The sequence below is a fragment of the Mauremys mutica genome, chromosome 20 (genome assembly GCF_020497125.1).
Source record: "Mauremys mutica isolate MM-2020 ecotype Southern chromosome 20, ASM2049712v1, whole genome shotgun sequence".
Taxonomy (NCBI): Eukaryota; Metazoa; Chordata; order Testudines; family Geoemydidae; genus Mauremys; species Mauremys mutica.
The window spans coordinates 25,023,677-25,133,800 of NC_059091.1; the positions used below are offsets into that span (position 1 = coordinate 25,023,677).

The 110,124-nt window shown below is 63.7% G+C and overlaps 7 protein-coding genes across 16 annotated transcripts in view; 4 read left to right on the top strand and 3 right to left on the bottom strand.

Moving 5' to 3' along the window:
• S1PR2 (sphingosine-1-phosphate receptor 2) overlaps positions 1 to 4,062 on the top strand; it is a 21,108-nt gene extending 17,046 nt beyond the window's left edge. For all 3 annotated transcript variants that reach the window (XM_044995647.1, XM_044995646.1, XM_044995648.1), the window contains exon 2: positions 2,185 to 4,062. In XM_044995647.1, the coding sequence (XP_044851582.1) occupies positions 2,206 to 3,300 (1,095 nt within the window). In that variant the 5' untranslated portion in view covers positions 2,185 to 2,205 and the 3' untranslated portion in view covers positions 3,301 to 4,062. The remainder of the gene's footprint in view (positions 1 to 2,184) is intronic.
• Positions 4,063 to 20,536: 16,474 nt separating this feature from the next.
• On the top strand, positions 20,537 to 52,732 carry DNMT1 (DNA methyltransferase 1). Of its 2 annotated transcripts, none has more exons than XM_044995322.1 (34): positions 20,537 to 20,610; positions 25,947 to 25,989; positions 28,217 to 28,324; positions 28,770 to 29,043; positions 30,254 to 30,326; positions 31,275 to 31,362; positions 31,956 to 31,996; positions 33,553 to 33,604; positions 34,014 to 34,097; positions 34,178 to 34,287; positions 34,659 to 34,777; positions 35,330 to 35,422; positions 35,956 to 36,107; positions 36,807 to 36,994; positions 37,729 to 37,918; positions 38,409 to 38,506; positions 39,405 to 39,552; positions 40,567 to 40,682; positions 41,218 to 41,419; positions 42,024 to 42,157; positions 42,927 to 43,100; positions 44,322 to 44,543; positions 45,278 to 45,470; positions 45,979 to 46,069; positions 46,775 to 46,903; positions 47,615 to 47,897; positions 48,577 to 48,718; positions 49,131 to 49,297; positions 49,493 to 49,670; positions 49,994 to 50,189; positions 50,601 to 50,764; positions 51,070 to 51,186; positions 51,539 to 51,629; positions 52,338 to 52,732. In XM_044995322.1, the coding sequence occupies exons 1-34, from the start codon at positions 20,552 to 20,554 to the stop codon at positions 52,373 to 52,375; spliced, it is 4,557 nt and encodes a 1,518-aa protein (XP_044851257.1). In that variant the 5' UTR covers positions 20,537 to 20,551; the 3' UTR covers positions 52,376 to 52,732. The 2 variants fall into 2 exon arrangements, with proteins under 2 accessions (XP_044851257.1, XP_044851256.1); XM_044995321.1 differs by lacking the exon at positions 20,537 to 20,610 and adding an exon at positions 25,208 to 25,392.
• Positions 52,733 to 55,448: 2,716 nt separating this feature from the next.
• Positions 55,449 to 62,507, top strand: EIF3G (eukaryotic translation initiation factor 3 subunit G). Its single transcript, XM_044995249.1, has 11 exons — positions 55,449 to 55,862; positions 56,054 to 56,144; positions 57,394 to 57,543; positions 57,626 to 57,714; positions 58,207 to 58,266; positions 58,658 to 58,762; positions 59,030 to 59,219; positions 61,560 to 61,667; positions 61,914 to 62,050; positions 62,175 to 62,281; positions 62,411 to 62,507. Exons 1-11 carry the CDS (start codon positions 55,449 to 55,451, stop codon positions 62,424 to 62,426), a joined length of 1,467 nt encoding a protein of 488 aa, XP_044851184.1. The 3' UTR covers positions 62,427 to 62,507.
• Positions 62,508 to 62,858: 351 nt separating this feature from the next.
• Positions 62,859 to 66,108, bottom strand: P2RY11 (purinergic receptor P2Y11). The gene is made up of 2 exons (XM_044995342.1): positions 65,798 to 66,108; positions 62,859 to 64,082 (listed from the first exon to the last, which is right to left on the bottom strand). Exon 2 carries the CDS (start codon positions 64,079 to 64,081, stop codon positions 63,101 to 63,103), a length of 981 nt encoding a protein of 326 aa, XP_044851277.1. The 5' UTR covers position 64,082; positions 65,798 to 66,108; the 3' UTR covers positions 62,859 to 63,100.
• Positions 66,109 to 66,124: 16 nt separating this feature from the next.
• Positions 66,125 to 73,070, bottom strand: PPAN (peter pan homolog). The gene is made up of 12 exons (XM_044995332.1): positions 72,970 to 73,070; positions 72,137 to 72,307; positions 71,715 to 71,816; positions 71,132 to 71,182; positions 70,619 to 70,789; positions 70,393 to 70,469; positions 69,554 to 69,661; positions 68,012 to 68,135; positions 67,699 to 67,777; positions 67,454 to 67,583; positions 67,154 to 67,314; positions 66,125 to 66,641 (listed from the first exon to the last, which is right to left on the bottom strand). Exons 1-12 carry the CDS (start codon positions 72,985 to 72,987, stop codon positions 66,223 to 66,225), a joined length of 1,611 nt encoding a protein of 536 aa, XP_044851267.1. The 5' UTR covers positions 72,988 to 73,070; the 3' UTR covers positions 66,125 to 66,222.
• Positions 73,071 to 85,821: 12,751 nt separating this feature from the next.
• Positions 85,822 to 94,258, top strand: ANGPTL6 (angiopoietin like 6). 3 transcript variants are annotated; one of them, XM_044995336.1, is made up of 7 exons: positions 85,822 to 86,118; positions 86,651 to 86,707; positions 89,807 to 90,423; positions 90,517 to 90,652; positions 91,405 to 91,598; positions 92,090 to 92,366; positions 93,427 to 94,258. In XM_044995336.1, the coding sequence occupies exons 3-7, from the start codon at positions 89,818 to 89,820 to the stop codon at positions 93,630 to 93,632; spliced, it is 1,419 nt and encodes a 472-aa protein (XP_044851271.1). In that variant the 5' UTR covers positions 85,822 to 86,118; positions 86,651 to 86,707; positions 89,807 to 89,817; the 3' UTR covers positions 93,633 to 94,258. The 3 variants fall into 3 exon arrangements, with proteins under 3 accessions (XP_044851271.1, XP_044851269.1, XP_044851268.1); XM_044995334.1 differs by lacking the exon at positions 85,822 to 86,118 and having other exon boundaries at positions 86,272 to 86,707; positions 93,427 to 93,653; positions 93,706 to 94,258; XM_044995333.1 differs by lacking the exon at positions 85,822 to 86,118 and having other exon boundaries at positions 86,272 to 86,707.
• Positions 94,259 to 94,623: 365 nt separating this feature from the next.
• SHFL (shiftless antiviral inhibitor of ribosomal frameshifting) lies at positions 94,624 to 107,452 on the bottom strand. Of its 5 annotated transcripts, none has more exons than XM_044995341.1 (9): positions 107,366 to 107,452; positions 105,045 to 105,186; positions 103,833 to 103,882; positions 97,673 to 97,717; positions 97,383 to 97,421; positions 96,182 to 96,337; positions 95,996 to 96,099; positions 95,723 to 95,871; positions 94,624 to 95,488 (listed from the first exon to the last, which is right to left on the bottom strand). In XM_044995341.1, the coding sequence occupies exons 2-9, from the start codon at positions 105,112 to 105,114 to the stop codon at positions 95,283 to 95,285; spliced, it is 819 nt and encodes a 272-aa protein (XP_044851276.1). In that variant the 5' UTR covers positions 105,115 to 105,186; positions 107,366 to 107,452; the 3' UTR covers positions 94,624 to 95,282. The 5 variants fall into 5 exon arrangements, with proteins under 5 accessions (XP_044851276.1, XP_044851275.1, XP_044851274.1 ...); XM_044995340.1 differs by lacking the exon at positions 107,366 to 107,452 and adding an exon at positions 106,929 to 107,015; XM_044995339.1 differs by lacking the exon at positions 107,366 to 107,452 and adding an exon at positions 106,866 to 106,986.
• Positions 107,453 to 110,124: the final 2,672 nt, after the last annotated feature.

Below are 110,124 nucleotides of genomic sequence, written 5' to 3' on the forward strand. Positions count from 1 at the left end.
GCTACACAGCACACGAACAGATGGGAGTTGCCTTGCCAAGTGGGGGGTCCGTGCTAACGAGGTGGATGTGACCCATTTCCAACAGTTGACAAAAAGGGGTGAATATCAACAGAGGGAAATGACTTTTTGCCGTGCTAGTGAGGCCAGTTCTAGCATGGAATTGAATTGCACCATAAAGGAATTTTCCCTCTGGTGACTGGGACTGTTCCGCTTGGAACAGGGAGAACGAAGGGGGGATCTGACTGAGGTCTATGAAATCATGTCTGGGGTGGAGAAAGTGAAGAAGGACGTCTTGTTTGCCCCGGCTCATAACCCCAAATGAAATGAACGGGCAGCAGGTTTCACACAGACAAAGGGAAGTGTTTCTTCACCCAGCGCACCGGCAGCCTGTGGAACTCGCTGCCAGGGGATGTTGTGAAGGCCAAAAGTATCACTGGGTTCAAACCAACGTGTTAACGACGTTCCTGGAGGACAGGTCCGTCAGCGGCTTTTAGCCAGGCTGGGCAGGAACGCGACCCCACGCTCGGGGGTCCCCAGCCTGTTTGCCAGGAGCCGGGACCAGACAGCAGGGGCTGGATCGCTCGATAACGCCCTGTTCTGGTCATTCCCTCTGGGGCACCTGGCACCAGCTCTGCTCAGAGACAGGACGCTGGGCTAGATGGACCCTGGCTCTGACCCAGTCTGGCCGGGGGCGGGGCGGACTGACCCGGGAATGGGGCTGGTGACTGGGGCTGGCTGCATGGGGGAGGGGAGAGCAGGTGAGAGTTACCTGAGCCTGTAACCTGAGCCAGGAGGGGGGTGGGGCCAGGTGGCACCTTTGCCCGGGCAGCTGGGCAAAGGGAGGGCAGGAGCTGGGGGAGGGGGAGAGAGCCGTCTGGAGGGGTTTTGCTTTCAGTTCTGGGCTGGCTGGGAAGAGGCAGGAACCCCAGGCTGGGGTCTAAGCTCCCCCCCCCCCGAGGGACCTGGCTGGGGGTCCTGGTTGTACCCACAAGCCCTGCTGGGGGCTGTTCCTGTCGGCTAATAACCCGTCGGTGTCACTGCCTGGCTGAGAGTCCCGGGGAACCGCAGGAAGTGGGGGGTGCGGGGCCCCGACTCCCCCCCACTCCGTGAGTCTGACCATGGGCTCTGCCCAGACCCCCGCCGAGATCTGGGCCCCATTGTGCCGGGTGCTGCCCACACCCTCTGCCCTCAAGAGCTCACAGTCGAAGTAGATGGGGGGAGGGGAAGAGGGGCAGGGACCTGCCCAAGGTCAGTGGCGGAGCTGGGACTAGAACCCAGGTGTCCTGACTCCCAGCCCATCCCCCGTCCCCTGCCTGCTGCGCACTGGACGAGGGCGGAAAGGCTCCTCCCGTCACTGGGTCACCAGCCCAGCTCTGGTGCTGGTTGACCCCAGCTGAGAACCTGGCCCCTTACGGGAAGGGAGCAGCGGGGCGTGCGACCAGCCGAGCGTCACTGTGACACGGGGGGGTGCACAGCTCCCCCATCGCCCCCCCTGCCCACTCGTGCATGGCTGCTGCAGCTGCCTGGGGCTGGCGGGAGGCAGGGCCCAGTGTACGGAGCGCAGAGCTGGCTGCCAGATGTGCACTGGACGGGGAGTCCCTGCTGGGGGGAAGGGACCCGCGCTGGGACAGGAAGCTCCGGTAGCAAAGGCAAACAGGCGTCCCGCGGGGGCGATGGGACTGTCGTTCCGGTCCCAGCTGAGGGCCGCCTGCGAGAAGACGCACCGTGGCCGGGGGTGGAGAACGGTGCCTGGTCCCTTGTGAGCCGGCCACAGGAGAACCAGGAGCCGTGGGGGTGAGACGAAGGGGGAATGCACTGGATGTGGGGGAAGGAAACTCATGCTACCCAGTGGGCTGTTAACCTGCGGGACTCGCCTCCGCAGGGTGAGGTTCCTTGGGCGAGGGACTCGTGAGTTTAGACAGGTGAAGTGTCCCTGTGCCTCCTTTCCCCGGCTGGCGCCCAGCTGGCAGTGCAGGACGGACGGACGAGGGAGGTGGAAGAGATGGACGGATACAATGGATGGGGAGGAGGAGGCATACAGGGGGGCCGGCGGGATGGAGGAGGACAGCCAGGGGGGGTGAGTCTCTCCCCCGTTCTTGCTCTCGCTGCTCCGTCCATTGTCTCAGAGCCGCTTTCCCCCCCCACCCGAGTCAGCTCTGACCCTTTCTCTGCCTGTGCCCTCAGGTGCACCCGCCCCCAGTGACGATGCCATGGCCTGCGCCCCGTGACGCCGAGCTCCGGGCGGCCATGGGGAGCATCTACAAGGATTACTTCAACCCGCAGAAGATCCGGGAGCACTACAACTACACCAAGGAGCTGACGGAGAAGCGGCAGAGCCCGGGGCGTGACGCCGTCTCCATCGCCATCGTCATCCTGTGCTGTCTCATCGTGCTGGAGAACCTGCTGGTGCTGGTCTCCGTCTACCGCAACAAGAAGTTCCACTCGGCCATGTTCATCTTCATCGGCAACTTGGCCTTCTCCGACCTGCTGGCCGGCTTGGCCTTCATGGCCAACGTCCTGCTCTCGGGCCAGCACACCTTCAGCCTGACGCCGGTGCAGTGGTTCGTGCGGGAGGGCACGGCCTTTGCCACGCTGGCAGCCTCGGTCCTCAGCCTGCTGGCCATCGCCATCGAGCGGCACGTGGCCATCACCAAGGTGAAGGTGTACAGCAGCGACAAGAACTGCCGCATGGTGCTGCTGATCGGGGCCTGCTGGGTGATCTCGGTGGCCATCGGGGGGCTGCCCATCATGGGCTGGAACTGCATGGGCCGCCTGGAGGACTGCTCCACCGTCCTGCCCCTCTACTCCAAGCGCTACATCCTCTTCGTCGTCACCGTCTTCACCGCCATCCTGCTCTCCATCGTGCTGCTGTACGGCCACATCTACTGCATCGTCCGCTCCAGCCACGCCGAGATCGCCAGCGTGCAGACCCTGGCCCTGCTCAAGACGGTCACCATCGTCCTGGGGGCCTTCATCATCTGCTGGCTGCCGGCCTTCATCATCCTCCTGCTGGACACCTCGTGCGCCATCAAGGCCTGCCCCGTCCTCTACAAGGCGGACTATTTCTTCGGCTTCGCCGCCCTCAACTCGGCCATCAACCCCGTGATCTACACGCTGCGCAGCAAGGACATGCGGAAGGAGTTCCTGCGGGTGCTGTGCTGCTGGGGCGTGGCGGGACGCGGCAAGCCGGCCGAGCGCTGCATGGTGCCCCTCCGCAGCTCCAGCTCCCTGGAGCGCTGCACCCAGAAGCAAGACCTGCCCACCTCGCCCATCCTGCGGGAGTGCACCACCTCGGTGTGAGTGCCGCAGGGACAGCGGGCGCTGATTGGTACGAAGGGACCCGGCCCGGAGCCGGCTCTCCCGCCGGCAGCAGGAGGCTGCCGAGGGCGTCTCTGCCGGGGCAAGGAGGGCGGGGACTCTCCAGTTACTGACAGTCTGGTTTGCGTGATCCCGTCTTCCCGAGCGCCACCCACTCCTGCCGGGATCCTGCCTGCTCCCAGCACGGCCTCACCCAACCCCCACGCCCACGCCCACCCGGCGCGCGCCCAGGGGCTGGGTGGCGGCTGCCTGGCTCCATGCACGCTGGCCCAGGGGCCGTTCCGGCGGACGCCCTGCCCTGCTGGGAGCTCAGCCCCGCCCTGCTCTGCCTGCGGGGGAACTGCCAGCTGCCCTGCTGGGATGGAGGGGGCTGGCAGCGAGGGGCTTGCTGCACCAGGCCCGGCCCAGGGGGCGCGGAGGGGATCTGGGCAGTCAGCACCAAGCCCCCACTGCATCTATTTTCCCTCACCAGCTGGTAGCGTCCGGGCACCAGAGCCCCCGCATGGCACCCGGCCCCGGCTCAGTGCAGCGAGCAGGCGCTGTCGGGGGCAGGATGAACTGGGGGCTGCGCAGGGAATGGGGCAAGAACCCTCCAGGGGCCCACGCCTGCTTAGAGCGAGTGTGTCTGTGCGGTGCAGTGGGGGGGGGGGGCTGGCTGGCTGTACGGTGCACTGTGTGTGTGTGTGTGTCTGGCTGTGCGGTGCGGTGCACTGTGTGTGTGTCTGTGCAGTGTGTGTGTCTGGCTGTGCGGTGCGGTGCACTGTGTGTGTGTCTGGCTGTGCGGTGCAGTTGGGGTGTGTGGCTGTGCGGTGCACTGTGGGTGTGTAGGCAGAGTGTGTGTGTCTGTGCAGTGTGTGTGTCTGGCTGTGCGGTGCGGTTGGGGTGTGTGGCTGTGCGGTGCACTGTGGGTGTGTAGGCAGAGTGTGTGTGTCTGTGCAGTGTGTGTGTCTGGCTGTGCGGTGCGGTGCACTGTGTGTGTGTCTGTGCAGTGTGTGTGTCTGGCTGTGCGGTGCAGTTGGGGTGTGTGGCTGTGCGGTGCACTGTGGGTGTGTAGGCAGAGTGTGTGTGTCTGTGCAGTGTGTGTGTCTGGCGGTGCGGTGCGGTGCACTGTGTGTGTGTCTGGCTGTGCGGTGCAGTTGGGGTGTGTGCCTGTGCGGTGCACTGTGGGTGTGTAGGCAGAGTGTGTGTGTCTGTGCAGTGTGTGTGTCTGGCTGTGCAGTGCGGTTGGGGTGTGTGGCTGTGCGGTGCACTGTGGGTGTGTAGGCAGAGTGTGTGTGTCTGTGCAGTGTGTGTGTCTGGCTGTGCGGTGCGGTGCACTGTGTGTGTGTCTGGCTGTGCGGTGCAGTTGGGGTGTGTGCCTGTGCGGTGCACTGTGGGTGTGTAGGCAGAGTGTGTGTGTCTGTGCAGTGTGTGTGTCTGGCTGTGCGGTGCGGTTGGGGTGTGTGGCTGTGCGGTGTGTGTGTCTGGCTGTGCGGTGCACTGTGTGTGTGTCTGGCTGTGCGGTGCAGTTGGGGGGGGGTGTGTGTCTGTGCAGTGTGTGTGTCTGGCTGTGCGGTGCGGTTGGGGTGTGTTGCTCTCACCCGCCCCCCGCTAGGCCTGGCCCAGGACAGGTCTCTGCTCCGCCTGGCCCAGGGGCACAGGCCTTTGCCGGCTCAGGGGCTTCGCTGGTGCCCTTGGCGGGGCGGAGGGGGGGCGGAGGGGGGGCGCTGGGAGAATGAGTCACAGCCCGATGTGCAGCAGCGTGTCTGTGCGGCCTGGGGGGGTGGTTTTGTGAATGGGAGTGGAAGGTGGGCGTGGGAACGGCAGCCCTACCCAGCACGGGGGGGGGGGGCAGGGGGGGTGTTAAGGTTTTGTTTTAAAATAACCCGTTGCCCCTGCCCCATCCCAGCACAGCCTGTGCCCCAGCCCCCTCCAGGCGTGGTGCCGGGAGGGACCTGGTCAGCGTGGGGGGGGGCAGCCCCATGTCCCGGCGTGTGCCCACCGGGTCCCCAGGCCCTGGGCTGCTGGGCCCATCTAGGGCGACCAGATGGCCCAATTTTATAGGTACAGTCCCAATATTTGGGGCTTTCTCTTATCACAGAATCTCAGGGGTGGGAGGGACCTCGGGAGGTGTCTAGTCCCACCCCCTGCCCAGAGCAGGACGAAGCCCCTGACAGAATTTTACCCCAGGTCCCTAAATGGCCCCCTCAGGGATTGAGCTCCCGACCCTGGGTTTAGCCAGTCAGTGCTCAGAGCACCGAGCTCCCCCACCCCCCCATAGAGCCTTATATAGGCTCCTGTTACCCCCCCACCCGCTGCCCTGGTTTTTCACACTCGCTGTCTGCTCAGCCTAGGCCCGGCCCCCAGGGCCGCTGGAACCGTTTGTGCAGTGGGGGGGCTGAGAGCCGGGGAGGTATCGAAACCACTGCAAGCCCCCCCCCCATTCCAGCACCTCTGTCTGTTCGCTTCTCCGGCCTCGGGGTGCTGCAGCCGCGGGGGCCCAGTGTCACGTGAGCACATTGGCAGGAGCTGGGGCCGCCCGCCCGGCACGGGGTCGAGACCTGGTTCTTTAGTGCACACGCAGCACAGTCGCTGTGGGGGGTGGGGAGGAGACACCCCATCCCTGGGAAACACTACAGGAGCCTCCAGGTCTGGGCTGCGAGAGCCACCTCTGTACATGTGGCCCATGGCGCCGATTGGATTAAAAGGTTGTTTCTGTAGCGGCCGCTTGTCGTGTGATTCCTCCTCCCGCCCCGGCCGTGTCACAGCCCCCGCTGCCCCCTTCCCCCCCGCGCCCGCTGCCCCCTCTGCCCCTGCTGCCCTCCTGCCGCCAGCCCAGCCCACACGCGCTGTGGGGCCCGGTGCACCTCGGGGCGCGGGGCACGTTCACGGGGATCAAGGAGAGATGTCGCATCGTAGAACCAGGACCCAAGGGGAGGGACAGTCCCGGGGGGTGGGGGGCCTGGGGCAGACGGTCGGAGGAGGGATTGGTTCTGGGGGCAGCAGGGTGTTGGGGGGAGTCCATGGTATTGGGGGGGCATGTCCCTGGGGGGGATAGGGCAGGTCCCGCGGGTGAGTGGGAGGTTGGTTGGGGGGCTGCGCAGGGGGATTGGGGAACCTGTGGTCAGGCCGTTTCCCCTCCCAATTTGATTCAGTGCTGACAGATGCTGTTCTGGTTGCCACTGAAACCAAGCTCCCAACCCCCCAGGCTGTTGCCGCCGTAAGAACCAGGTAACAGGCGCTGCTGCAGCGAGCTGGGGGGGACAGGCTGGGCCCCAAATCCCCTCATATCAGGAGCCAGGGCTGGGCTGGCAGGGGCTGCGGGTCGGGAGTGAGGGGCACTGGGAGAGGTGGGGGGGGCAGGGCTGGGCTAGCAGGGGTTGTGGGTCGGGAGTGAGGGGCACTGGCAGCGCTGGGTGGGGGCAGGGCTGGGCTAGCAGGGGTTGTGGGTCGGGAGTGAGGGGCACCGGCAGCGCTGCTGGGGGCAGATCAGGGCTGGGCTGGCAGGGTCTGCGGGTCGGGAGTGAGGGGCACCGGCAGCGCTGGGGGGGGCAGGGCTGGGCTGGCAGGGGCTGCGGGTCGGGAGTGAGGGGCACCGGCAGCGCGGGGGGGGGCAGGGCTGGGCTGGCAGGGGCTGCGGGTCGGGAGTGAGGGGCACCGGCAGAGCTGGGGGGGGGGCAGGGCTGGGCTGGCAGGGGTTGTGGGTAGGGAGTGAGGGGCACTGGCAGAGCTGGGGGGGGCAGGGCTGGGCTGGCAGGGGCTGCGGGTCGGGAGTGAGGGGCACTGGGAGAGTTGGGGGGGGCAGGGCTGGGCTGGCAGGGGCTGCGGGTCGGGAGTGAGGGGCACCGGCAGAGCTGGGGGGGCAGGGCTGGGCTAGCAGGGGCTGCGGGTCGGGAGTGAGGGGCACCGGCAGAGCTAGGGGGCAGGGCTGGGCTGGAAGGGGCTGCGGGTCGGGAGTGAGGGGCACTGGCAGAGCTGGGGGGGGGGGGCAGGGCTGGGCTAGCAGGGGCTGCGGGTCGGGAGTGAGGGGCACCGAGGTGGGGGGCCTGTGTTAAGTTGCCCCTTTGGCCGCAGCGAGTTTCGCAGTAGGTGGCCAAGCCCCTGTCGCTCTGGGTTTCCCGTGGCTCCAGGCAGGGCAGGTTTTCCAGGCCCGGGGCCGGCAGAGCAGTTGGCCTGGTCTGGCCTGTCCCGTCTGGCCGAGCAGCTGGGAGCTCTCATGGCCGACGCGGGGGAGGGGAGGGGAGGCTGCGCTGCTGGGGCCGCGACCGGGCCGGCTGGGGCTGCTGGCTCCGAGTCCATCCTCTGCTTTCTCAGAACAGGACGTTTCAGACCGAGCGTCGCTTCCTGTTGATGCCTCGGGGACCCGCTGGGCCAGGAGCGAGGCAGGGGGAGGCGCAGCTGGGCCGAGGCACCCAGCGCCGGGGGCTCTGCCTGGCTCCCGGCCCCCTCTGCTCCAGGAACGCTGCCGCACGGGCTGCCCTCCTCCCCCCCGTCGCCCCCTCTGCCCGGGAAACCCCCCCCCCCGTGCTGTAGCGCCCGCAGGAGGCTGGGGGCGCCAGGCCAGAGAGGAGGGGGCGTGGGCAGGGCCGGGGGCCTAGCTGGAGGGGGGGCTCGGGTGGCCTTTCAGGACTGGGGTGTTAACGAGGCCAGCGGGGCTCAGCAATTCTCTCTATGAACAGCCCCCTCCCGTCCCTGGGCCCCGTCGGCTCCAGCCAGGAGCTCCGTGTTTTCCAGGCCCCAGGAAGGCTCCGTGGAGCAGCTGGGGCAGGATCCGCGGCGCTGGCTCCACCCTGCTCCCGCTGGGGTGAAGCAGGAGTCGAGCCCCTGGGGTCTCATGCCCCCCACCCTCCCCAGTCCATCGACACCTGATTTACCCAGGGCAGGGCTCAGGGAGGCGGTGCCTGTGGGGCTGGGGGGGGACCCCGGAAGCTGCTGGCCAGGAGCGGGGGGGCAGGGGGGGCGGGGAGGAGGGCGCCGGCCTGGCCCGTGGGGACGGGCGCCGGCCTGGGCTGTGGGGACAGGGGGCGGGGACACGGGTGCCGGCCTGGCCCGTGGGGACGGGGAGGCGGGCGCCGGCCTGGCCCGTGGGGGCGGGGAGGCGGGCGCCGGCCTGGCCCGGGGGGACGGGGAGGAGGGCGCCGGCCTGGGCGGGGGGGACGGGGAGGCGGGCGCCGGCCTGGACCGGGGGGGCCGGGGGGGCGGGGAGGAGGGCGCCGGCCTGGCCTGTGGGGGCGGGCGCTGGCCTGGGGCGGGGGGACGGGAGGCGGGGAGGCGGGCGCCGGCCTGGCCCGTGGGGGCGGGGAGGCGGGCGCTGGCCTGGGCTGTGGGGACGGGGGGACGGGCGCCGGCCTGGGCTGTGGGGACAGGGGGCGGGGACGCGGGTGCTGGCCTGGCCCGTGAGGACGGGGAGGTGGGCGCCGGCCTGGCCTGTGGCGACGGGGGGCCGGGACGCGGGCGCCGGCCTGGCTGGGCGCTGGCCCGTGGGGGTGGTGCAGAGCCAGGAGCAGCGCCAGGCAGTGCAGAGGGTCAGAGACGCAGCGATGTGTGTCCTTGCTCCGCACTCCTGGCTTCCGTGGCCAGCTGGGACCAGGGGCCGGTGGCCCATGGCAGGCTGTCCTGAGGGCCAGCCGCTGCCTGGGAGCCCTGCGAGGAGCTGCCGGTCCCGCCCGTGGCCCTGGGAATGTTTTTCTTTGGGGTTTGGGTCTCGGCTGCTCTCAGCCTCCTGACGCTGAACGTTAAACAAACACCCGCCGGGCCCTGCCTGCGCCAGCAGGGTCCCCAGGGCGGCTGCCGGCCTTCTGCGGGGGAGGCCCGGGCGGGTCTGGCTCCAGACCTGTCTGGGCCCTGCCTGTTCCAGCCTGGGGCCTGCAGCCGCCCGGCCGGGTCGGCGTTCCCCACGTGCCCAGCGCCCGGCGCTTTCTCTGCTGGGCGATTCAGCCCTGGCCCCGTCCACCCTCCTCTGTCTAGGCGGCAGCTGAATTCTGCTGGCAAAAGGCTGGTTCCTCCCCCTAGTTTAGAGCCAGCCGTCAGCGCCCGAGGTCAGCGGAAGGGCGGAGGGTTATTGTCATTGTGTGAAGGCAGCCGGAGGGGGAGATCGGGGCCACGCCGGGCCCTGGGCAGACCCGGATCGTGGCCAGGGCCCCGGGCGCTGCCCAGACACACAGTGGGAGACGCACCCTGTCCCAGTGTCAATGGAAAGCAGCCCAGAGAGGGGCAGGGCCGCGGCAGAACCCAGGTGTCCTGACTCTGACCCAGGGCCCTCCCCACTCGCCCATGCCCGTTCTGTGCCAGCGGGTGGGGTCAGCCCCCGCCAGCGCCGCCCGGTGCTGACTGTCGGCAGCGCAGGCCCTGGCGCCACGAGCGTTTCTCTCCGGGGGTGGCAGGATGCTGACACCCCTCGGGGAGGGGGGTGTCCCCTGCAGCGAGAGGGAAGCTGAGTGCCTTGGTCACACAGCCGCTGCTGCTGAGCCAGCATCCTTCCGATCTGTGCAGGGGGTGCTGCGGTGACACTGAGCAGCGGGGGCGGGAAGCGATTCCTGCCAGGGGCATTAATAACCCTCTGTGAGGAACTGGGACTGTTCTTACTGGGGACTGTGAGTGCTGAGTGTGGGGCGGGGGGGCCTGGGAGGTCGAGCTGCATTGGGGGATGGAGACTGGCCAGAGGGAAGAGACCTGAGCAGGTAACGTGAGAACCCAGGAAGGGGGGAGAGGCCAGGTGACACCTCTGCCGGGGAGCTGAACAAAGGCTGGGGGAGGAGACGCTGGGGGTGAGAGAGTTTCAGGAGCTGGGTGGGGAATGGAGGGAGCCCAGACGGGGCTCTGACCCCCCAAGGGGGCTGTGGTGCCCCTGAGACCCCAAGATGGACCTAATTGGGGAGGATCCTGTTGTCTGTGCCTGCAAGACCTGGCCTGGCCTGTGTCCTGTCGTCTGAATAAACCTTCTGCTTTACTGGCTGGCTGAGAGTCCTGGGGAATTGCAGGGAGCCGGGGGTGCAGGGCCCTGACTCCCCCACAATCCATGACAACTGGTGGCAGAGGTGGGATCTACTGCACCCTGTGGACGGCGCTTCCTGCAGTAAGTGACCGGGGAGCAGTAAAACGAAGGGGGATTGACAGGGACCAGGTGGGCTGAAGAGACAGAGAGAGACGGGGTCGGGGGCGATTAACCCCTGGGAGTGGGTGACCAGTGAGAAGGACTTTGCAGTAACAGGGTCCCCCGGGGGGATTGCAGGAGCAGTCCCAGGGGCGGAGGAGTCTGCAGCTCGACCCTGGCAGAGAGGGGGTGACCTGAGGAAGGGCTGGTGCACGAGGGGTCTCCCTGGAACCGGTGGGAAGCTGAGAGCACAGGCCGGCGAGTGGCCAGCAGGAAGATGTTTGCTAAGCACCTTAAAAGCGACCTGGTGGAGCTGTGCAGGCAGAGGGGGCTGCGCATTGGGACGTCCATCAAAGACCAGCTAATTGCCCAGCTGAAGGAGACGGATCGCTTGGAGGAACCGAGCCCTGTCCCTGAGGGAAGCCGCCTGGTGGATCCAAAGGGGGCCTCGGGGCCTGACATGGCTGGGGGGGGCCAGACTGCTGCCGAGGACACCCCAAGACCCTGCCCCCCTATACCTAGGGGAGGGGTTGGGGGAAGCCCAGCGAATACAAGGGCACCCTGGCCCCAGCGGCCAGCAGGGGATCGTCCCGGTGGAGCTCCCTGTCCCGGCGGAGCTCCCTGTCCCGGTGGAGCTCTCCGTCCCTGGAACGGCTGCGGCTGGAATATGACAGGGAGCTGAGACGGGAAGAGCTCGAGTTAAGGAGGCAAGAACAGAAGCAGGAGTGGGAGAAACGGGAAAAACAGCGTCAGCATGAGCTGGAACTGGCCCGGCTGAGGAGCAGCGGTGAGTGAGGGGGGACCCAAGCCTACAAAGAGCTTCGATAAGAGCTTCCTGGCCCGGCGTAAGGAGGGGGAGGACATAGACACCTTCCTGACGGCCTGTGAGAACGCCTGCGAGCTGCTCCAGGTTGACCCTGCAGACAGGATCCGGTGCCTCACCCCCTTACTGGACTCCACCGCCGTGGAGGTGTACAGCCGAATGAGAGGGGCGGAGGCGCGGGACTACAACCTGTTCAAAGAGGCCCTGCTCCGCGAGTTTGGGCTGACCCCGGAGATGTACCGGAAGAGGTTCCGGGGTCAACATAAGACCCGGGAGGGCACCTACCTACAACTGGTCAACCGGGCGCAGGGATATGCCCGCAAGTGGACAGCTGGGGCCCAAACTAGAGAGGACCTGCTTGACCTATTCGTACTGGAGCACCTGTATGCGCAGTGCCCGTCGGACCTGAGGCTGTGGTTGATGGACCAGAAACCGGAGAACCCGCAGCACGCAGGCCAGCTGGCCGACGAGTTTGTGGACAGTCAGGCAGGGGATGACAGGGAGGAGTCCCAAAGGAGCAGGGCCGCCACGACGCGGAAAGAGAGTGACCTGGGGACCTCCCAGAGGGGGAGCATGGAGAACCCTGCACGAGGGGACCCATGGAACATGGGCTGCTATCACTGTGGCCAACGAGGCCACATACGGGCCCAGTGCCCAAGCTCCGGGACAGACCGAGCAGACCCAACCCGCAGAGGGTTGACTGGGTAGAGACCCAGCCGGATGAGGGGCAGCGTTCCCAGGAAAGGGGGGCTGGCCGCGTACCACCTGCGAAGGAGGGAAGAGGGCCCCAGGCCAGCTCCTTTGAGGGGCTGGATGCTCCAGACTCAGGGGTTTTGGTTTACAGGGTGGGCGCGGGGCTGTCCCTGCGGAGCGAGTGTCTTGTTCCCCTGGAGGTGGCTGGGAGGAAGGTCAATGGATACTGGGATACGGGCGTAGAGGTGACGCTGGCCTGGCCCGAGGTGCTGGCCTCAGATCTTTACAGAGGGGGGCCAAGGTCAGAAGGGGGGCTCTGAACCAAGAGAGCCCGAATCCCAGCCCCCCAGACTGGAACGCGGGGAGAAGCCCCCAGCCCAGCTTGAACCTCAGGGGTATTGGGCTGGGGAAAGGGCACGGGCCGCATCGGCCATCCCACCTGCAGACTACGGGTGCCATGGAGCGCCCCCCCCCGACCTAAAGGGGGGCAGGAAACCGGACGGGCCTGGGGTCATTCTCCCCAAGGAACGGGAGGGATGTTGGGGCGTCCCTGGGAACGTGGGTGGGTTCGAACTTCCCCAGGTCACTGGCTGAAGTTCGGTCTCCAAGGGGGGAGAGGTGTGACGAACTGGGACTGTTCTTACGGGGAGGGGGGGCTGTGAGTGCTGAGTGGGGGGGGGGTTGGCCTGGGAGGTTGAGCTGCATTGGGGGATGGGGGACTGGCCGGAGGGAGGAGACCTGAGCAGGTAACGGGAGAACCCAGGGAGGGGGGAGAGGCCAGGTGACACCTCTGCCCGGGGAGCTGAACAAAGGCTGGGGAGGAGACGCTGGGGGGGGGAGAGTTTCAGGAGCTGGGTGGGGAATGGAGGGGAGCCCAGACGGGGCTCTGAGCCCCCAATGGGGCTGTGGTGCTCCTGGGACCCCAAGATGGACCTAATTGGGGAGGATCCTGTTGTCTGTGCCTGCAAGACCCGTCCTGACCTGTGTCCTGTCGGCTGATAACCCGTCTGTGTCACTGGCTGGCTGAGAGTCCCGGGGAATCGCAGGGAGCCGGGGGTGCGGGGCCCTGTGTCCCCCCCACTCCGTGACACCCTCAAAACATGCTTCCCTCGGCTCCTCACCCTGGGGGGGCTGAAATCCCGGCTCTGCCCCGCGTGTCCCTGAGCTCACAAGGCTTCAGCAAAGCACCTCGGCCCAGGGGCTGCGAAAACCTGGGGGCCATGTCACGGCAGGAGCTGCTCTAAAATCGCCCCTCCCTGGGGGCTTTGCCCTGGTCCAGGGCCCACCTGGTGTCCCCGGGCACTCGCCCTGGGGCAGCAACGGGCTCAGCCCGAAGAGGAGGTGACAGCGCGGGCCTGCCGCTGTGGCAGGAACTCTGCAGCACGGGACGTTTCCTGTTTGCTGCAGCGCTGATTGCTCTGGGTCCCTCGTTTCGGGGCTGTGCAGTCTCACGTCTCACAGCTGGGCCAGCCGGGGAGCCAGGGCCTGGCGAGCCAGACAGCGAAACTCGCCGGAGCACCTGCGCTCGCGCTATGAGTCGCCGCGGGGCCCGGGGCCGTCTGGTGCGTGGGGGTTACGGCTGACTCCAGCAGCTAACGAAGTCTCTGTTTTACGCCTGCTGTGAACGGGTCCTAACGCTTTGAAGCTGGAGGCCAGAGGCTCAGCTGGTCTGAACTGTCCTCGACCCATTTACAGCAGCCCTGGAGCCCCGCCGCGGAGCCGGCTCAGCCCTTCGCTGCCCAGGCCTGGTGTCTGCCCAGGACGTGGAGCGTCTCCTTCGCTGGCCTGCCTGTGCAGCCCAGCAGAGCAGGGGCTCCCGTCACGGCTGTGAGGGCTGCCTTCCAGCTCGGACTGGGGGCAGGGCATACGTCTAACTCCCATCACCCCCTCGCTGCTGCTCGGCTCTGACCCGGGGAAGAGACGAGGCACTTTCAGGCCGGGGTTAGCAGAGGAACCGAGGGGTTCCTTGAATTTCGGTCTCTAGTTCTCTTGGGGTCACATTTACACAGGATTTTTGGCACCTGACACTGCAGAGACGCCCCCCCCCATAGTCCCAGAGCCTCAGTGCAGGTGCCTAACTCACCTAGGTACGTTGTAACCCCCCCCCCCCCCCCGCGCAGGTGCCTAGCTGCATCTTCAGGCGCCTGGTCCCCTTTGCACACCTGGCCCTCCGGCTCCTTCCAGAGCCCCTCCCTGGTATATGCAGCAAGAGCCAGGCAGGCAGCATTATTCTCCCCAGTCCGATCCCCCAGCCCGTGGGGCAGGCCTCTCTCCCGGCCCTTGAAATCAGTGCTGCAGGATGCATGGGCCCAGCAGAACAGCCTCCAGCCCCACACCCCTCGACCACATCCGAGCGAGTCAGCAGAAGGAGCACAGAGCAATTCCTCCGCCCCCAGCTCCTGCTGGGCCGGAGAGGGAAGTGGTGGGGGCCTCTTGCTCAGACTGTCAGAGTGCAGCTGGATGGAGTCTGGACGTGCTTACTAGTGTGAGGCCTTTGCAATGCACCCCTCCCCCCAGTGTCTTAATTTAAACAGCCCCCCCCCCCCGCCCTGCTGCAGTCAGCACACAGCTCCAGGAAATTAAAAACCACTCCACATTCCAGTGCTTGCCACTCATCTCCCGAGCCTCCCTGCTCCCAGGATCCCCGGCTAGCCCAGCCCCCCCCCCCCCCGAACCCTGAACCCAGGGCGGGTTTGGGGTGCGCAGCTGGTCTCAGAAGGGGGTGGCAAAGGTCATTGGGAGCCTGGAAGAGGAGTCACCCAAAGCCCCATGGACTCGGAAACACAGACCTCGAATCTGCAGGACAGACTCCCTGGGAGGCCACCGGCCAGATGGGCCTGGCTGCTTCCAGTGCCTGAGCCTGGCTTTCTGCTGTCTGGACACCCCGAGCGAGCGAGCGAGCGGCAGCTAATGAGCGAGAAGCAGCTGAATGGAAGCCAAGCTGTGACGGGGGTGGGGTGGGGGGAGGACTGGAGCCCGGAGCAGCTGTTGAAAGTGCAGAGGGGACCATGGGCGGGGAAAGAGAACCATGGAGCAGGAGGTTTGCAGACCCTGGGTTCTGGCTTCTCACTCTCTTCCTCTGGGTTCTCGGATCCGGCCAGGACAAGGCTCAGAGCTCCCAGAATAGACCGAGAAAGGCTATTCTTGGGGCTCGGCGCCCCAGGGAAGCAGGAAGTTCTGGGACTCCTGTGGGAAAGGCTGCTCTAGCGAGATTTCCCGCCCCAAATCTGAACCACGGGGTCAAATTCATCCCAGATGCAGCTCCAGAGTGTGACAGGCCTGGGGCTGAGTCACCCTGGGAGGAGGTGGCTCTGAACCACCTTTGTGCTCCCTGTGTCCTGACACCACGCAGGGGCCTGGTGTCAGAGCAGCCTTGGGGCTGCTCTAATGTACGCTCTGCCCCGGGGCACAGACAACAGCCAGCCCGCCCCCCCCCCCCGCCCACACACACACTGTATAGCCCCTTTGTGCAGTGTAGACACACTGCAATGTAGACACACCCCGGGGAGGGAGCGACGCCGGCTGCGCCCTGGCCAGTGCGGGAGACGCACGTTGTTCCTTGTGTTGACAGTGGCCTGTGGGATCTTTCTGAAATCCTGCTGATCTGACACACTCCTTGACTTACTGCCTTCCAGCTGACCCCACCGCGGCCTTTTCAGATCCTCCCCCGCCCTCCCAGTCATTCCATCCCTCACGCCCACCCGCAGGGTCTGACTGGAAATTACTCATGGTCCTTGGAGCAAGCTGCAGACACGGGTGGTGTGTGCGATGCCAGGGTCACGAGGCCGGCTGTGGAAAGTCGGGCGGGCAGGGCCCTCGGGAAGGCAGTTAGCCCAGGCCCCAGCACTCGGGCAGGGCGAGTTACACCTAGACGAGCCCTGCCAGGCGTTTGGCTAAACTGCTCTTAAAACCCTCCAGTGCCGGGGATCCCACAACCGCCCTGGGGAGCCCGGTCCAGAGCGTCACCACCCTGGGAGTTAGACTGTTTCCCTGATCGCTAACAACCCCCCCGGCTGCGGCTAGAGCCCCTGGCTCCTTGTCCTGCCCCAGTGGCCGCGGAGAACAACCCACCCCCAGCCCTGCGCGTGGGAGGCCGGGTCTCAGGCGTCTCTCCGGAGCAAACAGGCCCCGGGTTTGTACCGTTCCTCGCAGCGCAGGTCGGCTGCACCTTCGCTCGGTCCGGCCGCTCCCCTCCGGGCTCTCTCCAGCGTGTCCCCAGCCTGCCTGAAGTGCAGCGCCCAGAACTGGGCCCCGGGCCCCTGCTGGGGCCTCCCCGAGCGGGACAGTCACCTCCCGCGTCTCACATCCGACGCGCCTGTTACTGCGCCCGCACGGCTACTAGCCCTTGGCAACGGCAGCACACGGGGGGCTTGTGACCCCCGGTGACCCTCTGCCCCTTTGCAGCACGGCCACCGCCCGGCCTGCTCGGCCCCACTCGGCGCTTGTGCATTTGATTTTCCCTTCCCAAGGGCAGCACTTCGCACTGGGCTTTGCTGAATTTCAGCTTGTTGATCTCAGACCAACTCTCCAGTTTGTCACCGTTGTTCTGACTCCTAAACCTGCCTCCCGAGTGCTCCCAGCCCCTCCCGCCCGGGTGTCACCTGCACAGTTTATAAGCCGACTCTCCACTCCGTTACCCACCTCGTTAATGACCATGTGGGATAGTACCAGACCCAGGACTGAGCCCTGCAGGCCCCCGCTGGATACGGCCCCGTTTGAGAACGACTCCTTGAGACCGTCACGTGGGTCAGTGCCAAAGCCTGACTCAAATCCCGACTACTGCTCCCCGCTGTCTGCTAGGCCAGGAACCCTCCACGGTTCAGCCGTGTCCCGCGGGGCCAGCGCACCCTGGTGGAGTCCCCAGCCCATGTGGGAAGACAGCTGAGCCTCTTTGATTAACCCTTCAGAGAGCGGAGCTCACTGGGCTGGGACTCGGGGGCAGCGGGAGCGTTAGAATGAGGGAGAAGGGCTGCTCCAGGCCATGTCTGCGGCCAGCCTGTGCGCCCGCCGGTCAGTAATACCCTCCTGAAGTCAATGGGGCTGTTTGCGGGGCAGAAGAGCTGCCCTGCAGAGGCACAGCACCACCGAGACCTGGCCACTTCTGGGGTGGAGCGGAGCCACGGAAGAGTGCCAGTGCCGCAGGGTGGGGCGTGGTGACACTTTGCCTAGAGATGTTTGGGCAAAACCTTGACTCCTGAGCAAAAAACGCCTCTACAGAGTAGGGTGACCAGATGTCCCGATTTTATAGGGACAGTCCCGAGTTTTGGGTCTTTTTCTGATATAGGTTCCTATTACCCCCCACCCCGTCCCGATTTTTCACACTTGCTCTCTGGTCACCCTACTACAGAGGCCAGCAGGAGCTTGGTTCGAAGGCACCTCCCAGAGGCCCAGACCTGCTCCAGGGCGTGACTCAGCCTGTAGCTCTCCGGGGTCAGGAGGGAACCTGTCCCAGGGGGACTTTATCCCATGGCTGCCTCCTGCAGGCAGGGGCGGCTCCAGGTCCCAGCATGCCAAGCGCGTGCTTGGGGCGGATGCCGCGGGGGGCGCTCTGCCGGTCGCCGGGAGGGCGGCAGGCAGGGCTCCGGTGGACCTCCCGCAGGCGGACTACCTCCCCGAGCCGGGCACGCCTGCGGAAGGCCCACCGGAGCCGCGGGACCAGCGACCGGCAGAGCGCCCCCCGCAGCGTGCCACCCTGCTTGGGGCGGCGAAATGTCTAGAGCCGCTCCTGCCTGCAGGGCTTCATGCACGTCAGCGTCAGCGATGGGACACTGGCTAGACGGGCCCAGACGGGCCGGGTTTGGAGCGCCCGGTGGAGGAACGCGCCTGGCTCTCCACTCAAGGATAAAAACGTGAGACCAAGAGACCCCGGTAGCAGCCACTGCTGGCAATGTGGAGCCGCGGCCCTGGCACAGTCCCTGCAGGGTGTTAGACGCTGGAGCTCGAAGGACGGGGATGGGGTGCGAGGAGCCCGTAGCCGCAGAAACTCAATGGCTAGTGAATGCAGAGGTGGCAGAGCGCCACCTGCTGCCTGCCAGAGAGCAAACCTCACATTGGCACACTCTTGTGCCCACACCCTCATGGACCCGCAGGCCCATGCCCGCCACAGGGCAGGTTTGTCTGGGGGGAGACGTTACATCGCCCCCCCATCTGTTCGCCACGATGCCCCCACCCTTCGGGAATTCCAGAGGATCGTGAACAATGAATGTCTCCCCCTCCACTGGGACCATCACAACGGCCCTCACCGCTGCTGGGAGCCGTGGGAGCCTTTTCGGACCCAGGTGTTTCACCTTCAGCAGCAACTTCAACCCCGCTGACGCTGGGAAAGCCGAGTGTCGTTCACAAGAAGTCGCAAGCCAACCCCTCGTGAAAGGCCCCACGCAGAGGATCCGGTCTGACCCTCAGCTACCCCGTTCCTGGGCTTCGGGCAGGGCTGCGGCGGCTCTAAGGCCCTGCCTTAGTGTCAGTTAGAGCAGCCTTGGGGCTGCTCTAACACACGCTCTGTCCCCACAGCCCTTGGGAAGCAGAGAACGGCCCCGGAACAGTGGGCTTGGGCCATGCCCCTCAGTCAGCGCCTACACCAGGGGCTGGGAGCAGGCCCTTTCTGCCAGCTCCCGGCCGTGCAGGGGGACCCTGAAGTGGTGGTTGGGCCATGCCGAGGCCCCTGTTATGCTGCTGGAGCGGCCTGAAGGGGCCTGAGTGTCGCTGCGAGCGGGACCCGTGCTGCGTAACCCTGGGAGGGTTGTGCCCCTGTAACGTGGCTCTTGTCCCAAGGTGGAGCTAGTCCCCTGAGGGCCCCCATACCCCTCATGAGGGCACGAGACCAAGGCATCGCGTCCGGCCTGGATTAGGCCTCAGAACGAAGCGGACTGAGCCGGCCCAGGTCGTGACACTCGCCTCCCGGCTGCGCAGATGCTCTCTAGTCTAAACACAGCCGGCATCCCAGGAATGCCTCTGCCCGGCAGCCAGAGCCAGCCCCTGCGCTAGCTCCGAGGGCGGGCGGGCCTGGGTTGGGGCCTCGTGTCTGCAGCTGGCTCCTGCCCTTGGCTGGCAGCTGCCGGGGAGTGGGGGTATATGCAGGATAAAATTAGCCCCTGCTGGGCTGGCTGCTGGCTTCACCCTCCTAGGGATGCGCCTGGGATTGGGCACCCGTGGTTTGTACGTCCTGTGATGGAGCTAGTGTTCGGGGACACCGAAGCCGCAGCTCCAGCTCCAGCCATGGGGTTCGGGGAACTCCACCTCGGCCCCAGGAACCTGCCACCGGTTCGCAGGCTTGTGGGAGTGAGGGTGTGTGACCATGAGTCTCTCTAAAGGACTTGTATGTGGGCGCGTGTTTGACAGTGCGTGTGTGCGTCCGTGTGTGTGAGTTTCACTCTGTGTCACTGTACGTGTGTGTTTGATGGTGTGTGTGTGCGTCCATGTGGTTCACACTGTCACTGTGTGTGCACGTGTGTGTGCATTTGACGGTGCGTGTGTGCGTCCATGTGTTTCACTCTGTGTCACTGTGTGTGTGCGTGTTTGATGGTGTGTGTGTGCATCCGTGTGTGTTTCACTCTGTGTCACTGTGTGCACATGTGTGTGCATGTTTGACTGTGTGTGTGCGCGTCCATGTGCATTTCACTCTGTGTCATGGTGTGTGCGCGTTTGATTGTGCATGTGTGCACGTTTGACTATGTGTGTGTCCGTAAGTTTAACTCTGTGTCACGGTGTGTGCACGTGTGTGTGCGTTTGATGGTGCGTGTGTGCACGTGTTTGACAGAGTGTGTGTGTCCGAGTGTGAGTTTCACTCTGTGTCACGGTGTGCGTGTGTGTGTGCGCGTTTGATGGTGCGTGTGTGTCCATGTGTGAGTTTCACTCTGTGTCACGGCGTGCGTGCGCGTGTGCGCGTTTGATGGGGTGAGTGTGTCCGTGTGTGAGGCCCCTCGAGGTGACGCAAGCCAGGATCCCGCGGGTGCCGCGTCCACCTGCCCCGCCAGGCCGTTTGTCTGGGTGTCATTAACCACCTCCTCCCGTTGCCGAGCAACGACATCGGACCCTGGGACACCAGTACCACCACCCCCGTCAGCGTGGTACGTCCCAAAGGGCTTCCTCTACTTCTCACTTGGTACATCCCACCCCAGCCTTCCTTAGGATGGTACATCCCAGCTCCCCCTTTGCCTAAATTCACATGGCACATTCCAATCCCCCCCGTAAAGGATGGTACATCCCAACTGTCACCCCTCTGCCCTAAGTGCACTTGGTACCTCCCACTATCTCAAATTTGAGAGCGATCCATCCCAACTGGCCTAGGGCCACATGGTACGTTCCATGTCCCCCCCACTATGGTACATCCCGGGTCACCCCCCCCCTTCCGCGCCCAGTACGTCCCATCCCCCGCCCAGGAGGGAAATGAGGCCCCCCCTGCCCTGGGTGAACATGGTACGCTCCCTCTGGTACCCGCCTTCCAGACCCCGGATCCCCTCCCTCATGGTTTGTCCCACCCCCCACACATGGTACCTCCCAGTCCCTATGGTATGTCCCCACCCCCCGTAAATGGTACCGCCCGCCCCCCTCCTGGATGGTTTGTCCCGCCCTCTCCCCCCTCCCCCCCGAGCCTGGTTTCCGCGCGAAATCGTCTCCCGGCCCCTGGCTCCCGCCCGCCGCCCCCGATGCCGGCCCGGGCCGCCCCGCTGCCCCCCGCCCCGCTCCCCGCCGAGCTGCGCAGGCGGTGAGTACCGGCCCCCCCGTGTCCGGTCCTGTCCGGTCCGAGCCCCCCGTCCGGTCCGGTCCGAGCCCCCCCATGTCCGGTCCGAACCCCCCGCTCCGGTCCCGTCCGGTCCGAGCCCCCCCATGTCCGGTCCCCCCCCCGCTCCGGTCCGGTCCGAGCCCCCCCATGTCCGGTCCCGTCCGGTCCGGTCCGAGCCCCCCCATGTCCGGTCCGAGCCCCCCGTCCGGTCCCGTCCGGTCCGCGCCCCCCCGATGTCCGGTCCCGTCCGGTCCGGTCCGAGCCCCCCGGCCGGTCCCGTCCGGTCCGAGCCCCCCGCTCCGGTCTCGTCCGGTCCGAGCCCCCCGCTCCGGTCTCCCCCCGTCCCGTCCGGTCCGGTCCGAGCCCCCCCAGGTCCGGTCCCGTCCGGTCTCCCCCCGCTCCGGTCCCGTCCGGTCCGAGCCCCCCCATGTCCGGTCCCCCCCCGCTCCGGTCCGGTCCGAGCCCCCCCATGTCCGGTCCCGTCCGGTCCGAGCCCCCCGCTCCGGTCCCGTCCGGTCCGAGCCCCCCCATGTCCGGTCCCCCCCCCGCTCCGGTCCGGTCCGAGCCCCCCCATGTCCGGTCCCGTCCGGTCCGAGACCCCCGCTCCGGTCCCGTCCGGTCCGAGCCCCCCGTCCGGTCCCGTCCGGTCCGAGCCCCCCATGTCCGGTCCCGTCCGGTCTCCCCCCGCTCCGGTCCCGTCCGGTCCGAGCCCCCCCATGTCCGGTCCCCCCCCCCGGTCCGGTCTGGTCCGAGCCCCCCCATGTCCGGTCCGGTCCGGTCCGCGCCCCCCGTCCGGTCCCCCCCCCCGCTCCGGTCCGGTCCGAGCCCCCCAGGTCCGGTCCCCCCCTCCGGTCCGCTCCGGTCCCGTCCGGTCCGAGCCCCCCGTCCGGTCCCCCCCCAGGGCCCCCCGTCCGGTCCCCCCCCCGCTCCGGTCCGGTCCGAGCCCCCCCATGTCCGGTCCCGTCCGGTCCGAGTCCCCCGCTCCGGTCCCCCCCGGTCCCCCCCTCTCCGGTCCCGTCCGGTCCGAGCCCCCCGCTCCGGTTTCCCCCCAGTCCGAGCCCCCCCTGTCCGGTCCCGTCGTCCCCCGCACGGCCACCCCGGTCAGGTTCCCCCCACTGGGGTCTGGGTCTGGGCCCGCTCGCAGGGACCCACATTAACGTCCGGTCCCCCTGGACGGGGCAGTGCCCCCACAGACCGTTGCGGGGGGCTGGGTTCCCCACGGGGGGCTGGTCCCCACACACTCAGGCCCCTCGCGGCTAGTGCGTGGGGGAGCCCCGCTGAGCTGCCCCCTGTGGCCGCCAGAGCCCGGTTTGGGGGGCAGGTGTCTTTGCCCCCAAGGGCTGAGCCCTGGCCTGGGGGGTGTTTCAGGGGGTCTCAGGGGTTATTTTATCTGGCTGGCCCTCCCCCCCCCCTTGTCCTGTGCTTTGGGCCCCCGTCCTGCTGGGAACCCCAGAGCCTATAAGGGTGGATCCAGGAAAGGGGGGGTTAGACCCCATCCCGTTTCCCTCATCCCTGTATGGCACCAGGCTGCTTTGTCTTTCTCCCTCCCAGCACCGCTTCCCCCGCGCACCGCAGCTGTTTAGGACAGGAAGTGAAGGAGAGCCCCGCATCCGGTCAGAACGCGGGGGACACGTGGTTGGGGGGCCGCAGGCAGCTGCCCGTGCTGTGCAGGAGACAGACTAGGTGGTCCTCCAGCTGCCCATGAACACCCGTCCTTCCGCAAACGAAGTGCCACGGACCGGGCTGTTACGGCGCCTCTGAGCTGACGGGGGCTTCCTGCTGCCCTGGCCAGGCCAATCTGCAGGCTGTGCTCCCTAAGGAAATGTACCCTCCTCGGTATTACCACCCTCACCCCCTAGGCAACTGCCTTTGTCTTGGCACGACCCTGATTCAGCAGGGGGCGGATCTGCTATATGGGGCAGCCCCTTGGCGCCAGGAAATAGTTTCCTGTTAGCTGTTCAGCCTGCCGGGGTAGACGGCTGCTGGCTCTAGTATATTCAAGGCCCTATAAAGCTCTTTTGATTTTTTCCCAGGCCATTAGGGGAGAGGAAAGGGAACAGGAACCAGAGAAAGTCCAGAAAACGTTCCTGCTCCCTCTCCGCACCCCCACAAAACAAGCAGGCATGGGGCTGAGTGGGTTGGAATTGCAGGTTGTTACTTCCTGAGATCAGAGAGTCTGTTTTCCCCTTTGGGAGTGTCCGCCTGTGTGCAGGATATTAACTACCCAGGCGGGTGTGTTCTGCTCTGGATCTGGGGTCAGACTGGAGGCTCGTTTTTTAAATAAATAACTTCTCTTGACACTGGTCAGGTCGCATTCTCCTAGGCTGCTTCCTCTTGTCAGTCTCTGGGGCCCCAATCCTGCTCGTGTGCGGACCTGGTTGCAGAGTGGAGGGTGTGCGTGTGTCGGGGGGACAATGTTCTAGTTAGCAAACCAGGCCAGGGATGTGCAGTTCACATCAACGGCGGCTGCGAAAGAGGGAATCTGTTTCCGTCTTACTCTTGCGTCGAGCTGCTTGCGGCCCGACCTCCTGTCTGGAAGAACGTCAGTCTCCTGTTTTCCTCTGCAGTGAGCGGGAGCAGGGCCCGTGGCGGTGACTGTGTATGGCACATGGCGTGCGCGCACTTCCTGTGAGAATGTAACCCAGCTCCCGCTCTGCTATTGTCCGTTCCGCTCGGCTTCTGCCTCCCCCTTAGCGTGTTGTTCTTGTGGTGCCTCCTGCTTAGGAGAGGAGGAGACGGTTAAGAGGACTGCGCGTTGGCTGCTCTTGTTGCTTCGCCGGCAGACCACAGAGCGATCCAGGTGCACTCGGTGCATCGTTTGGGGGCTGCTCCAGCCCAGTTGTGAGTGGCTCTTCTGGCTAAACGTTCGCTGCCCAGAACTTCATGTAGCCGCTGAGCATCATTCTGCGACTCCGAAAACAGCCTTGCCTATTGCTAGTGGGAGCAATTTCCCGAAGGACCCGCGGGAAGGGAGTGGAAATGTTGGTGTCAAACCCTTAACTAAAAAGATGGCGGGTAGACAGCCTGAAGCTACTGTCCTCTGTTTACCTGCAGCGCAAATGGTCCGTGCTCCCCCCCCTCCTTAAAATAGTGAGTAACGAAGCCCAGGGGATCAGGACTAGTTGCTCAGTTCCCTACAGTTAAGAGAAGCTGCAGGAAGAATAGGATTGTTGCCTGTTGAGGCTTCGGGGGAGGAAATGAATGGCTTTGATTCCGGGTACGGCCGCTTAGCGTGGGGATTTCAAAGGCCCTGTGCTGATGAAGCCTTTTATTTGCATTCTGCTATGCGGGGCAGAGGGTGCGTTTGGCTTCGCGGCTCAAACCGTAGAGCGGGCACTGGGAGGAACTGCAGGCACTCAGTTACTCCTGGTCTGGTAACAGTCCCTGGAGTTGAAAGAAAACCGGGCCATAGGATACGCTGTGGGTGGGGTGCTCACGCTGAAACAGTATCCTGAGGGCCCTGGATTGTGAGTCAGCCAAGCTTCGCTGGAGGTGCACATGAGGCAAAGTTAGGGAGACAGGCTGGCTGCAGTGTCAGTAAATGCAGGACTGGCTTGTGGCGGTGGGAGCCAGCCACACGACGTGCCCAGAACTGGGAATAAACGCTGTGCGTCTGCGTCTCCGTAGCTGAACACTGGCGTTCTGTAGGACGCGTGCCAGCCCCAGGTAACCAGGGAGCGGCTCTTGGCAGCGGTGCTCTGGGAAGCTTCCAAGGGGCGAGATTGTTCCCAAACGGGGTTGGGGAATTATGCCCTTCCCTGGTATAGCTGCCCCTCTCCAGTCGTGTTCTTGCCTGTGTATGTGACCGAAGCCATCCAGAGTTCGGAGAGGTTTGTCCTTCTGTGAGGCCTGTTGGTGCATGCGGAGGGAATACCGGGGCACTGCTCCTCTCCTGGAAATGGGCTTTCCTTTGGTTTTGCTAAAGGCTCCTGATAAGCCTCTCCCATGTCTGGGCAGGGACCTGGTGTCTCCATTTCATTTGAACTCTGTGTGTGCCTGTAATGAGTCATTAACTTAAGTAATTAACTCTTAATTGGTGAAAGGACAGCCAATGGCATTGTCTGGCAGCAGCTAGAGATGAAACAGGAGCGTAGGGGCTGAAATACACATTGTGCTGAGCCCTCCATGTAAAGATTGGGAAGAAGTGGCTGGGCCAGGGGCGTCTCTGGTGCAAAGGAATGTCCTGGAGGGTCAGTATGGCCAAAGTCACTGCTGCGCTCCCTCCTCTAGAAAGTCACCGTTGCTCCGGGAATCCGTGCTTGTCACTGGGCTCCGTGCGCGTAGTGAGAGGGGCCACCCTCTGCTCTGCGCTGAAGCACTACAAGGATTTCTTCTGTCCCCCAGCTTGGCTCTGGCTCAGCCTGAGAGCTTTCCCCAAGGGCCGGACGCTGCCCTGTGTCTGTTCTGAGTGATCCAGGCCCTTAGCCGAGCCTCATCGCCACAGCCCCTGCGACGGGGGCTCCGGAGTCTGCTCTCTTCTAGAGCACGGGCCAGGGACCCTTTGCCCCTCGCTGTTGGGTTTTGCGGAGTCCTTGGCGAGAGCTGCGATACGGCGAGGCCTTGGCAGTGAGTCCGTGTGGTCAGGGGCGCAGCGATGTTGTCAGAGCATTGGGACAGCTATGTAAATAGTGAGAGATCCAGGCAGACTCCGGTGCAGCGTTCCCAGAGTGTTGGGGACGTGACTGAGATGCATACGCCTTGTCCGTCGTGGGGCCTCACTCGCTGGATGGAAGGCTTGTGGCAGCCCTTGCTGCTTAGAACCAGGTCTGCCACATCTGCGAAAGGAGACGGTGATGAGACGGCCCTTGCACTGGAGATTAGCGAGCGTCCCGGGAGGTGTCACTTGCTTTTCCGTGGGCCGCTGAAGGGACCTTTCCATTTGTTGCTTGGGCTGGGATTTTCACAGAAGCCGCGGGAAGTTGGGCATCTCAGTCCCAGCCCTAGAATTTACTGATGCTCTTTGTTTTGCAGGGGAAAAGTCTCAAAAGCGGCTTAGACTCCTTGAGCTGCTCCGAGCCTTGACAGCTTTCCAAGAGACGCTGGCTCCCAAGTCTCTTTTTCAAAAGGGACTTGGGCTCTGAAGTCACTTGGTGGCTTTTGAAAACGGGCCCCAAGCTGGTATCCATTGAGCTTGCACTTTCAGGGCCACCATCCACTCCGCCAGAGACCCTGCCCATCCCTTTCCTGCACCGGGAGGCCGTAGACACTCCACCCCTTCCCCCGTATCTAGTTGGGGTCGCAAAGGAGCCGTCCCCAGGGTTACTTCGTTGCATCGCAAGTGGGGAAAGAAACTATAACCAGTCACAACTCTCTTGCAGGCTCCAAGACTTGGAGAAGGAGGAAGATGGGCTGAGTGAGAAGGTAAGGTTCTCTTCCCGTTGTTGGTGCCGTACCCAGTTCCGCTCAGCGACCCGTTCCCAAAGAGACGCCCACGCCTTTATGGACTGTCCTGAGTTGTAACTTTCATTAAAGGGGTTTTTGGTACCGTGCACACATGGCGTTTACTCTGGTGCTGCTCCCGGGTACAGCAGCGCTCCTGCTCTGCAGCCACGCAGCGGGTATTTCATGAGGTGTTTCTGTCCTCCTGGATTTGACTAGGTCTCTATGTCAGACCTGCCAAGCAGCGTTAATTTGCAGAAGTGGCTTCAGTGGAATTTAGCTGATTTCTCAGCTGTATCCTGCATACTTGGCCCAAGAGTCACGTCCGTTCTGAAGTCTGGCTTCAAAGTGTGATTCATTGGCCTGGCATGGCAGCTCCCGGAACCTCACAAACAGACAATGCAACTGTTCCAGAAGGTCCCAGAGGCCCATCTGAGGTTGGGCCCTTTGTGCTTGGTGCTGCACAGACATAGCGAGAGAGGGTCCCTGCCCTGGCTCGGAACTAGGGCTTGGCTGGTCAGGCCTAGTGGTCGGGGCCAGTCCCCGAGACCAGGGGCCTAGGTCAGGGGTCAGAACTGGGGCTGGAGCCTGAGAGTGGTAGCTGGAGTTCGGGACCGGGGACAGCTCCTGGTGCCGATGCCAGGGGGTGGGAAGGAAGCCAGCGTTGAAGGAAAAGCCAGGGTCAGAGCTCAAGCACCGAAACCTGGGGGCAAAGCCGACGTTCGAGTCCAAGCACCAAAGCCAGGGGTCGGGGTCGGGACCAGAGTCCCAGTTCGCTGGCAGAAGCCGAGGGTCCAAGAATGAGCCAAGATGCAGCTCTGTCGCTACAGCTGCTGGGGGAGGGTCCCTCTCGTTGCACAGATGCTTCCTGGAACTCCCCCTGGACCAATCGGTGCTGCAAGGGAAGCTGTCAGTCTGGCCTTCCGCGGCAGTACTTCCTGTAGTCTTCATCTCCACGAGCTCTGTGCGGCAGCGTCCGCGAGCGGACGGTGGCTGCCAGGTGCTGACCTGGAGGCGCTGGCCTTCCTGCATCCCGCAGACCTGGGTTCCAGTCCCGTCCCTGCAGAGCCTCGCACCCTGAAGAGCTCAGTCTAAATAGACATGGGCTGGGAGGGGGAGACTTGGCCAAGGCCACCCAGCAGGTCGGTGTCAGGGCCAGGAAAAGAATCCAGGTGTCCTGGGTCCCAGACCAGTGCTCTCCCCGCTGGGATGTGCTGCTCTCCCTGCCCTTGTTCTGAAAATGCCCCGTTGGGGAGAGAGGGGGGCTGGCTCTGGAATCCGACTGAATAAGGAGCTAGGAAAACTTGGTGAGAAGGGAAAGGGCAGATTGCAGCGCCGGACCAGAGCGCTGAACGCTGCAGGCTTGTTTCAGTAAGAGCCTCTCGCTCATCTGCTCCCCGGCTCCTCAGACACATGCTCCTGCAGTGAGGTCATAATCCTGTATTTATTCTATCAGTCCGTTTCCATAGAAACCGCTGCCATGTCACACACTGGGCTTCGTGACTTCACTACAGAGCTGGGGACGAGGAGGCTGGAAACTCAACCTGCACCATTAATCCTGGGGCTGCACCACAGTGGCGAGAAGCTTGTAGGGGGCGGGAGGGTTCCCAGGAGGCTCGGCTGGGTGGATTTAGCAAAGGCATGACCCAGCAGAGAACGTGCTGCCTCCAGGTCGCGGTCGTTGGTAACAGTCCCTGCATTCGTGGGATTGCCGCCCGAAACCCCTGAGCAAGAGTAAGTGTTGGGATAACCCCGGGTTCTGGAAGGGCCATAAATGCTGCTGCTTCAGGGCGTAGGCTTGGACCTCCTAACTATTGGGGTCAGGAGGGAACCCCCCCCACGCCCCCTTTACTGTCTCTCCCAGGGCTTCATGCACCGTCTTCTGACACAGCTGGTGCTGGCCTCTGTTGGAGGTGGGGGAGCTGGGCCCCTGCTTCGACCCAGCCTAGCAACTCTGGCAGTCTTGCTGTGAAATAGCAAAGCCGCTCTCCGCTACTGCAACGAAGGAGCATCTCCCTGCGAATGGCAGTAAGGCAGCCCAGGGCCCAGTAACAAGCAGGCTCTTTCTCCTCCACCATGAACGTCGGGGCGCAGAAGCTGCCTGTGCCCAGAAGGAAAGGCCATGGGAGCACCCGGTGCCCATGCGGCTGGGGGAACTGGTCGCAAGCTTGTTGTCTGTAACAACTGCTCCTCCTCCCTGTGCCCTCAGGAGTGCGTGAAGGAGAAGCTGAGTCTGGTCCACGGCTTCCTACAAGCAGATGCACAGAATCAGCTGAGCGACCTCGAGACCAAGCTGCACAGAGAGGAGCTGTCGGAGGTAGGGGTGTGTGTGTGTGTGTGTGTGTGTGTGTGTGTGTGTGTGTGTGTGTGTGTGAACACACGCCTGCTGCCTGCATACATGGGAACGGAGGGACCAAGATGTTGGTGCTCAGGGTTCCTGCCTGGGGCCCTGGCTTCTGCAGTCAAGTGATGGCTCAGAATCTCTGATTTCGTGTTTTAAGATAAGGTAGCTAAGCCTGGAAACATGACCCGAGTGTAACTCATGTCTGTCTGCGTCTGCAGCCAGCCTGAAGCAGCCAATAGCTACAAGGAGCATGAACTGCCCTGTTCATCTGAACTCTGAAGCCTGCTGCCGGCCGAGCAGGGGCAGGGCTGCCTGTGGCCAGGGTAGCCATGGGGACCCAGGGCGAGGTGTGTGTTGGGTTCAGCCCTTGGAGGGCTTTGTGATGGTCCTGTGCTGTAACTGCACCTTGCTCCCGTAGGAGGGGTACCTGGCCCGGGTGAAGGCCTTGCTCAGCAAAGAGCTGTCGGTGGAGAACGGGGACGCCGCAGCGCTCAGCCAGAAATCTAACGGGTGCTCCGAGAATGGCGCCTACGGCAGCGACGAGGACTCGGAGAGAGCCGGCCCCGAGGGGGAGGAGGACAGCGCTATGGAGATGGAGGAAGCCGTGGCATCCTCCTCCTCCTCCTCCTCCTCAGCAACCATGTCAAAAACCCGCAAAGCCAGGAGGAGCAAATCCAACGGCGAGAACAAAAGTAATGAGCTGGCCTTGGGCTTCCCTGGTGTGGGGGTTCTGCCCCCGCGAGCCTCGCTTCGCTGTGGCGTTCCCTTGCTGATTCAGGGCAGCCTTATTGAACCCTTTCTAGACCCTCAGCTGAGACGAGGCTGCCCCCCACCCAGCGCTGCTCAGTGCTTCACCTGAGCACAGCTGGCTCACCGCTTCCCGTGGGGAGGCTTGGCTAGCGAACTCCCCTTTGTGACTGCCGGGATGGGGTGGCCAGCTGGTCTGCATGCTGGCCGTGCCTCTTGGGAGCTCTTCCTCGGGCTCGTGTAAATGCCTGCTTGGCTCTAGGCACCTCGCCGTGCAGAAGTGGGTACAAATTTCTCCTTGGCATCCGATAGCAACCTCACCCACTTGCTGTACCCTGCTACGAGGCAGAGGGTCAGACTCCTGGGGCAAGAGGCACGTTGCCTTGTGATGTTTAGGTTCATAACTTCCTGGTCTTGCTCTGTTCACTCCTAAAGCAAATGAAAAATGAGCAGAAATCTCTGTTGCGCAGGAGCTTTGGAAGCAAACGGCTCCGATTTAAATGCTGGTGGTGTATTGCCGGAGCTCTTTGGCACAACGGGGGCCGATGATCCCTGCCAGTTAAAGAATGGGAGGAGGGCAGGAGCTGGGCTCAGGTTTGATGTGTCGGAAGGAATGTGGCGCAGCCTCGTTTCTCCACCTGGGTACAGGGGAATGCTCGGCACATGGCGCAGGAATGGCTGGTGGCAGACGATGGCCAGATTCTCAGCTGTGCTGAGGCTCTTCTGTGCTGCTCTGGCTTCAGAGCGGGTGGAAGCAGACCTCTGGTATCCCCCCTGCACACAGGGTCCTCCCTGGTTGGTGTGGAGCTGGCATCTGCCCAGTTCCCGGCGTGGGGGGCTGGTTGGGGGCGTGGCTGGAGTGCCCAGCCCTGTGGCTAGTCTGTCCATCCGGGGGGCCATGGAAAGCAAAGCGTGAGCTAGAACAGCCTCGAGGCTGCTCTAATCTACTGGGAGTGGAGCAGGCGGAGAGTGCAAAGGTGGGTCAAGATCAACTCTGCGGCTTCCTCACAGGCTGCAATGGAGTAAAGGAAAATCAGGCCCTCGGGGTGGCGTGTGAATGCGCTCGAGTGATGCGAGCTGTGCGCTTTTCTCTAGCTATGACTGACAACGGTTCTTCTCCCTGCAAAGTACTGATTGCTCTTTTCCTCCTGACAGAGTCCCCAGCCAGTTCCAGGGTGACCCGGAGCTCTGGCAGGCAGCCGACCATCCTAGCTCTGTTTTCCAAAGGGTCAGTACGTCCTGCAGCTCCTGGTTGTGGTTCTGGTCGGGGTTGAGATGGAGATGGGGTTTTTAATCTCCTAACAGTTTATTTTTGTTAGTGGTTCATCGGCGTCCTCCCTCCTGGTCGTCGTTCTCTTTGCACGGCTGCTCGTTGAAGAGTTGGGACGGGTTCTTGTGACAGATTCCCAATGGAGCCTAATATTTGCAGGCCCATGACTGTCTAACAGCCTCTGACTTGCACGTCCTGTAACCAGCAGGGGAATGGCCTGAAGCTCAGAAAGGGACACCTCCGCTGGAGAATCTGTTGGGTATCTTAGCCCAGCGGGGTCCCAGGCCTCGATAGGCACGTCTGTAATACACCCAGTGCGCAGTGCCTGACACCCTGGGGTCCTGCTTCATGGCTGGGTGACGGGAATATCAGCTGGGAAATGTCTTATTTTGATTGGCTAAGGTCCGTTTGTTAGGGTGAGAAGGAAGCTGATGTTGAAGGTCTCTGTGAAGGTCAGAGGTGTGGTGTGGGCTAGTGGGTAGGTCTCTGGGCTGGGACTTGGCAGCGCTGGCTTCTGTCCTGGCTGTTCCACTGGCCTGCCCCTCTCTGCCTCTTCCCCTCCTCTCCCTTGTCTGCATAGATTGTGAGTGTGTCTGGGCCGGGACTGTCTCGTGTGTGTGTGTAGAGCTTGGGCCAATGGGCACCCAGTTTTGGATGCTATTGAAATGCAGAGAGTTCATAGAACCAAGGGGTAGTGGATCAGAACGGCTTCGCCGGTTCTGCGATCAGTTCTGTAACCGCAGCTGCTGCTATTGGCAGTGCTCAGACAGCCCCTTAAAGCTGCTTTCACAAACTTCAGGCAGACTGCGCTGTTTGGGTCTCTCTTCCCATCGCCTTCTCTCAAAAGCAATTTGCTCCTTTCAGAGAACTGATCTTTCTGTTGGTTTTCACCTTCATACCCAACAGATCCAACAAACGCAAATCGGACGAGGTGAACGGAGAAGTGAAGCAAGAACCGAATCCAGAGAAGGAGGAAGAAGAGCTAGAAGAGAAGGTACGTCTGGCGCATGTTTGAAAACAAATTCTTCGACGGTCCCTCGTTAGGCTATTAAGGAAGAATCGTCCGGCAGATGTTAAAATGTTGTTAAAGTTAATGTTTCAAATCAAATGTACACAAGTGAAGAAGGAAGGTGCTGTGTGTCTGGGGTCGGGTTTGGGTTATGGGGGATTGCAAGTATCGGTTACAAGGTTCACGAGATACCTACATATCACATAACCAGCATAGATCCACATTGGGGCGTGGGAGTTTTTAAAGCGTCCGTGGCTAGATGGGCTCCGGTATGCCGCCCATGGATGTATTAAGAGTCCAAGTCAGTATTGGTGGAGACAATAAGTACATGGGAGGGGTGCGCCCCTCGGTCCGTCAGGGAAGGGAGGAAGTGGGTTATTTCCCTGGTCGGTGGTCTCGGTTACTCGACTTGGTACTGGCAGTGTCCTGTGATGTGTTCTGTGTAGCTGTCTCTGGACCACCTGATGGTGTCGGACACCATGAGCTGTCTCATGTATTTCTGCTGCGACCCCAGTTTGCTTAGTTTGTAAAGCTGTTGGGCTCTGACATGCGTTTCTTTCTTTCACCTCCACTTCAAGGAGCAGGATGAAAAAAGAATTAAAATTGAAACCAAAGAAGGGTAAGAGCAGCTGCAGTTTCTTTAATCGGGTGTTTGAATGTTCTGGCTTGTGCGTGCATGGACTAGGTGACCTCTCGAGGTCCCTTCCAGCCCTACGATCCGTGTCTGCGGGTGTGTTTCTCTTCGCAGAAATTTGTCACGGGCTCTGTTGTGGCAAAGGACAAAACAAAAAATCAAAAAGATTTTCTAGCTGAGTTTTCCTGTCCGTGTCCGACTTCATCACCCTAAACCCTGGGGAGGCAGAGCCAACGTTAAAGAAATAGAAGCAATTTAGGGTCTGAAAGAAAAATGTTCCTCTGGTAGTTGACTAATTTATTAAGTGTCTGAAAATATAGATGAGTGATTGGGTCTGGCTCAGTGAATTCCTTGTCTGTGCTTCCAGCTGTGCTGTTGCTGTGAAGGCTGGGCTTTCCAAAAGGGCCTCATGGGGCCCATTGTCAGCGATGCCCAGGTGTCCTGTTAAGTCAGTGGAACCTCGGGCTTGTCTGTACGCAAAAGTTGTGTTTCTCCGTGCCTCAGTTTCCCTATCTACATCTTGAGGATAACGAGATTGAGCTGTTTGGTAAAGCGCTCTGAGCTCTGCAGAGGGAAAGCACTCAAGAAGAGCGAGGGATTGTGATGATGATATAACTCTGCAGGTGTAGTTAAAGCAGTACAGTGCGCCCCCAGCGTGAATGCACTATTCTGGTGCAGCGTTTCTCGTACGGGGATCGCTTACACCGGTGTAAGGGCTTGCCTGCACTTGGAAACTAACCAGAACATCTCTCCATGTGGACGGTTTTATTCCAGAATCAGAGTGCCTTTTTCTGATTGAATCTGCTTTCAAAGTGGACTAAGCTGAACCAGAAAAAGGTGATCTTATTCTGGAATAGGAGCATCCACATGGAGATTGAATTCACACCCTACCTAGTCCTGGATTAACTTCCTGGTGTAACTGCAGCCACACTAAGGTCTGTTTTTATTTAAAAAAACCCAATAAACCCACATGTAGCCCCAGCCAAGGTAGTTGTTGTAGCAGCATGACACAAGCATGTCGAGAAGGTCCCTGGCTCCTGAGACACTTAGGTCCTTTTGGAAGTTTGACGCTCCCAGAGCTGGGCATGTGCCTCCCTTCGCCTGCTCGGAAAAGCCCAGCAGGAAAGTTCGGTGAAATGCAGAGTTAATCAAAAAGAGTGAAAGCAATTCACCCCCATCCGAACCCCCCAACAGAGTCCGGTAGTGTGTCTGACGCCCCCTTCGAACTGGTGAGAATGAGTGCGGGCTTGCGGGAGGGCGCTCTTAGTATTCTCAGCTGATCTCTTCTGCTGCTTGGGCCAAGGGCCGGATGCTGGAATCGGTGAGCAGATCGTGTGTGAGGAGTTCAGAGCCTTCCTGTAGCACAAAACCACTTCAGCTAGAACGGCGCATTTGTTTTGTGGGGCATCGGCAAGGAAACGTTTGCGTGTATTCGGGTCTCTCGAACAGCTGAGAGCACTGGGTATGCAGGTGGTGGAATAGCCTTGCTGGCTTTTTTGTCCTGTGCCTTCATTCCTTGTCTTGATGTGTTTTGTGCCCAGGTCTGAGATAAAAGAGGAAGCTACGCAGGTTAAAACCGCTCCGCCTGCTAAAGTAAGTGGTCTTTCCTGTTCTCGTCAGCACTTGGGCCCTGTCCGAGCACTGCTGACAGCTTTTAAACCACTCGCAGTGGCAGTGAGTCAAGAAAAAGTTCTCTCCTGTGCACGTGTCACTCACGCCTCCACGTGATCTTTAAATGCAGCATTTACAGCACAAACCAAACGTAACGAGGGCGTGTGAGCGTTGTGTCGCTGCAGTGAGTCCTTCCTCCTGCCATGCCTGTCCAGGTAAACACCTGGTCCTAGACAATGCGTGAGGGAGGCACTGGTGATTGTTTTCCTGCTCCAGATTCCTGGTAGATTCAGGACTGGCCCTCAGCGTGGGAACATGGAGTGATGCTTACGGAGGGCTGAGGCTGGTACATGGGGAAAGCGCCTGATGGCTCGTGTTGGTTCCCTTGCAGACCACGCCTCCCAAGTGTGTCGACTGCAGACAGTACCTGGACGATCCCGACCTCAAGTTCTTCCAGGGGGATCCCGACAATGCGGTAAGCGGCTCATTGCTGGGGTTTAGAAACGTGGCCATGCCGCTGGGAGTGAAGGTCCAACGTGCCCCTCTCTCTCTCAGCTGGAGGAGCCGGAGATGCTGACAGACGAGCGCTTGTCCATTTTCGATGCCAACGAAGATGGGTTTGAAAGTTACGAGGATTTGCCCCAGCACAAAGTGACCTCCTTCAGGTAAGGCTTCTTGCACTGGTGCACCAACAATAGTTTGGCAATGCTGCATTTGTAACCCCTGGGGCAAATCAGACTCCAGGGGGTCGCTTTCTTCTGCACAACATAGAGAGGCTTGGTTCTGCCCTGAGCACTATTCTAGGTGGTGAGGCTGCTTCCCAAGCACGTAGCCTGGAGCTTGGGTCACGGGCGTGCAATCCTTCCTGCCCTGGCCAAGGGAAGTGTGCATCTCCCCGTGTCCGACGCAGGCTGTGTAAATGCAGAGCTGTTTGCAGCGAGCCCTGGTGCTGGCTTAAGCTGAGTATTAAGTGTAACATCCTTGAGGTGCTGAACAACGTGCGATCGGGAAACGTCCTTTCTCCTCTCTCACACAGCGTCTACGACAAAAAGGGTCACTTGTGTCCGTTTGACACCGGGCTCATAGAGAGGAACATAGAACTGTACTTCAGTGGTGCTGTGAAACCAATATATGATGACAACCCTTGTCTAGATGGTAAGTGTCTTTTGGCGCAGAGCTGGGGGCAGACACCGGCCTGCCTGGTATCCTGGGACTCCCTCAGTTTGTGTCCTGAGGATCAGTCCAAAGGCCTGGGAAACCCAGTCTTTGTGCCGTCAGTGGAATCTTGGCAGTGCGAGGAACGACCTCTCCTCTCAGGTGACGTCGCTAGCACTAGGTTACTGCCGCGGAGTAAACTGTTCGGTAATTGTGCAGGAGCTCGGTTATGGTGGGGCTGTGGGCCACATGGCAGTGCTGATTCTGAACTGAAGCTCAACAGCCTGTTAATGGCAAGTGTTTTAAAAGCAGCTGTGCTCTGATCTGGGGCAGTAAATCAGCGCGCAGGCCTGGTTCTTTGGGGGTGTGCAGGGTGTGCAGTACGCTCCTGTCGTGAGCCGGTAGCGTTTCTCACCCGCTCTGATCTGGTGCCAAGGGCTGCACAGTGTGCGGCAACAGAGAATCTGAGCCCTGGGCAACAGAATCTGAACCCTTGCGGGGGTGTGTGTGGGTGTGTGTGTGAGTGAAACATCCTTGCTCTTCCTCGTTCAGGTGGTGTCCGAGCCAAGAAACTGGGTCCCATAAATGCTTGGTGGATCACTGGGTTTGACGGAGGAGAAAGAGCCTTGATCGGCTTCACTACGGGTAGGTCTGCAAACTGGGGCGTTTCAGGGGGCTTCTCCCTCGGGGGTCTGGCGGGATCCCTGTGTTCTGAGGGTTGAAGATTCGGGTACCCCTACGGCTACGAAGCAGCAAGCTGCTGGGGGTGGGGAGTGGGAGCCGAGGCACTCGATAACCGCCAGAGCGGGTTGCTGCAAATCGATTGCTGATGCTGGGGCGTCGCTCCTGTTACACAAAATGCTGATTTTTCTCTGGACTCGTCCGTACGCAGCTGTAACTCGGGGAGGGGTTCTTAAACTCCCGCCAAAGGGCATGTGCATGTGGGTGTTATTTTGGATGATACCAGTTAGGAACAGGGTGGTGCTAAACAGAGCTAAGCCACTCTTGAATTGAAGTGTGTGTAGACACTTGGGGCACTGACAGGACTCTGCTTCTGAGAGTCCTTTACACTTTTCCCGTCGCACGTTCCTTAGCTTATTTCGGCCTTTCGGCTGTTGGGTGACGTGTTCCCTAAAGCCCCTGCAGTCACCGTCTCTGGCGATCTCTCTCTGCTTCAGCCTTTGCGGATTACATTCTCATGGATCCCAGCGAGGAATATGCTCCCACCTTCGCCTTAATGCAGGAGAAGATCTACATGAGTAAAATCGTTGTGGAATTCCTCCAGAACAATCCCGATGTCAGCTACGAGGACTTGCTGAACAAGATCGAGGTGAGACATGGCGTGGCCGTCCTGACCCACAGGGTCTCCCCGTTGGGTTCCCAGCCCCCAGGGGCATTGCAGACAGGAGCCAAGGGGTCACGGCCATGCTGCTAAATGGCGCTTGGCGAGGTGAGCGAAGGATTCCAGGACATGTCCCGCTATGGGAACCGCTGGTCTAGCTGACTCTGAACTCTTGGGCCTTTGACACTGTACGAGGATGTGTCCGTCTGGTCCTCCCCATTGAATGGGGTGTGGGTGAGAGCGAGGAGATGGATTTTATTCTACTTGTGGTTTGTCTCAAGCCACATTGTAGGTTGTTCCTCTTTACTAACCCCTCTGGAGGGTTTAGCTCTGCCTCCGGTTCTTCCATACGGCGAGGGTGAATGTCACTCGTCCGCGGAGCTCCCCACAAGGCCGTGGCCACGCTGACGCCTGGTCTGAGGGCTGATGTGGCTGCAGTGTTGCTGCACGAGGGTGAATCTCAGCCTCGCTGAGGGAGTGAGAGGCCTCCCTTTTCAGTCGCTCTTAGTGAGTTTGGGGGGCCGCCCTGAGTGGCCTGCGCCCCTGCGTCGGAGAACCAGGGACCCCAAGACTCTGGCTGCCTGTGAAAAGGTTTGTGCCGTTGGGTATAGAGCTGCCGTGCTCTCGGGTGGTGTGAGGCGTGCTGTATGCGGGGATATCCCATGAGCCTCTGCTGTGTCTCTCCAGACAACAGTGCCTCCCGCTGGGCTGAACTTCAACCGCTTCACGGAGGACTCTCTGCTGCGGCATGCCCAGTTCGTGGTGGAGCAGGTGGAGAGCTACGACGAGGCCGGAGACAGCGACGAGCCGCCCGTCCTCATCACGCCGTGCATGAGAGACCTGATCAAACTGGCGGGCGTCACCCTGGGGAAGAGGTAGGCTGGTGGGAGCTGCCTCCGGCCCGTTCTGCAAACAGCTGTGCTCTGCTGGGGTTATACGGGCCCTGCGTCTCGGGCACGGGCCCTGCGTCTCGGGCCTTGCCTCTGCCCGCCGCTGTGCCACGTTGAATTCACGCCCTACCTTATTCCGGGGTAACTTCCCTGCCTCTAGACAGACCCTCAGGGATCTATATGCCAGTGTGGGGTGAATTGCCATAAGAGGCTCCTGAACTCGGCTTCCTAATCAGTCCAGTCGGGCGCAAAGAAAATCCCCTCCGCGTTGCTGTTTAGGGAGCCAGGGCGGTCTGGTGGTTAAAACACTGGGCCGGGATCCAGGAGACCTGGTGTCCATTCCCAGCCCGGCCGCAGGCTCCCCGTGGAACCTTGCGTGAGTCCCTGCATCTCTGGGCCTCGGTTCCCTGTGTGATCCTTCCTTCATCAGTCTGGATTGTGGGGACTCTCTCTTACGAGTGCATTTTCAGTGCCTGTTAAGGGGCTTTTCCTGCCAAGCCAGCAGCTAGACACGGTTTCTCACGAGATTCTGTAGTAGGGACTGTGCCAGCTTCCTGCGGCTGGCAGAGGCATGCGGGGCAGGGGGTGTGTGAGGAGAGCGGTCAGTGGCATTGCACGTAGCCGGAATTTTTCCGTCCCGGTCTCTGGTGGGAGAGGGTAATGCCGCCAGTGCAGGACCGTGCTGCAGCGGGCAGTGCCTGAGCTGCTCTCTGTTCCAGGCGAGCGGCGAGGAGACAGGCCATTCGGCATCCCACCAAGATAGACAAGGACAAAGGGCCCACCAAGGCCACCACCACCAAGCTGGTGTACCTCATCTTCGACACCTTCTTCTCGGAGCAGATCGAGAAGAACGAGCGAGAGGAAGACAAGGAGAACGCCATGAAGCGCCGGCGCTGCGGCGTGTGTGAGGTAACCCCCGGCTTGGGGGCTCTGGGGAGCGGCTTCCCGCTGCCCCTGGGGCTGTGTGGCTGGCTGGACGTGGTGCCCCAGAGGGGAAAGGCTCCGTGGGGCGACGTTCTCCTTTCTGGGGACCCTGCAGCCTGAAGAAGGGTGAGAACAGTGCGGGGAGAGGAAGGAGGCTGTGCTGTGTCAGGGCAGCTCTGCAATTTCGCTCTAGGCCTGGTTCTCCTGGAGGCCCCTTTGGCACCTCCAGAGCCAGCCAGGGCTGCTCTGCGGCGGGAGGGTGCTAAGGAGCAGCATGGGGGGGGCGCTCGCTCTTCTGGTCAGTGCGAGTCTGTCCGCAGGCTTTGCTCCTGCTGGCCGTGGTGGGGAGCAAGCCCGGACGGAGCCAAGCTCCTGCTTCCTCCTGCGAGCGCCACGTCCTCGGGGACGAGTTGCTCCTACGGCTCCTCCACCGTTCGCAGCCACTCAGCCGTCTCCTTCCCCCCCTTCCCGGCAGGTCTGTCAGCAGCCCGAGTGCGGAAAGTGCAAAGCCTGCCAGAACATGGTCAAGTTTGGCGGCAGTGGCCGCAGCAAGCAAGCCTGCCTGCAGAGGAGGTAAGTGAGCGCCCGGGAGCAGTGCAGAGCCCGGGGGGTGGATGCTGGGGGCTGAGCAGGGGGTTCCTCTACTCCTGGGGGCAGTGGACATTCCTGTACAGGGAGTCAGCAGTCTCCTGGCAGGACAGAGTGAAGAGCTGGTACTACCTGGGATTGGAATGATCAGAGGAGGGGCCCCTCTAGTCTGGTCTCTGTCTCCAGCAGGGCCAGCACTGGCCGTGTCAGCCGATAGCCGAGACCCACAGCAGCAGACAGAGATGGGATAACCTGCCCCTGGGGGAGATTCCCTCCTGACCCCCAGTCACCAGAGCTCAGCTCACACCCTGAAGCACAAGGGTTTATGGCCCTTCCAAAGTGCTCGGTAGCTTGAGAGCTTTCCCGGCGTAAGTCGGGATAGGCGTGTTGGCCACTCCACTGTGCTCTCGTTACGTTGAACCCGCTGCTGTCTGTCGACGGGGCGGAGGGACGTGCTGCCCACGCTAATCTCAGTGACACGTCCTTTCTGTACCAAGCCAGACCGGACCCAGGTAGTGACGTGATTATAAAACCTGAACAGAAGTGAGTGAAATTCCCTCCTCTTCCACTGCAGAGTGGGGCAGGGACGGGACCCTCTGCCCGTCTCCAAAGGGGCTGAGCACGGAGGACGCAGCAGAATGGCTTAGGCAGCAGCATGGCAGAGTTCGGGATGGGAATAATGGTCGGAGGCTCGGGGAGCGGGGGTGGAATCGGGGGCTGCGGCAGCGTCTCCCATGGGAGATGGTGGAAGCCCGGTGTTGGGATGGGCTGGATAAAGCACTCGGGAGCCTGTTGAAGGAGCCGACCTGCCCTGGAGGGTGGTGGGGACGGAGCACGTAGCCCCGTCAGTCACCGGATGCCCTGACTGTCGCTCCCACCCTAGGTGCCCCAATCTGGCCGTCAGAGAAGCAGATGAAGACGAGGAGGTGGACGATAACATCCCCGAAATGCCGTCACCCAAAAAAATGCTCCAGGGAAGGAAGAAGAAGCAGAATAAAAGCAGGATTTCCTGGGTGGGGGAACCAATCAAGGTAGGGCCGGAGGAGACGTCTCGCTGGCAAGGCGCGTTCCCGCCCGGGTAAACGGGCATCGATGTTGTGAGCGAATCTCCCCAGCGGGTGGACGCTACCTGCCAGCCCAGCTGGGGAGCTGCAGGGTTCTCGCTGCCGCCCCATTGCCGGGCCTTCAACGCAGCCCCCCTCGTGAACGGCCCCTGCTTTCCTTGGTGGGCGTGGATCTGCCGCGCTGGGTGCAGGTGCCACCCGCGTGCTGCGTAGGGAACGTGCAGCGAGATCCGCTGCGCGGGTCTGATGGCGTCTCTGTGACACGCGCGGGAGCGTTGGCGATGTACCTGGGGGAATTGGGGCTTTTCAGCCGCGCCTCCTCTGGCCACTTTAGCCTGTTTGTTTTGCCAGCAGGCTGCATGGGGAGCAGATTTGGGTGGGAGTTTGTGGGCCTGTCCGAGGTTAACCCTCAATCGGAACCTTCCCTCGTCTCTGCGGGGCTCGAGGCCTCGCTAGAACTGAGCGTCTCGCGGGAAGTGTCGAGCTCCTGTTGTCTGCAGGCTGGGGGGTGGCTTGCCTGACGGCTGGGCTGTAGCCGAGGAGTGGCTACAATGCAGGGGCCAGAACCCCTGTCTCTGGGAATAGACACGGGTCAGCGTTCACGGCTGCTCCAGCCCCACCAGTGAGGAGCTCTGCTGCGGTCACAGCGGGGACGCTCAGTGAGGCTGCTGAGAGCGGAAGGCTAATGAAAGCCCTCACCTCCCTCACACGGGCTGCCCTCGTGGCCAGCACGCCGGGGACTGAGCCAGGGACCCCATCGCTAAAAGCAGGAGCCGCTGCAGCTGGAGCCAGAGTGCAAAGGCTCCCTAGCCGGGGCGGTCAGCGCGTGGGCTCTGCGGAGGGGCACGGAGAGCTCCCCGTGGGTTCCAGGCGCTGTCTGGCAGGGCAGGGGAGCGTCTCTAGCACCGAGCCACGAGAGAGATGAGAAAACTCTGGGTAATGGGGTTTCTGCCGGTTCTAATAAGCACCCTTTGTCCGCAGCGCGATGGGAAGAAGGACTATTACCAGAAGGTTTGCATTGATTCCGAGACCCTGGAGGTGGGGGACTGCGTTTCCGTCAGCCCCGACGAGCCCTCCAAGCCTCTCTACCTAGCCAGGTTTGTGGCGATCTGGGGGCGAACGCGCATTTGTTTGCGTGCCAGAGGGGTTCTGGGCCCCATGGGGCCGGTGCAGGGATTACAGGCGTGTCCTGCAGTGATCACCCAGGGCCGTGTCCTGCAGAGATGTTGGGAGATCCCTGTCTGAGTGAGGCTGTCGCTCGGCTGTCACGGGTTTGTGCGATGGTGGGTCCTGGAGGCCCCAGCCTAGAACCTGCCTGTACGCACGGTAAGAGACCTGCCCCGAGGAGCTCGGTCTAAATACACATGACAGATGGGTGGGAGGGGAGACCCAGGCTCTGGGAAGGGAGGTGACTTGCCCACGGTCATCCAGCAGGGCAGTGGCAGAGTTGGGAGGAGAACCTGGGTCTCCGGAGTCCCAGTGCAGAGCTCTCCCCGGACCCTCTCTGCCTGGGGTCTCGTTCGCCCCGGCACCGCTCAGGGTGAAGCTTTGGTAGCCTGGCCAGCGATGAGGAAAGCATCTTTCCCTTGGCAGCCTCGGGGTGGTGGTAAAACACACGCCCTTCCCTTGCAGAGTCACTGCGCTGTGGGAAGACAGCAGCGGGCAAATGTTCCATGCCCACTGGTTCTGCCAGGGCATCGACACTGTCCTGGGAAAGACCTCGGACTCGTTGGAGCTCTTCCTGGTGGACGAGTGCGAAGACATGCAGCTGTCCTACATCCACGGCAAAGTGAACGTCGTCTACAAGGCTCCCTCGGAGAACTGGGCCTTGGAGGTGGGTGGCTGCCGTCGTCTTGGCAGGCCTCCGGTGGGAAAGCGAGCCCAGCGGGAGAGCGCTGCGTGGTTCGGGACCCAGCCTCGTCTGCTTATCCTGGGACATCAGCAAGTGGCAAATGCTTGAAGGGCACAGCTGGTCATTGAGCTAGTGGAGGCTTGGCGGAAACGGCCGTCCGACGAAATGCTTAGCGGCCCCAGACGAGGTCGGGGCCCCGTTGCACGAGGGGCGGTATGCACAGCTAGTGAGAGGTGGTCCCTCTTCTGAGGAGCTTGCAGTGTGAACAGATGGAGGGTGGGAGGGGAGACGGAGGCACAGAGAGAGGCAGCGCCTTGCCGACTGTCACGCAGCAGGTCAGTGGCAGAGCTGGGAATAGAACCCAGGCGTCCTGGCGCCTCTCGTTCTCGGAATGATACACAGGCTCCGTTTGTGTAACTTCCTTGAGAGAAGTTTGCGAGGGGAACAGAGGTTCCCCCCTTCCCCCATGTGTGATGCTCTTTTGATAAGTATCCTGGGTACGTAACAACCGTCTGTCCGGCGGCGGGACCCGGCCGGCCGCTCGCCCCCTGGCTGCGGGACCCCTACGATTTGTCTTTCTCCACAGGGGGGGCTGGACATGGAGATAAAGATGGTGGAAGACGACGGCAGAACCTATTTCTACCAAATGTGGTATGATCAAGAGTACGCCAGGTTCGAGTCTCCTCCGAAGCTCCAGCCCTCGGAAGACAACAAGTACAAGTGAGTGCACGAGGCTGCCTGGCTGGCGGGAGCAAACGGCTCCATCGTCTCGCCGAAGATGGCTTTAGACTCAACTCGCCTGAGCTCTGGTTTATTTGTACTCGGGTTATTGGCCAGCTCAAGGCAGGCAGAGCCTGCGCAGGGAGAGGAGCTTCAAACCAATCAGGCTGGTTCTCGTTTTCTCAGCTCAGCCGTCTGGGGCACTGTGCTAACAGTAACCTGGGGCTTGCTGGAGGGTATTGTCGGCTCATACACACCGAACGATGACTTTATCTAGTAGCATTTTCAGCTTCTGTCCTGTATCAGAGGGGAGCCGTGTTAGTCTGGATCTGTAAAAGCAGCAAAGAGTCCTGTGGCACCTTCTAGACTAACAGACGTATTGGAGCACGAGCCTTCAGGGGTGAATCCCCACATGCCATGCATCCGACGAGGTGGGGATTCACCCCCGAAAGCTCACGCTCCAATACGTCTGTTAGTCTATAAGGTGCCACAGGACTCTTTGCAACTTCTATCCTGGCTCAAATAGGAGTGTTGATTAAATCCCCCCCAGGGTCCCCCGACACCCCCCCCCCAGCAGTTTAAGCCAGTGTGGGGTACGTGTGAAAAGCAGCAGGTGTGATGTTTGTCGTGCAGGGATCAGGCCCCCATTGTGTTAGGTGCTGTGCGTACAAGAGGCGCAGTCCCTGCCCCCAGGAGCGCAGGTTGCAGCACCCATAAATATCTCGGCCGCCGTTTGCATCCAGCTCCGAGCCCTCTGCTTCCCCCACAGGTTCTGTATGAGCTGCGCTCGCTTGGACGAGGTGAGGCAGAAGGAAATACTCAGAGTCATGGAGCCCCAAGAGGAGGTGGACGGGAAGATGTTTTACGGACTGGCGACCAAAAACGGGGTGCAGTACAGGATAGGGGATGGCGTCTTCCTGCTGCCGGAGGCTTTCTCCTTCAGGTTGGTTCTTGCCAGGCGGGCGGGGGAGGTCTCTTCTCGGCAGGGTTTATTCACAGCCCCCGTGGCGGAGTCGTCTTCAGTACCTCCCAGAACGGAGAACCCAGCAGTTGTAAATGGATTCCTAGGTTTTTAAGTCTAGGAGATCCCTGTGTGACCTCCCGCAGAGCTCCTCCCCCCAGTTGGGCTGCAGCAGGCTCTACAGAAAGACCCACGGTCTTGAGTTAAAGAGCGTATGTGATGGAGTATCTGCCCTCTCCTTAGGCAAGTTGTTCCCCTGGTTAATGGCCCTCCCTGGTTTAAAAAAAATAAATAAATCTGCACCTTATTTCTAGTGTGACTTCTGTATGGATTCAACTGCTGGCTGCAGGGCTTCGTTCTGCTTTTTCCTACTTGGCTAAGGAGCCCTCGGCTGCCTTAATCTCTTCCCATGTAGCCAGGGAGCAGGTCAGCGCTTAATCTTTTCTTGGGTAAACTCCGTAGATTGAGCTTCCTTGGCTGGTTTTTGGACATGTAAGCCCCCTACAGCTGCTGGGTGAGTTGGAATAAAGTTTCTCGGGGGGGGCGGGGGAAACGTAGCAGGACACGAAGCTGGTCTGGCTGAAACTCGGGTAACCTGGTTCTATAAAGTGGCTGGTGCGCAGCTCGTCAGTAGCAGAGGAGAAGATTCTCACGGGTGTGTAGCAGCCTCCCTCTGGGAGTGGCGGCACCGAATCGCTAGGCCACGACCCAAACGTCACACAGCTGCCTACAGGAGGGTGTTGTCTTTGGGTCGTGCCTAGGAGCCCAGCATGGAGCAGGACCCACTGCGCGAAGTCCTGCACAAACACCCAACAGTTCCTGCCCCGAAGAGCTTCCTGCCCAAGTGACTCTGTCTTGCACCCTCCTCTGAAGCAGCTGGTCAGAGCCGGGACAGGGGGCTAGAGAGCTCGCTGTGTCCGAGCCGTTGTGGCGGCTCAGGAGACGCGTATCCCGGCAGCATCGGGGCTCTGAAAACGCCTGGGCTGCACACGCGGGAGAGGGGACCCCACAAGATCTCGTACCTCCTGCTGCGGGCAGGCTTTCTGCTTCATCAGAGGGGCTCCTTCCTCGGGGCAGGGCCCTGGTTCCGAAAGCAGAGTCGCTGCCAGGCCGGGGCGCTTCGGGGGGCTGCGCTGGATTGTCCCCTGAAGGGTGGGTCAGTGGGCAGCCTCTTACCCCCTGCTCCGCTCTCCCCAACCCCAGCATGAAGCTGGCCAGCCCAGCCAAGCGCCCCAAGAAGGAGGCCGTGGATGAGGAGCTGTACCCAGAGCACTACCGCAAGTCCTCCGAGTACATCAAGGGCAGCAACCAGGACGCCCCGGAGCCGTACCGCGTGGGCCGCATCAAGGAGATCTTCTGCAGCATCCGCAGCAACGGCAAGCCCAACGAAGCCGACATCAAGCTGCGGCTCTACAAGCTGTACAGGTGAGCGGGGCCGGGCTCGGGCGGGGCCTCCGGAAGGTCCGTTTGGGGAGGAGCCGCACGAGCAGGGGCCTTCTCCCCAAAGCAGAGCCAGCGTGCTGCGTAGACAGACCAGAACTCTCCCTGGGGCCACACAGGGCCCGTCTACGCTCAGCCAGGAGGGTGCTTCCCAGCCCGGCCAGACAGACGCGCTAGCTGGGCGGGCGGCTGCCTGAGTCCGAACCTCCCCAGGGCACGTATTCCAGTGGCCAGCCCGAGCCGCTGCCTGTGCTGCACCCGGCTACGCTGCTGTTTTTAGGGTGCTAGTTTGAGCAAAGCTAGTGCGTGTCTCTGTCTGAGGTGGCAGCACACTCCCAGCTGCGGCGCAGACGTTCCCTGGCCCAGTGCTCCATTCAGCCCTAGCCAGGTTCTGCACTGTTCCTAGGTTTCCTCGCAGCCCTGCTCAGCCCACACTCTAGGGCATCCTTCAGGAGCCACTCCCACCTCCTTGTGTGTCCCGCCGGGATAACAAACCAGCTGCTTTGTTGATCAGGACGAATCTAACGTTCTCCAGCAGGATGAGCACCAGCTAACGGGGGAGGAGAGATTTGGGTGAACGTTCCTGTCTGTCTTCTCCAAGGGGACGGACTTAACGCGGTGGATGTTGGAACTCAGGCAGTGTGCGGGGTGGAAGCGCGGTCCCTTTCCCAGCCCCGCCCAAAGCACACTCCCTAGTGAAAGTGACCTGTCTGCTGCAGGCCTGAGAACACCCACAAGTCCATGAAAGCAAGTTACCACTCGGACATCAACCTGCTATACTGGAGCGATGAGGAGGTGACGCTGGACTTCAAGGCGGTGCAGGGCCGCTGTAGGGTGGAGTACGGAGAGGACCTGACGGAATGTATTCAGGACTATTCTGCCAGCGGGTCCGACCGTTTCTACTTCCTAGAGGTAACCTCTGCTTGGAGATGCACCGGGGGGCGGGAGCGAACGGAGCGGGTGACGTGACACGTGAGGGGTTGCTAGAACTGACTTGCACGTCGTAAACGTCAGTAGCCGAGTTCTGGGGCACGTCACAAGTCTCAGGGACTCTGTACCCGCTAGGGGAGCGTAGCGCTGCTTGACTCTGCCAAGCGTCGTTGAAAGGGACGCGGCCCCGTCTGTCCTGAACCGGCCACCAAGGGCGTGAGCGATTCTCAGGGGAGTCCAGGGAGAAGCCCCCTCTCCGAGAGCCACGAGGAGCATGTCGCAGTGCCTCGCTGTGGAGCTGAGGGCCCGGTCTGCGTACGGGGCAGGTTGCAGGATCACACGGGGGCTTAGACGAAGGGGTGGGTGGATTCTGATGCTCCCCTACGTTAACTGAAGCAGCGTCGTGCTCACGAAGACAGCGTCCCCCAAACACCAGCTGGACTGGTGGCATGAAGGGCACACGTGAGCCTTACGTCTGTTCTCTTTGCAGGCTTACAATGCAAAAACCAAGAGCTTTGAAGACCCCCCGAACCATGCCCGCCGAGCTGGCAGTAAAGGCAAGGGCAAAGGCAAAGGCAAAGGTAAGTCTAAATCCTGGTGCTTTGCTTCTGCTCCATGTTACTGCCCAGCGTGCCCAGAACCGTGCAGGGAAAACAGGGAAAGCTGCATTGTGCATTAGCCAGACACGGAAATGCTGGTTTGAACTAACGTTCATGCAGGATACAGGGGTGTCTCCTGCTGCGTTGTACAGGGACAGCAATGTGAAACCTTAACCCACTCCCAAAAGCTTAGTTTCCTGTATCAGAGTCGTGGCCCAGGCCGCCGTCGTGCTGGGAGCTGTACGTTGTTTGTTAGGCGTATGGCCCAGACCCCCCAGGAGCTCAGCCTGGCATCTGCCCAGCTGTTGTGCTGGTTTCGTGTTTCTTCTCTCCCCGTTGCTGCGTGAAAGAGCCACACGAAGGGGGGGGGAAGGGCCAACGTACCTTCCTGGCTGGGGGCGGGGACGGAAGGCGGCGGGGTGGTGGGAAGGGGGAGACGTTCTGTTGCAGTGGACTTAGGGGGAGGCTCTAGTGCGAGTGGGTTAAACCCGTCCAGCCGGCGGGGGCTTCGTGTTGGGTTAAGCGATGCAGAGATGGGGGAAGGATCTGCCTTCCAAACGCTAGCAAGGTGGGGGGGTAATGGTGCTCGGGGGCCAGCCTGCCCTTTGGACAGCAGCCCCGTAACCCACCCGGAGTTCTCGCCTGCTCCTGGCCGCGGCACAAACGGTCTCTCCTTTCCCCGCCCAGGCAAAGGCAAGTCGGCGTCTGCCTCGGAGCAAAGCAGGCAGGAGGCTGCCGAGGTGAAGCTGCCCAAACTGCGCACCCTGGACGTGTTCTCGGGCTGCGGGGGCCTGTCTGAGGGATTCCACCAAGCAGGCAAGGAGGGGGGTGCAGAGCCAGGCCCTGGGGGAGGGGAGGCCTGGGGGTCCCGGCACGAGCGAGTCCCAGAGGGGCCCCCGGTCCTTGGCTTTCGCAGGTTGGCAGCCCCTTATTTGAAAGCCAAATGTGTGTCACCCCCTTAGGTTTACCATAGCAGCAGCAATGAACCGCTGGCATGTACCTGCGTTGCCAGAGGCTGGCGGAGAATATTGGAGCTTGAACCGGGGCGGGTGGAGGGGGAACAAGAGTCGCTTTGCTATAGTAGATCGCAGCATCCCCCCACTCGCCGGTCGCAAGCCACCGGTCTCGGCTGCCCGCCTGCGAGCAGGCCCTGGAGCTCCACGGCTGATTTCCTGCCTCCGGACAGAACCGCCGCGCGCTCTGCTGGGCCCTGCACAGATGCTCGTCTGAATCAGTCCCTGGCCAAAGAGCTCGCGGCCTAGCTAGACCCAGGGGCTGGAGGGGAAACTGAGGCACAAGGGATGGAAAGGGACTTGCCCAAGGTCAGTGGCAGAGGTGGGAATAGAATTCAGGTGTCCAATGCTCCGCTCACTAGACCGCACCACCTCTCGCAGCTGCCACCCCCCTGCTCCCCCCCCACGTGCTCCCTGAAAATGGCAGAGCCGAGTTAGGTGGAACCGGTGCGAGGTGCCTGCTGTGAGCTTCTGCTGCTGGGTCTAACATCCTCGGCTCCTGCTCCGTCCCCAGGGATCTCGGAGACGCTGTGGGCCATCGAGATGTGGGAGCCGGCTGCCCAGGCCTTCCGCCTCAATAACCCCGGCACCACGGTGTTCACCGAGGACTGCAACGTGCTGCTGAAGCTGGTCATGTCTGGCGAGAAGACCAACTCGCTGGGCCAGAAGCTCCCGCAGAAGGGGGACGTGGAGATGCTGTGCGGCGGCCCGCCCTGCCAGGGCTTCAGCGGCATGAACCGCTTCAACTCCCGCACCTACTCCAAGTTCAAGAACTCCCTGGTGGTCTCCTTTCTCAGGTGAGGGGCCAGGCCTTGCCGCCGGCTGCCCGTCCCGACTGGTGTCTGGCTGCCGCTGGCGTACCTGAGAAGCCCCCTGCGTCCATGTATCGGAGCAGGTGGGCTCTGCCCGGGCATGCCCTGCTAGGGAAATGCAAACTGGGTCTGCAGGTGCTGCTGGGGCCCTGGGCCCCTCTCCTCCTGTGGAGGCTTCTCGGGGTCTCGTGTGAGCTGTGCTTGGCGAGCTCTGACCGTAGGGTAATGGCCAGACATACATGGGAAACTGAGGCACAACAGAGCGGGGGATGTGTCTTGCCCCAGGGTCAGAGCCCAGGCACCCGAGCCCTCTGCTCTAACGACTGAGCTGTCCCCCAGGATGCGGTGAGGGTGGAAGGGGCTGCTGAGGACTCTCCATGGGTGGGGTAGGAAGGGAGGGGCACCGGACTGGGATTCGGCAGACCCAGGCAGGTCGCTCCGTCTCCCCTGGGACTCGACTCCCCTCCACCCCAAACCGCAGGAGACTTGCGCTGCCTCCCAGAGCTTCCAAGCCCCTCTCGGCGTTCTGGGGAGAGAGTCACCAGAATTGTGCAGAACCTCCGGTGCGGAGGGTTAGTCTGTGGCACTGGCTCCAGGGTCTGTCTGCTGGCCCAGCAGGAGCCTGTCTCTAATCTCGCTTGTCCCGTGTCCGCCCCCCGTGCAGCTACTGTGACTACTACAGACCCAGGTTCTTCCTGCTGGAGAACGTGAGGAACTTTGTGTCCTTCAAGCGCTCCATGGTGCTGAAGCTCACCCTGCGGTGCCTCGTGCGAATGGGCTACCAGTGCACCTTCGGGGTGCTGCAGGTAGGGATCTGGGGGCCCCGCTCCGACGGGGGCTCGGCTGGGCTAAACCCGCCCCTGCCAAACTCATTCCCCTCTGGCCAGAATTGCAGCAGGGACGCCGCCCCGCTGAGCCCTCTGGCCCTGCTCCCCTGCCGCCATTCCCGTTCTGCTGCCGTTCCCATTCTGCCGCCGTTCCCGTTCTGCCGCCGTTCCCGTTCTGCTGCCGTTCCCATTCTGCCACCGTTCCCGTTCTGCCACTCTGGCTCAGGACGCCACGGCAGGAACGCCGCCCCGCTGAGCCCTTTGGCCCTGCCGCCGTTCCCGTTCTGCCGCCGTTCCCGTTCTGCCGCTCTGCGGCTCAGGACGCCACGGTCCTGTGCTGGGGGGACGAGCCCACGTTCGCGTTTGCTCAGGACACTCTCCCTCGGTCCAGGCGGGTCAGTACGGCGTGGCCCAGACACGCCGAAGGGCCATCGTCCTCGCTGCGGCCCCTGGAGAGGAGCTGCCCATGTTCCCTGAGCCCCTGCACGTGTTCGCGCCCCGGGCCTGCCAGCTGAGCGTCGTGGTGGACGACAAGAAGTTTGTCAGCAATATCACCAGGTGAGCGCGTCCTCGGCAGGGCTGTGCCCAGGCCTGGGGTGTGGACGGGGTCCCTGGAGCGACGGCTCTGGACGCCTGGGAGAGGAACAAGCTGCTCTGAGCCGTGCCGGCTCGTCCCGTCTGAAGTGGGCCGGTCAGTGACGGGCGGGGGCGAGCTGTGACCAGCTGGGTGACCACTTCCTTTATTCCTCCTAGAACGTACTCGGGGCCCTTCCGAACCATCACGGTCCGGGACACCATGTCCGACCTGCCGGAGATCAGGAACGGCGCCTCGGCACTCGAGATCTCTTACAACGGGGAGCCGCAGTCGTGGTTCCAGCGGCAGATCAGGGGCTCGCAGTATCAGCCCATCCTCAGGGATCACATCTGCAAGGTGAGGGCGTTCGCTGCGGAAAGCAGCACCTGAGCCTGGGGAGGCCGCTGCTGCAGGGGCACCCGGACGCCCCGACTGGGATCAGCCCCTGTTGGGCCTGGCCCTGCCCCATAGCCAAGGGTGGGATTATTTCCCCTTCTTACAGCTGGGGGCCCTGAGCCCAGAGAGATGCAGTGACAGAGGCGAGCGTGGAACCCAGGCCAGCCTGCCTCCCCCTGCCCCTGAGTCCCCGGCAGCGCCCTGCGTGCTGAGACCCGGCTGGGGGCCGCAAGGGGCGGGCTGCGGCGGAAGGGTAATGCTGGATCCCGGGCTTGGCCTTGCAGGACATGAGCGCGCTGGTAGCTGCTCGGATGAGGCACGTTCCCCTGGCCCCGGGCTCAGACTGGCGCGACCTGCCCAACATCGAGGTGCGGCTGTCGGACGGCACCACCACCCGGAAGCTGCGCTACACTCACCACGAGAAGAAGAATGGACGCAGCAGCACCGGAGCGTTGCGGGGGGTGTGCTCCTGCGCGGAAGGTACAGGGCGGGTGCCCGCACGGAGCTGGGGGGCAGGGAGCGGCTGCAGGGTCCCACCTGTGGGTGGTGCTGAGGGGAGGCAGGAGAGGGGGACTGCTAATGAGTTCCTCCCTTGACATCTGAGAGCCCTTCTCATTCTAATGAGCACAGACTGCACCCGCTCGTCTCTGACCCGTGGCTTGTCCTTGTTCTCAGTGGCCATCTTGTGGCAATGAGTTCCACAGGTTAAACACTGGGGTAGAAAACGTGTCAATTCCGTGGTGCTTAATTCCTAGGGCCCATTGTGCTGGGTCCTGGGATGGGACGTACGGGAACCAGGCTGTCCGCCCAGCTTCCTTGCCACCCTCCCCTGTAGTCCGCTCCTTGGCCTGTGGCTCAGAGGAAATGCCTGTGCTCTGTTCCCTCCCGCAGGTAAACCGTGCGACCCAGCAGACCGACAGTTCAACACCCTCATCCCCTGGTGCCTGCCCCACACCGGCAATCGGCACAACCACTGGGCCGGCCTGTATGGCAGGCTAGAGTGGGACGGCTTCTTCAGCACCACCGTCACCAACCCGGAGCCCATGGGCAAACAGGTGCGGGGGTGGGCTGGGGCTCAGCCGGGGCTGCCGCTGCGTTTTGGGAGGGGGCGTGAATGTGGGGGTTGCGTTGTTGGGGTGCAGAGGGGGGCAGGGAGATGTCTGCACAGCCAGTCGCTGTGGGTTAAATCCTGGGGGGGGGTGGGGAGATCCACTCTTGTGCTGGGGCTAACCTCAGCGGCTGTTTCTCGGGGGCGTGTGCGGCAGGGTCTGGCACAGCACCTACCCCAGCACCCCGTCTCGCTGCCGTCCGACCGCCTGGGAATTCACAGCTGCCTCCGTGTCCCGGTTCCCTTTCCCAGGGCCGAGTGCTTCATCCGGAGCAGCACCGGGTGGTGAGCGTGCGGGAGTGTGCGCGATCCCAGGGCTTCCCGGACACCTACAGGCTCTTCGGCAACGTCCTGGACAAACACAGACAGGTGGGTGGCTGCTCCCTGGGGAGCGGGGCGAGGTGCTGGGCGGGCCGGTTCCCCTGCACCTGGTGGGGGTGGTGCAGCAGGGCCAGTCCTCCATCCCCGCTCCTCCGTTCACATCGGCGTGGGGCCAGTGCGAATGACTGCGCACGGTGCAGTGCGGTGGAGGGTCGGAGCCCCGGCCTTTAACGCAACGGAGGCTACTCTGGGTTCCTGTCTGGAAGGAGAGGGGCTGGCTCAGAATGGGGTCGTTGGGCAGGTGATTGCAGCGGAGGCCGTGAAAGCTCTGCTGCCCTTACCCGACGTAACGTGGCCTGGATCTGCACAGAGCTCACGGCTCCCCCGCCTCTCGTCACAGGTCGGCAACGCAGTGCCTCCGCCTCTGGCGAAATCCATCGGGCTGGAGATCAAGTCGTGTGTGTTGGCGAAAATGAAAGAGGAGGCCACAGGTATCTCGGGGCACATGGACTCCTAGCTGGTCTGTGCTCGCGCTGAGGGAAGCGGGAAATGGCTCCTGTTCGCTCCCCTCCTGTAGGCCCAAAGCAGCCAGCGCACGAGCCGCTCTGCCGGGCGCATCTCGGTTACGGGTGGCAGCATCAGCTCGGTAACGTGCAGCTACTGATCTCAGCAGGGCACTTGGGAACTCCTGCCCCCTTTCGGGGCAGTGCACGCTGGGCTTTGACACCGTCCCAAGCTGGAATTGCGCTTGAATAATCTGCCCTCCCGGGGACCATTTCAGTCCCGGGATCAAGTCTTGCTCTCCAGCTGGTGCTGGCGTGTTCCCCCCTCGCGTCCGTCAGAGCAGCTCTAGGTGGGGAGGGTCAGGGGACGAGCAACTGGCTGCATGTAACGAGGAGGGGCTGCTAGTCAGCCAGGGTTCGCCTGCCTTGCCGTGCTGCTAAACCCCGTAGAACGAACCGTGTTCTCCAAACTCAGGTGATTTTGGGCTGTTTGCGTTAAAACGCCTTCTTTCCAGGGGGCAGGCCCTTCTTGCTGCTCCGACCCCTTTCAGAGGTCCCAGGTGTGGTCCCCAGAATCGCTAGTCGCTCTTGAAAATCTCAGCCTTGCTTCACACGTGGAGCTGAGCTGGGGGAGGGGGGGCCAGACTCTGCTGTCGTGCAGTGCCAGCGAGCAGCCTACCTCTTGTTCCTTCACAGATAACAGCAAACCAGAAAAGATGGACACTCTGGACTAGCGTGTAAATCTCCCACCTCCTCGTTCTGGCCCCTGGACTCCCAAACATGCACTGATTTTTGTTTGTTTTGTTCGATGACATGATGAGGTCTGTCTCCGTTCAGCTGTTCTCATGACCAGTGTTCGTCTCCTTGGCTGACCTTGGAAGCTGTATGTGATGGTCAAATTATCAGCTACTAATCATTTTAGTGCTCGGCTGTGCAGTGCCCCCACCGTGCATTCTGGATTTTAAGGAGGATGTTTTTATTATGCATTGTATTGAAAATAATCAACCACTTGTATAAAGTGGAAATTAATACTTTATGTAGTTTTTATATGTTGTAATATTTCTTCAAATAAATCTCTCCTATAAATTATACCCTGGGCGTCTCCCCCGCTTCCCCTTCTGGCACTGGAGGCTGTGCAGAGAGAGGCGACCTTGGCTCTGTGCGTGTTGAGGCACAGAAGAGCCTAGGGGGTGACTGGAAGCTGCTGCTTGGCTGGAGTGTGCGTGGCCGAGGAGCCTGCATGCGACCCTGCCTCTGCCCCAGGCAGCGCTGAGGTTCCCGATGGGCGGGCGGCGTTCCTGGGGATGAGGTCACCGCTGCACCTGAGCTGCTCCTGGGAGAAGGGGACTGACGATGTAGGATGCCCCGTAGAGTGCTAGGGAGGGAAGCCTCTCAGCAGCGAGATGTCTCTGTAGGGAGACCAGGCGCTGTAGGTGTCTAAGGCCCCACTGGACTCCAGCGGGACCGGTTGCTCGTGTGGCTGTCTACGCGGGCGACAGTCAGCCCTTAGCTGCGCGCTCGCTAGACCTCCCACGCGGACAGAGAAGGGCCCCGGGGTCAAGGGGATATGTGGTTTAACAGGTGCAACGTCCAGCACTGTTTGTGATGGGTCTGGCGGATTCTCAGGATTGATGTCTGACTAGCTGCTCTTGGGGGTCGGTCCCATGCGCTCGTAGCATTCACCTGGCATTTGCTGCCCGGAGGCTCTGCCGTGTCCGCCAAGGGAGGAACGAAAACCTGACGGGTTTGGCTAACTGAAGCCGGCTGCTGCAGTGGCGTTGTGCATCCTTAAACCACGTCTCACATGCACGATGCGCTGAGACACCGGGGAGCGTGTGCAGCACGACCCCCTCATGCTGGCCTGAGTCTGTTCCGGCCGGACTCTTGCGCGGTGCCTGCTGTTTGCTCGAGCACTCCTGCAGTGTTGGCCATGAAGGCAGTTGTCAGAGCGGCACAGTCTGAAAAGCTTCCCTTTACACCCAATCCACTTTACACCTGCTGAGAATCTGGCCCCGACCCCACCGTGTCCTGGGATGATTGAATCCTTGTATCCTAGCTACATCCCACGATCCGTAGGGTTGTGTTGCATTTCTTAATAGCTGCCGGAAGGAAACAGGACACTAAACTGCTTCAGAACGGGAGCTGGGCTCCCTGGATCGTCCTCATTTAGAAACATCCCTCGAGCGTTCAAACAAGACTCTTGTCTGTCTCAGTCTCTTCAGTAAACCTGCCCAGTGGGACGCTAGGGTCACAGAGCCTGGTTAGCTACAGAGGGAAACGTAGCTTCCTTTTATTTCCAAGGGACGTGGCAAATCAGCACTCAGCTGTCCCAGAGTGCTTCAGAGTTCGACAGCTAGACAAATCCAGACTGGATTTTTCACAGTGAGTAATTAACCCCGGGACCAATTTCCCAAGGGTGGGGGTTGGACTCTCTATCACTGACCACTTTTAGATCACGACTGGCTGGTTTTCTAAAAGCTATACTGGGGGAAATGCCCTGCTCGGGCGGCTCCAGCTCACTCGATCACCGTGCTCCGGTCTGGCCTTGCAAGCGGTTAATCCAGAACTCATATGGTGCCGTCCGTGCACATCCTGATCCAAAAGGGGTCAGGCGAGAGGGCAGACTCTGCTGGGTAGCTTGTGGGTGTGGTGTGGGCAATTCTACAAGCCACGCAGGCTGGGATTCTCAGAGGGGCTCTATGGGGTGTGAAGGATTCAAATCCAGTGAAAATCAGGGGGAAGTGGGTGCCTCCCTCTTCAGTTGCCTTTCAAACTCCCCGTCTGTGCAGAATGCAAGGTTCTGCCCTTCCTTTTCCAGGCCGCGTTAGCTAGTGCCCGAAAGCCGCGGACGCAGTCCAGTGACTGCAGCATGACGACTTCCGCCAGGCCCTGGCTGCAGTTCTGCTGCCATCTACCCTTCAAAGGAAAGAGACAAAAACAGTTGTATGTTGTAAAGAGGAAAGTTATCCTGGCCCAGGAGAGGCTGCTCGCACCTCCATTTGCTTCCTGATCCCCCCGCCCCCTGGGAGTCTCAATGCTTAGTGACAGTTGGAGAAACTCCTCCAGCTTCCTGCAGTGAATCTAGCGCTCCCGCTAGCGCCGCCTGGGTACTATTGTGTGGGGTCGGCTGGGTTATCCACTGCCTCTGCGATCGAACTCCCCTAAGCCTGGGCCGGGCTGTACCCGGGAGGGGTGGACGTGCAGCACCAGGCTGCAGCTAGGCAGCTCCCCAGGGCTCGAAGCCAAGTTGTTTCTCAGCTGCTCACTCTGACTCATTTCCCTGCCCCGGGTTCCCCGCGGGTCTCGTGTTACGTTTCTGCCCACGCCGGGGCAACTCGTGGACTATGGGGCCTGGCGCAGTGACGCCCGTCGCGCAGGCTCTGCCTCGGGCCTGGGCTTGGCTCCGGCACCCCCAGCCCGTGTCCCTGCGGCCCTGGCAAGGGGGCACCGGAGCCACACGCCCCATGGTCGAGGCCGGATCCAGGGTTGCCAACCCTCCAGGCTTGTCCTGGACTCTCCAGGAATTAATGAGTGTCAGGGGATGGAGCCTCCAGGAATGAACCTGGCACCCCTGGCAGGAGCCTGCCCAGAGCCCCTTCCAGCAGCAGGGCCAGCCCGCAGGGGGCGCCTCAGCGGTGCTCCCAGCATGCAGTGCGGCCCCCCACCGCGGCCCGGTGTGGCTCCCAGCATGCAGTGCGGCTCCCCCCCTCAGGCGGGACTCCCAGCATGCAGTGCGGCCCCCCCGCGGCCCGGTGCGGCTCCCAGCATGCAGTGCGGCTCCCCCCCCCCTCAGGCGGGACTCCCAGCATGCAGTGCGCCCTCCCCACCGCGGCCCGGTGCGGCTCCCAGCATGCAGTGCGGCTCCCCCCCCTCAGGCGGAACTCCCAGCATGCAGCGCGCTCTGGTGCCGAGGTAGCGGCCCGTGGGACTCCATGTCCCAGCAGGCACCGCGGCTCCCGCCGTGCATCGCGGCCGCCGTGCATCGCGGCCACCGCGCTCCCAGCATGCACCGCGCGCCAGAGGGCCCGTGACGCCCCGCGGCCGCGCTGCGATTCCCCCTCCGGCCGCCAGGGCGGCTCGCTGGTCCCGGCTTCCGGGGACGCTCTAGCCCGGGACTCGCTGCCCCGCGCGCCCTTCCGCTTCCGGTCTGCGCGAGCGAACGAGGCCGAGTCCTGCTGCGTGAGGCGCCGCCATCGCCGCGATGCCGACGGGGGACTACGAGTGAGGGGGCGGGGCCCGGGGGCGGGGGGGGCGAGGTGCGGGGGGGCCCGGGGGCGAGAACGGGGGGCGGGGCTCGGCGGGGATTTGGGGCCCGGGTGGGGCGGGGGGGCCCCGGGGGGGATTTGCCGGGGGAGCGGGGGGGCCCGGGGTGAGGGGGGCGCGGGGGGGGCCCCGGGGGGATTTGGGGGCGGGGCGCGGGGGGGGCCCGGGGGTCTCTGACTCTCTGTCTCCGCAGCGCGAAGCCCAGCTGGGCCGACCAGGTGGAGGAGGAGGGCGATGACGGTGAGAAGCCCCCGCCCCCCCCCGCGCGCCCCCCCCCCCGCCCCCCCCCCCCCCCCGCTGGGCTGGAGCCGGGAAATCCCTGGGGGAGGCTGGTCCCCCCCCCCAACACTTCACTTGTTCGCTTCTGTTTAACCCTAAATTCCCTTTAAGCTGCTTTGCCGGGAGAGCTGGGGGGAGTCTGATCTCCCCGCCACAGCCCCGGGGCAGCCTGCACCCCAACCCCCCCCACCCCGAGCCCCCACCCTGAGCCCCCCCCAACCCCCCCCACCCCGAGCCCCCACCCTGAGCCCCAACCCCCCCGCCCCACCCCAACCCCCCCCACCCCGAGCCCCCACCCTGAGCCCCCTCCCCCACCCCAACCCCCCCCACCCCGAGCCCCCCCGCCCCACCCCCACCCTGAGCCCCACCCTGAGCCCCCCGCCCCCACCCCCACTCTGAGCCCCAACCCCCACCCTGATCCCCCTCCCCCACCCCCAACCCCTCACCCCTCGCTCCACCCTGAGCGCCTCAACCCGTGCCCGACCCCCATCCCCCACCCTGAGCCCCCTCCCCCACCCCACACCCCCTATCCCCTCCCCCACCCTGAGCCCTCTCCCTCACCCCAAACCCCCTATCCCCTCCCCTACCCCGAGCCCCCTCCCTCACCCCAAACCCCCTATCCCCACCCCCACCCCGAGCCCCCTCCCCCACCCCAAGCTCCTCAACCCCCTCCCACACTGCAAACCCCTCATCCCTGGCCCCACCCCCACCCTGAGCCCCCTCCCACACCCCAAACCTCTCAACCCCACAGCCCACCCCAAAGCCCATACCCCTAGCCAGAGCCCTCACCCCCTACTCTGAACCCCTCGGCCCCAGTCATGCCACACATCATCTCTATATTGCTGCACATAACAAAATTCATTCTGCATGTGGGTGTAAAAAAATTAGAGGGAATCTGGTCAGAGCCTGCACAGGGGACTTTCCCTCATCCCCTGTGGCAGCTCTGCTCCTTGGGCCGCCCTCGTCGGGGCCTGGTGATTCCCCATGGGGCCCCCACACCCTGTTGGGACGTGAGATTCCCACCCGTGCAGTCCCTCGGGGGCTCTGCTGCAGAACTTGAGTGTGCCCTGAACCGGGGTGGCAGTGCAGCCTCTCCGATCCCCAGCCCACGGGGTGGGGGTGGGGGGGACTTCGTTCCCGGCCCTCCACCCCCATTGTTAGCTCAGCTCTGAGATCTCGCAGAGGCATAACAGCTGCTTCCCCTCCCCAGACAAATGCATCACCAGCGAGCTGCTGAAGGACCTTCCCCTGAAAGACCTTCCCCTGAGCGGGGGGCTGAAGGACACCCCCTCGAACGGGGGGCTGAAAGACACCCCCCTGAGCGGGGACCTGAGCGCAGATGTTGAGCTGCTGAAAGGAGGTAAGAGCCGGAGCACAGGACCCCACGCCATGAACACCCAGTCACGCAGCTGTCTCACCAGCCTGCCCCCTTCCCTCTGCAGGTCCCCTCCCATCCCCAAAAGAGCTCATCAACGGGAACATCAAAACCATCACCGAGTACCGGGAGGAGGAGGATGGGCGCAAGGTGAAGGTGAGTGGTGGGGCTGGAGAGCGGGCGCCAGCGGGCCCCACGGTGCACCGGCCTCCAGGCTGGAATCCTCCCCAGCTCCCGCTGCGAAATCCACTGGGTCCGAGCCAGCCTGTTCCCGTTCCCGGGGCTGGATCGCTCCCCACGGCCCCTTCCCGGGGGGTTGGCCATGCATCCTGAGCAGTGGAGCTCCCCTGACTGGGCGGCTTCGTTTGCTTTTCCCTTCCCTCCACTTTCTCCTACTTGCAAGGACCGGCCCCACTAGGAATCCCCCACTCGCAGAGCACCCACGGGCGGGGTACCCGTCCTGCGGCCTTTTGCCCCATTGGAATGCAGGCGGGGCAGACGGCGGCTGGAGCTGGAGCAAAGCCGCCAAGCTTGTCTCCAACTGGAGCATCTGGTTGCGGGCCCAGCGTCAGCACCGCTCCCCTTGGCACGCCGTGACCCCGCCTGCCCCCATGGCGCTCAGCCGCTGGCTCTGTCGTTCCTCTGCAGATCATCCGCACCTTCCGAATTGAGACCAGGAAGGCCTCCAAGGCTGTGGCGCGGCGGAAGGTGAGTGGGCTCGGCACTGGGCTAGCAGGGCCACGAGGGGTTAATCAGCCCAGGTCGTTCGCCTTGGGGGCGGCTTAGCAGCTGTCTGTGCAGGGGGCTGGGAAATGCCTCCCAGCCCTGGCAGCTCACCCAGGGCTCTGCCCCCTCCCTCATCTCACTGCCAGGTCTCCCTTGTCCCTCCCCCATCCCCCGGCTCCCCTCACGCTGGGCAATGGGGGCTGCTGAGCTGGGGCAAGGGGTCAGAGCCAGTGGGGCTACTAGGGGCACTTGGTGTCGGGCCCTGCAAGAGGGAGCAAGGCCCAGGGAAGTGTGAGGGGGGGGGGGGGGAGAGCATGGCCCCATCAGCCCCTCAGCTCCCCAACACCTGCTGTGACCATTGGCTCTCGCCCAGAACTGGAAGAAATTTGGCAACTCTGAGTTTGACGCTCCGGGCCCCAACGTGGCCACGACCACGGTGAGCGATGACGTCTTCATGACCTTCATCACCAGCAAGGAGGTGAGTGGGGGCTGGGCCGACCGGGGGGCTGGGGGGGTGAAGTAGGTCCCTGGGTGGCTAATGGGATCTCGAGGGGACCAGGCAGGGTCCGGCTGCCTTGGGGGGGGGGCGTGCTGGCGCTGGGCTACTCTGGGGTGGGAGGGGAGCCTTGGCTCGCCGGCTTTGGGGGAGTGGGGTGGGAATGGGATGGGGGAGCCCCGGTGGAGGACTCCCACTCCCAGCAGGGAGGTCTCCCTGGGGCTGACGGCGCTGCCCCATCTGCTGCAGGACCTGAACTGCCAGGAGGAGGAGGACCCCATGAACAAGCTGAAGGGGCAGAAGATCGTGTCGTGCCGGATCTGCAAGGGCGACCACTGGACGACGCGCTGCCCCTACAAGGACACGCTGGGCCCCATGCAGAAGGAGCTGGCTGAGCAGCTGGGCCTGTCCACAGGCGAGAAGGAGAAGCTTCCAGGAGGTGCGGGCGGCCCTGTGGCCCTGGGCAGGGCACGGTCACTGCACGGGGGGTGAACAGGGCAAGTGGGGGATGGCCGGGGGGAGCAGCAGGGCTCCCCAATGGAGGGGGAGGGGGTGCAGCGGGGGCGTCTCTGCCCCCTTGCCCGTCTCTTGGATAAATCGCCCGCCCTGCGCACGCGCTGACTCAGCTGGTGCTTCGGCGGGTTCTGCTCAGGCGGGTATTTCAAAGCCTGTCTGTGCCCAGTGGGTCGCCCAGCGTGGGACTCCCTTGTGCTCGAGTCAGTCTCAGAAGGGGTGATGGATTCTTCGAACCCCCCCGTCTGGGCATGCAGGGCCCACTGCGGGGATTGGGGAAACCTGGGAGCTGGGCCCCCTCATTCAGCCTGGCTTCTCCCGGGCTGCTGCTGCTTTCAGGCCATGAGTCGCTGGTGGGCCGCTGTTTCCTGCCTCCCTCTCTCCGCTCTCCTTTCAGCGCCCCACAGCCACCTCCTCTGTGCAGCCCCCATCTGGCCAGCTCCAACTTCCTGGCAGTTTTGCTGCTGCTGGTTTCCATCCTTCCTTTCGTTCTGCTGCCTCACCCCAAATCACCAGAAACCCCCAAGCTGAGGCCAGCTCTGCCTCTTCGCTCCGAGTCTCTTACAAATCTCGTCCGCCAGTGCCTGAAGTGTGAGCCCCAGCCAGCCCCGGTGCGTAAATCCTGCAGCGGCGCCGGGCCGCTCTCCTCGGGGAGCCCAGCCCCAGAAGCCCTGTGTTACCCCAGCCCGCCTGCCTCCAGCAAACTCCCTTCTCTGCCAGCCCAAACATTCCCTGCCCCCCTCCTGACCCCCTTGTCCCCTTCCATCATCCCGAAAACCTCTGCAAAGGAACCCGGGCAAAGCCCCTCTGCCGGCTGCTTGTTCTTTGGGGGCAGGCCCCAAGTCAGGCCCCTTTGCGCTCTCCGCTGGCGTGATCACTTCGCTTGCCTTAGATGCAACCGCCCCTCTGTTGTCCTCTGCTTGTCGGCGAGCTGTGGCGCTTTCTCCTCCGCTTGCTAGCCTGGTCCCTGCAGACAGGGCAGTGCCCGTCCCTTGGCCTCGGGCAGGCGGCTTGAGCCGCGGCCTCCACGGGAGGTTTTAAGAACGTGTTTTCAGTGCGCACAACTGGTTCCATGCAGCCCGACCAGCCAGCGGGTCGCTGGTGATTGTGGAGCTTTCAGATGCCGTTTGGGTGCTTAAAGGCTCTGAGGGTCACGGGGGGCGGGGGCGCAGCTGGGCTCCCCAGTGTTGCTGAGGGGCGGGCAGGTCCCCGGGGAGGGGGGTGCAGTGGGGCTCCCCAGTGTTGGCTATGGGGCGGGCAGGCCCCTAGGGAGGGGGTGCAGTGGGGCTCCCCAGTGTTGGCTGAGGGGCGGGCAGGTCCCTAGGGAGGGGATGCAGCGGGGGCTCCCCAGTGTTGGCTATGGGGCAGGCAGGTCCCTAGGGAGGGGGTGCAGTGGGGCTCCCCAGTGTTGGCTATGGGGCAGGCAGGTCCCTAGGGAGGGGATGCAGTGGGGCTCCCCAGTGTTGGCTATGGGGCGGGCAGGCCCCTAGGGAGGGGATGCAGTGGGGCTCCCCAGTGTTGGCTATGGGGCGGGCAGGCCCCTAGGGAGGGGGTGCAGTGGGGCTCCCCAGTGTTGGCTATGGGGCAGGCAGGTCCCTAGGGAGGGGGTGCAGTGGGGCTCCCCAGTGTTGGCTATGGGGCAGGCAGGTCCCTAGGGAGGGGATGCAGTGGGGCTCCCCAGTGTTGGCTATGGGGCGGGCAGGCCCCTAGGGAGGGGATGCAGTGGGGCTCCCCAATGTTGGCTATGGGGCGGGCAGGCCCCTAGGGAGGGGGTGCAGTGGGGCTCCCCAGTGTTGGCTATGGGGCAGGCAGGTCCCTAGGGAGGGGGTGCAGTGGGGCTCCCCAGTGTTGGCTATGGGGCAGGCAGGTCCCTAGGGAGGGGATGCAGTGGGGCTCCCCAGTGTTGGCTATGGGGCGGGCAGGTCCCTAGGGAGGGGGTGCAGTGGGGCTCCCCAGCGGGGGCTGAGGGGCAGGCAGGTCCCTAGGGAGGGGATGCAGCGGGGGCTCCCCAATGTTGGCTATGGGGCAGGCAGGTCCCTAGGGAGGGGATGCAGCGGGGGCTCCCCAGTGTTGGCTATGGGGCAGGCAGGTCCCTAGGGAGGGGATGCAGTGGGGCTCCCCAGTGTTGGCTATGGGGCGGGCAGGCCCCTAGGGAGGGGGTGCAGTGGGGCTCCCCAGTGTTGGCTATGGGGCGGGCAGGTCCCCAGAGGTGGGCGATGGGTGGGATCCGGGCACCGCTCAAAGCCCCGTGTTCCTGCTCTCCCAGAACCGGAGCCGGTCCAGGCCCAGCAGAGCAAGACGGGGAAGTACGTCCCGCCCAGCCTGCGGGACGGAGCCAGCCGCCGCGGGGAGTCCATGCAGCCCAACCGCCGGGGTAAGTGCTGGGGCCTGGCGCCCCCCATGGGGCAGGGCTCAGCCGCCTCCTGGGCTGCAGACCCGCCACTGCCTTGGAGGGCAGCCTGGACTCACTCCCAGCTCCGTGCCTCGGTTTCCCCATGTGCAGAGGGGCTGACGGCACCTCCTGCAGGGTGCGTGAGACTCGCTCTGCACCGGTCCCGGCTCCCCAGGGCTCTGGCAGCGCCACGCTGCTGCCTGCCCTGACCCACCCCCCTCTCCCCAGCCGATGACAACGCCACCATCCGGGTCACCAACCTGTCGGAGGACACGCGGGAGACCGACCTGCAGGAGCTGTTCCGCCCCTTCGGCTCCATCTCCAGGATCTACCTGGCCAAGGACAAGACCACGGGGCAGTCCAAGGTGAGGCCTGGGGGTAGGGGGGGACCAGGCCAGGCCGGGCACTGTCCCCCAACCCTTCTTTCTGGGGGTCCCAGGGACCGGAGGGAGCCCCCACCCTGCTCTCACCGCCTGCTTCCTCCCCCAGGGCTTCGCCTTCATCAGCTTCCACCGGCGCGAGGACGCTGCCCGCGCCATCGCCGGCGTCTCCGGCTTCGGCTACGACCACCTCATCCTCAACGTGGAGTGGGCCAAGTGAGTGCCTGGGCTGGGCTGGGTGCGGGGGGCCCCTTGTGGCTGCTGCCCCATGGGGGGTGGGGGAGGGGGAGGGTAGAGCTGACCCCCAGCTTCATTCCCATTCTAACACCCCTCATCTCCCCACAGACCCTCCACCAACTGAGGCCGGCGCCCGGCCTGCTGCTGCGCCAGGAGCGGCTCATGCTGTTGGGAGACTTGGTCGTTAATAAAGGTTCACCCCAGCCAGGCGTGTGGCAGTCTCACGTCCTCCCCCGCCTGGGGGGCTGGGCCAGCCCCCCAGCGCGTGTCTCAGCCGGGGAGGAAGCGGGGGGGGGTGGGACCTGCTCCGCGTTGTGCAATGCGGCTGGCAGGAGTGGGGCTGACTCAGCCTCCAGCGTCCCAGCGCCGTGTGGCCATGTGACGGGCGCAGAGTCAGCAGCGTGGCGGGGGGGGGGGGGGCTCACAGCTGTGCTGGGGGGGCCGTGGTGACAGGCACAGGAACCAGGCGGCTCTGAGCTCTGCTCCCGCTTCGCAGGGGGTGCGGATGCAGCCGGCCCAGGTGCTGTAAGAGAGCGACAGGACACCGCAGCCAGCTCAGACTCTGCTTTAATGGCTGATCTCGCAGGAGCCCAGCCCCCGCTGCGGTAACGGGGGTGTCTCACAAGCAGCCCTTTCTGGGGGGGAGGGAGGAGCTGCCCCCTCAGAGTTTGGGGCAGGTTGGGTCAGGCAGCCGGAGCAGCTGCTGTTACCCCCTGCGTGGTCTGGCCCGGGCTGCGGGGGGGGGGGGGGTGCCGGCAGCACAAGGGGGGTGGGGGGAGGCTGGTTCCAGCCCCGGTGTCAGCCCCGGGCCTGGAGCGCCATGTTCTCGGCGGGCTGGCCCCTGTCCTGCCCGCGGGGGCCCCGGCACCAGCCCCGCATGCTGTCGGCCAGGGCGCCGTAGAGCAGCGGGTGGGCGCAGATGTTGAGGGTGACCAGGATCTTGCTGAGCTGGTAGGCGGAGTGGACGGGCAGCGCGTGCCGGCAGGTCAGGGCCCCGTCCTGCAGCCCCCGCTGGCGCAGGTGCAGGTTGAGGTTGCGCAGGGTGTGGTAGGGCAGGTAGGAGACAGCGTACAGGGCCACCCCCACGCTCACCAGCCTCCCCACCTTGCGCTTCTCCAGCGGCGTGATGTGGGGGCTGCGGCAGACGGTGCGCAGGATGGCGGCGTAGGAGAGCAGCGTCAGCAGGAAGGGCAGCCCGCAGCCCACGGCCGCCAGCAAGAGGCTGTAGGGCAGGTACCGGGGCAGCTGCTCGTCCGTGGCGCTGCCCAGGCACTCGGTGCAGTTCCCCCGGGGCTGCAGCTCCGAGAAGTGCAGGGTGGGGGCGGAGAGGCCGGCCACCAGCAGCCAGGCGGCGCCGCTCAGCAGCTTGGCGTGGCGCGGCTCCAGCCGCCCGTGCACCAGCAGCGGGTGCACGATGCCCAGGTAGCGGTTCAGGCTGATGCAGGTGAGGAAGAAGATGCTGCCGTACAGGTTGCAGCTGAAGAGGAAGCGCTCGAGCTTGCAGAGGGCCGGGCCGTAGCGCCAGTGCTTGGGCGGGTAGTAGTAGGCAGCCAGGAAGGGCAGGGAGAGGGCGTAGAGCAGGTCGCTGACGGCCAGGTTGAAGGAGTACACGATGCCCGTGTGCCAGGGGCGCTCATGCGCCACGAAGCGGTAGATGGCGAAGGCGTTGCCGGCGAAGGCCAGGACGAACTCCACCGTCAGCACTGGCCACAGGTGCTCCTGGAAGGCGCTGAAGGAAGCATTGCAGGCCCCCTGCCCCGCAGGCGCTGGAACAGCCATCCTGGGGCAAAGGGGGTGGGGCTGGGTTAGAGGGTCCCTGCCTGCACTGTGGGGCTGAGCTCACCCCTGCAGGCCGGATGCTGAGGTGGCTGCTGCTGCAGCGTGGGGTGAAGTGTCTGAGGGTCGCTGCCTAGGCGGGGAGAGGTGTGACTTTCACACGCTGCCCTGGCAGGTCTGGCCCCTGCTTGCTGCAGCGTGGGGTGAAGTGTCTGAGGGTCCCTGCCTAGGCAGGGAGAGGTGGGTGTGACTCACACGCTGCCCTGGCAGGTCTGTTCCCCTGCTTGCTGCAGCTGGAGGGGCCCAGCCAGTGCAGGTTGAACACAGGGTGCACCCAGTGCAGCTGCCAGGGCTAGTCCCCTGCATCATGTCCGGCCCCCCCCCCCCCCCCCCGCAGGTGAAAGCAGCTGGCCTGTCTGTCCCGAGGGACCAGCGGGCTGCAGCTGAGGACAGTAACTCCTCACGTCACATAGTTCTGTTCCTGAACAATGTGACTTTAAGTGAATCCAATTTCCACATAATTAATGTAAATGGGGGGTTGGGTTCCAGGGAAATTTTTTTCACCAGACAAAAGCCTCTCTCTATCGTGGGACGCTGGCGCCTTACAGCGCTGCAACGTTCTCACTCGGGTGAACCCCCCCGAGCGCAGCGAAGCGCCAGCGTAACCAGTGCTGCAGCGCTGGGAGAGCGACCACACGCGCACCAGCGCTTTGAGTGTGGCCACGGCCTGAGGCACGTTTCCCCTTGAAGTACCCGGCCTTGTTACTTAGCTCAGCAAGCTGAGACCTGCCTGAACCCTGTCGTGTCCCTCCCCACGCTATGGAAATGGGGTAAGCGGGGTGCAGGGGGGATGGGGATACCCTGCCATTAGCCCCCATTCCCCCCCCCCATACAGCAGACAGGAGGCTGCCAGGAGCAGCACATGGTGGGGGGGAGTGGGGGGAACTGTCAGCCATTGGGAGCCTGCTGGGGGGCTGCAGCACAGGGAACTTAGGGGAGCTGCTGGGGGGCTGCCAGTGCCCCCTGGTGCCAAGCCCCCACCCACTCACTCCAAGGGGCTGCTCTTCCTGCAAGCGGTGGGCAAAGCAGGCAGCTGCCAACCGAGCCTGTTCCCTAATTGCTCAGCAACGTTAACCAGGAGACTTGAAGTGAGGAGTTACCGGCCTGGGAGCGGCGCTGCCCATTTCCAGCCGGGAGGGGCTGGCCCAGCTCCATCACTGCTGCCCCCCACCCTCCCGGGGCAGGGGCGCTCTCCTGCTTTAGAACCTTCTCCCCACCCTGTGCTTCCCTGGGCCTGCCCCACAGCCACAAGTGCTCCCCCCACCCCGGGAGCCGGTGCCTCCAATGCTTGGCTGCTGCAGGGCCAGCGCTGGGGACAGCCGCCCCCCTACGCTGCTGCACCTGTGAGGTGTCTCCTCCCTGCGGCTGCTCCCCCCACCTCACCCCCCAGCTGGTCACTCACCTTGCCCCCCTGAAGCACAGGGGGCTCAGCTCTCCCCCCACACACCCACTGCCAGAACCATATCCCCCCCCCCCCCCACACACACACAGCGCGCCATGGATGGGGGATGCTGCTCCAGGGGCCCGCCGCAGCCCCCCCCGGGTGAGCAGCAGGCCATGGCATCGCCCACCCAACCCCCCAGCAATCAGTGCAGCATGGCCCTCTGGCTTAAAGCCCCCAGCCTGAGAACACCCAGAAATGCCCCCCAGCCCCCTCACCTGGCACTGCGCTGCACCCCGGGGGCAGCAGGACCCGCCACAGGCTGGAGAGGGAAGCAGTAGCAGGGTGGTTCCTTCCTGCTGGCAGCTGGCTGCAGCCTGAAGCTGCTGCTCCACCCCTTCCCCCCAGCCGGAGGGTAGTGGGAGGGCCTAGCACCCTGCCCTCCAGCCTTCCGCCACAGAACCGCCCAGAGATCCCGTCCTGCCCCCAGCGCAGCTCGGAGGCTGACAGCAGCCAGCCAGCAGCACTGGCCCTGCCTGAGCAGGGGCTGCCCCAGACCTGGCTGGAAGGGGCGGGTGCTTCTCCCCCCCCCACACACAGCACCAGCACGCACAGACCAGGGTAGCAATGCAGAGGGGTGTATTGAACAGCCACCCCCCTCCCTTCCCCCAGTTTGTGAACAAGGAAGAGGTCCGGGGGGGGGCTAGTGCTGCCCCTTCTTGGGGGCCCGGGGCCTCTGGCGCCCCCCCTTCCCCTGGGCTGCCTGCTTCCTCCGCAGCCCCGGCTTCCCCGGCCCTTTGAACTTGGAGCCAGGGAGCCTAGGGCCTCGCTTGGTTCCCTGCTGCCCCGGATGCCTGGGTCCTTTCGGCTTCGGACTCCGTGCTCCTCGCTGCTGCCCGCGGCCCTTGGGTCTCCGTGGGTCCTTCTGCTGGCCAGGCCTTTGAGAGTTCCGGTCAGCCTCCCTGGGGCTGCGCCCGCCCCTCTGCAGCTGGCCAGGGGGTCTCCTGTGCTTTGCCTTGCGGCTGGCAGGCTGCTTCCCAGGCTGGCTGGGTCTGAGTCTCTTGCTGGGCTGGGGGGAGCACGGGGGCCCAGGTTTCCTCTTCGCGCTTTTGGGGAACAGATCTAGAGATGCGGGAGAACCAGGGAGGAGAGTCACGATCCAGGACAGGCAGGGGAAATGGGGCACCAGGCAATCACCCACCCCCTGGGCACTGCGAGATGGCCCCAGGGTGGGTTACCAGAACCAGCCACCAAGGGATCCGTGCTCCGTTCCCTGCACTCCGAGCACCAGGGGCTCAGAGAGCAGAGCTGGCTGAAGATGGGACCCCGCCCCCCCTCATCCCCAAAGCTAGGCTTCAATTCCAGCTATCCCAGCCTAAGCTGGAGCAGCTGCAAGGCACTGCACAGCCGGGGGGGCTAGACCCCACGCAGGCCGTGGGGCTAGGGACGGGGCTCTGCCGGGGGCATCAGGGCCTTTACTTTGAACTGAACTCACAGAACACGCTCAGGAAGATTTGCATCATCAGCTGCACCCGGCGTGGAGACTCGGGGACCCCGGCTCCCCCCGTCCCCCGGGCTGGGAGCGGTGCCAGCAGCCCAGGTCCGAGCACAGCTCAGCTGGGGTCACGACTCACCTGCGTCGGGCTCCTCGCCCACTTCCTGCCGGTAATATTCCGCGTCGTCGTCCGATTGGTTGGCCGGGTCCTGGTCCTCCGGCATCCCAGGGTCCTCAGCACCACTGTCGCCATCTTCCCCCTGCTGCTGCTTCCTCTTGATCCCTGCCAGGCTCTGCTTCCTGCACCCCAAAGCACCAGCATCAGGCCCTGAGGGGACTACAACTCCCAGCATGCACCAGGCTCCTCTCCCTCCAGCCCACCAACCCCGGCCAGCTGCTGCCCCCAGACAGGACAGGGGTGGGGGGGCCTCCCGCTCACCTGTGGGCCTCCCGCTGCTCCTTCTTGCGCTGCACGTCGGCCTCCTGCCTGCGGCGCCGCTCTGCCTTCAGCCGCAGCCGCTCCTCCTTCCTGGCCAGGGCCGCCCGGAGCTCCTCCTCCGTCTTGAGAACTGGGGGGAGGGGAGAAAGGGGGAGGGGCTCAGTGGGGACAGAGCCCGGGGATTCGAACTCGCCACTCACTGGCGGAGAACGGGAGGGGACTATGGGCGCCGGCCTGGCACTTACTGAAGCTGTGGTAGAGCACGTTGCCCTGGTTCAACCCTTCCTCCACCTTGATGAGCTGCAGGGTCATTCGGGGCCCGATCTGCGAGGGAGGCGACAGAATCCATCAGACAAGGCCGGCCCCAGCTGGGAGCTCAGGCAGAGCAGGCAGGGGGTGTGGAGCCCTCCCGGCCTCCCACGCAGCCCCCTGGCCGGATCAGAACGTTTACTTTGAAGATCACGGTTCTATCAAGGTCTCCGTTGTCATCACACCGAGCCAACTGGCTCCGCCCCCCTGCCCCTGGCTCCGCCCCCCACCCCTGCGGACAGCACACACCTCTGTGAGCCGCACGGCGCTCTGCTGGGCCTTCATGTTCCCCCGGCCCGCGTACACCTGGGGCAGCTCCAGGATATTGTGGGTCCCGTCCTGCTCGGCCTCGCTCTCCGACAGGTTAATGTCCCTGCGGGGAAAACCCAGCCCGTCACCACACAACCTGGCAGAGCCCTGCACCGACCCACCAGCCCCCACTTCCCTCCCAGAGCCAGGGAGAGAACCCAGGAGTCCTGGCTGCCAGCCCCTCCCCCCCCCACTATAACCACTAGACCCCACTCCCCTCCCAGAGCCAGGGAGAGAACCCAGGAGTCCTGGCTGCCAGCCCCTCCCCCCCACTATAACCACTAGACCCCACTCCCCTCCCAGAGCCAGGGAGAGAACCCAGGAGTCCTGGCTCCCAGCCTTCCCCCCCATAACCACTAGACCCCACTCCCCTCCCAGAGCCGGGGAGAGAACCCAGGAGTCCTGGCTCCCAGCCCCCCCCCCCGCTATAACCACTAGACCCCACTCCCCTCCCAGAGCCAGGGAGAGAACCCAGGAGTCCTGGCTCCCAGCCCCTCCCCCCCACTATAACCACTCGACCCCACTCCCCTCCCAGAGCCAGGGAGCGATACCAGGAGTCCTGGCTGCCAGCCCCTCCCCCCCCCACTATAACCACTAGACCCCACTCCCCTCCCAGAGCCAGGGAGAGAACCCAGGAGTCCTGGCTGCCAGCCCCTCCCCCCCACTATAACCACTAGACCCCACTCCCCTCCCAGAGCCAGGGAGAGAACCCAGGAGTCCTGGCTCCCAGCCTTCCCCCCCATAACCACTAGACCCCACTCCCCTCCCAGAGCCGGGGAGAGAACCCAGGAGTCCTGGCTCCCAGCCCCCCCCCCCCGCTATAACCACTAGACCCCACTCCCCTCCCAGAGCCAGGGAGAGAACCCAGGAGTCCTGGCTCCCAGCCCCTCCCCCCCACTATAACCACTAGACCCCACTCCCCTCCCAGAGCCAGGGAGAGAACCCAGGAGTCCTGGCTGCCAGCCCCTCCCCCCCCACTATAACCACTAGACCCCACTCCCCTCCCAGAGCCAGGGAGAGAACCCAGGAGTCCTGGCTCCCAGCCTTCCCCCCCCATAACCACTAGACCCCACTCCCCTCCCAGAGCCGGGGAGAGAACCCAGGAGTCCTGGCTCCCAGCCCCCCCGCTCTAACCACCAGCCCCCACTCCCCTCCCAGAGCTGGGGACAGAACCCAGGAGTCCGGGCTCCCAGCCCCCCACCCCCACTCTAAGCCAATCTCTGCTCCATTGTACAAGTGCAGCCTCAGAGCCCCCCCTCCCCCCCCAGCTCCATGCCCCGTGGGAAGGCCCCAGGCCCCAGGCCCTGAGCTCCTGGTGCCCAAGCTCAGTGGGCACTGACAACGGGCGACGCAGGGTGAGCTGCCCGTGGGAGCGGTGGGCAGGGCTGACTCTGAGCCGCCAGGCGCTGCAGTGTCTCAGATCCTGGCCCTGCACTGCCACCTCCCCCGCCCGGCCCCTGGCCCGCAGGGCCCGGCCCTCACTTGGCCAGCAGCTCACTGATGTCCTCCAGCCGGCTCATGTTGGGGAACTTCTCCTGCAGCAGCTTCTTGAGGCCTTTGCTGGCCCCCACAGGCACCACCCTCAGGCTGCTGGGGGAGAGGAGACGGGAGGGGTCACGCACCAGGTCCCCCAGCTCAGCAGGCAGGGGGTCTCCGGAGGGGTCCTGCGAGGGGCCGAGAGGGACCCGGCTCCGGGCACCAGAAGGGGCTCAGGAAGGGCAGAGGGGACTGACCAGCTTAGCAGGTCTGCCAGCCGGGGGAGCCTGGCAAAGGCAGGGAACGGACAGCGGGAGACAGCGCCAGGGGCACTGCGAGGTGATTCGAACCCAGCGCTCCCCAGCTGGTGCAGCTCCAGTCAGGCCCTGCAGCCAGCCCAGCAAGGAGCACAGCCCATCCCCGCACACCCTGCTCTCCCCCACTGCTGGGACGGGGCTGAGCCCCGTGTGGATGTGCCAAAGGGAGCCGGTCGGGGCCAGGTTGTACGCCTGGTGCTCTGAGCCGCCAGGGATTCAGGTGACAGCCGGGAAGAAGGAGCTGCTCAAAGACAGCAAGCTGCTAGCGTGCGTCTGGCTGGCTGGCTACGATCCCGCCCCAGTTCCCTCCCCCTGGATGCCTCAGAGCGTTTACTGGAGGATGAAATCACCGAGCCATCATCACCAGCATCCCCTCATCACCAGCATCCAGCCGGGCAGAGCTGTAGGGGTCGCCTGCCGAGACGGAGCTGGAGCCCCCCTTCCCCTCTCACACAGCCCAGTCCATCTCCCTGGGTGCCCCGCGGCGCATGGCCCTGCCCGCCACCCGTCCCCAGCGCAGACCCTTACTAGTGCCGGAAGTCCAGGAGCTGGGAGTCCGCGTTGTAGCTGATCAGCAGGCACCGCTTGATAGCATTGAGGTTGACCTGGGGGCAGAGCCGCAGGCCGTGAGCACCAGAGACGAGCACCAGCCACAGCAGGGCTTCCCTCCACCCCGCCAGCCCCCAGGGAACCCCATACTTCCTGCAGCACAGGCAGGGGGACCCCCAAGCGCCCCCTCCCCCCGCGCCCCCACCTTGTGCACGTTGATGGAGGGGAACATGTTCTGGAACATGGTGGCCATCAGCTTGACGTGCATCTGCTGCAGGCCGAAGTTGTTGAGCACCAGCAGCGGGTGGTGGGTGAACTGCTGCTCGTGCATGCGGTGGCGCTTCAGGGAGGACACCACGTCCTTGATGAGCGAGTACTGGAGGGCGGAGCAGAGCAGGGGGTCAGGGCACTGGCGAGAGGCAAGGGGGGGCTCTGTGCTGACTAGCTGGGCCGGGAGGGGGTGTCACCCTGGGCAGCCCCAGCTTGTGCTCAGCAGTGCACGGCGGAGCCAGGGCAGCCCCCCCCCCCCCCCCCCGAGTTACACAGGCCCAGCTCAGTCCCCTGTGGCCAGGGACAGCCCTGGACACCCACAATCCACACACGTTTAGCTGACCTGGGATTTAAGGACGCAGGAATAACTGGCCCCCGCTAATCCCAAACTAACAGGGGTGGGGGCTGCTCCGGACCCCCAGCCCAGCCCAATGGGTCCAGCACCCACCTGCGTCACTTTGAAGGTCAGCGTTGGGCCTCCCGGGAGACGGACGAGTTTCTGCAGGAGAGATAGACAGACCCAGGAGTCAGGGTAAGGTCAGCACCACAGCACCCGCCCACCTGGGCAGTGCCAGGCTCGGTGCTGAGCAGGCTGCCCGGGTCTGCTCCTCTCGCTCTGCCCAGCGGGATGGATGCATCAGTGCGTTTACTTTGGAACTGAAATCACAGAGCGCGCTCAGTAAGATTTGCTTCATCAGCTGCATCCGGTGCCGAGCCCCACCCTGGGAGCGCCCAGGGGAAGGAACGTCACCCAGCCAGGCACACGCCTCCCTGCACCCCAGCTCAGGGCAATGCCGGACAGCGCCGGCTCTGTGCTAGGCGGTAGGGGAAGGTGGTAGCAGGCACAAAGAGGCTCAAGCAATCAGCAAAGGCCCCAGCAAGACCCCTGCCAGCCATGGGGCGAGGCCTGCCCCTTTCTGAACCCAGGGAGCTGTTCCAGCCTGACCAGGCACGGAGCCAGGGGATGGAGGATTTTCCCCCCAGCCCCACAGGCTCTCCCAAATCCCCCCAGCCCCCGCCGTACCACTTACGAAGTTGACATTGGTGGGGGATTTGGTGAAGACCAGGAAGTGCGTCACGCCCAAGGGCCCTGCCACCGCCACAAAATCCTTCAGCGAGTTCTTCTTCCGCACCTGGAAGACAGCAAGTGTCGCTACCTGCCACACTCACCCCGGGGCCTGTGGCCTGCACTTGCGGGGGCTGAAAAGGGGCATTCCCAGAGCCTGTGCTCCCCGCCCAGAGCCAGGAGAGAACCCCGGCGTCCTGGCTCCCACCCCACCCCCTCTAACTCACTAGACCCCGCACCCCTCCTGGCACTGGGACAGAACCCAGGAGTCCTGCTGGCGCTGCACTGAATTCGAAGCCTGGCCTCCATGGACCCGCAGGTGTCGCAGGACCCGGCAGCAGGGGCCAGGACCCCTGGGCGTGGGGCGGTCGGCAGTGGGGGGGTCACCTGCAGGGTGCTGGCTGTGAACGGCTCCATCACCCGCCGCACGTCCAGGATGAGCTGCTGCAGGCTCCGGCCCACGCGCCCGCGGTGGAAGACGAAGGAGTGAGGGACGGAGGCGAACTGCTCCTGGGCCCGCTGCTGCGCGGCCGCCCGCGCCCGCTTCTGGTTCTTGGTCTGCCGAGGAGGGAGCAGGGGGTCAGCAGGGCCCCCACGTCCAGCACCTCCCCATGTCCCCCCCCGCTCCCGACCCCCCCGGGACCCCCATCTCCCCTCCCCCCCCCACGTCCAGCACCTCCCCATGTGCCCCCCGCGCTCCCCACACCCCGGGACCCCCATCTCCCCCCCCCCCACGTCCAGCACCTCCCCATGTTCCCCCCCGCTCCCGACCCCCCCGGGATCCCCATCTCCCCTCCCCCCCCCACGTCCAGCACCTCCCCATGTGCCCCCCGCGCTCCCCACCCCCCGGGACCCCCCCACGTCCATCACCTCCCCATGTTCCCCCCCGCTCCCGACCCCCCCGGGACCCCCATCTCCCCTCCCCGCCACCCCCCCCCGCTCCCAACCCCCCGGGACCCCCATCTCCCCACCCCCCCGCTCCCAACCCCCCGGGACCCCCATCTCCCCACCCCCCCGCTCCCGACCCCCCCGGGACCCCCATCTCCCCTCCCCCCCCACGTCCAGCACCTCCCCATGTGCCCCCCGCGCTCCCCACACCCCGGGACCCCCATCTCCCCCCCCCATGCTCCTCCACCACCATCACCCCCCGGGACCCCCATCTCCCCTCCCCTCCCCCCCGCTCCTCAGCGGCCCCCCCACGGGCCCAGACCCCCCCGCACTTTGCTCTCGCGCCCCATCCCGCCGCCGCCGCCGCCGCCTCCTCCCCGCGTGGACACGGCACTTCCGGCCCAGCCGGTGCAGCAGCCTCAGCGCGCCGGGCACTTCCGGCCGGTCCCGCCCTCTAAAGGGTCCGGGCGCTTCCGGTAGCTCAAGGGGGCGGGGCTGAGCGGCCTGTGCCCCACCCCCCACCTACCCCCTGTGCCCCCACACCTACCCCCTGTATCCCATACACCCCCTGTGCCCCCCACACCTACCCCCCATGTCCCCTGCACCTCCTAAGCCCCCTGTATCCCATACACCCCCAGTGCCCCACACACACCCCTGTGCCCCACACACACACTACGCCCCATACACCTAATCCCATGGACCCCCTGTATCCCATACACCCTCCTGTGCCCCCACACACACTGCGCCCCCACACCTACCCTCTGTGCCCCATACACCCCCTGTATCCCCTGTATCCCATGCATCCCACTGTGCCCCACCCCCATGTACCCCCTGTATCCCATATACACCATGACCCCTGTATCTCATAAACCCCCCTGTGCCCCCCTGTTGGTGCCATTAGGCATATTCCTAGGTAATTCAGGAAGATGGAAAACCACAGTATTAATGAAGTCTTTCTGTACTAGGCCTGAATTGAACCAAAGTTATTTTATGTTGGGCTAGGAGTCCCTTCATGTTAAATTCTAGTTGAATTCCTAAGTCAGCATTTAGAATGGAATGTGTAACTGCTCCTTATCAGTGGAACACGGACAGCAGAAGATAGTAAATAGGGGCCCTACTTGTGTTTTGTTTAGAGAGGAGAGACAGGGTAATAAATTCAGAAGTAAACCAAGGTAACAGCCTTGAAAAGTTACGAGATGAATTGTCTGCTGTCAAGGATGATTTAATTGTTAACTATACAAAGTGCCTATTATATGGGAGGGGACTAGAAGGGAGAAGGGGGGTAAGTGGGCAATGGGGGGTAATGAGGATGCCTTGTTGAAATCATGTATAAGAAGACACACACAGCTTGCATCTGTGTGTGCAGGATCTGAGATTGTAATATCTCCCTGGCACCTTACTTGAGCTCAAATAAACTTTTTCTGCATTCTCCACCCTGGTGTGATAATTAGTGCGACGCACACCGGGCAACGAACCACTGTTTGCTGCCTCAGGCCTTTTTGGGCCGGCAACAGTCTTGGCGTCCCTGGGTGGGCTCGAGGCAAAATTATGCCTTGCCCGGACTCCTCCAATGGCCGGTGGACGACAGTCACAGCCGATGCCAGCGCGCACCGGTGCTTTTACCGGGGGCCTCGGCAGAGACGCGTCAGGCTGACCTTAGAGGACACAACGGTGCAACGCGCTCAGATAGTGGAGAAGCAGCTGCGGGCGACGGTGAGGAACCGGTCCTGTGGAAAAGGTAGGAACAGTTCAGTGCTGTTAACCTTTTGTTTGCCTGTTAGGACCTGGGGACGCCCAGTGTCTTCCCATAGGTATGGGGCAGGGATGGAGTACAGGCAGGGCATGGTGTATGCCCCCAGAATGCATTCTAGCAAATTGGAAAGTGTTTGGTTTGGATCCAATGATTAAGGGTAAACTAAAAAGGTTCTGTACAGTTGACTGGCCTCAATATCAACTAGAGAGCCAGGAAAGGTGGCCACCAGAAGGATCACTTAATTACAACATGATCCTTCAATTACTTTTGTTTTGTTAGCGAATGGGTAGCTTCTGAAGCTGTTTGTATAAAGAGCTCTTGTAAAAATCCCCCACCATATGCCCCAGAGCTGCACTGGGAGGAGGATTGTCCGTGGGAATAATGGTCTTGGTGTGTGTGTGTGTGTGTATACCAGTGTGAGTGTCTGTTGCTGGAAGACGCCCAGATTAACCTGTGAAGCAAATGCTAATGATCAGGAGTAGTCTAACGCAAGCCCAGTAACTAGTGGATCTTTAGGAGATCCGACCCACGGTGGGCTGACTCAGCCTGGCATCGTCCGGCGAGGAAGCTGCCTGGGTCTAGGAATGTGTGAACCCATCTTCCCTCCCCCCCCCTGTAGGGAGAGATTCTTAGTTTATGAGCCGCTAGCGCGGACAGGGCCCCCCTCTTTGTGTGTGTAAGTGGAAAAGGGGGGAAGGGACAGTCTAAACGTTCTACCTCACCCCCTAAGGGTACCCCAGCATAGTACATGTACGTACATTATGGTCCTGAAACCTGCAGGTATTTAGAGAATTGGAATCTTTACACGCGTAAAAATCCATCTAAACAATGTCCATTAGAAGGTACCTTCAATCTAGATAAGATCATATATCTCAGAGGAGCTTTTAATTACCAAAGGAAAAGCCTCTGACACGGTGTGAGCAATTCGTCTAGGAATGGGTTAATTTGAAACTCTGCTAAGCCCAGAGATAAAGAGAGAGCTGCTCTGTGTATTAGGTCAGACTATGTTAAGTATAAAGAAAAACTGCTTTTAGCCCCAGCTGGCTGTGGGAAAATATAGACAGAGGTAAATTAAAGGTAATATAAGTTACAGAACTGAGATTGCATTTGCAAAGCTTAACTGTTCAGTGAGATTTAACAGTCTTTGCAATCCCAGAGCTGGTATGGCTTGGTGACCTGAACTGGGATCTCTGAAAGAGACACTGCAGGAGATTCCAGGGTGTAAAAGAACAGCTCTCCCAAGAGTGGAAGCATGTTGGAAATACTGGATAAGCTGTATACAGAATAATCTCCCGTCCACCTATTCCCCTTTTCTGAATGTTATATACAGACGTGGCCAGTCTGGATATGTGTGAGTATTAAAGTGGCTTAAGGCTTGGGGAAGCTTTGGGGTTTGGTTATATGGTGTGTTTTATCCTCCCCCAACGTCCTGCAGTAGATAAATTGGTAACAGATTTGTCACAGTTTGGTGAGTAATTGAGAATGGGGGAGCCCTATAGAATTTACACCATCTATTTGTTTTACCTTTGTTATGTTGTGTTTCTTTTGTTTGGAACTGTTGGTGTTATATGTTGAGGATTGCATGATTAAAGGTGAACCTACTCTCAGCTGCAGTAAGTCTGAGAACTAGAAAGGGGTTCTACCCCCAGTTGCAGCAGGACTGGGCAATAGAGTAGTTGGAGAAAAAGAACAAATATGTACTTGATAACTAGAATTGAGCAATTAAGAGCATAGATCATGACCCAGACAGCAACTCAAACCTGCGCTCAGGGCAAGTTGCAGGCTTTGAGACAGGATTTCCAGTTAGAAAAGGAAGCCCTGGTTAAGCAAGTACCAGTCCTTCAGGGACTTGCCAAAATTTAACTATTTGTGCTCAGCATACACCGTAATAGTAGTGTGTTTGCTACAAGGGGAGATTAAATAATTAAACACCAGTGGGCCATGTGTTTTGCCCAGGTGGCAAGCCTCACAAGGGAAGACTTAGGTAGTCTTGTGAGTTAAAATGTTTTAGGGAAAAAGACCAGAAGGGTGGGGGCTAGTTGAGAAGCCAACCCCCCCTTAGTTAAAACTGGCAGTGGAGCAAATTGGTGTCTAGGGAAAGAACGGTTCAGCTAGAAAAGAAGGATCGGGCCCAGGCAGGCAACAGACGGAGAGATTGGAAAACGGGTTGGAAACTTTTGAGGGTCTAGTGGAAGAAAGGAGTAAATAGGTATAAACATGGGGATTTCAAATATCCAGGAGGATACTTGTAATAGTGATTTAAGTTGAGAAAAGTGGTTGTTGGAGAAAACAAGTGAGTGATTTAAGGCAGTGTGGAAAGTTAACTCCGTAGTTGCTGGAGGGAACAGCAGTTGAACTTTGTAAAAATGCTAAAGAGAAAAATTCTTGATGTTTGTTTTTGAAATGTTTGTAAATAAATTCAGGCAAAGAAATTTTTAGATTGCAATCATTTGGTTATAACCCATTTAGTTGAATTATCTAAAAAATGTTTATATAGTGCTATGTAATTGAAATCTTATTAGGTTCTAAAGGCACTATAAGTGATGATGTTTTCTTTCAGTGTTTAAAAGCAGGAGTTAAAAGTACAAAGCAAGTCAGGAAGCATCTGTATTGATGCAAGTTATCTAACTGATAAAGTAGAAGTCACTGAGACCAAAGCTGCCTATGAAACATATATATGAAAATATGGGGTAATTCCCCTGTTTTGCCTGAAATCAACTAAGGTATTTGTATATTTTCAGTGATGATTGATTGCCCAGAAAGGGTAGACTTCTGTTTTTGCCTTTCAGATAATCAGAGAAAACTGATGCTAGCTGAACAGCATTCAACATACCATGCCTTTGATGGCACAGTAAAAATTATGTTTTATGTTTTATGTTCTGTCTTGTGGTGTCTGTCTGGTGGCCAAAATTATTTTGTTTATGGGATGGTCTGGATTGGAATACAGATACTTGTTTTGTTCAACTTGGAATACAAAGTGCTTGGATAAATTGGGAAAAATATGGTATACTAAAGTCTAATACATCTCCTTAAGTAAGAGAAAGAGAAACTTTATTGGCCAAATCTTTTAATTGAAAATTGTTAGTAAAACTTGCATACCAATAGTTTTTGGAAGCAAGGACATGGAAAGTTAACCCACTCCCCATATTGTACATGGGATCCTTCTGGCTATCTCAGATTTCTAGCCAGAGGGCTGGGGATGGTGGGAAACTATTGGACTAGAGGCTCTATGAAATAAACTCATCAAAGTGGGTGTGCTTGTCCTAACTTGTTGTCCCAAAGCTCTGGAAAAAGTTATTTTAGTGAAAGGATAGATGTGATAAACTTTAAATAATAAGACTAATGTACTGTATAAAGGCAATGTATATGTGTTCATTGTTAGCAAAAGATGTATAAGTGAAGGCTAAGTTTCCTTTGTAGGTTAAAAGAAGCCAAACAGGACAAAGGAAGAAGGACGAGTTAACTGAGGAAAAATAGCTAACATGCTGAGTTTAAAAATAGGGCATTAGCCCCATTTCAGGACACTGCTCTCAGCTAAGACTTAGCTAACAACCAAGACAAGGGGGGCTTAAATGTTCCCACACAGCTGTAAAGTCTGCAAATCGCTGACAGGCACTAATGAAATGTGTTAGGTTTCTTTTTTCACAGGTAAAGATGCACTACACAAAGACCCTAGGAGTCCTGCCACCCTTGGAACCAGGAAACTGGATTAATGTAAAGCTCCACCAACGAAAGACTGCTTTTGCTCTATGCTGGAAAGACCCTTATTAAGCCCTGCTGACCACCAACAGCGTTGTGCAGTGTCAGAATCCAGGATTTCCTGACCATAAAGGACATTAAGGACTGACCCTGGTGTAGAAACCAAGAATTATACACTGGCAGGAGGAAATTTGTGGGACCCCTGTTTGAGACTGTGGTATTGATTAGATTTTGGGGTTTATTCTACAGGCTGCGCCCTGTGGTTTGGATAAATCCTTCAGCATGTATTGCTCACAAGGGGCTGCCATTAGATTAGCACAACAGAAAGCCTGGGTTGTTTCCTCTGCAAGAAGAGGGAATTGACCAGATCTCTGTGGACTCAGGCCAATAATACAGCAGCCATTTGAAATATTCTTACAAGCTGGGAACATGATAAGAAATTGGGCCAACTAGAAAAGGCCACTAGCCTTATTTTTAAAGCTCAGCTATCCTAAGTACAAGCTGGAGTTGGTGGGTTACATGTCATTTCCACCCTCGGTTCTATGGCCCAGAAGTTGCTGACAGAGATGGTATTGAGAATCACTGAGACTGGGAAGGTATTGCAGTGGGATCTGGTATATTTAGATGGATCTTGAGCACCAGACTTGGCCCACTGCCCTTACAGACTATCAGGAACCATCTGATCTGTGGTCAGGGGGATGACATACTTGGACACTTTCTGGATGGAAGTATGGACATTCACAATGCTCCTTCCAGGCATGAGGACCGGTTAGGGTGGGTGTGGGCTTCCACATACCGAATCCTACCGGGTCCATAGGGAGGATGAATGTGGAACTGAATACCCCAGCTCCCTAGAGTTTAATTGTTTTTTGTCTTCAAAGTATGAGAAAACTCAACCAAATGTTTGTTGAGTATTCTCAAAGGGGGGAATTGTTGGTGCCATTAGGCATATTCCTAGGTAATTCAGGAAGATGGAAAACCACAGTATTAATGAAGTCTTTCTGTACTAGGCCTGAATTGAACCAAAGTTATTTTATGTTGGGCTAGGAGTCCCTTCATGTTAAATTCTAGTTGAATTCCTAAGTCAGCATTTAGAATGGAATGTGTAACTGCTCCTTATCAGTGGAACACGGACAGCAGAAGATAGTAAATAGGGGCCCTACTTGTGTTTTGTTTAGAGAGGAGAGACAGGGTAATAAATTCAGAAGTAAACCAAGGTAACAGCCTTGAAAAGTTACGAGATGAATTGTCTGCTGTCAAGGATGATTTAATTGTTAACTATACAAAGTGCCTATTATATGGGAGGGGACTAGAAGGGAGAAGGGGGGTAAGTGGGCAATGGGGGGTAATGAGGATGCCTTGTTGAAATCATGTATAAGAAGACACACACAGCTTGCATCTGTGTGTGCAGGATCTGAGATTGTAATATCTCCCTGGCACCTTACTTGAGCTCAAATAAACTTTTTCTGCATTCTCCACCCTGGTGTGATAATTAGTGCGACGCACACCGGGCAACGAACCACTGTTTGCTGCCTCAGGCCTTTTTGGGCCGGCAACACCCCACATACACTGCGCCCCCACACCTACCCCCTGTGCCCCCTGTATCCCATACACCCCCGGTGCCCCCCCCCACTGCGCCCCCCACACCTACCCCCGGTGCCCCCTGTATCCCATACAACCCCCTGTGTCCTACCCCCCATGTATCCCTTGTGACCCTCCACACACAGCAGGCCCCCCTGTGCCCCCCCCACCTACCCCCTGTGCCCCCTGTATCCCATACACCCCCAGTGCCCCACACACACCCCTGTGCCCCACACACACACTACGCCCCATACACCTAATCCCATGGACCCCCTGTATCCCATACACCTTCCTGTGCCCCCCCACACACTGCGTCCCACACACCTAACCCCTCGTGCCCCCTGTATCCCATACACCCCCTTGTGCCCCACACATACACTGCACCCCACACACCTAACCCCCTGTGACCGTGCTGCCCGTGGGAGCCAGCTGAGGTGACTCAATCAGGGTGAACTGCAAACAAAACGGGGCAGACCAACCCCAAACGCTGGTGGTTATTCCAATACTTAGATTTACCAAGCCAGCACAAAACAGTTTCTGTCGTACTTCACTGGTCACTTAGAAGTCCAAACCACGCAGTTCCCTTAAAGTATCCAGCCTCAGGCCTCCGTCCAGACACACATGTCAGATATGATGATGATTCCTGAAAACCTTACTTCATCATATAAAAGAAAAGGTTCTTCCAATCCCAAAGGATCAGCCACATACCCAGGTCCAATTATAACTTAGATCTTACCCAAAATACACGCTAGAGCCAATTCTTATTAACTAAGCTAAAATTTATTAAAAAAGAAAAGAGAGAGAGAGTGTTGGTTCAAAGATCAATATACAGACAGACTTGAATTCAATTCTTGAGGTTCAGCTACATAGTAGAGATGAGCTTGTAGTTGCCAAAAGTCCTTTTAGAAATAGTCCAGAGGTTATAGTCCAATGTCCATATTCAGGGTGGCTCCAGTCAGTGACTGGGGATCTCAATCCTTGTGGCTTAAGGTTTCCCCCTCTTGAAACCCAAAGCAGATCTGAGATGATGTAGGATCGTGTGTCCCAGGGTTCTTGTACATTTCCAGCAGCCTTTTGGCCTGAGAAAACAATCGGCTTAACTCCTTCTCCCAAACATCCTGGCAATTAGCACAGAATAATTTATCCATTAACAGTTCAGATACAAGTTACCACAACCTTCAAAGAGACACATAGACAATAACACTATTTCACTCAAGTATCATCATAAATGTTAATATTCCTTTTTTGATCTTTGAATTAAAACTATAGCAATAAACAAGACTTGTTTGCTTACATCACAAGACCTGAGCAAACATCTCCCCTTCTACCTCTAACAATGCAGACTTGTATTTCAAAGCTCTAGTCATTTACAGATCTTCCTAACCCGTTTTTAAGGTTCAGCCATGAGTCAGGTCGGTCTGTGAGTTAATTAACTCTTCCTGCCCTGTCACCTTTCAATGAGATATTATACTCATAACGTCACATCCCCAGGTATCCCTTGTAGCTCCACCTGCGCACTGACTATCCCCCAAGTGCCCCTCCACTGTCTCCAGCCCCTGGGGGCCCTTCGTATCATCCATACCCAGTGAAACCTTTGCCCCACAGAGACGCTTTATCTGCAGATCACAACAGGCCCCATCGTGCCTAAGGCTGCCAGGTGCCCAGGTTTCGACTCAATTGCTCCGTCCCAAGGGGACCCTGGGGGCTCCGGTTGGCGCCGCTGACTGGGCCGTTAAACGTTCGGTCAGCGGCGCACCAGGGGACCGGGGCTAAGACAGGGTCCCTGCCTGCCCTAGCTCCACACAGCGCCCAGAAGCGGCCCCCCAGGTCCCTGCAGCCCGTAGGCACATGGGCAGCCAGGGAGGCTCCGTGCACTGCCCCTGCCCCGAGGGCCGGCTCCACAGCTCCCATTGGCCGGGGACCACCATGTGCCTAGGGGCTGCAGGGACCTGGCGGCCGCTTCTGGGAGCTGCGGTAGGTGCCATTGGGACCCCACATCCCGAACTGCCTCCTGCACCCCAACCTCCTGCCCCAGCTTGGAGTCGCCTCCCGCACCCAAACTCCCTCCCGGAGCCTGCACCCCCCTCCAATACCCCAGCCCCCTCCTGCACCCCAAACTTCTCATCCCAAAGCCCACCCCCCCACTCGGAGCCTGCACCCCCCCACACACACTCCGAGCCCCCTGGCCCCAGCGTGGAGCCTCCTCCTGCATCCCAAATCCCTCCTCCTCGTCCCCACCCCAGAGCCTGTACCCCCAGCCAGAGCCCTGACCCCCACACCCAACCCCCCTGCTCCAGCCCAGTGAAAGTGAGGGTAGGGGGTGGAGCAAGCGGGTACAGGGCCGTAGAGAGCAGGTGGGGCAGGCTGGGGGCGGGGCCTTAGAGAACGGGCGGGGCGGGGGCAGGGCCTTAGAGAACGGGCAGGGGCGGGGCCTTAGAGAACGGGCGGGGCGGGGGCAGGGCCCATGAGAACGGGCAGGACAGGGGGCGGGGCCTTAGAGAATGGGCTGGGCGGGGGCAGGGCCCTAGAGAACGGGCAGGGGCGGGGCCTTAGAGAACGGGCAGGGGGCGGGGCCCATGAGAACGGGCGGGTTGGGGGCAGGGCCCATGAGAACGGGCAGGGCGGGGGCAGGGTCCATGAGAACAGGCGGGACAGGGGGCGGGGCCCATGAGAATGGGCGGGACAGGGGGCGGGGCCTATGAGAACGGGCGGGGCAGGGCCCATGAGAAAGGGTGGGGGCGGGTCCTTAGAGAACGGGCGGGACAGGGGGCGGGGCCCATGAGTACAGGCGGGACAGGGGCGGGGCCTTAGAGAACGGGCGGGGCGGGGCCCATGAGAAAGGGTGGGGGCGGGTCCTTAGAGAACGGGCGGGACAGGGGGCGGGGCCTTAGAGAACGGGCGGGACAGGGGGCGGGGCCCATGAGAACAGGCGGGGCGAGGGCAGGGCCCATGAGAACGGGCGGGACAGGGGGCAGGGCCCATGAGTACAGGCGGGACAGGGGCGGGGCCTTAGAGAACGGGCGGGGGGGGGCCCATGAGAAAGGGTGGGGGCGGGTCCTTAGAGAACGGGCGGGACAGGGGCCGGGGCCTTATAGAACGGGCGGGACAGGGGGCGGGGCCCATGAGAACGGGCGGGGCAGGGGCGGGGCCCATGAGAATGGGTGGGGTGGGCGGGGGCGGGGCCTTAGAGAATGGGCGGGGCCCATGAGAATGGGCGGGGCGGGGGCGGGGCCTTAGAGAACAGACAGGGCGGGGGCGGGGCCTTAGAGAATGGGCGGGGCCCATGAGAACGGGCAGGGTGGGGGCGGGGCCCATGAGAACGGGCGGGGGTGGGGCGTTGCGTTCTGTGTGATTACGAACTTGGCCCCCCTAATGTCCGGCCAGACCCCAGCGAGCGTCCGGTCAGCGCGGGGTCATTAGGGCCCCGCTCAGCCGGGCCGGCTCCTTGCCAGAGGGCAGCAGCTCCCAGCCAGCCCAGCCCCAGAGCAGAGGGAGCCGGGCTGGGGGCCAGTCCCGCCGATGAGGGGAAATGGGGTAGAAGCGCGAGCGAGGGGGCGGGGCCGTGCAGAGCCCGGGAGGGAACCCTAACGTGCCCCCACACCCAGGGCTGGAGGGGAACAAAGGCACCGAGGGGGGGGTGGTTTCCTGGGCCAGGAATAGAACCCAGGGGTCCGGAGTCCTAGGCCGAAGCGGTGCCAGGCCCGGGCCGTCTCTCCTTTGGGCCCGGCATTGCCAGGGACCCCAAGGCACAGGTCCCCTCGCAGTGGGGAGCCCAGCCTGGCCGGCAGCGCCACTGTCGGAGCCCCCCCATCCCGGGCTCTGCACGGATCCCAGCCCCCCGACCGGCCTCGTGCTCTGCTGGGCCAGCTCCCGGCTCCGGAGTGTGTCTTGGCCGGGCTACAAAGGCCAGGAAATTAAAAGCAGATTGTGTCCTTCCCTGCTTTGGAATGAGGTGGTTGGGGCCCTGGGCTCAGCTCCGCGCGCCCCCCACCCCGAGCTCTGGCACAGCACCGCGGGGGGCTCCCCTCCCTTCCCCATGCCCACCCTGCCGGGAGAGCCCCCGGTCCCTAATTCCCAGGATCTCGGGGCCGCTGGCAAGGCCCTTATCCCTTTGTGGAATGGGGGGGCTCCACTCCCAGCCAGAGGTGCCTGCACCCCGTGCTCCAGCCGCCTGTCCTGAGATGCTGCACAACCTTAATCAGCTTCCCCGCGCCCCCTCCAGGCCCTGCAGGGGCGGACAGACGCCCGATGCTAAGCAGTAGCCGGATACGCTGGGGCCTGAGCAGCTCCGTCCCAGCCCCGGGGCTTGGCGAATCCTCCCCCAGGGCTTAGCCCCACCACACTCGGCTTCCCCTGATGTCCCCAGGGCTGCTCCAGGCCACACCCGCACTCGGGACAGCCCCTGCCGTCGGCCCGGCCATGGGTGCAAACCCCACCGGGGCCGTGTCTCACTTAGGGGGCACTGCCCCACACCAATGTGTGCACCTGAGGGCACCAGCCCAGGGGCTCCCACCAGTAGGGCTGGGGGGGCTCTCCCCCGAGATGTGGGAGCCCCAGGTTCGAGTCCCTGCAGATCCCAATCGGGCAGAGTAGGGACCTGACCCGGGTCTCCCAGATGAGCGCCCGCACCATGGCCTATCCTGGGTGCCCCATGCTGGCGCCAAGAGCCTTTCCCGCAAACGGCCCAGTGCCAAGGAATCATTTTCCTCCAGAAAACATTTCATTGAAAAATTCCCACCCGTCTGGGCCTGCAGCACAAGCCGGGGCCGCCCGCTCTCCAGCATCTGCCAGCTGAGCACACGGTGCGCGCCAGGGATCCTGGCATCCCTCCATTCCCTGCTCCAGATCCCTGGGTGCCTGTCACGCTTTCTGGGGGTACCCAGGGCGGGGAGGCCCCTCACTGCCCCCTGCTGTCAGCGTCTCTCCGCAGGGAAGGATAAAATCTTGTCCCTGCTCCTCTCTCTTCCTGGCTGTGGTCCCAGGAGCCCCCCTCTTCAGAGACCACCTGGGGGTTCCTTTGTGTTTGCCAATCCCCCCCCCGTCCCAGGCCAGACAGTAACGCGGCCGCCCCGGGGCTGCCATGCTCCCCATGCTGAGTCAGCCCTGAGGCTCCCCTCCCCGCAGGCCACGAACGGCCCCAGGGCTGGAACCTGCTGCTCTTCACCCAGTCCCCGCACAAACCTCTCGCGATGCTGGTACGCCCAGGGGGCTACCGGCTCTTGGGAGAGACCTCACATGCCGCCCTCAGGCCTAGGGGCTCCCCGTAAAACCCGCCCCCCCCACCCGTGCCTGTTGCCAGATGGCACCTAGACATCCCAGGGTCACAGAGCCACCCCCCCCCTTTTGACGAGCTGCAACCCACCCCCACTGGCATGCCAGGGGCTCTGTGTGCCCCCCATTCCCCTGCCCCCATGCCAGGGCCCCGGCAGTGCTGGGGAATCCGGGCACCGGAGCAATCCCAGAGACTCCAGGGGAAGCCAGGCAGGGAGATAGCGACAAGCCATGTCCTGGGGGCATCGGGCATTATCCCACTTCCAAAGGCTTCCCTTGCAGACGTCTGCCCACGGGCAGCACAGAGCTGCAGATCCCAGTCGGTGACAGTGGCAGGTGCCCGTCGGTGCCACCTGGCCCAGCTGCCTGCTGCAATGCAGCCTCACTCCTCTGCCAGCATCTCCTCTCCCCTTCCCCCCAGGTAACCTCGGGGGCAAAGGGGCATGTGCCACTGGGGGGCACTGGACAAGCCTTGGGGGTTCTCTGTGCGCTGCCCCGCTGGGCTGGCCCTCCGGTGATGGGCGCGGCATCTGCAGAGGGGTGTGTCTGCCTGGGATGCCAGCCCCAAATCTCACTGCTCGGGGTGCATGCGCATTGCACGTTCAAAGCAGGCAGCGTCGGCAGGGCTGGCTCAGCGGAGCCCAGCACTGGCCACCAGGTGCCCTTGGGGGGCCCTGATCTCAGTCAGATACCGTCATATAAAGAATACACAGGCTGTGCCTTGCGCTGCCAGGGCTCCGGGGTGTCCCGTGCGGGGTGCTGCGCACCCCCCCCACCCCTGGGTCCCTGCCCACTGGGCCGCTGCCAGACACCATGCAGGGCTGTGACCAGGAGCCGGAATCTGCTCCCCCAGGTGCCACCCGCAGCCGGCCTGGGCTGGGCCCTGCCCGGAGCTGGGAGGGGAGGCGGAGCTGGAGCTGCCACTGGCTGCCTGCCTGTGCGGGAGCAGCATTCCTAGGCAGGCGGCTGCGGTGCTCAGCCGGGGCCTGCAGCTGTCACTGGCATCTGCACCCGGGCAAGGACCAGGGCTGACCAGCGGCTCGTCCGCCCCCCTCCACCTGCTGGGCAGAGGTGCCAGGGCGCCACTGGCATTCCACTGCCCTGCCCTGGGACGGCAGCGGCGTGCTTTGGAGCCGGGGGATTGGCCCCTTCTCCTGGGGGCCAGATGGGGGTCAAGGTGGGTCCCAGGGGGCTGGGTCGGGAGGGGGGTTGCTTTGGAGCCTTTGGGGGAGTTTCCCAGCTCCTAGCTGTTGGGAGGGGCTTGGGGAGCGACAGCCTGGGGGGGGCACGGCAGGGTGGGGGGCGGGTGGGGCGAGCGGGCACGGAGCAGAGGAATGAGCAGGATGTAAATATTTACAGCTGGGCTCGGAGCGCTGCACCCAGACCTGATTGCGGGGCCGGGGGTCAGGAAAGGCATCCCCATGCCCCTGCTTCTGCTTAGTGTCACGGGCTTTCTGCCGGGAGAGCCCTGCCCAGACGGCCGGCCTGGGGGTGGGCAGAGGGGCTGGGAGCCAGCCCTCCTGGGTTCTAGCCCAGCTCGGGGAGGGGAGTGGGGGGCTGGGAGCCAGGACTCCTGGGTTCTGGCCCTGGCTTGGGGACAGGAGTTTAGGTGGGTGCTAACTGGGCTCTTCCACGTCTAATGCGGCTGCTCCTAATTTGTCCCTTGCCCGCCACGCGGGTCGGCGCTGGCCACCTCCTGCCCGCCCCAGCACTGATCGCACCGGAGCTCCCCCTGCGGCCGAGGGAGACGCGCCGGGAAGTAACGGGTAAGTGTAGCCTGCTAATGGGTGACCCCAGGGGCCAGGCCTGCCCCTCTGAGAGGGGACCCGCAAACCCGGGGGGAACCAGAACATGGCAGCCTCCCCCCCCCCCCAGGGACATGCAGCAAGCAGGGGGCTTGTGGGGAGGCCAGAGGGCTGGGCCCCAGGAGCTCTGCCACTGAGTCCATGTGCCTGGGGGCAGGTTCCTGCATCTCTCTCTGGGGCTGACACTCAGCCAGGCAGCGCCTGGGGGCTCCACACAGCGCCCGCCCCGGAGCACCCCGCTCTCCTCTGGGCAGGGGGCACCGCCCCGGTCACCCACCAGGGCAGGCATTACCGTGCGGAGGCTCGGAGCCGGGTCCCTCCTGTGGACGCCAGCTTGGTGCTGTCCAGCTGCCTGTGGGGCAGCAGGGCAGCGTGGCCAACACTGACCCACGGGGGACCCCAGTACCCCCCCCGAGAGCTGCCAGGCTCTCAGCCGGGACCCTGGGGGGCTCTGGGGCGGGTGGGTGCTGGCCACTGTACCTGGTATGGCTGCAGCCAACGCTGCATGAGGGGCGGGTGCTGCAGGACCGTCCCCCCGTCAGGTCTGTTGGCTACAACGGGGCCTGATCCCAGTCAGGTCTGGGCAGCGCCCGGCACTCGGGGTGACTCTGGTCCCCTCCCCCCGGCCTGTGAGCCGTCCGTGCGGCTGGGGCATTTCCTCCTTCCGCTCTGCCCGGGCCAGTCACGCTGCTGGACTCTGCTCCCCGCCGGCCTGGCTGCTGGAGGCCTCACGCCGACCAGGCACCGGGGAGTGGGGTGCCCTGCTCGGGGGAGCGGCCAGCCAAGGGGGCTCTGGTGGGGGCGGGCGGGTGGAGCGTGACATCGGGGCTGCAGCTGGCGCGTTGCGTTGCCAAGGGCCCTGGCGTGTGGACCGGCCCCAGGCGCTCCCCGCGGCTCCGGGGGGCTGGCACGTGCTGGGGCAGTGCCACAAACAGCCCTGGGAAAAGCCTTCGCTGGCAGCTGGAATTGTCGCCTCATGTGCTGGGGGTTTGGCACCAGGGCCGGTTCCCTCCTTCCCGGCAGTGGCTCCGCGTGTGTGGGCAAGGGGGGGGTGTGCGAACGGCCCAGCTCCTGCCGCGTCTGCACGCCAGGGAGCGGGTGGGGAAGGGTTTCTGTGCTGGGGGAAGGGCGCTGGGAGCCAGGACTCCTGGGTTCTCTCCCCAGCTCGGCCAGAGGAGTGGGGGCTAGTGGTTAGAGCCGGGGGGGGGGGAAGGGCGCTGGGAGCCAGGACTCCTGGGTTCTCTCCCCAGCTCGGCCAGAGGAGTGGGGGCTAGTGCTTAGAGCCGGGGGGGGGAAGGGCGCTGGGAGCCAGGACTCCTGGGTTCTCTCCCAAGCTCGGCCAGAGGAGTGGGGGCTAGTGGTTAGAGCCGGGGTGGGGAAGGGCACTGGGAGCTAGAACTCCTAGGTTCTCTCCCCAGGTCGGCCAGAGGAGTGGGGGCTAGTGGTTAGAGCCGGGGTCTGTGTGTGGCTGGGAGCCAGGACACTATCCCCACCTTCACCCTGATTTGTGAAACTTGGGAGCAAAGCCCAGCCTCACACTGTGCCTCAGTTTCCCCACTGGCAAATGGGGTGTGAGGAAGTGGGACTGTCCTTACTGGGAGCTGTGAGTGCTGAGTGGCGGAGGGGTGGCCTGGGAGGTCGATCTGCATTGGGGGATGGGGGACTGGCCCGAGGGAGGAGACCTGAGCAGGTAACGGGAGAACCCAGGAAGGGGGGAGAGGCCAGGTGACACCTCTGCCGGGGAGCTGAACAAAGGCTGGGGGGGGAGCTGGCTGGGGAATGGGGGGGAGCCCAGACGGGGCTCTGACCCCCCAAGGGGGCTGTGGTGCCCCTGGGACCCCAAGATGGACCTAACTGGGGGGGATCCTGTTGTCTGTGCCTGCAAGACCCGTCCTGGCCTGTGTCCTGTCGGCTGATAATCCGTCTGTGTGACTGGCCGGCTGAGAGTCCCGGGGAATCGCAGGACCCGACTCCCCCACACGCGTGACATGGGGCTAGCACTGGTGGGCTGTGCGGGGGAGGGGGACAGGCCCCAGGTCTCCGTGGTGCGTGGATCTTTGCACCGCCATGCCCAGCCCTCGCTCCCCCAGGCCCCGGGTGCCCCCTGCCCCCGCTCTTCCTCGCGTTCCACGGGGCGCTGGGGCTGGGGCAGCTTCTCCCCCCCAGGAACCCAGGCGTCCTGCACGTTCCCCCAAGTGGGTGGGGGCAGCGTGGGAACGGGGTCAGGGGCCAGCCTTGTTTAGAGGCAGGGCTAAGCCCAGCACCAGGCCTGAGGAGCTGGTATCCAGGAAGAGTCCTGCCCCGCGCCCCCGCCAGGGAACTAACAGAGCCGGGGGGGGGAGCAGGCTGCCTGGCCCCACTGAGCGGTGCCGGGGGGGGGAGCAGGCTGCCTGGCCCCACTGAGCGGTGCCGGGGGGGGGAGCAGGCTGCCTGGCCCCACTGAGCGGTGCCAGGGGGGGAGGGGGAGCAGGCTGCCTGGCCCCACTGAGCGGTGCCGGGGTGGGGGGTGGGGAGCAGGCTGCCTGGCCCCACTGAGCGGTGCCGGGGGTGGGGGGTGGGGAGCAGGCTGCCTGGCCCCACTGAGCGGTGCCGGGGGGGGGCAGGCTGCCTGGCCCCACTGAGCGGTGCCGGGGGGGGGGGAGCAGGCTGCCTGGCCCCACTGAGCGGTGCCGGGGGGGGGAGCAGGCTGCCTGGCCCCACTGAGCGGTGCCGGGGGGGGGGGAGCAGGCTGCCTGGCCCCACTGAGATTACTTCACAAGGAAGAGTTGAGGGGTAGAGCGGGGGGGGGCTGGGAGCCAGGACTCCTGGGTTCTCTCCCCTCCTGCCCCCATAAGCGGGGTTCAGTTAAGGTAGGAAATGCCCCTGGAACCCTGTTCTATAAATTCTAGACCAGTAGCACCCAGAGGTGCTGCCCAGCCACGCAGACAGTCCCTGGGTGGGTGGGGAAACCGAGTCACGCAGCGGGGAAGGGACTTGCCCAAGGTCAGCCAGCAGGGCAGTGGCAGAGGTGGGACCCGCTCCCAGCCCGGTGCCCCCATCTCAGCTCCGTTCTCCCCCCAGAGCCCGGCGCCATGGCCCCCTGGCCCGTGGCCCTGCTGCTGCTGAGCCTGGCGGGGCTGGCGCATTCGGCGAGTCGTGCGGAGGAGCCGGGGCGCAGCCGGGGGGCGCGGGCGGCCGAGCCCCCCGCCGGGGCCAAGTGCACCTACACGTTCATCGTGCCGCAGCAGAAGTTCACGGGGGCCGTGTGCTGGAGCAGCGGGCGAGCCGCCCCCGAGGCGCCGGTGCCCAACGGCAGCGAGGCGCGGGCGCTGCAGGAGGTGCTGGGCCGGCAGCAGGCCGAGCTGCAGCGGCTGCGGGGGCTGGTGGAGGTGGACGGCGCCCTGGTGAGCGAGGTGAAGGCCCTGCGCAAGGAGAGCCGCGCCATGAACGCCCGCGTGGGCCAGCTCTACGCCCAGCTGCTGCACGAGATCCTGCAGCGGCGCCAGCGGCCCGGGCTGCTGGCCCAGCTCGAGGGGCGCGTGGCCAACGCCTCGGACCAGGCGCTGCGGCTGGCCGCCGGCTACCGCCAGCTGGAGCTGCGGTACCAGGCGCTGGCCGCCCTCGTCAACGACCAGAGCGCCCTCATCGCGCGGCTGGAGCGGCGGTGCCAGGGGGGCGCCGGGCCGCCCCCCCCGCAGGTAACGCCGGGGCCGGGGGGCGGGCGGGGGGTGCCCCACACGGTGCGGCTGTGAGGGCGCCCGGGCTCAGGGCCCCGTCTTGTCTCCCCGCAGCCCCCCCTGGTGCCAGTCGTGCCCCCCCGCCTGTCCGGCATCGCCAACGAGAGCAGGGCCTATTTCGACGCCGCTGCCCAGCTGCAGATGGACCAGACGGAGCCGGCGCCCCCCACGCTGCCCCCCAGGGCCCCGGGTGAGTCGGGCGGCCAGAGCCGGGGGGGGGGCACATGACCCAGATTGCAGCCTCCCCCCCCCCCCCCCTCCGGCCTGTTCCCTGCTGAGGCCTGGTGCTGGCTGCAGAGCGTCTGTGGCCTGAGCCAGGCAGGGGAGGGAGGGGAGAAGGGGGGCCTGGCCCGTGGCCTCCCCCTCCACGCCTGGGACGTGCCACCGCCCCCCACCGGCTTTGGCTGAACATCCATGGGGGGATGGGGGAGATGTGGGGCCAGGTTTCACCGCAGGCTTTACAGGCTGACAGGGCCATAAAACACAGTTCAACCCCCCAACCCCCCCCTCTCCTCCCCACCGCCCCCCCTCCGCAATGCACCACTTCCCCCCTCAGCCTCCTGCCAGAGGTGCCCCCCCCCAGAAGATCAGGAGTGGAAGGGACCTCGGGAGGGATCTAGTCCCACCCCCTGCTCAGAGCCCCACCAGCCCCACCTCAAGCCGGACCTTCCTCCAGCCCTGCCTCGCCCCCCGCCCCCCCCCACGGGTCAGGAGGTTCCCGACGGGGGGGGGGGGGGGAACCGCCCATTCCGCTCGCTTCTCCCCCATCCCAGCCCCAGGGACCCAAGGGGGGTCCCTCTGCCTGGCGGTGGCGGGTAGCAAAGGGGAAGCCCAGAGGGGGCAGTGCCCCCCAACACCCCTGCCCTGGGGGGGTATTGGGGGCAGGGGCAGCCTGCCTGGCCTCTGGGGCCCCGTCCCTCTGACACGGCTCCCCTGGCCCAGGGCCCTGGCGTGACTGCCTGGCGGCACGGCGCAGCGGGCACGAGGCCAGCGGGGTCTACGAGGTGCAGCCGGCGGGCGCCGGCCAGTCCCTGCAGGTCTGGTGCGAGCAGGAGCTCGAGGGGGGGGGCTGGACCGTGATCCAGCGGCGCCAGGACGGCTCCGTCAGCTTCTTCACCACCTGGCACCACTACAAGGTGTGGGGGGCGCCTGGGGGGCACAAGGTGTGGGGGGCGCCTGGGGGGCACAAGGTGTGGGGGGCGCCTGGGGGGCACAAGGTGGGGGGGGCTGGTTGGGGGGAGCCGGCTGGGGGGGCACAAGGCATGGGGGGCTGGCTGGGGGGAGCCGGCTGGGGGGGCACAAGGCATGGGGGGCTGGCTGGGGGGCACAAGGCATGGGGAGGCACAAGGCATGGGGGCTGCCCCAGAGGTGGGGCGGGGGCTACAAGGCCATGGGGGCAGAGGGGGCGCCAGGTCCCGCCTAGGCCGAGGGGGGGAAGGGGTCAGACCCCACCAAGGGGGTGATGCAGCGATGGGCCTGGTGGCGAGCGGGGCGGGTGGTGCCTGGGCTCCGTACGGCCCCCACGGGACCCCACAGCAGAGCCCAGGGGGTGGAGGAAGGGCCCCCCCCACTCCCCTTCCCTAGGCCCCCCAGGCCCGTCTCTCCCCTCACTCCCGCTCCCCCCCAGCACGGCTTCGGGACGCCGGCGGGCGAGCACTGGCTGGGACTGGAGAGCACCCGCCGGGTGACAGGGCAGAGCCCGGGGCCCTACGCGCTGCGGGTGCTGCTGGAGGACTGGGCGGGGCGCCAGGCATACGCCCACTACGACCGCTTCGCCCTGGAGCCCGAGAGCGACTCCTACCGGCTGCGGCTGGGCCGCTACCACGGCAGCGCCGGGGACTCGCTGGCCTGGCACGACGGCCGCCCCTTCAGCACCCTGGACCGGGACCACGACGCATACAGCGGTGAGGGGTCCCCGGGGTCTGCAGGGGGACGGGGGGCACAGCGCCTGGGGGAGGGGGCGGGGGGGCACAGCACCCAGCATCCTGGGGGGCACCGGGGGGGCACAGCACCCAGCATCCTGGGGGGCACCGGGGGGGCACAGCACCCAGCATCCTAGGGAGCATGGGGGGGCACAGCACCCAGGATCCTGGGGGAGGCGCCGGGGGGGCACAGCACCCAGCATCCTGGGGAGGCACCGGGGAGGGCACAGCACCCAGCATCCTGGGGGGGCTGCCGGGGGGGGCCAGCACCCAGCATCCTGGGGGGTGCCGGGGGGGCACAGCACCCAGCATCCTGGGGGGTGCCGGGGGGGCACAGCACCCAGCATCCTGGGGGGGCGCCGGGGGGGCACAGCACCCAGCATCCTAGGGGGGGCGCCGGGGGGGCACAGCACCCAGCATCCTAGGGGGGCCGCCAGGGGGGGGACAGCACCCAGCATCCTGGGAGGGCGCCGGGGGGGCACAGCACCCTGCATCCTAGGGGGCATGGGGGGGGACAGCACCCAGCATCCTGGGGGGCGCCGGGGGGGCACAGCACCCAGCATCCTAGGGGGGCGCCGGGGGGGCACAGCACCCAGCATCCTGGGAGGGCGCCGGGGGGGCACAGCACCCAGCATCCTGGGAGGGCGCCGGGGGGGCACAGCACCCAGCATCCTGGGAGGGCGCCGGGGGGGCACAGCACCCAGCATCCTAGGGAGCATGGGGGGGGACAGCACCCAGCATCCTGGGGGGGCACCAGGGGGGGGCACAGCACCCAGCATCCTGGGAGGTGCCGGGGAGGCACAGCACCCAGCATCCTGGGGGGGCGCCGGGGGGGGCACCAGGGACCACACCTACCTGGGTAAGCAGGGGGCGGGGGGCAGGTTCTGCCCCTTTCCCTCAATGACTCCAAAGGGGGGTGAATGGGGGGATGCATGTCCTGGGGTGGGGCTGGCTGACTCCCAGGCCTAGGGGGCCATGGGAGTTGGCGCTGCCCCCCCCATGGGAACCTCCTAGCCCCTGACGACGTCTCCTCTCCCCGCAGGGAGCTGCGCCCACTACCACAAGGGCGGCTGGTGGTACAACGCCTGCGCCCACTGCAACCTCAACGGGGTGTGGTACAAGGGCGGGCACTACCGCGGCCGCTACCAGGACGGCGTCTACTGGGCCGAGTTCCGCGGCGGCGCCTACTCCCTGCGCAAGGTGGTGATGATGGTGCGGCCCGCGCTGCCCACCCCTGACGCCACCTGATGCCTGAACCCCCAGAGCCACCCACCCCCGATGCCGCCCCAACCCCCGGAGCCGCCTGAACCCCTGGAGCAACCCGCTGCCTGAACCCCCAGAGCCACCCACCCCCGATGCCGCCCCAACCCCTGGAGCCGCCTGATGCCTGAACCCCTGGAGCCACCCACTCCCGCTGACGCCTGACACCTGCACCCCAACGCCGCCTGATGCCTGAACCCCTGATGCCGCCTGAACCCCCGATGCCACCTGACACCTGAACCCCTGGAGCCACCTGACACCTGCATCCCTGATGCCTGAAACCCCAGAACCACCTGACGCCTGAACCCCCAACGCCGCCTGACGCCTGAACCCCCGACGCTGCCTGCCCCCAATGCTGCCTGACACCTGCACCCCCGACACTGCCTGATGCCTGAACCCCCAGAGGTGCCCGCCCCTGATGCCGCCTGATACCTAACCCCGGCTCAGCCGGGTCCCTGCGCCCGGCTCTGCCAGCCCAACAGCTCCTGGGACACCGGCTCATCCGGATCCCCGCACCCGGCCCTGCCAGCCCAGCCAGGTCCCCGCGCCCGGCCCTGCCAGCCCAGCCGCGCCCGGGACGCCGGCTCATCCGGGTCCCCGCGCCCGGCCCTGCCAGCCCAGCCGAGTCCCCGCGCCCGGCCCTGCCAGCCCAGCCGCGCCCGGGACGCCGGCTCATCCGGGTCCCCGCGCCCGGCCCTGCCAGCCCAGCCGAGTCCCCGCGCCCGGCCCTGCCAACCCAACAGCTCCCGGGACGCCGGCTCATCCGGGTCCCCGTGCCCGGCTCTGCCAGCCCAACAGCTCCCGGGACGCCGGCTCATCCGGGTCCCCGTGCCCGGCCCTGCCAGCCCAACAGCTCCCGGGACGCCGGCTCATCCGGGTCCCCGCGCCCGGCCCTGCCAGCCCAACAGCTCCCGGGACGCCGGCTCATCCGGGTCCCCGTGCCCGGCCCTGCCAGCCCAACAGCCCGCAGGACGCCGGCTCTGCCAAACGTTCTTTATTCAGTTCATAAAAAGATGGCTGCTAAGAAACTGTAACCACGGTGATGGGCGTCTCCCAGCACCCCCCACCCGGGGCGTCAGGAGAGGATGGGCACTTAGGGGGTAAAGCTGACTCGCCCCCGGAGCAGACACAGGACAGACAGGCTGGCACAGCCGAGCCTGCCGCGGAAAGGGGCGAGGGCAGCGTCTTTGGCAGGGCCACGGGGAGAACTGCCCCCTGCGTTCGCCCTGGCTTGGTCCCCGTCCAGCCGCTCGGCTTTGGTCAATGCTGCAAGGCCAGGGCCTCAGCCAGCCACAGCTCACTGAGAAGTAGGGATACAAAGGAGCTGGAATTCAGCCCCAAGTCCAGAGCCTGACTCCACCCCGGATCGGGGCGCTCCAGACCCTGCTCTGTAAGTTACATGGATAATTAAGAGGGAGGCAGATCCGGTGCCAGGCCCAGCGCCCGCGGGGCCCCAGCAGCACCAGGCCGGCGTGCAGCTTCCACCAGGCTGGGCAGAGACAGGCCCCCGCCCCAGAGAGGGCCCCCCCTGCTCCGAGGAGAGAAGCGGGGTCGGCCTGGCCGGGCCAGAAAAGCCGAGAAGGATAAAGTGCAAACAGAGCCCGGGGGGGGCAGAGGGGCCCAGGGCCAGCAGGGGCGCTAGTCCTCCGAGCCCTCGCTCTCTTCCGCCAGGTCCTCGAGGAGGAGCTCGTCCAGGTCGCAGAGCGCCAGGCTGCCCTGGCTCAGGCAGGTGGCCACGGTGGAGCCGGTGCTCTGGTGCTCCAGGCTGGCGAACAGCACCTTGGGCAGCCTGTTCTTGGCACGGCTGCGGGGGTGGACGCAGTGGGTGCCGGGCACATGGGGCTCTGCGGGGGGGGAAGGGCAGAGTGTCACGCGGGGCGCTGCTCCCAAGTTACCAAGGGGAAACTGAGGCAGAGAGTGAGGCAGGGACTTGAGTCGGTGGCAAAGCCAGGGATAGAACCCAGGTGTCCGAGCTCCCAGCTCACCCCTGCTCTGACCCCACTGCCCTCCCCGAGCCGGGGATAGAACCCAATAGTCCCGGCTCTCAGCCCCCCACCCCACCCCACCCAGCCCCTCACCTCGGCGGTTGTAGCAGTCCTCAGCGTAGCAGGAGTGGGGGTTGCGGCTCCGGGACCCGGCGACCTGGTGCGGCGAGAGGATGCGGCTGGGCAGCACGCGGGTGCCGCAGATGAAGCAGGGAGAGGCCATGCCCATCTGCGCTGAGCCCCTGGCAGGAAGACAGCGGTGGGGGCTGAGAGTCACACTCCCCCCCAGAGCCGCTGGCTGCAGCCTGCCAGTGCTCCCCCTCCCGCCCCATGGCAGGGCCAGGCCGTGGGGAGACCCCCCCTCACCTGAAGCTGCGGTTGCAGGAGGGGCAGTGGAACTCGGCCGTGCCCCACATCTTGTCGTAGGGCACCGGGTCATAGCGCTTCCCACACAGCCGGCACCGGGACACCTGTGGGGGACCCCAGAGAGTGAGTGTCCCGGGCCACAGCCCGCCCCGCCCCGCCCCCCACCGCCAGCCCTGGCGGACGCACCTGCTTCCTCTCGGGCACACGGCGCCACCAGGTGCTGTCGCAGGCCTGGCAGGCGAACTGGCGCTCGGCGGAGGGGATGAGGTTGCGGCTGGCGTGGTCGAACATGCGCAGGTTCCGCTCCGTCAGTGGCAGCACCATCAGCTGCTGGGCTATGGCCTGGGGGGCAGAGGGCAGCATGGGGGGGCCTGGGGATCAGGTCACCTGCGTTCTCCTCCTTCCTCGGCTGCTGAGGTGCTGGGCGAACACGTCCCTCCTCGGTGCCTCCTTCCCCTTCCACCCGCCTCTGTTCAGATGGCGAGATGCCCAGGGGCAGGCTCGCTCTGGGTCCGGGCAGCGCCCAACACGACCGGGGTCCAGGCAGCGCCCGGCGCGACGGGGCCCCGATCTCGGCCGGGGTCTGGGCAGCGCCCGGCGTGACGGGGCCCTGATCTCGGCTGGGGTCCGGGCAGCGCCCGGCGTGACGGGGCCCTGATCTCGGCCGGGGTCCGGGCAGCGCCCGGCGTGACGGGGCCCTGATCTCGGCCGGGGTCCGGGCAGTGCCCGGCACGACGGGGCCCTGATCTCGGCTGGGGTCTGGGCAGCGCCCGGCCCGACGGGGCCCTGATCTTGGTTGGGGTCTGGGCAGCGCCCGGCGCGACGGGGCCCTGATCTCGGCCGGGGTCTGGGCGGCGCCCGGCGCGATGGGGCCCCGATCTCGGCCGGGGTCTGGGCAGCGCCCGGCGCGACGGGGCCCTGATCTCGGCCGGGGTCCGGGCAGCGCCTGGCGTGACGGGGCCCCGATCTCGGCCGGGGTCTGGGCGGCGCCCGGCGTGATGGGGCCCCGATCTCGGCCGGGGTCTGGGCAGCGCCCGGCGCGACGGGGCCCTGATCTCGGCCGGGGTCCGGGCAGCGCCTGGCGTGACGGGGCCCCGATCTCGGCCGGGGTCCGGGCAGCGCCTGGCGTGACGGGGCCCCGATCTCGGCCGGGGTCTGGGCGGCGCCCGGTGCGATGGGGCCCCGATCTCGGCCGGGGTCCGGGCGGCGCCCGGCACGATGGGGCCCCGATCTCGGCCGGGGTCTGGGCGGCGCCCGGCACGATGGGGCCCTGATCTCGGCTAGGGCCTCTTATTTGCCACGGTAGTAACAGCAAAGGGAAAGATCTGCCAGGAGCAGGGGGCAAAGTCTCCGTCCCTGTGGGTCCCATGGGCCCGGTCCCCCTCACCTCAATGTCCTTGTCGCTCTCGCAGTCAAGGCCGGGTTTCTGCACGGAGGGGGGGCGGGGGGGGTAAGAGATAAGAAATAAAGTTAAAATGCAAATACCCAGATGTGTGTGAACAGCGACCCCAGCGCCAAGAGAGGGGTGCCTCCCCCTCCCCCTGCAGGGCACCTCCCCTCCAGCCAGGGACACGGACACATATAGACACGCACACACATGCACAAGTGTGCTCATGTGTATATACAGGCACGCACACAGGTGCACACACAGAGAGATCAGCACAGACACACACACACCTGTTTCTGTTGCTCCTCTTCTTGCTTCAGTTTCTCCACCACTTTCTAGACGGGAAGCGAGAGGAGCCTGGCATGAGGGGACGGCTCAGGGAGACCTGGGCTCCCCGCCGGCTGGATGACCCAGCCCCAGCCCAGCACCCCAGGCCGCACAGACGCCCCCCACTCTGCCCCTGGCCAGCAGTGGGCCCGGTGCAGCCTGGCTGGCTGCCCAGTGAGGCAGGGCCCGAGCAGCGTCTGGTCCTGTCTGCGACTCAGCCCGGGGTCCCCCAAACGCTGACCACGGCCCCCGCTCTCCCCACGTCCTGTCACGGGGTGTGGGGGAGTCTGGCCCTGCACCCCTCTCCTGAACTCACAGTGACTCTCAGCCAGCCAGTAAAACAGAAGGTTTATTGAACAACAGGAACACAGGATACAGCCCAGCTTGGATTCAGAACCAGGGCCCCTCAATCTGGCCGTTCTGGGGGGGGGTTCAGGGTGCCTGGATCCCAGCTTAGGATCCCCTGAAACCCACCACCCAGCTCCCAAAACCAAAAACTGATTCCACTTCCCCCCTCCCTTTGTCTAGCTACAGCCAGAGGTGAGACCTCCCCTCCCCCAGCCAGGCTCATGTTACAGCTGCAGACCTGTCTCTGCCTACCAAGCACAGAGATAGTCCCTGCTCTCACCTACCAGCCACACAAACCTCCCTATTCCATCACACCTCTCCCCCCTCCGAGACTGAACTGAGCGGGGTCACTGCCCAGTGACCCGGGGAAGTTCGGGGCCCCCTCTCCGGGACAGCGCGTCCGCTATCAGGTTGGCACTTCCCTTCACGTGGACCGCGTCCATGTCATAGTCCTGCAGGAGCAGGCTCCACCTCAGGAGCTTGGCGTTGGCTCCTTTCATCTGGTGCAGCCAGGTCAGGGGAGAGTGGTCGGTGTACACGGTGAAGTGGCGCCCAAAGAGATATGGCTCCAGTTTCTTCAGGGCCCACACCATGGCCAGGCATTCCTTCTCGATGGCCGCGTAGTTCTGCTCCCGGGGTAGCAACTTCTTGCTCAGGTACACGATGGGGTGTCTCTCCCCCTTTTCATCCTCCTGCATCAACACCGCCCCCAGGCCCGTGTCTGAGGCGTCGGTAAACACCATAAAGGGCTTGTCAAAGTTTGGGTTTGCCAGAACTGGGCCTTTGAGCAGAGCCTCCTTCAGTGCCTGGAGAGCCTCCTGGCACTGCTCGGTCCAGACCACCTTGTCTGGCTTCCCCTTCTTGCACAGCTCAGTGATGGGGGCGGCTATGGCACTAAAGTGGGGCACGAACCTCCGATAGTACCCCGCCATCCCGATAAAGGCCTGGACCTGCTTTTTGGTCTGGGGAGCGGGCCAGTCTCTGATCACCTCCACCTTGGCCGGTTCCGGCTTTAGGCAGCCGCTCCCCACCCGATGGCCCAGGTAAGATACTTCAGCCATCCCCACCTTGCACTTCTCAGCCTTTACGGTTAACCCCGCCTCCCGGAGTCGGTCCAGCACTTGTCTAACCTGGAGCACGTGGTCCTCCCAGGTCTGGCTGAAGACGCAGATGTCATCAATATACGCCACAGCAAAACTCTCCATCCCCCTCAGTAGCTGATCCACCAGGCGCTGGAAGGTGGCCGGCGCTCCCTTGAGGCCGAAGGGCAGGGTCAGAAACTCGTAGAGCCCCAGGGGAGTGATGAAGGCCGATTTCAGCCTGGCATCTGCGTCCAGCGGCACTTGCCAGTAGCCCTTTGTAAGATCCATGGTGGTGAGGTACCGAGCGCCTCCCAGCTTGTCTAGGAGCTCGTCAGGCCTTGGCATGGGGTAGGCATCAGATACGGTGATGGCATTAAGCTTCCGATAGTCCACGCAGAACCGGATCGACCCGTCCTTCTTGGGGACCAGCACCACTGGGGAGGCCCAGGGGCTGGCGGACGGCTGGATCACCCCTAAAGCCAGCATGTCCCTGACCTCCCTTTCCAGGTCCTGGGCAGTCTTCCCGGTAACCCGAAAAGGGGAGCAGCGTATCGGGGTGTGTGTCCCAGTCTCCACCCGGTGGACGGTCAAATTAGTGCGTCCAGGCTGGTTGGAAAACAGCTGTCGGTACAGTTGCAGCACCCCTCTGATCTCAGCATGCTGAGCCGGGGTCAGCTGATCTGAGAGGGGAATCGCCTCCAGGGGGGAACCAGCCTTTGTCCCTGGGAATAGATCCACTAGAGGGTCATCCCCCGGCTCCTCCCAGTGGCCACACACGGCCAACACCATATTCCCCCGGTCATAATATGGCTTCATCATATTCACATGGTACACCCGGCAGTGATGAGCCCGGTTCGACAGCTCCACCACATAGTTTACCTCATTTAGCTGCTTGACAACCTTGAAGGGCCCTTCCCAGGCAGCCTGGAGTTTGTTTTTCCTCACGGGGATGAGAACCATCACTTGGTCCCCGGTGGCGAAGGCGCGGGCCCGCGCCGTGCGGTCGTACCAGACCTTCTGCTTCCTCTGGGCTCGGGCCAGATTCTCCCTGGCCAGGCCCATGAGCTCGGTAAGTCTTTCCCGGAAGGTCAGGACATACTCCACCACCGACTCTCCATCGGGAGCGGCCTTCCCCTCCCATTCGTCTCTCATCAGGTCCAGGGGCCCCCTTACCCGCCTTCCATATAACAGTTCGAACGGCGAGAACCCAGTAGACTCCTGGGGTACCTCCCTGTACGCAAACAGCAGGTGAGGTAAGTACTTGTCCCAGTCCTGTGGGTGCTGGTGCATGAATGTTTTTAGCATCATCTTTAGCGTCCCGTTGAACCTCTCCACCAGCCCGTTGGTCTGGGGGTGGTACGCTGAGGCCCAGCTGGGTCGGACCCCACATTTCTCCCACAGGGACTGGAGCAGCTCCGACATGAAGTTGGACCCCTGGTCCGTTAAGACTTCCTGGGGGAACCCCACCCGGCTGAAAATGGTCAGCAGCGCATCCGCCACGGTGGCTGCTTCGGTAGAGGACAAAGCCACCGCCTCGGGGTATCGAGTGGCGAAATCTACCACCACCAAGATGTATTTCTTTCCTGACCGGGTCGCCTTGCTGAGAGGCCCCACCATGTCCATGGCCACCTTCTGGAAAGGCTCTTCTATGATGGGTAAAGGCCTCAGAGCTGCTTTCCCCTTGTCCCGGGCCTTCCCCACCCGCTGGCAGGGGTCACAGGATTGGCAGTACTGCCGGACATGGGTAAAGACCCCAGGCCAGTAAAAGTTCTGTAGCAGCCTCTGCCTGGTGCGCCGGATTCCCTGGTGCCCTGCGAGGGGGATGTCATGGGCCAGGTACAAGAGCTTGTGGCGAAACTTCTGGGGAACCACCAGCTGCCTCCTAATCCCCCATGCCTCCACCTCCCCGGGGGGAGCCCATTCCCGGTACAGGAACCCCTTCTCCCACAGGAACCTCTCCTTGCAACCTCTCCTCATGGTCTGCGCTGCATTGAGGTCAGCCCGGTCCCTGGGCTTCTGCAAGGAGGGATCCTTCTGCACCTCGGCCTGGAACTCAGCAGCTGGGACAGGGATGGGGACCTGCTCTCTCTCACCGGCTGGGTCTGAGGCCGCAGCCTCTCTGGGTCGTGTCTCTGGGCGTTCCCTCCCCGCCAGGCACTCGGGCAGAGTACTTTCCCCGTTGTCAGGGTGCAGAGCCCTGCGCCGACTCTGACTACGGGTCACAATCAGGGTACCCTGGGTATTGCCGGGCCAGGTCTCGAGGTCCCCCCCCATTAGCACCTCTGTGGGCAAATGGGAGTGCACTCCCACATCCTTGGGGCCCTCCTTGACCCCCCACTTCAGGTGCACCCTCGCCACGGGCACCTTGAATGGGGTCCCGCTCACGCCCATCAGGGTCAGGTAGGTATCAGGCACCATCCGATTTAGGCCCACCACCTCGGGCCGGGCCAGCGTCACTTCTGCGCCTGTGTCCCAGTACCCAGTGACCTTCTTCCCATCCACCTCCAGGGGAACCAGGCACTGTTTCCGGAGGGGCAGCCCCATGGCCACCCTGTAGCAGCCCCTTGGGACCGGAGCATCCAGCCCCCCAGGGGCGCTGACCTGGGGCCCTCCTCCCTCCTCCCCAGGTGGGACGCTGCCAGCCCCCCTCTCCTGGGCACGTTGCCCCTCCTCCGATTGGGTCTGTACCCAGTCAACCCTCGGCGGGTTGGGTCTGCTCGGTCTGTCTCTGAGCTTGGGGCACTGGGCCCGTATGTGGCCTTGTTGGCCACAGTGAAAGCAGCCCATGTCTCGTGGGTCCCCTCGAGGGGGTCGGGTGGATCTGACGCTGGACGTTCCCCTTTTTTGGGGGTTCTCCATAGGGCCCCGCTGGGAGGTCCCATGGTGACTCTCTCTCTGCGTTGAGGCAGGCCTGCTCCCTCGAGACTCCTCCCTGCCATCCCCCGCCCGATTGTCCATGTATTGGTCGGCCAGCCGGCCTGCATGCTGCGGGTTCTCCGGCTTCTGGTCCATCAGCCACTGCTTCAGGTCGGATGGGCACTGCGCATACAGGTGCTCCAGTACGACTAGGTCAAGCAGGTCCTCTCTAGTTTGGGCCCCAGCTGTCCACTTGCGGGCATACCCCTGCGCCCGGTTGACCAGTTGCAGGTATGTGCCCTCCCGGGTCTTACGTTGACCCCGGAACCTCTTCCGGTACATCTCCGGGGTCAGCCCAAACTCGCGGAGCAGGGCCTCTTTGAACAGGTTGTAGTCCCGCGCCTCCGCCCCTCTCATTCGGCTGTACACCTCCACGGCGGTGGAGTCCAGTAAGGGGGTGAGGCGCCGGATCCTGTCTGCAGGGGCAACCTGGTGCAGCTCGCAGGCATTCTCAAAGGCCGTCAGGAAGGTGTCTATGTCCTCCCCCTCCTTACGTGGGGCCAGGAAGTTCGTATCGAAGCTCTTTGTAGGCTTGGGCCCCCCCTCACTCACCGCAGCCGGGGCCTCCCTGTTGTTCAGCTGGGCCATGGCCAGCTCATGACTGCGCTGCTTCTCCTTCTCCCTCTCATCGTATTCCCGTTGCTTCTGCCGGTCCTCCATCTCCATCTCCTTCAGTTTGATCTCTCTCTCCAAGTCCAGCCGCCTGCGCTCCACGGAGGCCGAGCGTCGCCGGGACGATCCCCTGCTGGCCGGGGGGGTCACGGTGCCCTCCGTAGCTGGGCTCCTCCTCCCCCTCCCCCTAGGCCTAGGGGTGGGGGGTCTCGAGGAGCCCTCATCCGCCGACTGGCTACTCCCAGCGGGGACAGACACTGGTGCCTGCGCTGCATCTGCCCGGCTGCTTCCCTCAGAGACAGGGACCGGTTCATCCCTGCGATCTCTCTCCTCCAGCCGGGCAATCAGCTGGGCCTTGGTGAGCTTCCCACAGTGCAGCCCCCTCTGCTTGCACAGCTCCACCAGCTCACACTTGCGCTTCTGGGAATACATCTTCCTGCTGGCCACTCGCAGGCTGGGGTGCTCGCCGCTCCCCACGGGTTCCAGGGGGACCCCTAGTGTGCCAGTCCTTGAGCTCACCACCTCTCTGCCAGGGTCGAGCTGCAGACTCCTCCGCCCCTGGGATCGCTCGCTGTGATCCCCCGGGGGACCCTGTTACTGCAAAGTCCTTCTCTCTGGCCACACACCCCCAGGGGTTAATCGCCCCTTCGTTTTACTGCTCCCCAGTCACTTACTGCAGGAAGCGCCGTCCACGGGGTGCCGCCGATCCCACCGCTGCCACCAGTTGTCACGGGGTGTGGGGGAGTCTGGCCCTGCACCCCTCTCCTGAACTCACAGTGACTCTCAGCCAGCCAGTAAAACAGAAGGTTTATTGAACAACAGGAACACAGGATACAGCCCAGCTTGGATTCAGAACCAGGGCCCCTCAATCTGGCCGTTCTGGGGGGGGGTTCAGGGTGCCTGGATCCCAGCTTAGGATCCCCTGAAACCCACCACCCAGCTCCCAAAACCAAAAACTGATTCCACTTCCCCCCTCCCTTTGTCTAGCTACAGCCAGAGGTGAGACCTCCCCTCCCCCAGCCAGGCTCATGTTACAGCTGCAGACCTGTCTCTGCCTACCAAGCACAGAGACAGTCCCTGCTCTCACCTACCAGCCACACAAACCTCCCTATTCCATCACACGTCCCCCCCCCCCGTGGTGGGACGAGAACGGAGAGTGAACTACCTTCACCACAGGGTCGTGCTCCAGAGTCCGGCGCTCCTCGGGGTCCGCGTCTAGGGCAGGACAGGCCGTGGTTACCCCCGCCCGGCTCGTCTGCCCCTCGGCCCCCCGCCTCCCTAGGCCCAGCTCGTCTGCCCCCCAGGCCTGGCACCTCTATCCCCACGCAAGCTGGCTCCTCTGCCCCCACCCGCCCCCAGCCTGTCCTCGCTGAGCCTGGTTCGTCTGCCCCCGCCTACCCCCCACCGGCCTCGCTGGGCCTGGCTCCTCTGCCCCCACCCGCCCCCCACCGGCCTCGCTGAGCCTGGTTCGTCTGCCCCCACCCGCCCCCCACCGGCCTCGCTGGGCCTGGCTCCTCTGCCCCCACCCGCCCCCCACCGGCCTCGCTGGGCCTGGCTCCTCTGCCCCCACCCACCCCCCACCGGCCTCGCTGGGCCTGGCTCCTCTGCCCCCACCCGCCCCCCACCGGCCTCGCTGGGCCTGGTTCGTCTGCCCCCCACCCACCCCCCACCGGCCTCGCTGGGCCTGGTTCGTCTGCCCCCCACCCGCCCCCCAGCCTGTCCTCGCTGGGCCTGGTTCGTCTGCCCCCACCTACCCCCCACCGGCCTCGCTGGGCCTGGTTCCTCTGCCCCCACCCGCCCCCCACCGGCCTCGCTGGGCCTGGCTCCTCTGCCCCCACCTACCCCCCACCGGCCTCGCTGGGCCTGGCTCCTCTGCCCCCACCCGCCCCCCACCGGCCTCGCTGGGCCTGGTTCCTCTGCCCCCACCCGCCCCCAGCCTGTCCTTGCTGGGCCTGGCGCCTCTGCCCCCACCCGCCCCCCAGCCTGTCCTCGCTGGGCCTGGGTCCTCTGCCCCCCACCCGCCCCCCAGCCTGTCCTCGCTGGGCCTGGTTCCTCTGCCCCCCATCTACCCCCCACCGGCCTCGCTGGGCCTGGTTCCTCTGCCCCCCACCCGCCCCCCAGCCTGTCCTCGCTGGACCTGGCTCCTCTGCTCCCCGGCCCCTCTGCCCTCCGCCAACCCGGCTCGTCTGCCCCCATCTGCCTCACCGGGCCCAGCTCGTCTGCTCCCTGGCCCCCTGCCTGCCTCGCCGGGCCTGGCACCTCTGCCCCCACCTATCCCCCACCGGCCTCGCTGGGCCTGGCTCCTCTGCCCCCCGGCCCCTCTGCCTCCCGCCTGCCTCGCTGGGCCTGGCACCTCTGCCCCTGCCCCCCCACTCACCCCCCAGCTGCTCCCGGCACAGCACGATGACCTTGCAGACCATGGCGTGGTTGTTGTGGTAGCGACGCATGAGCAGCACGGCCTCCTCCACGCTCACCCGCCCGTAGAACTTCTCCCGCAGGCGCCGCACGCTCTTCTCCAGCTACGAGAGAGGGGCCCCCCTTACCTCAGCGAGTCCCTGGGCCCCCCTGGCGAGTCCCTGGCCCCCCCTTACCTCAGCGAGTCCCTGGCCCCCCCTTACCTCAGCGAGTCCCTGGGCCCCCCCTTACCTCAGCGAGTCCCTGGGCCCCCCTGGCGAGTCCCTGGCCCCCCCTTACCTCAGCGAGTCCCTGGGCCCCCCTGGCGAGTCCCTGGCCCCCCCTTACCTCAGCGAGTCCCTGGCCCCCCCTTACCTCAGCGAGTCCCTGGGCCCCCCCTTACCTCAGCGAGTCCCTGGGCCCCCCTTACCTCAGCGAGTCCCTGGCCCCCCTTACCTCAGCGAGTCCCTGGCCCCCCCTTACCTCGGCCAGTCCCTGGGGCCCCCCCTTACCGTGGCCGCCCCCGGCCAGTCCCTGGCCCCCCCTTACCACGGCCGCCCCCGGCCAGTCCCTGAGCCCCCCTTACCTCAGCGAGTCCCTGGGGCCCCCCCTTACCTCAGCGAGTCCCTGGCCCCCCCTTACCGCGGCCGCCCCGGGCCCTTCCCCGCCTGGGCCTGGCCACCCATCTCCTGGGCCAGGGCTGTTCCCCACCTCCCACCCCACAGCCGGCCCCCGGTACTGCCAGCCGCGGCCCCCGGCTCCCCCAGAATTCCCAGGGCCCTGCTCAGAGCCTGGCCACCCAGGTGACGCTGCAGAGCCCAAGGGACGAGACTGGGGGCTTAGGGGCTGCTGGCTCCCCCGCTGTTCCCACCCCCCACGCCTGCCCCGTCTGGGTTGTGCCCCCCCCCCCCCCGAGGCCTGGCAGGTGGCTCGTTTGGGGAGGGTCTCCGGGGGGGGGGGGCACTGGCTCAGCTCCCAGGGCTCCGCTCCCCAGGGGGATCCATCTGCCAAGGGGCCCCCTGAGCTCACTGGCCGGTGTCTGCCCCCCGCCCGCCTGGCTCCCCCTGCCCCTGATCCGGGGCCAGAGCAGACGCCAGCTCCCAGCCTCTCTGGGGGCAGGGGCTGAAACCGCTGCGGTGTCACCCCCGGGCGGCCCCTCCTGTCCTGCCAGATCCCTCCAGCCGGGCGCTGCCTGGCGCATGGCTTCGCCCACCGCGCCAGGGGCTGCCACCCCCCCCGGTCCCCCCCCTGCCCCCGGCTCGCGCCCCCCCCTGCCCCCGGCAGACCCGCTGCCTTTCAGAGCAGGGGGGGGGCCGCTGGCTCTCCGAGCTCCCGGCACCGGGCCGGCACCAGGCCGCAGGGGGTGGGTGGCCAGAGCCCTGTGGCACCCTTGGGTGGGGATTCGGCGCCATTGCTCCTGGGCGTCCCAGAGGGTAGGGCCCTGTGCTGGGGGCCGGACTCCACCAGCCTGGTGCCAGGCCGGGGGGGCTGCACCCCGAGGCCCGGGCAGTGCCAAGCCCCACACGCTCCCGGGGGGCGGCCGGGGACGGGAGGAGCCCAACCCACAGGTCCCGAGCCCAGATCCAGCCCCGCTCGCACGCCCGGGGCAGAGGGGCCCCGCAGCGGCTCCGCGCCCGTGGGGCGGCAGGTGAAGCCCCGGGGGGAGCCAGGGGGGGCCCCGGGCCCCACCAGCCCCTTGGAGCGTGGGGCGGGGGGGCAGCAAACCCTGCGCTCCATGGAGCGGCCCTGGCCCCGCAGCGCCCCCCCCCCGGGGCGCACGCCCCCCCCACCCGCGCCCCGGTACCTCCACCTCCTCCCCCCGGCGCTCCATGGTGCTGCCGGGCGGCTCCGCGGCGCAGCGACCGACCTGCCCGGGGCCTCCCGCGCCCGGACCCGCCCCCGCCCGGAGCCGCTTTCGCTTTCGATCGGCCCGGCTGGGGGTGGGGGCAGCGCCCAGGGGGCACCGGGGCTCCCCCCCAGCGCAGGGCGCCCGGCCCCCCAAAGCCCCCGGGGCCACCGAGGCTCCTCCCCCCCCAGCGCAGGGCGCCCGGCCCCCCAAAGCCCCCGGGGCCACCGAGGCTCCTCCCCCCCCAGCGCAGGGCACCCGGGGGCCACCGAGGCTCCTCCCCAGCGCAGGGCGCCCGGCCCCCCAAAGCCCCCGGGGCCACCGAGGCTCCTCCCCCCCCAGCGCAGGGCGCCTGGCCCCCCAAAGCCCCCGGGGCCATCGAGGCTGCTCCTCCCCAGCGCAGGGCACCTGGACCCCCAAAGTCTCCAGGGGGCAGCGCCGAGGAGCCTCCCTCCTACCCCAAACCAGCCAGACCCCCGTCGGGTGCCAGACACTGGGCAGAGCCCGGCAGGGAATTGGAGCCGCACTCCCCTGGGCCCGGCCCAGCTCCCCCGTGGGGCACCTGCCCCACGTACGGGGGGGCGGATCGAGGGCGCCCGCCATGCGGGCCGGTGGCCCAGGGGGGTTGTGTGTGGGGGCAGGGCCGCCCAGAGAATTCCGGGGGCCCGGGGTCTTCGGCGGCGGGGGGCCCCCGCTCAGGGGCGGCTCTAGACCCCAGCGCGCCAAGCAGGCGCGTGGGGCGGCCCTTTCCCTGGGGGGGCGGCATTTGGCTCCGGTTGAGCTCCCGCAGTCATGCCTGCGGCAGGTCAATCGGAGCCGCGGGAAGAGGGGAAACACTCCAGGGGCCCCGGAAAACACTCGTGGGGGCCCCTGCGGGACGCGGGGCCTGGGGCAAATTGCCCCTCTTGCCCCCCCCTCTGGGCGGCCCTGGTGGGGGGGGGGTGGAACCCCCGTGTTAGGAGTGTGGGTGTGAGGAAGTGGGGCTGTTCTTAATGTTCCCTCTGAATACTGGGGGGGGCTCAGTTCCTGGCCGACCCTCTGTTGCCTGGCAACTAATGGCCGGGCCCTTCCCCCCTGCCAGGGGAGGCTAAAGGTGGGGGAGCCAGAGAGATCAGGTGACCTCCTGGCCTGGGGAAGAGACAAGGCCCAGAGAGGGGGGGCTGGAGGGGGTGTCAGTCTGGAGCTGCCTGGGGACGAGGAGTGAGGGCAGACGTGGGGGTCTGGCTCACTGCCCCCCAGAATGGACCCGGCCGAGGGGTCCGGTTCTCTGTACCTACAAGCTCTGTGTTAGACCCCGTTCCTGTCATCGAATAAACCTCTGTGTCACTGGCTGGCTGAGAGTCACGTCTGACTGTGAAGTGGGGGGGCAGGACCCCGTGGCCCCCCCAGGACCCCGCCTGGGCGGACTCACTGTGGGAAGCGCACGGAGGGGCAGAGGAGGCTGAATGCTCCAAGGAGAGACCCAGGAGGTGAAGACGTGGGAGCTTCTTGCCCTGCAGACAGGCTGCTCCGAGGGAGAGGAGGCTCCCAGAGTCCTGCCTGGCTTGGTGGGGAGCAGCTCCAGAGCAGCGCCCGGGGGCTCCGTGACAGCTGCACAGACAGACAGTCCCTGCCCCAAAGAGCTCACAGTCGCACTAGGTGGGAGGGGAAACTGAGGCCCAGGGAGGGGAAGGGACTCAGTCAAGGCAACCCCCCAGGAGGGCCCCAGGCCTCACTCTGAAGGGCCCCACCTCCCTGTTCAGTAGCAGGGGGAGAATCTGCCTCTGCACCCAGAGTAGCTGGGGCTGAAGGGGAGCCTGGGGGTGGCTCTCGGGCCGGTGCTAGGCAGGGGGCCGACTGGGTGACCCGAACTGTCCCTTCTGGCCGGGAAGGGCTGGAGACCGAGGGGCCCAGGCAGGTCTCTGGGGCCTGGGCAGGTCTCTGGGGCGGGGTGTGATGCAGTAGGGACGGGCTGCATGGGGGAGGGGAGAGCAGGGGGTGACTTTAGGTGAGAGTTACCTGAGCCTGTAACCTGAGCCAGGAGGGGGGTGGGGCCAGGTGACACCTTTGCCCCAGGAGCTGGACAAAGGGAGAGGGGGAGAAGGAGGGGGGGAGCCGGCTGGAGGGGGTTTTGGTTTGAGGCTGGCTGGGAAGAGGCAGGAACCCCAGGCTGGGGTCTAAGCTCCCCCCCCCCCAGAGGGACCTGGCTGGGGGTCCTGGTTGTACCCACAAGCCCTGCTGGGGACTGTTCCTGTCGGCTAATAACCCGTCGGTGTCACTGCCTGGCTGGGAGTCCCGGGGAACCGCAGGAAGTGGGGGGTGCAGGGCCCTGACATGAGGGTTCTCTGGGCCCGGGTCAGGTCTTTGGGGCCCGGGCAGGCCTCTGGGGCGGGGGTTCTCTGGGGCCCAGGCAGGTCTCTGGGGCCCGGGCAGGCCTCTGGGGTGGGGGTTCTCTGGGGCCCGGGCAGGTCTCTGGGGTGGGGGTTCTCTGGGGCCCAGGCAGGTCTCTGGGGCCCGGGCAGGCCTCTGGGGTGGGGGTTCTCTGGGGCCCGGGCAGGCCTCTGGGGCGGGGGTTCTCTGGGGCCCAGGCAGGTCTCTGGGGCCCGGGCAGGTCTCTGGGGCGGGGGTTCTCTGGGGCCCAGGGTTCTAGGGCGCTGGACGTGTTGTGCCTGGCTGGGCCCCCAAAGCCAGCAGCTGTTTGGCCGTTGCCTTCAGCAGGGGCCGGGTGGGGGCAGCTGTTTGGAAACCCCAGGGCTCGGTCTGACGGCGCGGGGGCTGCTTGCAGGGGGGACACAGCACAAGGGAGCCTGGTGGCTGGTGGGTCGGGTGTTTATTCCATTTTCTCAGAGCAAGCAAGGAGAGTCGGGGGGGCATCATGACAGTGGGGATGGGGTTGGGGGGTCCTGCAGGGACCATGGCAGTGGGGATGGGGTTGGGGAATGGGGGGGTCCTGCAGGGACCATGGCAGTGGGGGTGAGGTTGGGGAATCGGGCGGTCCTGCAGGGACCATGGCAGTGGGGGTGGGGTTGGGGGATCCTGCAGGGACCATGGCAGTGGGGATGGGGTTGGGGAATGGGGGGGTCCTGCAGGGACCATGGCAGTGGGGGTGGGGTTGGGGGGTCCTGCAGGGACCATGGCAGTGGGGATGGGGTTGGGGAATGGGGGGGTCCTGCAGGGACCATGGCAGTGGGGGTGGGGTTGGGGGGTCCTGCAGGGACCATGGCAGTGGGGATGGGGT

Bases quoted from the DNA above. Each gene is read 5' to 3' on its own strand.
- DNMT1 (XM_044995321.1), top strand. From the start codon at position 25,223: ATGTTGTCAGAGCATTGGGACAGCTATGTAAATAGTGAGAGATCCAGG. The intron at 35,423-35,955 runs GTAGGTCTGCAA...TCTCTGCTTCAG, and splicing joins CTTGATCGGCTTCACTACGG to CCTTTGCGGATTACATTCTC. The intron at 50,765-51,069 runs GTGCGGGGGTGG...TCCCTTTCCCAG, and splicing joins CGGAGCCCATGGGCAAACAG to GGCCGAGTGCTTCATCCGGA.
- EIF3G (XM_044995249.1), top strand. From the start codon at position 55,449: ATGCAGTGCGCCCTCCCCACCGCGGCCCGGTGCGGCTCCCAGCATGCA. The intron at 56,145-57,393 runs GTGAGAAGCCCC...TCCCCTCCCCAG, and splicing joins GGAGGAGGAGGGCGATGACG to ACAAATGCATCACCAGCGAG. The intron at 57,715-58,206 runs GTGAGTGGTGGG...GTTCCTCTGCAG, and splicing joins AGGATGGGCGCAAGGTGAAG to ATCATCCGCACCTTCCGAAT.
- P2RY11 (XM_044995342.1), bottom strand. From the start codon at position 64,081: ATGGCTGTTCCAGCGCCTGCGGGGCAGGGGGCCTGCAATGCTTCCTTC.
- PPAN (XM_044995332.1), bottom strand. The intron at 67,584-67,698 runs GTAAGTGCCAGG...CCCTCCCCCCAG, and splicing joins CGTGCTCTACCACAGCTTCA to TTCTCAAGACGGAGGAGGAG. The intron at 66,642-67,153 runs GTGAGTCGTGAC...CCGCATCTCTAG, and splicing joins GGGCGAGGAGCCCGACGCAG to ATCTGTTCCCCAAAAGCGCG.
- ANGPTL6 (XM_044995333.1), top strand. From the start codon at position 86,581: ATGCGGCTGCTCCTAATTTGTCCCTTGCCCGCCACGCGGGTCGGCGCT. The intron at 86,708-89,806 runs GTAAGTGTAGCC...TTCTCCCCCCAG, and splicing joins GACGCGCCGGGAAGTAACGG to AGCCCGGCGCCATGGCCCCC. The intron at 91,599-92,089 runs GTGTGGGGGGCG...GCTCCCCCCCAG, and splicing joins CCACCTGGCACCACTACAAG to CACGGCTTCGGGACGCCGGC.
- SHFL (XM_044995337.1), bottom strand. From the start codon at position 106,262: ATGCGCCAGGCAGCGCCCGGCTGGAGGGATCTGGCAGGACAGGAGGGG. The intron at 105,187-106,124 runs GGGAGCCAGGCG...CCTCTCTCGTAG, and splicing joins GGCCCCGGATCAGGGGCAGG to CTGGAGAAGAGCGTGCGGCG. The intron at 95,489-95,722 runs GTGAGGGGCTGG...CCCCCCCCGCAG, and splicing joins GGACTGCTACAACCGCCGAG to AGCCCCATGTGCCCGGCACC.